Source organism: Hemitrygon akajei, unplaced genomic scaffold, assembly GCF_048418815.1.
Source record: "Hemitrygon akajei unplaced genomic scaffold, sHemAka1.3 Scf000050, whole genome shotgun sequence".
NCBI lineage: Eukaryota > Metazoa > Chordata > Chondrichthyes > Myliobatiformes > Dasyatidae > Hemitrygon > Hemitrygon akajei.
In genome coordinates this window covers 5,485,659-5,611,081 of record NW_027331936.1, presented here as the reverse complement: position 1 = coordinate 5,611,081, position 125,423 = coordinate 5,485,659, and the positions used below count along the sequence as shown (strand labels likewise).

At 44.4% G+C, this 125,423-nt stretch overlaps 5 protein-coding genes across 9 annotated transcripts in view; 3 read left to right on the top strand and 2 right to left on the bottom strand.

Annotated features, from left to right (window-relative positions):
• The first annotated feature begins 4,683 nt into the window (after window positions 1-4,683).
• LOC140721099 (uncharacterized) lies at window positions 4,684-23,244 on the top strand. The gene is made up of 3 exons (XM_073035964.1): window positions 4,684-4,886; window positions 5,137-6,496; window positions 23,200-23,244. The coding sequence occupies exons 1-3, from the start codon at window positions 4,684-4,686 to the stop codon at window positions 23,242-23,244; spliced, it is 1,608 nt and encodes a 535-aa protein (XP_072892065.1).
• LOC140721118 (uncharacterized) lies at window positions 21,261-33,913 on the top strand. 2 transcript variants are annotated; one of them, XM_073035981.1, is made up of 2 exons: window positions 21,261-21,303; window positions 28,162-33,913. In XM_073035981.1, exon 2 carries the CDS (start codon window positions 28,540-28,542, stop codon window positions 29,239-29,241), a length of 702 nt encoding a protein of 233 aa, XP_072892082.1. In that variant the 5' UTR covers window positions 21,261-21,303; window positions 28,162-28,539; the 3' UTR covers window positions 29,242-33,913. The 2 variants fall into 2 exon arrangements, with proteins under 2 accessions (XP_072892082.1, XP_072892084.1); XM_073035983.1 differs by lacking the exon at window positions 21,261-21,303 and adding an exon at window positions 25,934-26,072.
• A 20,294-nt stretch (window positions 33,914-54,207) lies between these two features.
• Window positions 54,208-65,529, bottom strand: LOC140721117 (uncharacterized). Of its 3 annotated transcripts, none has more exons than XM_073035979.1 (3): window positions 65,073-65,529; window positions 63,619-63,786; window positions 54,208-57,722 (listed from the first exon to the last, which is right to left on the bottom strand). In XM_073035979.1, exon 3 carries the CDS (start codon window positions 57,317-57,319, stop codon window positions 56,093-56,095), a length of 1,227 nt encoding a protein of 408 aa, XP_072892080.1. In that variant the 5' UTR covers window positions 57,320-57,722; window positions 63,619-63,786; window positions 65,073-65,529; the 3' UTR covers window positions 54,208-56,092. The 3 variants fall into 3 exon arrangements, with proteins under 3 accessions (XP_072892080.1, XP_072892079.1, XP_072892081.1); XM_073035978.1 differs by lacking the exon at window positions 65,073-65,529 and adding an exon at window positions 64,748-64,960; XM_073035980.1 differs by lacking the exon at window positions 65,073-65,529 and adding an exon at window positions 64,347-64,443.
• Window positions 65,530-108,163: 42,634 nt separating this feature from the next.
• LOC140721098 (uncharacterized) lies at window positions 108,164-119,592 on the bottom strand. Its single transcript, XM_073035963.1, has 4 exons — window positions 119,528-119,592; window positions 116,182-117,024; window positions 113,170-116,103; window positions 108,164-108,276 (listed from the first exon to the last, which is right to left on the bottom strand). The coding sequence occupies exons 2-3, from the start codon at window positions 116,610-116,612 to the stop codon at window positions 114,933-114,935; spliced, it is 1,602 nt and encodes a 533-aa protein (XP_072892064.1). The 5' UTR covers window positions 116,613-117,024; window positions 119,528-119,592; the 3' UTR covers window positions 108,164-108,276; window positions 113,170-114,932.
• A 4,374-nt stretch (window positions 119,593-123,966) lies between these two features.
• Window positions 123,967-125,423, top strand: part of LOC140721123 (uncharacterized) — a 12,276-nt gene continuing 10,819 nt past the window's right edge. Inside the window, exon 1 of one of the 2 annotated variants that reach the window (XM_073035996.1) lies at window positions 123,967-124,102. The gene's annotated coding sequence lies outside the window, so the exon portion shown is untranslated. Of the gene's footprint in view, window positions 124,103-124,385; window positions 124,478-125,423 lie in introns of those variants that run through there. The other variant, XM_073035997.1, reaches the window with a different exon arrangement.

The following is a 125,423-nucleotide window of genomic DNA, read 5'->3' as shown; positions in this document are numbered from 1 at the left end:
TTGCCCGGCCTGCTGAGTTCCTCCAGCATTTTGTGTGTTTGTTGTTTGTTCTACCTCCTCCTGTTCTGAACTTTTCTACAGGTGAGAACATGTTTTGACCCATTCTCTCTGGGACATGATAGTATCAAACACCTTTGCCCTTGGCAACAAGTAATTTTCACATCAGAAATGTGCCAGACTCTAATGAGACAGACTACTGCCCTTCCCTTCATATTCATTGGCATTGCCATCACCAAGTTCATCACCGTCAGTCATCTGGAGAGGGTTCAGGGGAAATATTTATGTACAACACAGAAACTGCTGTTACCTGTCTGTATTGTGGTGATGCAAAAGTTGCTGGAGAATTTGCAAATGGGAAGAAGTGGAGTGAAATTTGGAAATCTGACTTTTTAAAGCGTCATTTAGCAAACAAGTCACATATGGACAGTGTGCAAAAGCTCTGGCGAGAAAATCCTTCATAACCCACTGTAGGCCTGCTACATAGGTTGTGTGTCAGTGCAGATGAACTTGATAGAACCCAGAGGAGATCAACGTTTTTATCGATAGTGATTTGCTAGCTGTGAAAATGAATACCTCTCTATATAAAATTCACTGTGCACATGTTGTCACTGGGTAAAAAATACACGGTACATGATTTATGTGCACACTTGTCATTACAAATCAGAGGGGACATTGGTGGGAAGGAGGGGAGACCTCCAGTGTCCCTGATGTCCTCACCTTCAAGATGTACATCCAGCTGCAGCTTGTAACCCGGCACTTTAGGGAGTTGGAACTGGAAATGGATGAATTCCAGATCATCCAGGAGTTGGAGGGGGTGATAGATATGACAGGAAGAGAGGTGAGTTACACACAAGGTACAGGACACTGGGAACTGGGTGAGAGTCAGGAAGGGAAATGAGGTTAAATAGCCATCACAGAGTACTCTTGTGGCCATCCCACACAACAACAGGTGGAACACTTTAGAAAGTATTGGGGTGGATTACCTTGCAGAGGAAAGTCAAAGGAATGATAGGGGATTCATTAGTTAGGGGAACAGAACAGGAAGGGGACTAATATCCTAGTGGTAAGGCTGCGAGAGCAAGTGTGGTGGAGGGGGGTGCTGATGTGGTTAAAATGATTTGTTGGGGTAATGAGAGCCAGAATGACAGGACAGATAGTGGACAGGGTGATTTGAATTGAATTGACTTTCTTACATACATCCCTCATGTACATGAGGAGTAGAAGTCTTTACGTTACATCTCCATCTAAATGTGCAATGTGTAATTTATAGTAATTTATAATAAATAGTTTGTGCATAGAACAGTCAGTATAACATAGATATGCAATTGTATTAGCATGAATTAATCAGTCTGATGGCTTGGTAGAAGATGATGTCCTGGAGCCTGTTGGTCCTTTTGCTGTGATACCGTTTCCTGGATGGTAGCAGCAGGAACAGTTTGTGGTTGTGGTGAATTGGTTCCCCAATATCTTTTGGGCCCTTTTTCCACACCTGTCTCTGTAAATGTCCTGAATAGTGGGAAGTTCACATCTACAGATGCGCTGGGCTGTCCGCACCACTCTCTGCAGGTTCCTGAGATTAAGGGAAGTACAGTTCCCATACCAGGCAGTGATGCAGCCAGTCAGGATGCTCTCAATTGTGTCCCTGTAGAAAGTCCTCAGGATTTCGGGCCCCATCCCCAACTTCTTCAACTATCTGAGGTGAAAGAGGTGCTGCTGTGCTCTTTTCACAACACAGCCGGTATGTACAGACCATGTGAGATGCTTGGTGATGTTTATGCCGAGGATCTTAAAGCTGTTCACCCTCTCAGCCCCAGATCCTTTGCTGTCAACAGGGGTCAGCCTGTCTCCATTCCTCCTGCTGCTTTGTTTTTGTGACAATGAGGGAGAGTTTGTTTTCTTGACACCAGTCAGATGTTGTTCAGACCTCAGACAGAGTCAGCAATCAAATGGTTGAGCATGGTGCGATGAATGTGCTGAGCTGTGTATATCACAATGCAAGAAGCATCGTAGGAAAGCCCGATGAGCTCAGGACAGGGAATTATGATATTGTGGCCATTATAGGGGCTTGTTTACACATAACAGTCTGAGGGATTTAGAGATATTTGTAGAGAGATTGCAGACCATGCCAAGAAACAAAGGTTGTTCCAGTAAGTGATTTTAACTTTCCATATATTGACTGGGACTCCCATACTGTAAAAGGATTAGATCGGGTAAAGTTTGTCAAATGTGACCTTAATCAGTATGTAGAATTCCCGATGTAGAAGCTGTTAGGAAATGATCCAGGGTGGTGACAGAATGCCATGAGATTCAAAGTAAATATGGAAAAAGAAAGGTCTGGACCACGGGTTGAGATTCTAAATTGCAGAAAGGTCAATTTTGATGGTATCAGAAAGGATCTGACAAGTGTGGTTTGGGACAGGTTGTTTCCTGGCAAAGGAGTACCTGTAAGTGGGAGGCCTTCAGATGTGAATTTTTGAGGATGCAGAGTTTGTATGTGGCTGCCAAAATGAAAGTTGAAAGGTAACTGGTCCAGGGAACCTTGCTTTTGAAGAGAAATTGAAGCCTCGTATATTTTGTTCCTCTAAATGCCTCAGACTGTTGGATGCTACCGAGACCCATTAATGACTACAAATCATGATTCCACGCACTGAGCTCAGCTGACTTTTTTTGTTGTCTTCTTTTGGTTTCTCAAAGCATCTGAATAGTTTTTATTCTTTTGTTTGCCCTCTCTTTGACATTTATGTTGGCTTTGGCTTCTCATTTTAGCCACAGTTGTGTCCTCCTGTCTTTCTAATGCTTCCACTTCTGTGGAATCACTCAGCTCCCGAATTGCTCCAGAAACCCCAGCCACTGCTGCTCAATTGTCACTCCTACCCTTTCCCTTCCAAACAAGTTTGGCCAGCTTCTCTGTCATAGAAACATGGAGAAATTCAGTAAAGAAACAGGCTCTTTGGCCCACCTAGTCAATGCCAAAAAAGCATGTAAACCTGCAGTGCGATCTGGACCAGCTGGCAAAACTGTTTGAGAAATGGAAAATGGAATTTATTGCAGACAAGTGTGAGTTGTTGCACTTTGGCATGACCTACCTTTCACAGTGACTGGTTGGGCATGGAGGAGTCTTGTAGAAGAAAAGGACCTGTTGTAGAAGAAAGTCCTTAATTCACTGAAAGTGGTTTCACAGTTAGATAGAGACAGAAGGGAAGATTTTAGCCCAATGGCCTTCATGAGCAAAAGTACTGACAATAGATGGATGTTATGTTGACTTGTAGAAGACATTGGTGAGGCCTAATTTGGAGTATTGAGTGCAGTTTTGATCACCAACCTACAGGAAAGATGTAAAGACTTTGAAAGAATTCAGAGAAAATTCACAAGGATGTTGCCAGGTCTAGAGGACTTGGGTTATAAGGAAAGATTGAACAGGCCAGGACTTTATTCCTTGGACTGTAGGAGATTGAGGGGAGATTTGATTGTGATAGAGGGGCATAGATAGTGTAAATGCAAGCTGGCTTTTACCACTGAGATGAGGTGGGACTACAACCAGAGGCCATGTGTTAAGGTGAAAGGTGAAATGTTAAGGGTAACATGAGGGGAAACTTCTTCACACAGACGGTTATCTGGCTGTGGAATGAGTAGCCAGCACAAGTGGTGCATGCAAGCTCGATTTCAACATTTAAGAGGATCGTGTAGGTACCTGGATGGTAGGGGTATGGGAGTGGGCAGATTAAATAGTTCATCACAGACTAGATGGCCCAAAGTGCCTGTTTCTGTGTTGTAATTTTCTATGACTGTGACAATAATACAAAAATTCACTCTGTCCTTTTAACAGCTGTGCGGACCAACCATTCATCTCAGCAGGAATTTTTTATATGGCGTTAAAACTGTAGCACTTTAAGTTCATAATACATAAAAGAAAATCCAAATGCACATCAAGAAAAACTATTTGCGTGAGACTGTTTCAGTTACTGTGCGGCCAGGAACCCATGTTGCTCAGCAAAAACAGGGAGTAATACCAATGGAGAGAGTCAAACTGAGCCAACGCTCAAATTGGAGATGGCAGAAATGTCCCATTCTTACAGGGACAGGAAGAGCATCAGGGAATTGATGGTCATTCCAGACACCAGCACTCTACCCAGTCAGGAGATGATTTCTCTGTCCAACTTGGGTTTAACCTCACTGTAACAGTGTGATACCAGATCAAACCTTGGCAACTCATGTAATCTCATCTGAAATGTTGTCCTACACCCATTGATGGATTTTGTAAATCTTTTACAGGTTAAAAACAAGAAGGAATTTGTCTCTGGAAGCTCAAACACGGCACACCAGTTTTGTTGTCTCTGTCTAGATGTTTAAGAAGTGGAACAAGGGATCCTATCGACCATCCTTCCTGCTCAGACTTTGGGGAGGGATTCACGCGGTCATTTGACCAACTGGCACACCCGTCATTTTACACAGGAGAAAGGCCGTTCAGCTGCTCAGACAGTGGGAATGGATTCACTCGGTCATCACAATTGAAGGTACATCAGCAAGTTCACACTGGGCAAGCCCATTCACCTGTTCTGTGTGTGAGAAGGGGTTCAGTCGGTCTTCCCACCTGTGGACACACCAATCAGTTCACACCACACTGGGCATAGGCTGGTCATCTGTTGAATTTCTGGGAAAAGATTCACTCAGTCATCAAACCTAATGGCTCACCAGCGAGTTCACACCAGGGAGCGGCCATTCACCTGCACATTCTGTGAGAAGAGATTCACTCACTCTTCCAGCCTATGGAAACACCAGCGAGTTCACACAGGGGAGAAGCCATTCACCTGCTCAGTCTGTGGGAAGAGATTCACTCATTCATCCACCCTACAGAGACATCAGCGAGTTCACACTGGGCAGAAGCCGTTCACCTGCTCAGTCTGTGGAAAGAGATTCACTCAGTTATCCCAAGTACAGAGTCATCTGCGAGTTCACACTGGGGAGAGGCCATTCACCTGCTCAGACTGTGGGAGCAGATTCACTCAGTTATCCAGCCTACAGAGACATCAGCGAATTCACACTGGGGAGAAGCCGTTCACCTGCTCAGAATGTGGGAAGAGATTCACTCAGTCATCCCAACTACAGAGTCATCAGCGGGTTCACACTGGGGAGAAGCTATTCTTGCTCAGTCTGTGGGAAGGGATTCACTCACTCATCCAACCTACAAAGTCATCAGCGAGTTCACACTGGGGAGAAGCCGTTCACCTTTTCAGAATGTGGGAAGAGATTTACTCAGTCATCCCAACTACAGAGTCATCAGCGAGTTCACACTGGGGAGAGGCCATTCACCTGCTCCATCTGTGGGAAGAGATTGAATCAGTCATTCCAACTACAGAGACACCAGCGAGTTCACACTGGGGAGAAGCTGTTCACCTGCTCAGTCTGTGGGAAGAGATTCACTGATCCATCCAACCTACAGAGTCATCAGCGAGTTCACAATGGGGAGAAGCCGTTCACCTGTTCAGAATGTGGGAAGGAATTTACTCAGTCATCCCACCTACTGGCACACCAGTCAGTTCACACTGGGGAGAGGCTGTTCACCTGCTCAGAATGTGGGAGCAGATTCACTCAGTTATCCAGCCTACAGAGACATCAGCGAATTCACACTGGGGAGAAGCCGTTCACCTGCTCAGAATGTGGGAAGAGATTCACTCAGTCATCCCAACTACAGAGTCATCAGCGGGTTCACACTGGGGAGAAGCTATTCACTTGCTCAGTCTGTGGGAAGGGATTCACTCACTCATCCAACCTACAAAGTCATCAGCGAGTTCACACTGGGGAGAAGCCGTTCACCTGTTCAGAATGTGGGAAGAGATTTACTCAGTCATCCCAACTACAGAGTCATCAGCGAGTTCACACTGGGGAGAGGCCATTCACCTGCTCCATCTGTGGGAAGAGATTCAATCAGTCATCCCAACTACAGAGACACCAGCGAGTTCACACTGGGGAGAAGCTGTTCACCTGCTCAGTCTGTGGGAAGAGATTCACTGATCCATCCAACCTACAGAGTCATCAGCGAGTTCACACTGGGGAGAGGCCATTCACTTGCTCAGTCTGTGGAAAGAGATTCACTCATTCATCAACCCTACAGAGACACCAGCGAGTTCACACTGGGGAGAAGCCGTTCATCTGCTCAGAATGTGGGAAGGGATTCACTGATCCATCCAACCAACAGAGTCATCAGCGAGTTCACACTGGGGAGAAGCCATTCACCTGCTCAGTCTGTGGGAAGAGATTCACTGATCCATCCAACCTACAGAGTCATCAGCGAGTTCACAATGGGGAGAAGCCGTTCACCTGTTCAGAATGTGGGAAGGAATTTACTCAGTCATCCCAACTACAGAGTCATCAGCGGGTTCACACTGGGGAGAGGCCGTTCACCTGCTCAGTCTGTGGGAAGAAATTCACTCAGTTATCCAGCCTACAGAGACATGAGCGAATTCACACTGGGGAGAGGCATTCACCTGCTCAGACTGTGGGAGCAGATTCACTCAGTTATCCAGCCTTCAGAGACATCAGCGAATTCACACTGGGGAGAAGCCATTCATCTGCTCAGAATGTGGGAAGGGATTCACTGATCCATCCAACCTACAGAGTCATCAGCGAGTTCACACTGGGGAGAAGCCGTTCACCTGTTCAGAATATGGGAAGAGATTTACTCAGTCATCCCAACTACAGAGACATCAGCGAGTTCACACTGGGGAGAGGCCCTTCACCTGCTCAGTCTGTGGGAAGAGATTCACTCTGTCATGCAACCTACAGAGACACCAGCGAGTTCACACTGGGAGAAGCTATTCACCTGCTCAGAATGTGGGAAAGGATTCACTCAGTCATCCCAACTACTGGCACACCAGTCAGTTCACAATGGGGAGTGGCCGTTGTTTTGAATCCCTAGGTTTCGTTTGCTGTGGACTTTCATTTTAAGAGAGATTAAGAATGTGAATCAGTCTGACTTGCAGCTTGTTTACATTGTTCGCAGTTTGTTTAGTTTTAACCGAGGACACAGACATTCTGAGTCAGACATAGACGAAGGAGGAAAAATGGAAGGATCGAAACCAGGGAACGAGTGGCCAAGGGTCACTGTTTGGAATTTTCCTATGCCCAGAAGGGTGGGTTAATTATCGATTCAGCATAAATCAAATGTGTGGTTGTTACTTTGTTTGAGCTATAGGTGTGGATCTGATTTGGGGTATCCTGTGAAGACCACTGATGTGTTAACCCTTGCCTGGGTGTGGTGTGGTAATTCATTTGAAGATGATACGCATTGTGACAAGTCACTTTCGGTGATCATTTGTATGTGGATTTGGAAGGATGACAGATAAAATCTACCATGACTGTTCTCTTGTTTTATGACCATGGAACCTGTGGAATTCGACATAATTGCCTTCTCTTGACATTTACCCTGGATTACAAATATCTCTCTCATCACCTATTCTGTGGTTGAACTGAACTTTCATACTTTACCTTCTCAAGACTCCAAGCCTTGTTTCCCCCGAGCTCAATAGTTTGGGAGTTTTATTTACACACATATATACAGATAACACTGTTAACTTCTGTATATCTTGTTTAAGTTACTATTGTTACGAAGGATGAACAGCTCTGATGGGCAGAAGGGTGCAGGGTTGCCCATGTCCCCCTCCCTTGGGAGAATTACAAACCATTACTGTTGCCAGGCTGCTAATGAGAGAGAAAGAGATGAAACAAAAACATACTTGGACTGGAACATTTGCTTCAGATAAGGGAGGGATAACTCAGGGAGGAAGAGACTTGTTGTTCCACCATATTATGACTCCTGTAAGACTTATGGCTCTGGAGAAGGCTGTTTACTTGGTACCATTCTGTTCATTAAAATTCCTCAGTGGACAGCCGGAGTGGGCTGGTTTGATGGACTAAGCCATTCAAAACTGATTGACACCTGAGACCCTGTCAGTAGGGATAAAATAGAGGTCTGGGGAGACACCCCTCAGACGCACCAAGAGACACACTAGTGAGCACTGCTTAAGTGTTGGAACCCACGAGAAAGTGTGGGGCATCGGAGACCGAACGAAGGATCGGTCAATTTTAACTCAGTGTTTATAGCGAGGCTGGTGGGGGCTTGTGTGTGTGTCCACCCTTGCCTGGGTGACGAGTCCGCCATAGAAGAACGGTCTAGCAAAAGGACAGAGGGGTCATACCTAAATGGCCACAACAACACATCGATGGATCAAGAACGTAAAGGAAGGTTTGACTGGCTATCACTGTTTGCTCGCTCTCTTTCTCTCTCTCTCCAACAATTACAACACATCGACCAACAACTACCTCAGCCTGTATGAACAGAACTGAACTTTATATTCACATATGACAATTCATTATCCCCTAGACATCGATAGAGTTTGTTTATTATTGATTATTATTATACCCACACTTTTAGGTTTAGTATTGCTAACGTGTATTATCGGTATATTTGCATTGTTGATATTGATTTGTATATTTTACTAATAAACACTGTTTTGATAATAGTACCAGACTCCAATGGATACTTATATCTTTGCTGGTAAGACACCCAGTTACAGGGTACGTAACACTATATTATAAGTAGATCCTAATAAAGGTAGTTTTAACATCAAAAACAGACTCCAAGTGTAGTTTATTGCTGCTGGTTCGTGTCTAAAGCGTTGCGATTCATAACAAAATTGGGGCCTGCGTCCGGGATATGAACAGATTTGGGGACGTATTGATTTATTATCGATTTCATTGGGGAAATCCCTTTTGATTGATTTGTGTGTGGAAAATCAGCAGCAATGGATGCTGATAGATGTCTGGAAGCACCAACCTCTGAGGCATTAGAGGACACCAGAACTTTTGAGTTGTTGTGTATTGCCAAAAGGTTAAAACTTGATAAGGTGAAATTGACAATCAGGAGGGCACAGATGTGTTTAAAGTGGAGGAATTGGAGGTGTTTCCTGCAAGTAAACCTAGTGAGCTTGAGCTCCAGTACAAGTGAGAAAAATTAAAGATGGAGGCTGCGGAAAGACAGAGGCAGTTTGAGGCTAGAGAGGCAGGAAAACAGAGGGAGGAAGCAGAAAGACAGAGGCTGTTCGAGCTGGAAAAGATAGAGGGATTGCAGCAAAGGGATCGAGTGTTAGACTCTGGTGATAAGTTTGAGGCCAGCCGGGAAGTTAAATTGGTACCTCCATTTGACGAGGCAGAGGCTGATAAATACTTCCAGCTTCATCTTTCGAGAAGTTTCTGTCCCACTCTCTCTCTCTCATCGCTCTGGACGCCTCCCTCTCTCTCTCTTAATAGCAGCAGAGTTCATGGGGTCTATTTTGGACCCCGTTACAAAGTAGGGTTACCCCTAACACCCCGAATAAGAGCTTCCAAAAGAGTAGCAGGGATCATCAGGGTAAACCAGAAATTAAAGCTGGGACTAGTGAGAAGAGTAAGGATGAAGGGAAACTGTTGAAGGAGAAATATTCTAATCTTTCTTGTTACTATTGCCAGAAAGTTAGTCATAAGATGGCTATTTGTTCCATCCTGAAGAGGAAAAACGAAAAGAAGGCGGTCCCAAATGCCCGTGTTCAGTATGTTGAAGCACCTCTAAACCTACAGTGTTTTGAACATTCTGTTAAGGCTCAGATAAGGACTGAGACATCTGACCGAGTTAAAAATAGATTCTATCATTTTATGTCAGATGGGTTTGTATTAGTAAAGGAGGGGTCAATCCCGGTACTAGTGAAAATTCTTCGAGTTACTGGGGCTTCTCAGTCACTTATATTAGACAGTGTTCTAAAGTTTGGTGATGCATTGGGGGCAGCATGGTTTCTGTGCCGTTGTACAAGGTAACTTTACAGTCAGGGTTGGTTTCGGGACCTGTTAAAATCGGATTGTGCTCCAGTTTACCGGTGGAAGATGTTACTTTGCTGTTAGGGGATGACCTGGCAGATGGTGAAGTTGTTCCTGCAGTGCAGTTGACAACTAAGCCAACCACTGACGACCCACAGATGGATTTTAACATTTATCCTTCCTGCCCAGTAACTCGAAGTATGGCTAAAAAGTCTGCCGACACAGATGGTTCTGTGCAGCTCGATTCTGATACCCATGATAGCCAAAATCGGGATTCAGGTTATGATGACCAGTCAGGGACTTTACTGCCTTCATTGTTTCAACAGGATTCCGGTAGTAAGTCTGATGAGAAAGATTTATCCCTGTCAAGGAAGGAGGTTATAGCAGAACAGAACCCAGACCCTGAGATTGAAGTTTTAAAAATTAGCTCTCTCAGATGATGTGATCAAGAAAATGCCAGTAGGGTATTATCTCAAGGATGGAGTGTTAATGAGGAAGTGGAAGCCACCTGCTATAGAAGTGAGTGAGGCATGTGCAATTGTTCACCAAGTTGTAGTTCCTACAGTTTATAGGACTGAAATTTTAACCATGACCCACAGTTTGGCTTTATGTCGACATTTTGGAGTGAATAAAACTGTAAACAGGATTATGAAATAATTTTACTGGCCGAATTTGAGGAAAGATGTTGTGACCCTTTGCAGAACCTGTCGCATTTGTCAAGTTGTGGGTAAACCTAATCAGGTCACTGAAGTGGCCCCACTCCGGCCTATACCTACATTCGGTGAACCCTTTTCAAAATTTATAGTGGATTGTGTTGGCCCATTGCCAAAGACTAAAGCTGGCCATCAGTATTTGCTAACTATTATGTGTACTGCATCCAGATTCCCAGAGGCAATACCTTTCAGCAATATTAAAGCTAAAACTGTGGCGAAGGCTCGTACCAAGCTTTTTACTTTATTTGGTTTGCCTAAAGAAATCCAGTCTGAACAAGGAAGTAACTTTACATCTGGATTATTCCAGCAGGTAGTTTATGAACTGGGAGCTAAACAAGTTATATTGTCTGCATACCATCCGGAATCACAGGGTGCTGTAGAAAATTTTCATTCTACCCACAAAACCATGATTAGGACATATTGTGTTGAAAATGGAAAAGACTGGGATGAAGGAATACATTTGTTTTTGTTCGCAGTCAGAGAGTTGGTCCAGGGTTCACTGGACTTTAGTCCATTTGAACTGGTATTTGGTCATAGAGTGAGAGGACCTTTGACCTTGTTAATGGAACAGTGGATTGATGGAGATGTACATATTAACTTGTTAGGCTATGTTTTGAAGTTCAAAAATATATTACACCAATCCTGTAGAGAAAACTTAAAGATTTCTCAAGACAAAATGAAGTGTTGGTTTGATAAGCAGGCTCGTGAAAGAAAATACCAGGTGGGAGATAAGGTGCTAGCCTTATCTCCAATGTTGACAAATCCACTTCAGGTGAAATTCAATAGACCGCATGAAATAATCTCTCAAATTAATAATCTGAATTATGTTATTAAAACACCCGACCAACGTAAACTAACACAGGTGGTACACATAAATATAATAAAGCCTTAATTTGACAAGCAGGAAGCATCTGTGAGTGTTGTTGTTAAAACAACTGGCAACCCTGAGAATGAAGCATTTAACTCGTCTGAGAATTTTCACAAGCCAAACGTGGTCCCAGTTAGGCTAATGAACTCGGTTGTTCTAGAAAACATTGATAACAAGTTGTCTCATCTGCAGCTAAAGCAACAACAACAGCTGAAGGAATTAATTCTGATATTTAAAGATTTATTTCCCGATGTTCCCAAGCAAACCACGGTCGCAGTACATGATGTAGATATTGGTCAAGCGAAACCTATTAAGCAACACCTATATCGCATGAACGTAGAGAAGTGTAAATTGGCTGAGCAAGAAATTGAATATATGCTGGAAAATGGTATTATTAGTCCTTCAGCATCAGATTGGTGTCACCATGCGTTATTGTGCCCAAACCTAATGGTAGTGTTAGATTTTGCACTGATTATAGGAAGGAAAATGCAGTAACAAAAACAACGATAAGGTTGGAATAGCTAATTTCTTACAAAGATAGATCTGTTGAAAGGGTATTGGTGTGTTCCATTGACGGACAGAGGTAGAGAAATTTCTGCATTTGTGACACCATCTGGTTTGTGTGAATACAATATCTTAATACAAAAATGCTCCAGGAACATTCCAGAGAATGATTGATTTTGTAATTCGAGGGTTAGAACATACAGATGCTTATATTGATGACTTAGTCACAGGGAGTGACACTTGAGAAGAGCATATCTCTGCAGTAGAAAAGCTGTTTGACAGGTTTTCCCAGGCCAGCCTTACAGTTAACTTGGCTGAGAGTGAATTTGACCATGACACTGTGACCTGTCTTGGCTATGTTGTTGGGCAAAGCAAGTTGGCTCCTGTTCGGGCAAAAGTCCAGGCAATTTCTCAAGTTCCTATTCTGACTGCTAAGAAGGCTCTTAGAAGGTTTCTGGGAATGGATGGATATTATCGTAAGTTCTGTAAGAACTTTGCTGCTAACGCTCTTCCTCTGACCAATCTCCTGAAGAAGGGTGAAAAGTTTGTTTGGACTGAGCCTTGTCAGGAGGCATTTGATCGATTGTTATCAGTATTTCAGATTAGGCCAATCAATGTAGTGCTGTCAGCAAATTTAATTAGCAGATTGGAGCTGTGGGTGGCAACACAAGTCATGTGTGCACAGAGAGTAAAGGAGGGGGCAAAAGAGACAACCCTGTGGGTTATGTGTGCTGAGGGTCAGAGAGACAGAGGAGATGGAGCCCAGTCTTACTACCTGCTGGCGATCTGACAGGAATTCCTGGATTCAGCTGCACAAGTCAGGGTGAAGGCCGAGGTCTCTGAGCTCCTTGTCGATACTTCACGCCTTCGTATGGCTACTGCTCTGCCCATGACTGCAAGGAACTGCAGAGAACATCAGAGAAACAAGCCTCCACTCCATGGACTCTTCCTACACTTCCCCTCCCTCGGAAAAGCAGGCCATGTACTCAAAGATCCTCACAACCTGGACATTTTTGCAGCAAACCCGCTCCCACATTGACGGAGAGATACAAAAGCCTTAAAGTGCGTAACACCAGGCTGAAGGACGGCTTCCTGTCTGCAGTTATAAGCCAAATGAATGATAAAATGGACTCGACCTCACAATGTAACTCGACGTGACCCTGCATCATATGTCTATCTGTACTGCACTTTCTCTGCAGCCATAATGCTTAGTTATAGTGAGTGTTTTGTCGTATATCAGCTCAATGTACTGCTGCAATGTATCGATCTGTGTGGATGGTACGTCAGACAAGATTTTCACTGTGTCTCAGTACGTAATAAGAATAAACAAATACCCCGTTTTAATTGTGTGGAAATGTTAGACACACTGAGCTTCTGCTCTGGAACCGCAGAAGGAAACAGAACTGTTGTCATTTCTGAGGAATGCAAAAAAAATAGAAAAGGCTTCAATCTCTCATTACGATCTGCAGTAACTGGGATCAGGTGACCGGTGGTGGGTCTCCCATATCAATATCAGAATCAGGTTTAATAGCACCGACATATGTCATGAAATTCGTTGTCTCTGCGGCAGCAGTAGAATAGATTTTAACAATTGTGATTTAATATAATAATATAAATATTACATAGTTAAATTATATAAATAGTACGAAATGAAAAAAAAACGATGTAATAAACTATTTTAATTGTGTGGAACTATTTGACTGACTGGGTTGTTGCTTTGGAAGTAGTGGAGTGAAGCTTAACTAAACTGTACACATTTATGAGAAGCGCAGAGAAATAGAAAAGTCTAAATTCTCACATAAATGGGTCAGACAGCCAGAAACATTGGCAGCACTTCAGCAGATAAAAACAGTGAAATGAAACATGCTGAAAATATTGCAGAAAAAAACATATTGTCCACCACAACGAGAGGACGTGACAGATCCGGATCTCACTGCCTTGGCTGAACGGGGAAAGATGAAGCTACACGGACACGTAGAGCAGTGACCCGCAAATGCTGCAGATCTGCAGAAAAACGTGAACAGGAAACGGGATCACGTGACAGGATTGGTGACTAACTACTCTGCGGAAAAAAGCAAACTTGTCTCTCAGATCTCCTCTCACCTTAAATGTATCAGACATTTCAACCCCCAGGACAAATATATCGTCTGTCCACTCTATCTATTCCTCTCGTAATCTTATAAACGTCCATCAAGTCTCACCCCAGCCTGCCTCGCTCTGGAGAAAACAACACGTTTGTCCAGCCTCTCGTTATAACTCATGCCTTCTAATCCAGGCAGTGTCCTGGTAAACCTCTTCTGCGCCCTCTCCAAAGCCCCGACATCCTTCCGAGAATGGGGGCGACCAGAACTGTATGAGACACTCCAGATGTGGTCTATCTAGTTTTATAAAACTGTGTTACGAATGATAACGTTTTAGAAACGAACCAGCAGCAATAGAGTTCACACTGGAGTCTGGTTTTGATGTTAAAACCACTTTCTTTATTAGTATCTACTTATAATATAGAAACTTAAATGAAATAAAGTTAACAGTGTTAAGTGTATATATGTGTAAATATAACTCCCAGACTATCGAGCTTGAGGGAACAAAGCTCAGAATCTTGAGATGGTAAAGTAGGAAAGTTCAGTAATCCACGGAATAAATGATCGTCGGGAGATATTTGTGATCCAGGGTGGAACGTAGAGAAAAGGCCGTTACTTCAAAATAACTGTCGACGAAGTTCTTATCCGTTGAATCGTCCAAATACGAGTTATCAGCGAAAGTGACCTGTCACAACCTTCCCAGGCAAGGGTTAATACAAGACATTCCGAAACCCACTCCTATGGATTATACGAAGTGACAGCCACACACATTCGTTGTGGTTCTGTGTGCCGATTATCAACCCACTCTTGTGGACATAGGAGAGTTCCAAGCCTCAGATGCGACTAACTGAAGCGATCAGCTTTTCCAGTCTCTCTCTCTCTCTCTCTCTTTAGACTGGCCGACTGCCTGTCTGCAGATCGCTCTCTCTCTCTTATGGTTCAGTCCACAGTTAGCGCTGTCAGCCTGTGACTGACGTCATAGCCCCGCCTCCTCACGCCGGCGCTCTTAAAGAAACAGTCACAGTACGACCGCAGGCTCGTAACAGCCGCAACACAACTTCCCAACTTTTGAACTCAATGCTTCAACTAATAAAGACAACCATGCCCTTTGCCCTCGTAACCTCCCGGTCAATCTGTGCAGTCTCTTTCTGGGAGCAATGAACTTGGAGTCTAAGATCCCTCCGATCATCAACACTGTTCAGGGTTTTGCATTTAACAGTGTACTGTCTCATACATTCGACCTACCGAGCTGCCAAGATGATCATCACTAATCAAATCTCACTGAGATTTCTCAGGTCCTGTTGAATTTATTGCCAAGTGCACAAGTACGGGAAGGTACAGGTACAGAGAAACACTGACTTGTGGCGGCATCACAGGCAAGCACATTCAGATAACACACGGAACATAAATTATACGATTCTCTGTCAGTAACAATCTATAAATATGTTTATGTTAATAACGATATATAAAATACATTGTGTCATGATCAATATTAAAATGTGCATTTTGTGTCAATAACAGACTTGGAAATGTTGAATTTGGTCCCTGTCTCCATTCCTCCTGAGATCCACAACCAGCTCCTGTGTTTTTGTCACAACGAGGGAGAGGTTGTTTTCTTGACACCACTGTGATGACTTCTTCTCTGCAGGCTGCCTCGTTATTATTTGAGATCAGGCCAGTCAGTGTAGTGTCGTCAGCAAATTTAATTAGCAGATTGGAGTTGTGGGTGGCAACGGAAGTCATGGGTGCACAGAGAGTAAAGGAGGGGGCAAGGAGACAACCCTGTGGAGTATGTGTGCTGAGGGTCAGAGAGACAGAGGTGAGGGAGCCCACTCTTACCACCTGCCGGCGATCTGACAGGAAGACCAGGATCCAGCTACACAAGGGAGGGTGAAGGCCGAGGTCTCTGAGCTCCTTGTCGATACTTCACGCGTTCGTATAGCTACTGCTCTGCCCATGACTGCAAGGAACTGCAGAGAACTTAGAGAACAGAGAACATCAGAGAAACAAGCCTCCCCTCCATGGACTCTTCCTACATTTCCCCTCCCTCGGAAAAGCAGGCCATGTACACAAAGATCCTCACAACCTGGACATTCTTGCTGCAAACCCGCCTCCCCCATCGGGGAAGAGATACAAAAGCCTTAAAGCGCGAACCACCCGGCTCAAGGACGGCTTCCTGTCTGTGGTTATTAGCCAAATGAATGATAAAATGGACTCGGCCTCACAATGTAACTCGACGTGATCCTGCACCATATGTCTATCTTCATTGCACATTCTCTGCAGCCATAATGCTTTGTTACAGTTATTGTTTTGGCATTTTCATTTTTTTTCATTTTTATAAATTTTTTATAGGTACATAATCTTCTACAGCTATAAAATGATACAAAACTTCAATAGATTAATATGTATACAATTAATAAAGCTGAAAGAACTGATCGTAAAATATAATATTAAAAATATATATATAAAAGGGAAAAAAAGAACCCCATCTAACTAGGAAAAAAAAAACACTAACTATATAAGTAACACACATTTGACCATCATCTAAATATGAAAATAAGAAACATCAACCGTCATTTCATATTTATAAAAAAAATAAAATTGGAAGGAAACCATATAGCGTAATTCAAATTAAATGATAATATTTGGCAAAAGAACCCCAACTTCCCTCAAAATCGAATAGAGGATCAAAAGTTCTACTTCTAATTTTTTCCAAACTAAGACATAACATTCCTTGCGAAAACCATTCAATTAATGTAGGGGAAGAAATATCTTTCCATTTTAATAAAATAGCCCTTCTTGTCAGTAGTGTAACAAATGAAATTACAGGTAGATCTGAAGATGAAATACCCTGAATATGATGTGGAACTATTCCAAATAGAACAGTCAATCTATTAGGTTGTAAATTAATTTTCAGAGCTTTATAAATTGTACAAAATAAAGATTTTCAAAACGATTTTAATGAAGAATATGACCTGAACATGTGTGACAAAGTAGCTACTTTAGTTTCACATCTATCACAGCATTGGTCTATAGTAGGAAATATTTCAGATAGTCTCTCCTTTGTTAAATAATAATCATGAACATTTTTATATTGAATGAAACAATGGTTGGCACATACAGAAGAAGAATTTACGTTTTTCAAAACTCGAAGCCAATCTTCATTAACAAAGGTCATATTAAGTTCTCTCTCACAATATTGTTTAATCTTTAGTGATACGTTCTCTTTTTGTAATAAAAATAAATTATAAATTCTGCTAATGGAATCTTTCACTAAGGGATTCAATTTCAAAATGATATCGAACAAATCAGATTCTTGTAAATATGGAAACTTAGGTAAACATTGTTGTAAAAAATGTTTCACCTGAACGTATTGCAAAAAATGTGCATGAGCGAGAGAAAATTTATTAGTTAACTCTTCAAAGGATCCTTTTATTTTTCCATAGGAGAAAAAATGGGGTCAGTTGTTGAAGGTTTAAATGAAAAGTTTCGATATAAAAACTAGACAACTTAAATTGTTTAAAAAATTTTAAAAAACGAAACTGAACCCAAATCCGTAGGGGTTGTTTAATAACCGGGTAAAGATTTAAATTTGGAATTTTAGAGAGCTGTAAAGGTAATGGAGCTCCTAAAATTTAAGTTAAATAAAATTGTTTCAGAACTTTTAATTCCAAATCAACCCATAATGATTTTTGGTTATTATCAACCCAATATAACCAAAAACATAATAGTCTAATATTCACAGCCCACTAATACCGTCTTAAATTAGGAAGTTCAAGTCAACCATTTTTTTAGATTTTTGTAAATGATACTTATTAATTCTTGGACTTTTATTGTTCCAAATAAAGGAAGAAATAAGAGAGTCAATTTGATCGAAAAAAAAATTAGTTAAAAAGATAGGTATATTTTGGAAAATATATAAAAATCTAGGTAAAATCATCATTTTCACAGCGTGAATTCGACCTATTAAAGAAAAAATACGTGGATTCCATCTAGAAAATAGTTGTTTCATGGAGTCCATTAAAGGAACTACATTCGCTTCATAGAAATCTTTATGTTTTTTAGTAATTATAATACCTAAATATCTAAAGGTATTAACAATTCTAAAAGGAATATCATTATATATACTAACAGGGACATTTAATGGAAACAATTCACTTTTATTCAAGTTAAGTTTATATCCTGAAAATTTACTAAAATCTTTAAGTGTTTCCAAAAGATTAGGAATTGATTCCTCAAGATTTGAAATAAAAACCAAAAGATCATCTGCATAAAGAGAATTCTTATGTATGGTTCCATTCATAGAGATACCGAGAATATTTTTAGCTTCAAGTAGTGTTATAGCTAAAGGCTCCAATACAACATTAAATAATAAAGGGGTTAATGGACATCCCTGTCTAGTTCCACGAGAAAGTGAGAGAAAAAAAGAAGAGCTGCAGTTATTAGTAATGACAAGCTCAAGGACGGCTTCTTGTCTGTGGTTAGAAGCCAAATGAATGATAAAATGGTCTCGGCCTCACAATGTAACTCGACGTGACCCTGCACCATATGTCTATCTGTACTGCACTTTCTCTGCAGCCATAATGCTTTGTTACAGTTATTGTTTTGTCGTATCTCAGCTCAATGTACTGTTGAAATGTATCGATCTGTGTGGATGGTACATCAGGCAAGATTTTCACTGTAGCTCAGTACGTGATGATAATAAACAAATTCCCCATTTTAATTGTGTGGAAATATTAGACAGACTGAGCTTCTGCTCTGGAACCACAGAAGAAAACTGAACTGTTGTCATTTCTGAGGAAAGCAAATATATGGAAAATGCTTCAATCTCACATTACGATCTGCGGTAACTGGGATCAGGTGACCGGTGGTGGATCTCCCATATCAATATCAGAATCAGGTTTAATAGCACCGACATATGTCATGAAATTCGTTGTCTCTGCGGCAACAGTAGAACCTAATTCATAACCATAGATTTTAACAATTATGTTTTAATATAAGAATATAAATATTACATAGTTGAATTATATAAATAGTACAAAATTAAAAATAACGATGTAATAAACTATTTTAATTGTGTGGAACTATTTGACTGACTGGGTTGTTGCTTTGGTAGTAGTGGAGTGAAGCTTAACTGAACTGTACACATTTATGAGAAGCTCAGAGAAATAGAAAAGGCTAAATTCTCACATAAATGGGTCAAACACCCAGAAACATCGGCTGCACTTCAGCAGATAAAAACAGTGAAATAAAATATGCTGAAAATATTGCAGAAAAAAACATATTGTCCACCACAACGAGAGGACGTGACCGATCCGGATCTCACTGACTTGTCTGAACGGGGAAAGGTGAAGCTACACGTACACGTAGAACAGTGACCCGCAGATGCTGCAGATCTGCAGAAATACGTGAACAGGAAACGGGATCACGTGGCCGCTTTGGTCTCCCACCCCCAGTCAGATGTCCAGTTACCCACTACTCCGTGGACAGAAGCAAAATTCCCGCTCACATCTCCTCTCACCTTAAATGTATTAGACATTTCAACCCCCATGAAAAATATATAATCTGTCCACTCTCTCTATTCCTCTCGTAATGTTATAAACGTCCATCCAGTCTCACCCCAGCCTGCGCCGCTCTGGAGAAAACAGCACAAGTTTGTCCAGCCTCTCGTTATAGCTCATGCCCTCTAATCCAGGCAGTGTCCTGGTAAACCTCTTCTGCGCCCTGTCCAAAGTCCCGACATCCTTCCGAGAATGGGGGAGACCAGAACTGTATGAAACACTCCAGATGTGAGCTAACTAGTTTTATAAAACTGTGTTACGAACTGAAACGTTTTAGAAACGAACCAGCAGCAATAGAGTTCACACTGGAGTCTGGTTTTGATATTAAAACCACTCTCTTTATTCGTATATACTTATAATATAGTAACTTAACGAAATAAAGAAAAGTTAGCAGTGTTATAATTCCCAGACTATACAGACTGAGGGAACAAAGCTCAGAGTCTTGAGATGGTAAAGTAGGAAAGTTCAGTAATCCACGGCATAAATGATGGGAGAGAGATATTTGTGATCCAGGGTGAAACGTAGAGAAAAGGCCGTTACTTCAAAATAACCGTCGACGAAGTTCTTATCCGTTGAATCCGTCCACATACGAGTTATCAGCAAAAGTGACCTGTCACAAGAATACCATCTCCTCGGGGTTACCACACAACATACCCAGGCAAGGGTTAACACAAAATATTCCAAAATCCACTCCTATGGATTATACGAAGTGACAGCCACACACATTCGTTGTGGTTCCGTGTACCGATGATCAACTCACTCTTGTGGGCAGAGGAGAGTTCCAAGCCTCGGCTGCGACTAACTGAAGCGATCAGCTTTTCCAGTCTCTCTCTCTCTCTCTCTTTAGACTGGCCGACTGCCTGTCTGCAGATCGCTCTCTCTCTCTTATGGTTCAGTCCACAGTCAGCGCTGTCAGCCTGTGACTGACGTCATAGTCCCGCCTCCTCACGCCGGCGCTCTTAAAGAAACAGTCACAGTTCGACCGTAGGCTCGTAACAGCCACAACACAACTTCCCGACTTTTGAACTCAATGCTTCAACTAATAAAGACAACCACGCCATTTGCCTTCTTAACCACCTGATCAATCTGTGCAGTGTCTTTCGAGTTACGAGTGGGAGGAGGAAGAGGAACCAGACCAGCAGGATGTGGCTATGATTGAAAGATGAGAAACATTTGGAAACTGGTTAATTGAAAAACAAAATGGTTAATTTCTACAAAACATTGCAGGTAATCAGCAGATCAGGCAGCAAATGTGGAGAGGAATAAATGGGCAGCATTTCATGCGAGACCCTTCAGCATGTCTAGACTGTGTACTCCTCTGCTTAGTTGCTGCCTGAACTGCAGAGCTCCTTCAGCATTGTGTGTGTGTGCGTCTTTGTATTTCCAGCAAATGCAGAATCTCTTTTGTTTCACATCTGCATTTGTAAGAGGATTGTATTTTGGCATGAGATACACGAAATGCCTGTTGATATTTAGTGTTTTGTTTATGGGATCCGCTTTCTGCGTTAAGAAAGCTGCTGAGTTATCTACACACACAAAAAAAACTGAGATATGGGCATGGAACAGGTGCGTGCAGACATTTTTAATGGCACCATGATTACCCATAAAGCCGCGCGATTAAAATTTCGCTCTCGTTTGAAGCGCCGATCAAATGCGCAGGCGCAGGGTTGCTGCCGTCTCCGATAACTACGCATGCGTGCAGTATACAAAATGTCGGGAGGAGCGGAAAGGTAAGGGCTTTTCTGGCTCTAATTGAGTGACAATTGCTGTGAGAACTGTGGCCCGTAAACTCGGTACAGGCAAGGTCTTTTTCCTCTCTCTCAGCCCCACGATCCGTACACCGGCCCCGGGGAGCTTCCGGCTAATCAGGGAACGGGAGCAGATAGATCTCACAGACAGAGCTGAGCTCCAGCTATCTGAATGCAAGGATTAGGAATTCGGAAAAAAGAGAACAAAATCTTTCTATCAGCTGTTGAGAAAATCACCTTTGCTCTATCTCCAACCGCAGCAAGAGAAAACCTGCAGCTGCTGGAAATGCAAGCAACACACACAAAATGACGGATGTACTCAGCATTAGTACTCTTTCCTATAGGTGCTGTCCGGCCTGCTGAGTTCCTCCGGCATTTTGTGTGTGTTGCTTGCTCCGGACTTTTCTACCGGTGAGAACATGTTCTGTCCAATTCTCTCTGGGCACATAATGATATCAAACACTGGGCAACAAGTTGCTTTCACATCACAAATGTGCCAGACTCCAATGAGACAGACTACTGCCCTTCCCTTCATATTCATTGGGATTGCCATCACTGAGTTCATCACCGTCAGTCATTGGGGGAGGGTTCAGGGGGAATATTTATGTACAGTACAGAAACTGGTGTTACCTGTGTGTATTGTTGTGATGCAAAAGTTGCTGGATAATTTGCAAGTGGGAAGAAGAGGAGTGATATTTGGAAGTCCAACTTTTTGAAACACCATTTAGCAAGAAAATTGCATACAGTGATATGCAAAAGTTTGGGCACCCCTGGTCAAAATTTCTGTTTCTGTGAATAGCTAAGCGAGTAAAACGATGACCTGATTTCCAAAAGGCAAAAGTTAAAGATGACACATTTCTTTAATATTTTAAGCAAGATTACTCTTTTATTTCCATCTTTTACAGTTTCAAAATAACAAAAAATTTAAAGGGCCCGAAGCAAAAGTTTGGGCACCCTGCATGGTCAGTACTTAGTAACAACCCCTTTGGCAAGTTTCACAGCTTGTAAATGCTTTCTGTAGCCAGCTAAGAGTCTTTCAATTCTTGTTTGGGGATTTTTGCCCATTCTTCCTTGCAAAAGGCTTCTAGTTCTGTGAGATTCTTGGGCCGTCTTGCATGCACTGCTCTTTTGAGGTCTATCCAGAGATTTTCGTTGATGTTTAGGTCGGGGGACTGTGATGGCCATGGCAAGACCTTCAGCTTCCGCTTCCTGAGGGAGTCCATTGTGGATTTTGAGGTCTGTTTACGATCATTATCTTGTTGTAGAAGCCATCCTCTTTTCATCTTCAGCTTTTATACAGACGGTGTGATGTTTGCTTCAAGAACTTGCTGGTATTGGATTGAATTAATTTTTCCCTCTACCAGTGAAATGTTCCCTGTGCCACTGGCTGCAACACAAGCCCAAAGCATGGTCGATCCATCCCCATGGTTAACAGTTGGAGAGGTGTCCTTTTCATGATATTCTGCACCTTTTTTTTCTCCAAACATACCTTTGCTCATTGTGGCCAAAAAGTTCTTTTTTTAACTTCATCAGTCCACAGGACTTGTTTCCAAAATGCATAAGGCTTGTTTAGATAACACACACACAAAATGCTGGTGGAACACAGCAGGCCAGGCAGCATCTATAGGGAGAAGCACTGTCGACGTTTCAGGCCGACACCCTTCGTCGTTTCACTTGTTTACTTGTTCCTTTGCAAACTTCTGATGCTGAATTTTGTGGCAAGGGCACAGGAAAGGTTTTCTTCTGATGACTCTTCCATGAAGGTCATATTTGTACAGGTGTCCCTGCACAATGAACAGTGCACCACCACTTCAGAGTCTGCTGAATATTACTGAAGGTCTTTTGCAGTCAAACAGGGGTTTTGATTTCCCTTTCTAGCAATCCTACGAGCAGTTCTCGCAGAAGGATTTCTCGGTCTTCTAGACCTCAACTTGACCTCCACTGTACCTGTTAACTGCCATTTCTTAACTACATTACGAACTGAGGTAATGGCTACCTGAAAATGCTTTGCTATCTTCTTATAGTCTTCTCCTGCATCATGCATTTTAATTTTCAGAGTGCTAGGCAGGAGCTTAGAGGAATCCATGGCTGCTGATTGTTGGGACAAGGTTTGTGAAGTCAGGGTATTTGTAAAGTTTTGAAATTTGCAACACCTGGCTTTTTCTGACGAAGATTGTGAACAAGCCATAGCCCTAACAAGCTAATTAAGGTCTGAGACCTTGGTAAAAATTATCTGATAGCTCAAATCTCTTGGGGTTCCCAAACTTTTGCAGGGTGCTCTTTTCCTTTTTTTTCCACTCTGAAATTGTAAAAACAAAAATAATTCACTAATCTTGCTTAATATGTTGAAAAGAATGTTTCATCTTTAACTTTATGACTTTTGGAGATCAGTTCATCTTCCACTCAGTTAACTATTCAGAATAACAGAAATTTTGACCGGGGTGCCCAAACTTTTGCCTACCAATGTATATACGGTGCGCAAAAGCACTGGCGAGAAAATCCTTCAGTACTGCTGCAGGCCTGTTACACAGGTTGTGTGAGAGTGAAGATGAAGTCGATGAAACCCAGAGGAGATCAAAGTGCTTATTGACAGTGACTTGCTAGCTGTAGAAATCAATACCTCTCTATATAAAATTCAGTGTGCACATGTTGTTCTCACTGGGCAAAAATTTGCACAGCACAAGGTTTTTGTGCACGCTGGTGATTACAAATTGGAGGGGACATTGGTGGGAAGGTGGGGAGACCTCCAGTGTCCCTGATGTCCTCACCTACAAGATGTGCATCCAGCTGCAGCTTGTAACCCGGCACTTTAAGGAGTTGGATCTTGAAATGGATGAATTCCGGATCAGCCGGGAGTGGGAGGGGGTGATAGAAATGACAGAAAGAGAGGTGCAGGACACAGGAAACTGGGTGAGAGTCAGGAAGGGGAATGAGGTTAAACAGCCATCGTAGAATACTCCTGTGGCCATCCCCCACAACAACAGGTGGACCACTTTTGAAACTGTTGGGGGAGGGATTATCTGGCAGAGGTAAGTCAAAGATGTGATAGGGGATTCGATAGTTAGGGGAACAGAACTAGAAGGGGACTAATATCCTAGTGGTAAGGCTTGCAAGTGCTAGTGGGGGATTTAAAGTTGCAGGCAGGGAGGGAGCCAGAATGACAGAACAGATAATGGAGGGGGTGAATGGAATTGAATTGACTTTAATACTTATATCCTTCATATACATGAGCAGTAGAAATATTTACATTATATCTCTGTCTAAATGTGCAATGTGCAATTTATGGTAATTTATAATAAACAGTATGTACAACAGGACAGTCAAATAACATAGAAATACAGTTGTATCAGCATGAATTAATCAGTCTGATGGCCTGGTGGAAGAAGCTGTCCCAGAGCCTGCTGGTCCTGGCTTTTATGCTGCGGTACCATTTCCCAGATGGTAGCAGCTGGAGCAGTTGGTAGTTGGGTTGACTGGGATCCCCAATGACCCTTCGGGTCCTCTTTACAGCCCTGAATAGTGGGAAGTTCACATCTACAGATGCACTGGGCTGTCCGCACCACTCTCTGCCGAGTCCTGCAATTGAGGGAAGTACAGTCCCCATTCCAGGCAGTGACACAGCCAGTCACGTGCTCTCAATTGTGACCCTGTAGAAAGTTCTTAGGATTTAGGTCCCCATTTCAAACTTTTCAATGCTCTGAGGTGAACGAGGCACTGTTGTGTTTTTTCCCACCACACAACCAGTATGTATGGACCATATATTATGATATTGTAGCCATTGCTGGGACTTGGTTCCAGCCAACAGTCTGAGGAATATAGAGGAACAAATCTTTCTCCAGTGATCACAGTGAAACCCATGCCAAGAAACAAAGGTTGATATATTAAGTGATTTTAATTTTCCATATATTGACTGAGACTCTCATACCATAAAAAGACTGTTGGGGTAGAGTTTGTCAAATGTGCCCTTAATCGGGACGTAGAATTCCCAATGTAGAAGTTGCATATGCAATTGCGTGTGCAATAAACTATCAGGAAATGATCCGGGGCTGTTGACAGAAATTAGTGATCATAATGCCATGAGATTCAAAGTAAATATGGAAAACGAGAGGTCTGGACCATGGGTTGAGATTCTAAATTGGAGAAAGCTCAATTTTGATGGCGTCAGAAAAGATCTGCCAAGTGTGGATTGGGACAAGCTGTTTTCTGGCAAATTATGATAATTATATAATTTTACTAATTTGATAATTTATGATAATTACCATAATTAGTTGGTGAGTGGGAGTTCTTCAGAAGTGAAATTTTGATGATGTAGAGTTTGTACGTGCCTGCAAAACTAAAAGTTGAAAGATAACTGGTGCAGGGAACCTTGGTTTTCAAGAGATATCGAGGCCCCAGATATTTTGTTCCTCTCAATGCCTCAGACTGTTGGGTGCTACAATATCATAATTCCACACCGTGAGCTTATCTGACAATTTTTTCAGTTGTCTTCTCTTGGTTTCTAAAAGCTTCCCAATAGTTTCTGCTCTTTTGGTTGCCCCCTCTTTGACTTTTATGTTGGCTTTGGCTTCTCATTTCAGCCACGGTTGTGTCCTCCTGCCTTTCCAATGCTTCCAGTTCTTTGGGATATATCTACCACGCACCTCCCGAGTTGCTCCCAGAAACTCCAGCCATTACTGCTCCGTCGTCATTCCTACCAGATTCCCCTTCCTGTCAAGTTTGGCCAGCTTCTCTGTCACAGAAACATGGAGAAGGTCAGAACAGAAACAAGCCCACTCTGTACGATCAGAATGGTAATCTATACGGGAGACAAAATAGATGGGGGAGGTTTAAAATAGTAGTTTAGCATCTGTATTTGCACAGGAGATGGACACAGAGTCTATAGAAGTGAGGCAAGGCAGCATCAACTTCATGGACCCTGTACACATTACAGAGGTGGAGGTGTTTACTGTCTTTAGGCAAATTAGCGTGGATCAATCCCCAGGGCCTGACAAGTTGTTCCCCAGGACCCTGCGAAGGACAAGTGCAGAAATTGTTGGGGCCCAAGCACAGATATTTAAATCATCCTTAGTGACAGGTGAGGTACTGCAGGATTGGAGGACAGCCGATGTTGTTCCACTGTTCGAGAAGGGCTCTAAGGAGAAACGAGAAAATGTTCCGTTTGTGAGCTTGAGATCAGTAGTGGGAAAGTTATTAGACCATATGTGCAGGAACCGGATATATAAGTATTTGGATCGATTTGGACTGATTAAGGATAGACAACATGGTTTTGTGCATGGTAGGTCATGTCTGACCAGTCTTATAGAGTCTCTCGAGGAAGTTATCAGGAAAGTGGATGAAGACAAGGCAGTGGACGTTGTCTACATGGATGTCAGCAAGGCACTTGACAAAGTCTCATATGGGAGGTTGGTCAAGAAGGTTCAGTCATTCAGCATTCAAGATGAGACAGTAAATTGGATGAGACTCTGTCTTTGGGAGAAGCCAGAGTGTGGTAGCAGATGGTTGCCTCTCTGACCGGAGGCCTGTGACTAGTGGTGTGCCACAGGGATCAGAGCTGGATCTGTTGTTGTTTGTCATCTATATCAGTAGTCTGGATGATAAGATGGTTAGGGATCAGCAAATTTGTGGATGAAACCGAGACTGGGGATTCAGCGGACTGCGAGAAGACTATCATGGCTTGCAGTGCAAACTGGACTAGGTGGAAATATGGCTTGAGAAATGGAAAATGGAATTCAATGCAGACAAGTGCGAGGTGTTGCATGTTGGTGGGACCTACCAGGGTGGGTCTTACACAGTGACTGGTCGGACATGGAGGAGTGTTGTTGAGGAATGGGATCTAGGAATACAGGTCTATATTTCACTGAAACTGGGGTCACAGTTCAATAGGGACGGAAAGAAAGATTTTGTCACATAGTCCTTCATAAACCAAAGTACTGAATGGTATGTTATGTTGACTATGTACAAGACATTGGTGAGGCCTAATTTGGAGTATTGAGTGCAGTTTTGGTCAGCAACCTACAGGAAAGATGTAAAGACTTTGAAAGAGTTCAGAGAAAATTCACAAGGATGTTGCCAGGTCTGGATGACTTGGGTTATAAGGAGAGATTGAACAGGCCAGGACTTTGTTCCTTGGAATGTAGAAGATTGAGGGGAGATTTGATGGAGTTATATGACTATTTAGAGGTTTATAGATAGGGTAAAAGCAAGCTGGCTTTTACCACTGAGATGGGGTGCGACTACAACCAGAGTTAAGGGTGAAAGGTGAAATGTTAAGGGGAACATGAGGGGAAACTTCTGCCAGGTGAGTTTCCAAAGAGATCACCAGCTCGTAACCCAGCATGGATGGAAAGCGTGTAGGGGAACCGGCTGGATTCGAACTCAGGACCTTTTGTCCCGAAGTCTGGCACTGATGCCACTACGCCACCAGCCAGGTCAGGAGATATTGACATGGCATTGAAACTGTGGCACTTTAAATTGCCATTACTTAAAGGAAAACCCTAGCTGCGCATCAACAAAGGCTATTTATGTGAGAGAGTTTCTGTTACTGTGGGGCCAGATATCCTTTCAGCTCAGTGGGAAGAGGGAATAATTCAAATGGACAGAGTCAAACAGAGCCAAGTCACAGATTGGAGATGGCATAAGTGCCCCATTCTTATAGAGCATCAGAGAGTTTGAGGGTCGTTCCAGATACCAGCACTGTGCCCAGTTAGAAGGAGAATTCGCGCTCCAATGTGTTGAACTTTACTGTAACAGTGTGATGTCAGATCACACCTTGGCAACTCAAGTGATCTCATCTCAAATGTTGTCCTTCACCCACTGATGGATTTTTAAATCTTTTTACAGGTTAAAATGGACAAGGAATTTGTCTATGGGAATTCAAATACAACACACCAGTTGTGCTGTCTCTGTCTAGATATTTATGGAGCAAGAGATTCAACCAGCCATCCTTCCTGCTCAGACTGTGGGGAGGGATTCACTCGGTCATCTGACCAACTGACACGTCCGTCATTTTACACAGGGGAGAAGCCGTTCACCTGCTCAGACTGTGAGAATGGATTCACTCGGTAATCTCAACTGAAGGTTCACGTTGGGCAAGGTCATTCATCTATTCTGTGTGTGGGAAGGGGTTCAGTCGGTTTTCCCACCTGTGGACACAACAGTCAGTTCACACTGGTCATCTGCTGAATTTGTGGGGATGGATTCTCTCGGTCATCTGGCCTAATGGCTCACCAGCGAGTTCACACCGGGCAGCGGCTGTTCGCCTGCTCAGAATGTGGGAAGGGATTCACTTGCTCATCTAAACTGAAGGTACATCAGCGTGTTCACACTGGGGAGAGGCCATTCACCTGCTCAGACTGTGGGAAGGGATTCACTTGCTCATCCACACTGAAGGCACACCAGCGAGTTCACACTGGGGTGTGGCCGTTCACCTGCTCAGAATGTGGGAAGGGATTCAGTCAGTCATCTGATCTACAAAAACACCAGCGAGTTCACACTGGGGAGAGGCCATTCATCTGCTCAGACTGTGGGAAGGGATTCAGTCATTCATCCACCCTACACAGTCACCAACGAGTTCACACTGGGGAGAGGCCATTCACCTGCTCAGAATGTGGGAAAGGATTCAGTCATTCATCCACCTTACAGAGACACCAGCGAGTTCACACTGGGGAGAAGCCATTCACCTGCTCAGTATGTGGGAAGGGATTCACTCAATCATCTGATCTACAAAACCACCAGCGAGTTCACACTGGGGAGAGGCCATTCACCTGCTCAGTCTGTGGGAAGGGATTCACACAGTCGTCCAAACTATTGGCACACCAGTCAGTTCACACTGGGGAGCGGCCGTTCACCTGCTCAGACTGTGGGAAGGGATTCACGCTGTCATCTAATCTACTGAGACACCAGCGAGTTCACACTGGGTAGAGGCCGATCACCTGCTCAGACTTTGGGAAGAGATTCTCTTGGCCATCTCCACCAAATGTGCATGATTGTCAAGTCAAACTTGAGTTTCAGGAAGGTATTAAGAAAGAGCAAGAATTCACTGGCAGAGAGGACGGAACCTACTGCCTGAGGGTGGTTTCTGCCCAGAACATTTGGGCGGACCCCGCAGCGTCACAGTGACAGTCCGAGAGCAGCGTCACAACCCGCGGTAAGATGCCGAACTTTAAATAATTGTTGAGACTGTTTCAGGGAAAGGAGCACTGCTGTCACTGTGTTTGGGTTAACTCCGCCATCGGGATCATCGCATGCAGGCACTTCTTGAAAACGGCGCAAGGCTTACGAAGAGCTCGCAAACGTTCGAGAGAGTTCACCCAGTTTGGAACCATAACGATCCAGTAAAGAAACGGAGGTGCAGGTCCGAAATCGTCTCCGAAGTCCGACAGGCAGCCAGTTTTTCACCTAATCCTCATGCTAAGTTGATTGCTGATGCTACTGCCTTATGACTAACCTTGACTCGATTAATAACTGACATGACTGATTATTTATGACTACTGACTAATAACTAAGAACTATGAACTGCCACACTTGCAAAAATAAAAATAAAAAAAGGAAAAAGAAGGAAAGTTGTTTGGTCATTGAATGGAATCCAGTTAAAACCTTTGGGTAGGCGTATTCAGTCCCTTTCAAGTGGGGAAGCTGCACATGTTCAAAGGGAGCAGTGAAAATTCTGCTTGACAAAACTGTTTGACTCGGAAACTGTTTGACCAGGAAACAGAAATCTGGGAGCTTTGAGCTGGAACAGCAAGAGCAATAACCTGGAGTCCTGAAAAAGGAAGGGAATCAAGTTCAGATAAAACAACATCAAAGCATCACTAAAAAGTTGTACTCTCGCCTGTGAGCAGCCTGCAGAGGGAATCAAACATATCTGATCAAGCTATTGGGAAATAAGTAGAGCAACTCAAGCTAGAGAGAATGACAGCAAAAAGATTGTTTTCTCACCTGTCCAACAGCATTACCAGGACCTATGAAGACATGTCTGAAGAGGAGCTCAGAGTGAGTTTCAATAAACTCACAATGGAAGCCAATGATAATGCGGAGGCCGGACTCACTGCAGAACGGGAGGCGGAGCTGAACACAGAGAAAGTAACTGAACAGCAAAAAGACGGCAAATGAGTGTGAGTTGAAACTAAAGAAAATCAGAAGGCTGATCCAGGATACTCTTTGGACCAACTTTGGAAATGTTGAGTTGCTCACAGCACTACAAGCAGCAGAGGATGAATGTGAAGACGTCGCTGCTGTACAACCCGATGGCCACCAGGAGGCGTATGTCTTCATGTTTAACCACCTGCAAGGACTAGTAATGACAGCAAAGGAGTTGGGAACGATGGATCCCGCCAGGGGATCGGAAGCACCTTCAGAGTCGCCTGAAGGGGCTCGAACTCCACGTCCCCAAGTTGGTTTCCAAGAAGGCCCACTTCATACAGGCAAGGAGAGAGGAGGATGCTGAAAGACTAACACTGACGGCGTTGGGCTTTTCCTCCAATTTTCCCACGCCAGCCATCAGACTGAAACCGACGGCCCTTCCCAAGTTTCCTGGCAGCAATTGTGATTTTCACAGGTGGAGAAAGGACTGCGAAGCACTGAGAGAAGGACTGAGAGCCGACCGGTTCAAGAGAGGTGAAAAAGTTTCAACTGCCGGACAGTCTTGACGACAAAGTCAGAAGAGACCTTCGCCTCAATACTTATAAAACTGCAGATGACATCTTCCGTTTTCTAGAAAACCGCTATGGAAATTGAGCGTGGAAATCGGAAGTGGGATAGTATCGGCGCAGCATGCGAGCCAAAATGTGGTGGTTGCGGCTGCGGAAACTGCCAGCCGGGCGGCAAAGGAATGACTCTTGCTGAAGAGAGGGAACTTGTATACAAATTCATATAAAATCAAAGCAATGGTGATAAGGGAGAAAGAAAGGCACGAACATTGACTTCTCTAACTTCCGTTAATGCACCTCCTCCCCTTCTTACCCCATCCCTGACATACTTAGTTGCCCATCACTCTGCCTGTTCTCCATCTCCCTCTGGTGCTCCCCTCCCCCTTTCTTCCTCCCTCGGCCTCCTGTCCCATGATCCTTTCCCTTCTCCAGCTCTGTATCACTTTTGCCAATCACCTTTCCAGCTTTCAGCTTCACTCCGCCCCCTCCGGTCCTCTCCTATCATTTCGCATTTCCCCCTCCCCCTCCCACTTTCAAATCTCTTAGTATCTTTCCTTTCTGTTAGTTCTGACGAAGGGTCTCGGCCTGAGACGTCGACAGTGCTTCTCCCTATAGATGCTGCCTGGCCTGCTGTGTTCCACAAGCATTGTGTGTGTGTTGTTTGAATTTCCAGCATCTGCAGATTTCCTCGTGTTTGCACAATATACGAAGGATACTTCACATTATGGATCATATATACAAAAAAATAAAATCAAAGCAATAGTGATAAGTGTGTACGCTGAAAAGGCATTTGATTCGGTTAATTGGAATTTTCTTTACAGAGTTTTACATAGATTTGGTTTCCATAACAATTATTAAAACTATACAGGCACTATATGATAACCCTACCGCTAGGATTAAAATCAATGGATATTTATCAAATAGTCTTACCCTGGAAAGGGGCACAAGACAGGGTTGTGCATGGTCAGCACTACTCTTCGCATTATATCTGGAACCATTAGCTCAATACATCAGACGAAATGGGGAATTACTAGTAAAGGGACAGAGCATAAATTGGCTTGTTACATGGATGACATTTTGATCTATCTAGGGCAACCAACATACTCTTTACCTGATTGATGCAATCCTTTGAACAATATGGTCAATTATCAGGATACAAGATCAACACAGATAAAACCCAATTACTTTCATATTACTATAGCCCACCAAGAGAAATTGAAAGTTGATACCCCTGGGCATAGCAAACAGAGTCTTTCAAATATTTGGGCATCATTATGCCAAAAGATTAGACATCATTATCAGAATGTAATTATCAGCCTTTATATAAAAAAAACATTAAGGAATATATAGCAAGATGGAACCTGATTCCTTTCTTTTAGTTTCAGTTCAAGGATTGAGTCTATTATAATGAATATACTGCCCAGACTGTTATAGCTCTTTCAGCCCCTACCAATAGAGATTAATCAAAATCAATTCCATGAATGGAACAAGATGTTATCAATGTATATTTGGCAAGGTAAAAGGCCTAGAGTTCATCTCAAAACTTTGCAATTAGCAAAGGAAAAGGGTGGATGCGGCCTAACTTCTCTTCGAGGTTATTACTTTGCAGCACAGTTGAGAGCTGTGATGTGCTGCAGCAACCCATCATATGACGCTCAATGGAAAAACATTGAGGAGTGGGTACTTCCATTCCCCATACAAGCAATTTTGGCTGATAATAACTTGCAAAGGTACATAAATACTATTGATAATCCATGGGTGAAATTGACTCTTAAAATATAGAAAACTGCTATAAAAGAATATAACCTAGAGGGAGATACCGCAATTCTTAAATGGTGTGCATATGACTCGGATTTTACACCAAATAAATTGGATGCTAGATTTAAGGACTGGACAGCTAAAGGAATAACAGTTCTTTGCAACATAATGAAAGAAGGAACACTGTTCAGCTTTGAAATGCTGAAAGAGAAACATTTAGAAAAACAAGATTTTTATCAGTATTTATAGATGCGACAGTATGTTAATAGGATGCTTAAAATTGTAACCAAGGCAAGAACATGCATGATAGAGCTATTTAGAAAAGCATATAATTCAGATAACGGTAGTAGAATTATTTCAAGCATGCATAAGGGTTTGTCAAATCTTAAAACATATTTGACTTCATACATTAAAACAAAATGGGAGAAGCAAGGAGGGATAATTATATCTGAGGAAGAATGGACAATAATATGGAGGTATCAATGGAAGTGTACCAGTTCTCAGAAATGGAGGGAGTTCGGATGGAAAAACTTGATAAGATATTTTATTACACCCTCCCAGAAATCCCATTATGATATTAACCTCGCTGTTTGCTGGAGAAACTGTGGAAATCGAAATGCAAATCATTATTATATTTTTTGTGACTGCCCTGTTATCAAAGACTATTGGAGGGGGATACACAATGCCCTACATGGCATCTTTAAATGTGAAATACCCTTGAGGAGTAAGACCATATATTTTGGATATATACCTCAAGAATGGTTGAAAAAAGATAAATATTTAATGAATATATTGTTGGTGGCTGGTAAAAAGACTGTTACTAGGAAATGGTTATCACAGGAGAGCCCAACTTTAAATGCATGGATAGAAGTTACAATGGACATTTACAAAATGGAGAAGATAATCATAATCTGGAACAATTTGATTCACACTGGGAAAAATTGTTTAACTACATAATGCCTCATAGGCCTGATTTTATTCTCACAAATCAATGAATATGTTGTTAAAAAAAAGATCACTCCCTACTTGTACATAGTTTTTTTTTCCTTTTGCTTGTTTTTTCTTTCACTCTTTTCTATAAGTGTATACCTCAGAAAAAATTCTATGCGGAGATTTGTGGCATATATGATTATATGATATATATCTACAATGTCTGAAATACATCTGGAAATGTTTGATGATGAACTTCAATAAAAAAACAAGAAAAAACAGATAAAACTTTTAAGTATATATTTTTATCAAAAATGAACAGGATTCATGTTCATGTGTGTATATGCAATCGTGATAAGAAATACAGACCAGAACACGTACATGAGAGGCCAACTCAGAATAATAAATCATCACTCGGGAAGAAAACATGAACCAGTGGAATGAGTATGACCCTCCATGCGAGACATCCCAACAATCTGAGTAGACTAGATGGGGACAAGGAAGCCTTGAGCACCTGACTGAGAGTTGGAGACCTCTCCCCAAAAAACAAAGGGGTTCCCTGCAGAAATACAGGACAAGATGTTTGACAAAAGGGGGGAAAACATCAAAAATACATGAAATATTAACAAATGAGGCAGTTAGCGCAGAAAATGCCAGAGAAATCAGACATAATCCAACACGTTCCAGGATCCTGCAGCAGATTAACTCAATCTGATTATTTACAAAGGTACAAACAAATGGCAAATATCATTCACCAAAATCTTGCTTTAAAATACAAACTCATGAATGCCCTCCATCACTTCATAAAGGTACCATAAATTCAAGCCCGATACAGTTTTGGAGTCAAAATCCTGCAAATTAGATGATAATCAATACATTATTTCAGACAGTACAATCCATAAAAACCATCCGGATATAATATTACAGGTTAAACAAACAGGAACAACTCCCCCAACAGATAAAACCATTCCCAACACACGCGTGTTCCTCGACCAGTGGAGCACCGCACCCCAGGTGTTGTTTGTGTCATCAGTCAACCAAATTATTTTCTCTTGTCAATCAGCTTCCAAATGTTGCTACTCTGTCATTCGTTGCCACACCCTGCTGCTGATTCCCTTCTCATCATACGTTCTTACCTCGACCATCGTCCAGAGCCCCAAACTCTGCCCTGTACAGACTCGCCTCTGGTTTCTGACCCTGCTTCATTGAACATTCAACTAATCATTTCCCATTCTGCTTTCAGTCTTCAGAGAACAGTGGCGTTCTCTAACAACACTTTAGAAGCAGGGAAAGTGACCCATAATGTGGAAATGAGTCGTGATTAAGGAGTTTAACTCCCGATGTCATTCTTCCTCATCCAGAGATTAGAGGGGTGAAGAACATCTCAGACAGAACTGCAGTCAGCTCAACTTCTTCAGTCAGTAGAAAATTAAAGGGAAACCTCTTCACCCACAGAGTGGTGACTGTTTGGAACCCATCACCACAAGGAGAGTGAGAGGGGGAAAACGGGAGGATTTAAAAGGACTGTTGTGGAACAGAATCACTGGGTCCAGCTGGCCTGAGTTGACTCTCTACTGTACACTAGGTGTGTTGTAAATTCACCAAGACAGAGTTTAAAATAGAACTGATTTATTTGTCTCAGGTCCAGAATATTAAATTCCAGTCCCATTAAAGGTGAATTTGCAGCAGAAGAAACTCCTCTCATGCCCAGTGACCAGGGTGCATAACTGGGTGTGGTGAGCAGCAGCAATAATTGCAGAGTTCAGCACCGACAGTCACTCTCGAAATTGCATTCAGCAATGGTGATGGACAAATATCCAGCAAGCAGCTCATTGAAACTTTCTCCCAGCGTGAACCCGGTAGTGTGTCACAAGTATAACAATGTTTAGGTTACGACTAGAGATGACAGGGTTTTGGAGTGCGGAGCTATCCAAAGAGAGAAATGTTCTTTCTTGTGAGTTTGTAAGAGAGATTTTGTGCTCTTTTGCTGGGGAGAGATGAGAAAACGTGAATGGAGAGAGTGGACCCTTTTTCTTTTTTTTTGTTTCCTTTACTAACCCTATAGTCAAAGTAAGAATTATAAAGCTCAATCATTTAATCACATATTGTGTACTGTTTTGTATTTCAGGGTACTGATTTGTTACAGGGGACACAACACACAGCACCCACCTGAACAAGATTTCTTCAGTTTGGCCGGGCTGCGGGTCTATCACCCCCTATATTAAGCAGAAAGCCAAAGCAAGAGTTACATAAGGTTAGATTAAAGGACACTCAGGCTGTTTACAAGAAGGGTCAGAGCCGTCTCTATTTCCTGAGGAGACTGAGGTCCTTTAACATCTGCTGGATGATGCTGAGGATGTGGTGACCAGTGCTATCATGTTTGCTGTTGTGTGCTGGGGCAGCAGGCTGAGGGTAGCAGACACCAACAGAAACAACAAACTCATTCGTAAGGCCAGTGATGTTGTGGGGGAGGAACTGGACTCTCTGACGGTGGTGTCTGAAAGGAGGATGCTATCCAAGTTGCATGCCATCTTGGACAATGACTCCCATCCACTCCATAATGTACTGGTTAGGCACAGGAGTACATTCAGCCAGAGACTCATTCCACCAAGATGTAACACTGAGCGTCATAGGAAGTCATTCCTGCCTGTGTCCATCAAACCTTACAACTTCTCCCTCGGAGTGTCAGACACCCTGAGCCAATAGGCTGGTCCTGGACCTATTTCCACTTACCCCTAGACATTGATAGAGCTTGTTTCTTATTATTGATTATTATTCCTACACTTCTATGTTTATTATTGCTAACCTGTTTTATATGTATATTTGCATTATTGATATTGTTTTGCTTATTTTACTAATAAACACCTTTAGCTAAAGTGATTTGATTACCAAATTGGGGGGCTGGTGAATCGGGATCGATTTCCCTTATCTGATCTGGTTGTGTGAGAAACCAGAAAGACAGGCAGCAGAAATGGATGTTGACGAGTTTCTGTTAAACCCTGTGGGTTTAAAGAAGGCTAAAAAGTCTGAGTTGTGGGAAATGGTGGAGTCCTTGGAACTCAAGGAGGTTAAGAAAGGGATGATGAAGGCAGAGATACAACGTAAGATAGCTGAACATTGTCACGATGCAGATATTCAAGGCGGAGTTGTTAGAACACTTTCCTGTAGGGAAAGGGGAGGTCCAGTTACGTCTGGAAGAGAATTAAGTTGGAGGTGGAGGAGGCAGTAAAACAGCGACAGTTTGAGAGGGAGAAATGGTAACACGTGGATAGCGGGGCAGACCGTGGGGAAAAGTTTAATGTTAGTCAGGAGATTAGGTCAGTACCTCCATTCGAGGAGACGGACATTGATCGGTACTTCTTGCATTTTGAAAAAGTGGCCGCGAACCAGAAGTGGCCTAGAGATAAGTGGGTGGTGTTGTTACAAAGTGTACTTAAAGGGAAGGCTCAACGTGCATACGCAGCATATATGTCTGATTTGGTTAAAAAGGAATGCAATCCTTTTGGGTCAGATGGACTTGGTTCAGTGAAGAAAGGGTTAACCTTGGCACCAGAGGAAAATGAGGATTCTCAGTCACTTGTGTTAAAAGTTAGTGATGAGATAAAAGCTGGTGAGATGGATGTTATTGAAGATACTGAGGGAAAAAGTGTTACTGGACTTTTGAATAAAGTAAATGTAAAGTCAGGTTTGGTTCCAGGACTGTTGTGCAAAGGGAAGGGATCATTAATTAAACAATGGTTTGTTAACAAGGTGTTTGTTTTGAAACTTAGGATGCACAACTTGGTGATGTTGCTCAAGTATGTGATTTGGAGAGGCAGAACTTGAAGTGTTGTTTTGGCCCAGAGAGACCATCTGCTAGTGTCATTAAGGAAATTAATCAAATTAAAGATCCTGAAGATAAAATTAATGACCTGCTTAAAATTAATGAGTGGTGTGGAAGTTCAGAAAATGGGCTTAGTTTAGAAAACATTGGTGATAAGCTTTGTTTTCTGGACGAAGCTTGTGAAAGTTAAAGACAATATCATAGTAGGTTGACTGAAAGTTAAGTTTAGAAGTAAAATAGAGATTACTATTTGCACGAACTTCTGTAATGTACTACATTATAATCACTCATGTATTGGTTCACTCTTTGTGATATACACCTAAGCTAAGAATTAACTCCACTGTAGAAAAAGAATTACTGTCACTTATCCTGGCATTACAGCATTACAGCATTTGTCCAGCACAGAAACCAGTGATAGTTTATACTGATCACAACCCCTTGGTATTTTTGACAAACATGAAGAATAAAAATAGACGGTTATTAAGTTGGAGTCTGTTGTTACAAGAATATGATATGAAAATACAACATGTAAAGGGAAATGATAATGTAATTGCTGATTGTTTATCTAGGTGTTAATTTGAAAGTATATCTGTGTTGTCCTTGTAGTTAAAAACCAGAGAGAGAGAGAGAGAGAGAGAGGAAGAACAGAGGTAGAGACATCTGCTACAGATAAGAGAGAGAGAGACGACTGATTTATGTATTATGGCTTCTTCACTGATGGAAAGGTAAACAAAACCTTTTGCTGCAGGGACACTTCTTTCCTCGTTAACATTCCTGAGGAGACATCAGGAGTGGCCTAGTTTGATGGACATAGACATATTGAGTTGATGGATGGCTGATACCCAGTCAGTGGGGATAAAAGGCGGGTCTGGGGAGACACCCTCAGACACAACAGTGGTCACTGAAAGAGTGTTGTGCACCCACAGGAAGGTGGGGGCTTCGAGGACCGAATCAGGAGATCGGTCACAAAAGCTCACAGTGTGACGGCAGGGCTGGTGGGGGCTTGTGTGTGTGTCCACTCATGCCAGAGTGACGAATCCACCACAGAAGAACAGTCCAGCTGAGAACGGAGGGGTCATAACCGAATGACCACAATGGTACAACGGCACAAGAAGACAACAGAAGGTTTGCCTGCTGCAGCGGCCCAATCTCATGCTCGCTCTCGCTCTCTCTCTCCCTCTCCAACAATTGCAGCACAGCAACGGTACCTCAGCATGGACGAACTGAACTGAACTTTATATTCTCTTATGACTAGTCATTTACCCCTAGACATTCATAGAGCTTGTTTATTATTATTGATTATTATTCCTACACTTCTATGTTTATTATTGCTAACCTGTTTTATATGTATATTTGCATTATTGATACTGTTTTGCTTATTTTACTAACAAACACCTTTAGTTAAAGTACCACCAGACTCCAACGTATCCTTCCATTTCTGCTGGTCTGTTAACCCAGTTACGGGGTACGTAACAGCATAATTTACTTAGTATTATTTAATTATTTATGGTTTCATATTGCTATATTTCCTATTCTTGGTTGGTGCGACTGTAACGAAACCCAATTTCCCTCGGGAACAATAAAGTATGTCTGTGTCTGATTACTGAGTGAATTGCTTACCACATTCACAGCAGGTGAACGGACACTCGCCGGTAAGAACTCAATGATGCACACTTGGTTGATTTGGCTGAGAAAATCTTTTCCCGAAGTCTGAGCAGGTGATCAGCCTCTACCCAGTGTGAACTCGCTGATGTACCTTCAGTTTAGATGACCGAGTGAATCCCTTCCCACAGTCTGAGCAGGTGAATGGCCGCTCCCCGGTATGAATTCGCTGGTGTGCCAGTAGGTCGGATGACCGAGTGAATCCCTTCCCACAGTCTGAACAGGTGAATGGCCGCTCCCCGGTGTGAACTCGTTGGTGTGCCAGTAGGTCGGATGACCGAGTGAATCCCTTCCCACAGTCTGAGCAGGTGAATGGCCTCTCTACAGTGTGAATTCGCTGATGTACCTTCAGTTGAGATGATTCAGTGAATCCCTTCCCACAGACTGAGCAGGTGAATAGCCACTCACCAGTGTGAACTGACTGGTGTCTCAGTAACTGAGATGACCGGGTGAATCCCTTCCTACAGACTAAGCAAGTGTACAGCCTCTCCCCAGTGTGAACTGACTGGTGTACCTTCAGCTGGGATGAGCAAATGAATCCCTTCCCACAGTCTGAGCAGATGAATGGCCTCTCTCCAGTGTGAACTCTCTGATGTACCTTCATTTGGGATGACCAAGTGAATCTCTTCCCACAGTCTGAGCAGGTGAATGGCCGCTCCCCGGTGTGAACTCGCTGATGTACCTTCAGTTGGGGTGAGCAAGTGAATCCCTTCCCACAGTCTGAGCAGGTGAACGGCCGCTCCCCGGTGTGAATTCGCTGGTGTGCCACTAGGTTAGATGACCGAGTGAATCCCTTCCCACAGTCTGAGCAGGTGAATGGCCTCTCCCCGGTGTGAACTCGCTGATGTACCTTCAGTTGGGATGACCGAGTGAATCTCTTCCCACAGTTCGAGCAGGTGAACGGCTGCTCGCCGGTGTGCCATTAGGGCGGATGACTGAGTGAATCCCTTCTCACAGTCTGAGCAGGTGAATGGCCTTTCGCCAGTGTGAACTGACTGGTGTGTGAGTAGGTCGGATGACTGAGTGAATCCCTTTCCACAGTCTGAGCAAGTGAATGGTCTCTCTCCAGTGTGAACTCTCTGATGTACCTTCAGTTGGGATGACCGAGTGAATCCCTTCCCACAGTCTGAGCAGGTGAATGGTCGCTCCCCGGTGTGAACTCGCTGGTGAGCCATTAGGTTAGATGACAAAATGAATCTTTCCCCACAAATTCAGCAGATGACCAGCTTCTGCCCAGTGTGATCTGACTAGTGTGTCACAGGTGGGAAGACAACTGAATCCCTTCTCACAAACAGAACAGGTGAATGGCCTTGTCCCAGTGTGAACTTGCTGATGTACCTTCAGTTGAAATGACCGAGTGAATCCTTCCCCGCAGTCTGAGCAGGAAGGATAATCGAGTGAATCCCTTGCTCCACTTCTTAAATATCAAAAGAGGCAGCAAAACGTGTGTGTTGTGTTAGACATTCCCGTAGACGAATTCCTTGTCATTTTTAAACTGTAAAAAGATTTACAAAATCCATCAATTGGTTTAGAACAACATTTCAGCTGAGATCACTTGAGTTGTCAAGGTGTGATCTGACATCACACTGTTACAGTGAAGTTCAACCCAATTTGGAGAGAGAAATGACCTTCTAACTGGGCACAGTGCTGGTATCTGGAATGACCATCAAACTCTCTGATGTTCTTCCTGTCTCTATAAGAATGCGGCATTTCTGCCATCTCCAATCTGTGACCTGGCTCAGTTTGACTCTCTCCATTGGTATTATTCCCTGTTCCCACTGAGCTGCATGGGTGCCTGGCCCCACAGTAACTGAAACACTCTCACACAAATAGCCGGCAGAGCATTCCAAACACCCACCACTCTCTGTGTGAAAAACTTACCCCTGACATCCACACGGTATCTATTTCCAAGCACCTTAAAACTATGTCCCCTCGTGTTAGCCATTTCAGCCCTGGGAATAAACATCTGGCTGTCCACACGATCAATACCCCTCATCATCTTATACACCTAAAAGTGCTCTAAACATAAAGAATGAAATTATACATTGCTTTGAGTATTTGTCAGAAGTATACAACATTATAAGGGTAAAGATGGGGTAAATGGAAGGAGGATTTTCCACTGAGGTTGGGTGCAATGATAACCAGAAGTCATAGGTAAGTGGAAAAGTTGAAAATTTAATGGGAACATTTGGAAAAGCTCTTTACTGAAATGGTTGTGAGAGTGTGGAATGAGATGTCAGCACCAGTGGTGAATATGAGCTCGGTTTCACAATTTAAAAGAAGTTTGGATGGGAGCCTGGATGCTAGGCGTATGGAGGATGATGGTCTTGGTGCAGGTAGTTGCAAAGCTTAAATGGTTTTTTTCAGCATTGACTAGATGGGCCAAATAGCCTCTTTCTGTACTGAACTTCTCCATGTTTCTATGTCAGAGAAGCTGGCCAAACTTGTTTGGAAGGGAAAAGGTAGGAGTGACAATGGAGCAGCAATGGCTGGAGTTTCTGGGAGCAATTCGGAAGCTGAGTGATCGATGCATCCCAAAAAAGTGGAAGCATTGGACAGGCAGGGGGACACAACCGTGGCTGAAATGAGAAGCCAAAGACAACATAAAAGCCAAAGAGAGGGGAAACAAAGGAGCAAACACTATTTTGAAGCTTTTAGAACCTAACAGAAGACAACTAAAAAAAACTCAGATGAACGCAGGACGTGGAATTATGATATTGTAGTCATTAATGAGTCTTGGCAGCACCCAACAGTCTGAGGCATTTAGAGGAACAAAATATCCGGGGCCTCAATATTTCCTGAAAGTCAAGTTTTCTGCACTGGTTACGTTTCAACTTTTATGTTGTTAAGCACATACAAACTCTGCACTCTCAAAATTTCACTTCTCAAAGCCTCCCACTTACCAAGTACTCCTTTTCCAGGAAACAGCCTGTCCCAAACCACACTTGTCAGATCCTTCCTGATACTATCAAAATTGACCTTTCTCCAATTTTGAATCTCAACCCGTGGTCCAGACCTCTCTTTTTCCATCTTTATTTTGAATTTCATGGGATTATGATCACTAATTTCTGTCACCAGCCCTGATCATTTCCTAACAGCTTAATGCACACTTCTACATCAGGAATCTTACATACTGATTAAGGGCACATTTGAGAAACTCTACCCCATCTACCCCTTTTACACTATTCGAGTCCCAGTCAATACAGGTAGTCCCTGAGTTACGAAGTCCGACTTACGGACAACTTGTACTTACGAACCGAGGAAGGAGAACGCAGTCCGCCATTTTAAGTCATTGCCATTGACACTGTGTTGAGTGTTTAACTTTGTATTGGGCTTAAATTTTTCTTAGTAAGATTTACCCTGACCTCACACCCCCCTCCCGCCATTCCTGTCAGCTGGTGGCGCAGTCAGCTCAGCACCGGGCTAGAGAACGGAGGTTCCCGAGTTTGTTTTAGTGACAGACTGCTCCCGTGCCGGGTTGATGTCGATCCAGTGACTCCCGTACCCTCCATGCAGGGTTGGTGTCGAGCTCGCAACTCGACCTCGTAAAAAAAAACACTGCCACCTCCAGTTTAAATTCCCACACAGAATATTGTGCAAGATCAAATACCCAGACCCAGCACAACCCCCAGTCCCATTTAACCTGTCTCAGTGTGGTGCAGTTCAGGACCTGGGGAATTTAGTGCTGCAGTTCTTAGGACCCAGTGGACCTCGGGAGCTGGCGCAGGTCGGCACCCACCGCCTGCAGTGTTTCTGTTCCATTGACAGGAAGCGATCGCATTTGAAAATAAAGTGCGAATAATAAAGCGTTTGGAAAGAGGTGAAATGCCATCTGTCATTGGAAAAGCGTTAGGCTACAGACGGTCAACTATCGTAACACATCTAAATGATAATGGATAAATTGAGAATAATGGAGCATGTGAAAGTCCCTGCCATGATGAAAGCTACAATTATTACTAAGCAACACGATAGTTTAATTATTGGAATACTTACATTTCTTAACTGTTTTATATGCATAGAAAAGTAAAATATATACTATATACTAAGACAAATGTTTGACTAACTGACGCTAAATAATATCGGATGTACTTGTTCCGACATACGTACAAATCTGTCTTAAAGATTGACTCAGGTACGGAACTCATATGTAACCCAGGGACTGCCTGTATATGGAAAGTTAAAATCACTTACTGAATCAACTTTTGTTTCTCGGCATGGTCTGCAATCTCTCTACAAATTTGTTCCTCTACATCCCTAAGACTGTTGGGTGTAAACAAGTTCCAATAATGAGTACAATATCATAATTCCCTTTCCTGAGCTCATCTGGCTTTCCTACGATGCTTCTTGCATTGTGACATACACAACTCAGCACATTCATCGTACCATGCTCAACCATGACTTCAATGTTTGTCTAAATGAGACTCACCAAACTTTCTCCTGACTGAGTCAATGGAAATTCTAAGTCAGAAGGGTTCTCTCCAGTTGATGCTCTCAATCCTCGGGCTGGTTCACTTGTTGCTGTTCCCTTCTTCAGCTGTGGTTTGCTTCCAGTTGGGGTATTTCTTCCAATAGACCTCTCACCGCAGGTCTAACTTTAACCAGAGAGATAATAAAGCACATTAACAATAAAAAAGGAGAACCAAACATTTCTGCTTAATGTTACTAAGAACAAAACTCACTGGAAGTTAAAAGTTGAATGCAGATATAATGATCTCAGTAAACAATCTTTTATTGTCCGTCACATGTCACAAAATAATATGGGATAAGGAGCCATCATTCAGTCAGGAACAGAATTAGATGATTCAATCCATCTGGTCTGCCCCACCATTCAACCCTGGTTGATTTTTATTCCAACACAATATTCCTGCCTTCCTCCTGTAACCCTGCAGCTACTTAGCAATCTGGAATATATTAATCTCTGTCATAAATATACCCAAATGGCAGCCTCAACCAACCTCTGCTGCAACAAACTCCACAGATCAGACATCTTTTGGACAACACGTTTTTTCTCAGTTTTAAAGTTTCTCATCTTTATTCTGAGATTGTGCTCTCATATCACAGACTCTCTGTCTAATGGAAACCACCTCTCCATGTCCACTGTAACCAGGCTTTTCAGCATTTGGTAGGTTTACTTAACCATACATCCCTCCACCACCCCCACCGTCCCTCTGAACTCCATTGAGCATAGGTCCAGAACAATCAAATGTTCCTCACACATAAATCCAATCTTTCCTGAGATTATTCATGTGAACCTTGTTAGCAACAACTGTACTGAACACATTTCCAGGAAAACCAGACAAATTGCTACCAGGTTAATTTATAGGGAAAGTTGTGCTTTCTTCACTGTTGTACCAGCACAGAATGAGCCATTTCCATTCCCAGGTTAAATCAGGTCAATTTCAGGAAATATCAACCAGTCCAGGGTGAATGTAATAAAAAGAAGCTGCAATTACCAGAAATGCTCAGCAGGTAAGGAACAGCTGTGGGGAGAGGAACAAACATTACAATTCAGGTTAATAACGTTTCGTCAGAATGACTTCAAACATTTTCAGTTTTTAGTGCAGATCTCCCGCAACTTGAGATTCTGCTTGACTTGCACCGAGTGGCCAACAGGTGACAGTGAGAGGGGGGATTTCTAAACACAGTTTGAACACCAAACTTGCAGGTTTATTTTTACTGCTGTAAACACAGAAAAGCCCATTTACTCATAGCCACTCCTCAGATTAGTAGTCAATGCTTCCAAAGGAACTCCAGAAACAAACACCTGATCCTACAACAGAAGTACACACTTAACACCTCATAAGCCCAAGCAGCTCAATCCCGGGTCCTTTTTACCTGGATCAAAAACTGTGTTATCCCAGGACCAAACCTCACAATCACACAGCTGAATCTGCTGCTCACCGACCCTGAGAGTTTCACACATCATCCCTGAATCTGGGTAGTGCAGTCCGGGATTTCCCCACAACCAATGTGCAGCTGCTCGAAATTTCTGCTTCATTGCAGAAGGATGACCATCCAGCCCCTTCTGTAGAAACACTAACCAAAGTCAAAGCCATCACAGGACTAGAGTCCAAGCACCAACTCTCCCAGTACTCTTTGCTGACTGTAATATGATGAAGTGTGTCAGCCCGTCACTGTTCATAAACTAGCACCTCCACACCAATACACAACAGAACTGGTACCTGATGACCCTCTGCCATTCCAGCTAACAAAAAGTGATTTTGGAAATAACTCAGTGAGGTCAAAGGTGTAAAAGAATAGTTCACAATGAAGACAATGGTTAGAAGGACTGCTGATATATATCACTGAAAAGGTGTGATACAGGGTGGACCAAGGTTGACCCAGATAGTTGATGCATATCACTGAAGCTGGGGGGAGAGAGACTGGACAGAGGTTGAACAAGATGGGCAGGGAATGAGCAGATGGAACCAGATGGGAGAAGAGATCAAGGACAATCACTGATGGTTCTCCAGCAATATGCAGATACTGAATTAATGGTACATACTACTGTATAAAGGATTCTAAAATGACAAAGTTAGAACAAACAGTAAGAACTTTGCCAGATATACTTTGATCCTCACCGTATTTTTATCAACAAGCTTTCCATCCGGACACTTCATGCTTTTTATGGTAACTACTCTGCTCATGACTGTGAGGATCTGCAGAGACCTTTGGATCCAGATCAGCACATCACAGAAACCACTCTCCCCCCTAGACTTCCCAGTCCCTTGGTAAAGCAGGCATTTAAATCAAAGATGCCCACAACCTGGGACGTTCTCCTTTCTCACCCACCCCAGTCCGGGAGAAGACACAACAGCCACAAAGCTCACGGACAAATGTGAGGAGCCTTAGGAAACGAGACGAGTTGGGGGAAGTTAACGGGACTCAGTGGCCAACATCAGATTTCCCCAACACAACATGTGATCTTGCATCACAAACCGGAGGGCGGGAGAGTTCTGCAGGAGAAAGCCTTATGTGACCTGTCCGTGGGTCACCCATTTCAACTCTGCAGAAATAGACAGCCTGGGCTCCAGTTCTGGATCGTTCAATGCAGATTAAGTGAAGTCGACACATTTCTGACCAGCCCAAATAATCAGAAAATAAATGAGTAATTGGTCCTCAGTTTGGGGCTCACGGATCATCAGATCTCCCCGCTCGGGATCGGTCTCAATACTCAACGATGGGAAAGCGATATCTTTGGCCCACAGACTGTGATCCGACCCCTGGCTCCCCCACCCAGGAGGCGAGGACACCTTCCCCGATCCCACAGACAATCCACTTCAGCACTGAGCGGAAAGGAAAACACCGCCCAGCCGGAGTCTGTGAACATGAGCAAAGGGATTGTTACATCGGCGGTTAAATGGGAGGGGCAAACAGGATCACGTGACTGGTGGGATCTCCCACCCCAGGCAGAGTGTCTAGCTACCCACCACTTTGTGGAAAGAGACAACCTTACCACTTACATCTCATCTCACCTTAAATGTATTAGACATTTCAACCCCCAGAAAAAATATATCATCTGTCCACTCAGATTCAGGTTTATTATCACTGGCGTGCGTCATGAAATTTGTTAACATTGCAGCAGCAGTTCAATGCAGTACATAATATAGAAGAAAAAATAAAATAATAAAAATAAATAACTAAATCAATTACAGTATACATATATCTGGGACCATTGCTTGTCGTGATTTTTATAAAATGACCTGGATGAGGAAGTGAAGGGATATGTTAGTAAATTTGCTGATGACACAAAGCTTGGGGGTGTTCTGGATAGTGTGGAGGGTGTTAGAGGTTACAGCGGGACACCGAAAGGATGCAAAACTGGGCTGACAGGTCGCAATTGGAGTTCAACCCGGATAAGTTTGAAGTTGTTCATTTTGTTTGGTCAAACATGATGGCAGGATATAGCATTAATGATAAGACTCATGGCAGTGTGGAGGATCAGCGGGATCTTGGGGCCCAAGTCCATAGGACACTCAAAGCTGCTACGCAGGTTGACTCTCTGGTTAAGATGACGTATGGTGCATTGACCTTTATTAATCGTGGGAATGAGCTTAGAAGCTGAGAGGTAATGTTGCAGCTATACAGGACCCTGGTCACACTCCACTGTGCTCAATTCTGGTCACCTCACTACCGGAAGAATGTGGAAACCTTCGAAAGAGTGCAGAGGAGGTTTACAAGGATGTTGCCTGGATTGGGGAGCATGCCTCATGAGAATAGGTGAGTGAACTCGGCCTTTTCTCCTTGGAGTGATGGAGGATAAGAGGTGACCTGATAGACGTGTATAAGATTATGAGAGGCATAGGTCGTGTTCAAGGGTTCAATGTCCATTTGGAAATCAGATGGCAGAGGGGAAGAAACTGTTTCTGAATCACTGAGTGTGTGCCTTCAGGCTTCTGTAGCTCGCTATCTGATGGTAACATTGAGAAAAGGGCAGCCCTGGGTGCCGGAGTTCCTGAACAATGGACGCTGCCTTCTGAGACACTGCTTCTAATCCTCCGGTAATCTTATAAACATCTATCCAGTCTCACTCCAGAGAAAACAACATAATATTGTCCAAAGTCCCGTTATAGCTCATGCCCTCTAATCCATGCAGTATCCTGGTAAACCTCTTCTGCGCCCTCTCCAAAGCCCCGACATCCTTCCGAGAATGGGGGCGACCAGAACTGTACGAAACACTCCAGATGTGGGCTAACTAGTTTTTCAAAGCTGCAACACAACTTCATGAGTTTTGAACTCAGTGCTTCAACTAATAAAGACAACCATGCCATTTGCCTTCTTAACCACCCGATCAATCTGTGCAGTCTCTTTCAGGGAGCGATGAACTTGGAGTCTAATATCCCTCTGATCATCAACACTGTTCAGGGTTTTGCATTTAACAGTGTACTGTCTCATACATTCGACCTACCGAGCTGCCAAGAGGATCATCACTAATCAAATCTCACTGAGATTGCTCAGGTCCTGTTGAATTCATTGCCAAGTGCACAAGTACGGGAAGGTACAGGTACAGAGAAACACTGACTTGTGGCAGCATCACAGGCAAGTACATTCAGATAACACATGGAGCATAAATTGTACAATTCTCTGTCAGTAACAATATAGAAACATGTTTTACTTCATCCTGCTAATAGGACCAGAACATCGGGCTGAGTGGCGGCTCATCTCAGACGGTTCGGTGTGAAGGTATCACAACCCGGACCGACCCCGGCAGATTCTGTGAAGGAAGCGAGGCGAGGCCGCCAGTTCGGGAAAGTTCATCCCCTCCCCCTTCAGGTTTCACCGATCACCTTGTGTTTCTCTCTCCCTCCCCCACCCCTACCTTTTATTTTCCAGTGCTGCCGAAGGGTTTCGGCCGGTAATGTCGACTGTACTCTTTTCCTGGATTCTGCCCGGCCTGCTGAGTTCCTCCAGCATTTTGTGCGCGTTGCTCGCATTTCCAGCAACTGCAGATTTGCCCTTGTTTGAGTTTGGGAAAGTTAACTCACCACCCAACGTCAGACCTCCCCGCTCGGGACCGGCTTCAATACTCACCGAAGGGAAATTGTTGGTGTTGCCCCGCAGAGAATAATCCGCCTCCGGCTCCCCGTCCAAGGGGGCGAGAACCCCCTCCCCATCCCGATCTCACCGCCGTCCCGCTTTCACAAAGAACGAAAAAAAACACCGCCTTTCCCGGGAATGTGAGCATGCGCAATGTGCTTATTGCGTCACGGGCGTTGGGCGGAGCCTCGGAAAATGCTGACGATCTGCGGTAAAACAGGATCACGTCAGTGACTCGGTGACTGTTCCTCCCCCTTGACATATTGCCCGACCCACGGCCGCATTTCCCAAATTATTTCATTATTTCCCTATATTATTTCCATATTTACACCAGACACGTATTTAGTTTTTCCCTCCATATCTTCCCCGATCCCTTTTCAGCCACCCCCAGGTCACAGAGTTCTCAGGGTTATAAATTCGATTCCCATCCCATACCGACACACAATTCAGACCCACACAGGAAATGTGCAGATTTCAGTTAAATCAGTCGATGTTTATAAACACTTAATTTATTAGCCCAGCCGTTAAACCGATAAAGCTCGAGCACAGCAGCACGTGGGTGACGTAACACACCGCACCCGTCAGGGCAGATCCCGGTGTGGGAAGCCCATGTGTGACGTCAGGCGAGTGGGGGGGAGCTGTGTGACGTCACCTGTGGGGGAGCGCTCGTATTTAAAAGCACTTTAATGGATTTTTCGGTGGGACAACAACATTAATCACGGGTTTCATCACTGAATCCCGTGTTGTGGGATGTGAAGTCCCCTGTTATGTGTCCGGCTGTGCCGTGTTGTTGGTGGAGTGGGCAGCGTGGTGTTTGTCTCGATTCGGGTCACAACACCAGAATTGCCAGCGGGGTCCACACACAGTGTATTAGTCAACAGAAAACCTCTCGTCCCTACAGTCTTTGTCTCCTGGTAAACTCAACACCCTGACAGTGTGGACCATAGATACCCCTGCCTCTCAGAGTCAGGGAATCACTCAGACAGCTGATCGCTGAGAGGAATTTTATTTATTGGTCATTAAAGTTCACCCAGATTCGTTTGGACGGATTTGATGTGGAGTTCGGGGTGTCACAGTGAAAGGGCCGGACGGTCGAACTCTCTCCGTTGTCCAAACATCCTTCCAGGTGAGGCGACACTTCACCTGTGAATCTTCCGGGGTCGCCCGTTGTGTCCGCTGCTCCCGACGTGGCCGCCTCGACACTGGTGACACCGGCTCCTCCGCAGTTGTGTGGGGTAGGGTTGTTTTTTTTTTGGGGGGGGGGGAGGGCTGTCGACGATATTGTTCCCTTTTGTGCGGGAGGGGTGGATTTTGGGGGTTTGATGATCGGGATGCTGTCTTTTTGATGCGGGGGTTGAGGTGGGAGTTTGATTTTTCTCTCTGAACGACTTTCATGCTCTTTCTTTGTTTCGTGGTTTTCCGGAGAAGAAAAAAAAGCTCAAGAATTGTTTACGGATACCTGCTTTGATAATAAATTAACCTTTGAACTATCCGCTCCGAGCGGGACTTCCTGGTGTCCAAACATTTTCATTCCGATTCCCACTGGGGAATCTATTGATGTTGAAAATGATCATAACATGATAAGGAACGGCTACAAGTGGCACATGCAACTCGTTCATTATCTGATCCAGAAACACGTTGTGCCCAGATTGAAAAAGAATTGCTCAGCATTTTGTTTCCTTGTGAGGCATTTCATCAGTTTGTGTCAGGGCAATCTTTTAATATTGAAAATGATCATAAACCTCTGATTGCATTGTTTTATGCGGGGGGTGGGGTGGGAGTGTGGTTTTTCCTCTGATAGATGCTGCCCGGCCGGCTGAGTGGTGGTGTCAGTGACCTCTGTATCAGAGAACAACACGGGTTTCTACCTCCTCCTGTGAGATATAAATGTCCTCACAGTGGATTCGGTTCAGCTGGCATATCTGGAGTTTGCAAAGGGAAAGGGAATAGGGAAGAGGCTGAGGAGAGAGTTTTAATCAGCAAACCATCGTCCGGGATGGAGGGGTACAGGAGCTGTCTGATAGATCGTTTTACAGTGATTGTATTTTTAAATAATCTCACAGACGGTGACTGAGGAAGAGGCTTGTTGGTGGAGGATTCCCGGAGGTGAGCAGGTCAGACACGGTATCAGGAGACTGACAGTGATGTGATTTCCTGTGTCACGGGTACAGACAGTCGTCTCAAGTGAGGAGTTTGTGTGGAGATGCGGCTTCCCTGGAGGTGGAGGAAAGAGGACACACCAACAGGTGGAACCAGCTGTGAGAGGACATGGTTTGTCAGGTCTGACGACGAGCTAAAAGTACCATAACCTTCAGACTGAATCAGAAAACCATTCTGAGGGTATTTGAAATGTCAGAAGCAGGGGAGATGTGATCCCATGTCTCCATCAGACCCTCAGTGAGATGGCTCCAGTTATAACGTGCAGGGATGAAAGCACAGTGTTTGGAGTCTGATTTAATCACTGATTCTGACACAGTGAGAGGGTTAGTTTTGCTGTGAGGCAGCAACATTAATGGAAGAAGACACAGAAACTTCATCAATTGCCAGTTGTTTAGCAGAAGTGATCAATCTCTATGCTACCTTGACAGAAACTGATACTGACAGTGGTGACAAAGGGGTACAGTCTGGTTTATTTCAGGTTGGAGAGGGGTGTGGAGTCCGGAGTGGAGGATCACACAGCATGGAAACAAGCCTTTGGCCGGCCATACCTGTTCTGACCATCCACTCACTGTCTGCACTGGTCCCATTTATCAGAACTTGGTTCACAGCCGACTGTATCTCGGCAGTTTCAATGCTCATCCTCTTCGTAAATGTTGTGAAGGGACCTGCCTCCACCACCACCTCGGGCAGTGTGTTCCAGATTTCAGCTACCCTCTGAGTGAGAAATCTCTTCCTCAGATCCCTCTAAACCTCTTCATCCTCTGCTTAAATCCATGCCGTCTGATGGTGACACCTCTGTCCCAGGATCGTGGCCGATATGGGCATCAGTGAGGCCTTTGATAAGGTTCACATGGTAAGTTGCTGTGGAAAGTCAGATCACATGGGATCCAGGGAGAGCTGGCTCACTGGATACACAGTTGTCTTGATGGTAGGAAGCAGAGAGTGATGGTGGGAGGCTGTTTATTGGGCTCGAGGCCCCGGCCTAGTGAGGTTCCCCAGGGTTACACCCCATTGCTCTCATTATTCATTGATATTTAAATATATTTCCATTTGCACAGTTGAATTCTATGCTTCACTTGATCTTTCATTGATCCTGTTATTATTCTAAAGATTTGCTAAGTGTTCCTGTAGGAAAAACTATCTCAGGGTTTTATGTGGTATGTGACTATATAAAATTTCTGTACTCTGATAATAAAATTTACTTTGAACATCAACCATTGCTACTTGACATCTCGATCAATAATCTGGTTAAGAATATACAGGATATGGGGAGTAGGTTTGCAGCAAGTTCAAACAATTAGTTTTTCTCAAACATATTATGTATAATCTCTCTGATCTGTTTCCCTCTCCACACTCGACCACCCCTCCCTTTACTGTCTTCCCTCTCTGCCCCATCCTCCCTCTCACCCTACCATTGGACAAAAGTTCAGGGTGAAAGTGAATTATTTTCAGGGAATCTGAAGGGGAATTCTTCACTGGGAGGTTGGTGAGAGGGTGGAATGAGCTGCCAGTGGAACTGGACGATGTGGGTTTGGTTTAGACACTAAAGAGGAATTTGGGTGAGGACTTGGATGGGAGGTGTATGGGGGCTCTGGTGCAGGTAGCTGGAAATGGGCAGTAACAACAAAAACAGGTCGGCATTGACTAGAAGGGCTGATAGGCCTGTTTCATTGCTGCTTGGCTCTGTGATTCTAATAATATTGTGATTTGTAATTTCCACAGTAAGTACATTGCTACTAATGTCTGAACCCAGAAATTTGCCCAAACAGGAATTGAAAGACTCTTGGCTGGCTACAAAAAGTGTCTACAAGCTGTGATACTTGCCAAAGGGGGTGCTACTGAACATGTAGGGTACCCAAACATTTGCTTCTGGCCCTTTTCCTTTTTTTGTTATTTTCAAACTGTAATAGATTGAAATAAAAATGTAATCTTCCTTAAATATTAAAGAAATGTGTCATCTCTAACTTTATGCCTTTTGGAAATCAGGTCGTCTTTTACTCGCTGATCTATTCACAGTAGCAGACATTTTGACAAGGGGTCAAAATCAAGGAAAATCATTGGGAAAATCAGATCGCTACTGGAAGAGTGGATTGGGAAAATCAGGTCGGCAATGGATCTCAAGAGAGTGAATTTCTAGAATGTCTACGAGACGGCTTTTTAGAACAGCTTGTTGTTGAGCCCACTAGGGGATCGTCTGTACTGGATTGGGTATTGTGTAATGAACCAGAGGTAATTAGAGAGATGGAAGTGAAGGAACCCTTATTGATGACAACATGATTGAGTTCACTGTGAAATTTGAGAAAGAGAAGCTGAAATCAGATGTGTCGATATTTCAGTGGAGTAAAGGAAATTACAGTGGCATGAGAGAGGAACTGGCCAAGGTTGACTGGAAAGGGACACTAGCGGGAAGGACGGCAGAGCAGCAGTGGCTGGAGTTTATGCAAGAAGTGAGGAAAGTGCAAGACAGATATATTCCAAAGAAAAAGAAGTTTTTGAATGGATAAAGGATGTAACCGTGGCTGACAAGAGAAGTCAAAGCCAAAGTAAAAGCAAAGCAGAGGGCATACAAGGAAGCAAAACTTAGTGTGAAGACAGAGGATTGGGAAGTTTTTTAAAAAACTTATGAAAGGAAAGTATGAAGGTAATTAATAGAGAAAAGAAGAACTATGAAAGAAAGATAGCAAATAATATCAAAAAGGATACTAAAAGCTTTTTCAAGTATATAAAGAGTAAAAGACAGGTGAGAGTAGATATAGGACCAAAAGAAAATGATGCTGGAGAAATTGTAAATGGAGGTAAGGATATGGCGGAGGAACTGAACAGACTCCATGTGTGTATATGCAATTATGATAAGAAATACAGACCAGAAAACTTAAATGAGAAGCTGGCTCAGAAAAATAAATCATCACTCTGGAAGAAAACATTAACCAGTGAAATGAGTATGACCCTCCATGGGAGACATCCCAATGATCTGAGCAGATAAGATGGTGACAAGGAAGCATCGAGCACCTAACTGAGTGTTGGAGACCTCTTCCCAAAAACAGAGGAGTTCCTTGCGGAAATACAGGACGAGGTGGGTAACAAAAGTAAAACAAATCGAAACTTCATGAAATACAAACAAACAAGGCAGTAAGTGCAGAAAAGGCCAAGAGAAACCAGACACAATCCAACACATTCCAGGATCCTGCAGCAGTTTAACTCAATCTGATTACTTACGCAGGTACAATCAAGTGGCAAATATCATTCACCAAAATCTTGCTTTAAAATACAAATGGATGAATGACCATGGTAACTTCATTAAGGCACCCTAAATTCAAGCCTGATTCAGTTAAGGACATAATCCACCAATTTATATGATAATCAATACATTATTTCAGAAAGGATAATCTCAAGTAACCATTTGGATATAATATTACAGGATAAACAAGCAGGAATAACTCCCTCAGTAGGTATAACCATTCTCAACACACACATGTGCCTCCACCACAGGCATTGTTCGTCAGTCAGATAACCAAATTATTTTGTCTGCCAATTAGCGTCCAAATACAGGACAAAGTAGTTAACAAAAGAAAAAAAATGCAGAATACTTGAAATATAAACAAACAAGGCAGTAAGTGCAGAAAAGGCCAAGTGAAACCAGACACAATCCAACACTTTCCAGGATCCTGCAGCAGTTTAACTCAATCTGATTACTTACAAAGGTACAATCAAGTGGCAAATATCATTCACCAAAATCTTGCTTTAAAACACAAACTCACGAATGCCCTCCATCACCTCATGAAGGCACCATAAATTCAAGCCTGATCCAGTTTTAGAGTCAAAATCTTACAAATTGTATGATCATCAATACATTATTTCAGATAGGTCAATCCATCTGGTTATATTACAGGATAAACAAGCAGGAACAACTCCCCCAATAGATAAAACCATTCCCAACACACGTGTTCCTCAACCAGTGGAGCACCTCACCACAGGTAGTGTTTGTGTCATCAGTCAGATAACCTAATTACTTTCTCTGTTAATCTGCTTCCAAATGTCATTCGTTGCCATGCCCCGCTGCTGAATCCCTTCTCCTCATCATACGTTCTTACCTCGACCATCGTTTAGAGCCCCAAACTCTGCTCTGTGCAGACTCGCCTCTGGTTTCTGACCCAGCTTCGTTGAAAATCCAATTGATGGTTTCCCACTCTGCTTTCAGTCTTTAGAGGACAGTGGTGTTCGCTAACAACACTTTAGAAGTGGGGAAAGTGACACATAATGTGGACATGAGTCGTGATTAAGGAGGTTAACTCCCAATGTCATTCTTCCTCAGCCCAGAGATTAGAGGGGCAAAAAACATCTCAGACAGATGTGCAGTCAGCTCCACTTCTTCAGTCTGCAGAAAATTCAAGGGAAACCTCTTTGCCCACACAGTGGTGACTATTTGGACCTCATCCCAGGGAGAGTGAGAGGTGAACAACAGGGGAAGATTTGAAAGATCTGTTGTGTAACAGGATCACTGGCAGGGTTCAGCTGGCCTGAGTTGACTCTCTACTGTATACTAGGTGTGTTATAAATTCACTAAGTACCGGAGACAGTGATTAAAATAGAGCTGATTCATTTGTCACAGATCTAGTCCCATTAAAGGTGAATATGCAGCAGAAGAAACTCCTCCCATGCCTGGTGAGCAGCAGCAATAATTGCAGAGTTCAGCACCGACAATCACTCTCGAAATTGCATTCAGCAACGGTGATGGACAAATATCCAGCATGCAGCTTATTGAAACTTTCTCCCCAGTGTGAACCCGGTAGTGTGTCATAAGTGTAACACACTGTAAGGTTTCACTGCTAATGTAATGGCCTCTCTGTAACGTTTCACTGCTGAGGTAGTGGTTTCTCTGTAGCAGCAATGTCGAGGTTACAACTAGAGATAACAGGGTTTTGGAGTGCTGGGCTATCCAATGACAGAAATGTTCTTTCCTGTGAGTCTGGATGAGAGAATTTCATGGGCTTTTTCTGGGGAGAGATGAGAAGCCACAAATGGGGAGAGTGGGCCCTATTTTTTATTTACTTTACTAACCGTATAGTCAAAGTAAGAATTATGAATCACATATTGTGTACTGTTTGTTATTTTCGGGTATTGATTTGTAACAGGGGACACGGCACAGCATCCACCCACATTTGGCCGAGCCAGGGGGCTATCACCCCCTATATTAAGCTGCTAGCCGGAGTGAGAGCTACATAAGTTTAGATGACTGAGTGAATACATTCCCACATTAACAGGAGGAGAACGGCCTCTCCCCAGTGTGAACTGACTGGTGTGTCAGTAGGCGAGATGATTGAGTGAATCCCTTCCCACAGTCTAAGCAGGTGAACGGTCGTTCCCCAGTGTGAACTGACTGGTGTGCTTGTAGGCCAGCTAACTGTGTGAATCCCTTCCCACAGTCTGAGCAGGTGAACGGCCTCTCCCCAGTGTGAACTCGCTGATGTACCTTCAATTGAGATGACCGAGTGAATCCCTTCCCACAGTCTGAGCAGTTGAACGGCCTCTCCCCAGTGTGAACTAAATGGTGTGCTTGTAGAGTAGCTACCTGTGTGAATCCCTTCCCACAGTCTGAGCAGGTGAACGGCCTCTCCCCAGTGTGAACTCGATGATGGACCTTCAGTTGAGATGACGAAGTGAATCCCTTCCCACAGTCTGAGCAGGTGAATGGCCTCTCTCCAGTGTGAACTCGCTGATGTACCTTCAGTTGAGATGACCGAGTGAATCCCTTCCCACAATCTGAGCAAGTGAATGGCCACTCTCCAGTGTGAACTGACTGGTGTGTCAGTAGGGAAGATGACAGAGTGAATCCCTTCCCACAGTCTGAGCAGGTGAATGGCCTCTCGCCAGTGTGAACTGACTGGTGTGCTTGCAGGCTAGATAACTGTGTGAATCCCTTACCACAGTCTGAGCAGTTGAACGGCCTCTCCCCAGTGTGAACTGACTGGTGTGCTTGCAGGCCAGATAACTGTGTGAATCCCTTCCCACAGTCTGAGCAGGTGAATGGCTTCTCTCCAGTGTGAACTCGCTGATGTACCTTCAGTTGAGATGACAAAGTGAATCCCTTCCCACAGTTTGAGCAGGTGAATGGCCTCTCTCCAGAGTGAACTGACTGGTGTACCTTCAGTTGAGATGACCGAATGAACCCCTTCCCACATTCTAAGCAGGTGAACGGCCACTCTCCAGTGTGAACTGACTGGTGTGCTTGTAGGTTAGCTAACTGTGTGAATCCCTTCCCACAGTCTGAGCAGTTGAACGGCCTCTCCCCAGTGTGAACTCGCTGATGTACCTTCAGTTGAGATGACGAAGTGAATCCCTTCCCACAGTCTGAGCAGGTGAACGGCCTCTCCCCAGTGTGAACAGACTGGTGTGCTTGTAGGCCAGCTAATTGTGTGAATCCCTTCCCACAGTCTGAGCAGTTGAACGGCCTCTCCCCAGTGTGAACTTGCTGGTGAGCCATCAGGTCAGAAGACCGAGTGAATCCTGCCCCACAACTTCAGCAGATGACCAGTCTCTGCCCAGTGTGAACTGACTGGTGTGTCCACAGGTGGGAAGATGACTGAATCTCTTCTCACCCACAGAACAGGTGAATGGCCTTGTCCAGTGTGAACTTGCTGATGTACATTCAGTTGAGAAGACCCACTGAATCCATTCCCACAGTCTGAGCAGATGAACGGCCTCTCCCCTGTGTAAAATGACCACTGTGCCAGTCGGTCAGATGACCAAATGAATCCCTCCTCACCGTCTGAGCAGGAAGGATGATCGAGTGAATCCCTTGCTCCACTTATTAAATATCTAGACAGAAACAGCAAAATTGGCGTGTTGTGATCGAGATTCCCGTAGATAAATTCCTTGTTTTTAGCCTGTAAGAAGATTTACAAAATCCATCAATGTGTGTAGGGCAACTTTTCATATGAGATCACTTGAGTTGTCAAGGTGTGATCTGGCAACACACTGTTACAGTGTAGTTCAACCCAAGTTGGAGAGAGAAATCATCTAACTGGGCACAGTGCTGGTATCTGGAATGACCATCAAACTCTCTGATGCTCTTCCTGTCTCTATAAGAATGGGGCATCTCTGCCATCTCCAATCTGTGACCTGGCTCAGTTTGACTCTCGCCATTGGTATTGGTCCCTCTTCCCACTGAGCAGCACGGGCTCCTGGCCCCACAGTAACTGAAATACTCTCACACAAATAGCCTGCAGTGCATTCCATGCACCCACCACTCTCTGGGTAAAATTCTTACCCCTGACATCCCCTCGGTATCTATTTCCAAGCACCATAAAACTATGCCCCCTCGTGTTAGCCATTTCAGCCCTGGGAATAAACCTCTGGATATCCACATGATCAATGCCCCTCATCATCCTATACACCTAAAAAAGGCTCTAAACATAAACAAGGAAATTATACATAGCTTTGGGAAATTGTTAGAAGTATACAAGATTATGAGGGTATAGATAGGGTAAATGCAAGCAGCTTTTTCCACTGAGGTTGGGTGGGATGACAACCAGAGGTCATGGGTAAGTGGGGAAGGTGAACATTTAATGGGAACATTTGGAAAAGCTCTTTACTGAAATGGTCGTGAGAGTGTGGAATGACATGTCAGCACAAGTGGTGAATATGAGCTCTGTTTCACCATTTCAAAGAGGTTTTGATGGAAGCCTGGATGGGAGGTGTATGGTGGGCGATGGTCTCGGTGCAGGTAGTTGCAATAGACAGTTTAAATGGTTTTTTTTTGGCATTGACTAGATGGGCCAAACAGCCTGTTTCCATATTGAACGTCTCCATGATTCTATGACAGAGAAGCTGGACAAACTTGTTTGGAAGGGAAAAGTTGGAGTGACAACGGAGCAGCAATGGCTGGAGTTTCTGGGAGCAATTCGGGAGCTGAGTGATTGACACATCCCAAAGAAGTGAAAGCATTGGAAAGGCAGGAGGACACAACCATGGTTGAATTGAGAAGCTTAAGCCAACATAAAAGCCAAAGAGAGGGCAAACAAAACAGCAAAAGCTATTGGGAAGCTAGAAACCAACAGAAGACGATGAAAGAAAATGTTCAGATGAGCTCAGGGCATGGATGATGATTAATGAGTCTTGGTAGCACCCAAAAGTCTGAGGCTTTTAAAGGAAGAAAATATCCGGGGATTCAATATCTCCAGAAAGCCAAGGTTCCCTGCACCAGTTACGTTTCAACTTTTACATTGTTAGGCACATACAAACACTATACCCTCAAAATCTCACTTCTGAAGGCCTCCCACTTACAAAGTACTCCGTTGTCAGAAAACAGCCTATTCCAATCCACACTTGTCAGATCCTTTCTGATACCATCAAAATTGACCTCTCTCCAATATAGAATCTCAACCCATGGTCCAGACCTCTCTTTTTCATCTTTATTTTGAATTTCATGTCATTATGATCACTAATTTCTGTCACCAGCCTTGGATCATTTCCTAACAGCTTATTGCACACTTCTACATTGGGAATTTTACGTACCAATTAAGGGCACATTTGACAAACTCTACCCCATCTAGTCCTTTTACAGTATGGGAGTCCCAGTCAATATATGGAAAGTTAAAATTACTTACTGAATAACTTTTGTTCCTTGGCATGGTCTGCAATCTATCTACAAATTTGTTCCTCTAACTCCCTCAGACTATTGGGTGCAACCACGTCCCAATAATGTCTACAATATCATAATTCCCTGTCCTGAGCTCATCTGGATTTCCTACGATGCTTCTTGCATTGTGATATACACAGCTCAGCACATTCATCGCACCATGCTCAACCATTTGATTGCTGACTCTGTCTGAGGTCTGAACAATATCTGACTGGTATCAAGAAAACAACCTCTCCCTCATTATCACAAAAACAAAGGAGCTGATTGTGGAGGACAGGAGGAGTGGAGACACAGATAAGGGTGTCACCCTGGGACTAGTGAACAACCGACAGCTTCCCCAGTTTCTGAACCCCCAGTGGTGGGCACTTAATCTGGACTCCACCACGTTTGAACCCCTTCCGCCAGTGGCCGACTCTCATGTGACTCTGTGCTATGACCCTACGGGGTGCTCATTGAGGAAAGCCAATATTATGCACGCCTCGAGCGAGAGAAGTTCCCAGTCATGGTGATTGGACAGGATTAAGGAAAAGAGGGCAGTGCATTACGGGCCGAAGTTCCGGATTTCCTTTGGTGACAGACAGGACTGGCGGCTCCCCATACCACCATTAGGGTTTGACCTGGGTTCAAGTCAAAGAGCCTAGAGTTCATTGCCTACATCCTGTCGAAACAAGCCTCCAGCACCGAGGGAGACTGGCAAGACTTGGCTGCGGGCCAGCTCTGATACTGGAAGGACTTTGAGGTGAAGACAGGACATCTGGTAAGACTCTCTTTTAATATTGATTGAACCCAAGACATTGCACACAATCTCTGCTCAATTTCAGGCAATGAAGTTGACTGCACCAACTGCCCCCCATCCAGATCACCATGAAAGGAGGACAGACTCTCCCATCCATTCCGCAATACCCACTCTAGCCCGAGGTAACGTTTCTTGAGGATGGAAGCTCTTTTGTGGATCCATCAGGAAAACGATATCCTGACTATGCGATAGTGACGGACAGTGAAGTAATTGAACAGGCCTCTTTTGAAGCAGCTGTCTCCACCCAGAAGGCTGAGCTGTTTGCTCCGACTCGTGCCTGTATCCCAGCAACAGACTAAAGTGGGAACATTTACACAGACTCCCGTTATGCATTTGAAATTGTACATGACTACGGGGCTCTCTGGGAACATGGGGATTCCTGACTTCTTCTGGCCACCCCATTAGTACTGCCACCTTTGTAAACAACCTACACAGTGCTCTACAGCCTCATCGAGTTTTGGCTATTATTAAATGAGCAGCCCACACCCACATGTCGACTGAGTCACTAAATGCAATTCTTTAGTGGATGAGACAGCGAAAAGTGCGGCACAATCCTCGGTAGTTGTAGTCCCCTCGGGTTCCTGTCAAGCAACCCTCCGTGACTTATGCAGAACAGGTTTGCCAGACATGAGGGAGGTATGTACTTTTCAGGGGGACGTCTCTGAGGAGGAGCGCAAATTGTGGTCCCAGATGGGGTGCCAGAAAGAACCCAACCTAGCTTTTTGGATCACCCAGCGGGACAGGTTTGTGTTCCTACACAGTTTTTACCAATATTGGTCAATCATATACATGATTTAACACACCTGGGAAAGGAGGGAGTAGTTGGTAACCTGTACCCTGCACATCGGGTAAGACTCCTTGCCAGGTGGACCCTTTTTGTGTCTACAAGTTGATTTTATTGAATTGCCTAGAGTACATTGCTATAGATACTGCTTAGTTATTATCGATGTGTTTAGTGGATGGATTGAAGCTATTGCAACTACAAATAATACTGCTATGTCTGTTGTGAAGTTATTATTATGGGAAATAATTCCCAAGCACGGCCTGCCAGAGAAGCTGAGCTCTCACAATGGCCCACACTTTGTGGTAAAAGTAAACGAAGGGGTACGTAACGAACTAGCTATCAAGCAACAATTCCATTGTGTACACTACCCATGGGCCACTGGCATAGTGGAAAGAGTCAATGGCATTCTGAAGAGTAAACTGGCCAGACTAACAGCGGAGACTGGACTCACTTGGTTGAAGGTCCGACCATTGGCCTGATTCCACATGAGGGTTACCCCACAGGGGAAAACAGGGTTGTCACCAGCTGAAATCATTTCTGGATGGCCCATGAAGACACCCTGGGGACTAAGACCTTGTGTACCATTGCTCCCAGAAAGTCTACCAGCAAAATTGGATATGCATACCCGAAGGGAAGAGATTGGGAAATATGTATGCCAACTAACCAAAATTTTCCAAGCATTACATTCACAGGTACAACAGGCTTACAAGGAAGAGAACTACCCCGCAGAGAGGAGTGACTATCCCACCACAAAACATGGGAATTTTGTCCTAATCCAGAACTGGGATTGAGGGAAACTCTGACCTCAGTGGAGAGGACCATATCAGGTGTTACTGACCACTCTCACAGCTGTGAAACCGAAGGGGCAATCTTGATGGCTACATTGAACAGACTGAAAATGTGTTACAGAAGGAACTGAGTAGAAGGCTCTCTTGGACTTAAGGAAAATGTATTCGTTGATAGTGGTCTTTGTGTTTTGTCTTATTGCTCAAACAACATCCGTGGGCCCCCATGTTAACACCTTTCTGTCTCTCTGTCACACCTATGCCAAACAGGCAGAACTAGGGGCCTGCTGGGTTTGTGCTGCAATTCCACAGCATGGTAAAACTATGATTCAAATGTCAGTAATCCTGCTCAATCAGAGTGAGGAACTCTCAGCCTGGGCTTTTTCAAATAACATCCGGGGAAGAGAGTGAGGAACTGTGGTCCAGTCAGAGATGACTGTGACTGTCAGTGTTTTGAGGGATGGTATCTCAAGTTCCCATCAAATGGAACTTCCTACACTGGGAAACATGCATCCTGGTCTTACTTGGAAGGTGCCCAGCAGCGGAGAGGAATAACAGATTGAGTGCTTTTGGATAATCGCTTTTCTCTCCTATGGAGTAGCCAGGAATTCACGAGAGATAATCAATTTACCTACAGCACTTGAGGAGCTGGCCACAACACTGCAGGGGCCCTGACAGAAACACAGGCCCAAGTAACAGAAATATCTACTGAAATGATTGCAATCTGGCAAACAGTCATGCAGAATTGTATGGCTTTAGATGTTATCCTAGCTGAGAAAGGGGGAACCTGTGCTATTATTGACACAGAATACTGCACCTATATCCCTGATGAATCTACTAACATTACATCCCTCTCCAAGTACACTGCCTAGGAGACTGACAGCATCTAGAAAGTAGGGCAGGATTTACACCGGTTCACTGAAGGGTTAAAATGGTGGTCTTTGTAGGTCAGTTCAGTAATACATGGAGCAGGATATTGCATTACGGCCTAATATTTGTCCATAACATTGTTATAAATACTGTTGTACGCTGTTTTTTCCCCACTGTTAAGTCAATGTAGTACTCGTTTGCTTTCCCTGCAAAAAATTACTGCTTTGTTGATCATGTAATGATCAAAAGGAGGGAATGATAAAATGTGTAAAAGGGTTAACACTTTGTTAAAAAATAGCAGCCTGTTTTTCTGAAAGAAACTGCTGATAATCAACAGATGTTCTAAGCCATGCTGAGCCATATTTCTTCTTGCGGGTAGCTAGCTAGGGTTTCAAGATGCTTATCTCCTTGCGCATTCACATCTAGAGATAGGATAGCTTCGGTCTGTTCTGTGTGTGTAAGCCATTATGACTGTTTTGTAATCTGTCTTTAGGGGCTCCAGCTTGTCATATAGTAAATAACTTTGGCTCCAGCCTTTCTTGTGTGGGGAGTATCTGGACGGATATATCTGTGGTGAAGGGGAATTGTTAGTCAGTTAGTGGATTGGGCGGGAACAGTCATCAACTGTTCCTTTTTGAGCGACTAACTGAGTAAGCCCGATGCTTGGAATAAAGAGTTTTTACTTATACAGTCTCTCAGTGACTTTATTCGGATTCGACTTCCACATAATGGGAGTGGTTTCAAAGGGCTGGGCTGCTGGATGCACATTACCAGACCTGGAGTGATTGCAACTGGGTCTGACAGAGGCATAACTGGTTCTTCTGGGCATGTTCAGTCTCACCCCAGCTATTTCCTACCTTCCTTTGTACAGGTACGTAATGTCTAAAGAACAGTAAATGAGACTCACTGAACTTTCTCCTGACTGAATCACTGGAATCTCCAAGCCAGTTGGGTTCTCTCCAGTTGATGCTCTCAGTCCTGGGGCTGGTTCACTTGTTGCTGTTCCCTCGTCTTCACTCGTGGTTTGCTTCCAGTTGGGGTTTTTCTTCCAATAAATCTCTCACTGCAGGTCTAACTTTAAATTGAAAGATAATGACGCAAATTAACAACAAAAAAGAGAACCAAACATTTCTGCTTAATGTTATTAAGAACAAAACTCACTGAAATTTAAATATTGAAGGCAAATATACAGTAATGATCTCAATGAACAATCGTTTATTGTCCCACACACGTCACAAAACGATATGGGATAAGGAGCCATCATTCAGTCATGGTAAGACATAAGCAACAGAATCAGATGATTTAATCCATCTGATCTGCTCCACCATTCAACCATGGTTGATTTTTATTCCGACACCATATTCCTGCCTTCCTCCTGTAACCCTGTAGCTACTTAGCAATCTTGAATATATTAATCTCCGTCATAAATATATCCAAACGGCAGCCTCAACCAAACCCTGCGGCAACAAATTCCACACTTCAGACACCTTTTGGCCAAAAGATTTTTCTCAACTGAATTTTAACAGGAAGCATTTGTATTCTGAAACAGTGCTGTTAGATCACAGACTCTCCGTTTAATAGAAACACCTCTCCATGTCCACTGTATCCAGGCTTTTCAGCATTCGGTAGGCTTACCTAACCATACATCCGCCCCACATCCCCCCACCGTCCCTCTGAACTCCATCGAGCACAGGTCCGGAGCCATCAAATGCTCCTCATACATAAAGCCGATCGTTCCTGATATTATTCATGTCAACCTTGTTATCAACACGCCACGTGATCTTGCGTCACAAAGCGGAGGGCGGGGGAGATCTCCGGCACACAGCCTTACGTGACCTGTTCGTGGGTCTCCCATTTCAACCCTGCGGAAATAGACAGCCTGGACTCCTGGTTTGAATCGTTCAATGCAGATTAAGTGAAGTCGGCACATTTTTGCCGAGCCCATTTAACTGGAAAATAAATGAGTAACTGGCCCTCAGTTCGGGGCGTACGGCCAACATCGGATCTCCCCGCTCGGGATCGGTATCAATACTCACAAATAGAAAAGTGATATCTTCAGCCTGGAGACAGTAATCCGGATCCCCAGCTCCCCGAGATAGGAGACGCGAAGCCTTTCTCGATCCCGCAGACTTCAGCACTGAGCGTTAGGGAAAACACCACATACCCGGAGACAGTGAGCATGCGCGAAATGTGTGGTACGTCACCAAGAGGGCGGGGCCTCAGAAACGGATGCGCAATGTTGCCCTCCTGCGGTTTAATAGGGGGGGGGAGGTAAACTGCATCATGTGACCCCCAGACAGATGTCCAGTTACCCACCACTCTGTGGAAAGAAGCAAACTTGTCGCTCAGATCTCCTCTCACCTTAAATGTATTAGACATTTCAACCCCCAGGAAAAATATATCGTCTGTCCACTCGGTCTACTCCTCTCGTAATCTTATAAACGTCCATCCAGTCTCACCCCAGCCTGCGCCGCTCTGGAGAAAACAACAGAAGTTTGTCCAACCAGGACGGGCAGCATCCGTCGAAACGAGCAGTCAACGTTTCGGGCCGAGACCCTTCGTCAGTCCTGACTTCCTCCAGCGTGTGTGTACGTGTTGATTTGACCACAGCATCAGCAGTGTACTTTGTGTTCGTCCAACCTCTCGTTATAGCTCTTGCCTCCTGGTAAACCTCTTCCCCGCCCTCTCCAAAGCCCCGACATCCTTCCGAGAATGGGGCGACCAGAACTGTATGAAACACTCCAGATGTGGTCTAACTAGTTTTATAAAGCTGTGTTACGAACCGTAACGTTTTAGAAACGAACCAGCAGCAATAGAGTTCACACTGGAGTCTGGTTTTGATGTTAATACCACTCTCTTTATTGGTCTCTACTTATAACATAGTAACTTAACGAAATAAAGGAAAGTTAGCAGTGTTAAGTGTATATATGTGTAAATATTGCTCCCAGACTATCGAGCCTGAGGGAACAAAGCTCAGAATCTTGAGATAGTAAAGTAGGAAAGTTCATAATCCACGGAATAAATGATGGGAGAGAGATATTTGTAATCCAGGGTGAAACGTAGAGAAAAGGCCGTTACATCAAAATAATATCGACGAAGTTCTTATCCGTTGAATCCGTCCACATACGAGTTAACAGCGAAATTGACCTGTCACAGGAATACCGTCTTCCAGGGGTTACTGCACAACATACCCAGGCAAGGGTTAACACAAACTCCTATGGATTATACGAAGTGGCAGCCACACTCATTCGTTGTGGTTCCGTGTCCCGATGATCAACCCACTCTTGTGGGCATAGGAGAGTTCCAAGCCTCAGCTGTGACTAACTGAAGCGATCAGCTTTTCCAGTCTCTCTCTCTCTTTAGACTGACTGACTGCCTGTCTGCAGATCGCTCTCTCTCTCTCTTATGGTTCAGTCCACAGTCAGCGCTGTCAGCCTGTGACTGACGTCATAGCCCCGCCTCCTCACGCCGGCGCTCTTAAAGAAACAGTCACAGTACGACCGCAGGCTCGTAACAGCCGCAACACAACTTCCCGACTTTTGAACTCAATGCTTCAACTAATAAAGACAACCATGCCATTTGCCTTCTTAACCACCCGATCAATCTGTGCAGTCTCTCTCAGGGAGCGATGAACTTGGAGTCTAAGATCCCTCTGATCATCGACACTGTTCAGGGTTTTGCATTTAACAGTGTACTGTCGCATACATTCGACCTACCGAGCTGCCAAGATGATCATCACTAATCAAATCTCACTGAGATTTCTCAGGTCCTGTTGAATTTATTGCCAAGTGCACAAGTACGGGAAGGTACAGGTACAGAGAAACACTGACTTGTGGCAGCATCACAGGCAAGTACATTCAGATAACACACGGAACACAAATTGTACGATTCTCTGTCAGTAACAATCTATACATATGTTTTATGTTAATAACGATATATAAAATACATTGTGTCATGATCAATATTAAAATGTGCATTTTGTGTCAATAACAGTCTTAGAAATGTTGAATTTGGTCCCTGTCTCCATTCCTCCTGTAATCCACAACCAGCTCCTCTGTTTTTGTCACAATGAGGGAGAGGTTGTTTTCTTGACACCGCTGTGTCGGGGTGATGACTTCTTCTCTATACGCTGCCTCGTTATTGTTTGGGATCCGGGGGATCAATGTAGTGCCGTCAGCAAATCTAATTAGCAGATTGGAACCCGCCACTGCAGCCCCACAGTGCACTATGTACTGAATGCAAAGCTACGAAATTGCCTGTGAATAGCCTCCCCTCCCCCAACTCCACTCTTTCTGCGTCAGCAGCAGACTGGGGCATCTCACATCTCGCTGCCTCCGCCAGGACATTAAACTGTGAACAACTGTGGTCAGGGACTGATCTCTGGGATACTCCAAACGCTACCTACTTCCAGTCTGAAAACGGCCCTCTCATCCAGACACACACTACCGGCAGTTTATCGATCTCCAACGAAAAAGCCTAATCACCTACTCCTGAGGGTCAATACCATTGCTGACTCTGAGTTTAACACCGTCAAATGCCAGGAGGGACATAATAATCAGAAAGTCTCTAGTCACAGCCGTGTAAATAAAATGTGATCTCAGTAGGTGTGTGGCGCATGCTCAGAATGCGAAGGAGACAGACAAACTGAGCCAAGTCACAGACTGATGAAGGGGAGGTATGATCCATTTTGATACAGAGAGGGAAGCAGAGAGTTTGATATTGTGCCTGATGCCGGAACTGTGGCCAGTTAGAAGATGAAGTCTTGTTCCTCCAACTTGTTGTGAACTGTGAAAATGTTTTTTTTTATCAGAAGGCACCATGGAGACAAAAGTTATTTGAGTTGAAATGTTGTCCTTTACCCACCGACGTGCTTTGTAAGCTTTTAACAGTGTAGAAAAGGCAAAGGATTTGTCTATGGGACTCACAAACACAACAGCACATTAGTCTGCTGTATCTGTCAGTTCACCAGCGCTTGAATGCCGCCGATCCTTGAATGTGGGGGCGGAGATGCTGGAGAAGACAGCGCCCCACTCGCTACAAGGAGAGCCCGAGTACGTGTCCATGTCCGTGACATGATTGGATACATCGCCATGACGTTGATAGCACTGTGACGTCATTCACTGGCTCTCATTTTGGTAGGATTCGGTCGGACATCGCAAATACACCAACAGCTTCACACTGGGAAGCGGCCGTTCACCTGCTCCGTGTGTGCGAAGAGACTCATTCAGTTAACCCACCTTGTGATGCTCCGGTGAGTTCATGTCAGAAATAATCCTACACTCTGAGTCTCAGCAAACTGCAAAGCGGCAAAGCTTTATTTTTCACGAGTCTGCAGAGTCGGACCCAAAACTGCTCCAGCAGTATTGAGCCCAGAGCATTACATTTCATTTCCTTTTATACAGTTTCAAGTAGGTTATCACGTGTCCCTCAGTTGCTGTATCATTCCTACAATTATTCATAGTCAGCTCCACTCTCCCCCTCCCCACAGGCTTGTACATTTCGGGGGTCACATACACATTTTCTCATATCCTCTGTCCTTGGAGTTAGCCATCCGCAGAGCCATGTCTGCCAAGTTTTCAAACACTCATCGGCCTTGGAGTTAGCCACAAGAGTACAGCTTATCTCCATCTGTTTCATCCACCTCCGCTCTCAGCTCCTAGCTTAATGACTCCTTTTTAGTTCTTCATGATTACCACAAGGTACAGATTGTACCTATACAGTTTTGCAAGAATCTTATATCCTTATTTAGCAATGTGTCAGCATATGTTTTGTAAGCTTAGATCTTAGCACAGTCTAACCTTAACCCTTTCTCTTCTTACAATTCCACCCTTTTTCTTTTTAGAGTGTGCTAAGGATTTGTCCAGGGATTCCACTCTTCCAGTTCTCTGCCTCGTTGCAACAGCATTTTAGCCGGGTCAGCTGGGTTCCCTGGCTGCATTACCTGTACTACTACTCGCGTTATTAATGCTCTCAAGCAGGGTATTAAGCATGGTAATATGATTATCATTATGAGTATTCCGCCTAATATTAACAGGGCTATTCGCCACCAGCTTCCTCCCAGCAGACTATCCAGCCAACTCAGGTTCCCTAAGGATCTCCAAGTTTGTACTGGCACATGGGCCAACTTCCGAATTTTGTCGGATATTTTCAACACTGCCTTTCCATTATCATTTATCTTTAGGCAACAGTTTGTCAGATTGAACTTTCCACAGACCCCTCCCTCGGAGGCCAATAGGTAATCCAATGCTAATCGATTTTGGTATATGGCTGTTCTCATCTGGCTTTGCTGCTCAGCCAGCAATTCCAGAGCCAATGCGGTTTGGTTGGTGATCACCTCTACTACAGCTTGTAGGCGTATTATTCGATTTAACATATATACCGGGGTTCGGTAACCCCATGACCCATCCTGGGCCCAAGTTGCTGGTCCGTAATATTCAATGATGCGTGCTGGAGGCCACTCGTCGCCCCATTCTCCCACCTTTATCTCCCGCTTCTCCCTTCTCAGTGAGTCAAATAACTTGATTCCCAATTCCCTATCTTCATCCTGGGGTAGGAGGAAGAACTCTGGCCTTATAAGGCCTAAGAAACAAACTCCTCCCCATCCTTTCGGCAATTTGGTGTATGCCTGATTCCCACAAATCCAGAACAGACCTTCTGGGACAAATCCTCCTTTCCTTGCTTTCCGCCAGGCTTTCCAAACACTGGGAATTCCTTCGTACGGGTTATGCCCACTGCAATTCCAGATTCCCGAATTGTTTCCCATAGCCGTACAATTGTCCTTTGCCCCTTTAGTTATGTACCAAGTCGGCTCCTCGGGCCACCAAGTGGCATTATTTTTTGTTTTAGCCAACTTTATACTCTGACATGGGCTTTCTCCTACTTTCACCTTCCCTTTTCTTTCTACACATACTTGTCCTTCCGGATAGTTTGTTAACTTCCATTCTTGCGTCCTCCCAGTCCTTTTCTTATCCCAATCATGAGCCAATAGCTCCCACACACTCAAACTCTCACCTATCCATGGCCATTGCTCGCTCATGTGGGGTCCCCCACAAACCCAACAGTCACTTACATTTAAACTTGTAGCTATTCGAGTTGCTAAGTCTATAAACAGGTTTTCCTTCATTTCCGGTCTTGTTTTTCCATAGGTTCCCCATTCTTCTCTGACTCCACCAAACTCTGCCCTTCCTTTTTCTTTCCTTTCACATATCCATTCTGTCTCAGGGCATGTACTTTCTCGTACACTCCAACTTCTCCCTTCTCCTTTTTCTTCTCTCACTGATCCACCGGGGTATCCCCTGTTCTTTCTCAGGGTATATTTTATTCCTCCCTCTTCACATTCCTCTTTTTCTTTTCCATAACATTGGTCATTTACATGTGAATGTGACACAAGGGCCCCGGGTCGTTCTTTTCTTTTCTCCAAAACTCGGTTCCTACACTTGTCACATTTCCCTTCTATTTTTCCCACATACAGAATTAAATATATTACAGTCAATAATGTAACAGTCCACATTGAGTTCATTTTTGTTGCCTTTTCAGTTTCACCACCAACGGTTCTTCACTGGGAACACAGGTCCACTCCGTGTGTCCCTCAGGCTTAACTGGTCCCTTTATTCTGGATGCGTGGGTCCACCCTTTCTCTTTTGTTCGTACGGACGCCTCGGTGGTTAACAGGACCTGGAAAGGGCCTTCCCACTGTGGTTGTAACTTCTCCGGCTTCCAGGTCCGTACCAGAACCCAATCTCCAGGCACGATCTGATGTAAAGCAAAGTCGAGCGGCGGAGTCTGGGCCAAGAGACCCTTCTTCCGCAGTTCTGCAAAGGAACGAGATAGTGCCAGTAAATAGTTCCTTATAAAAATATCACCCCCTTGTAGCGTGGGGTACCCTTTTACCTTATTCCAATACGGGAGTCCAAACAGCATTTCATAGGGGGAGATTCCTATATCCTTCCTGGGTGCTGTTCGGATTCTTAACAGGGCGATGGGGAGACACTTAGTCCAGGGTAACTTGGTTTCTAGCATTAATTTGGTCAATTGCGCCTTTAAGGTACTGTTCATCCTTTCCACCCGTCCCGAACTCTGGGGATGCCACGGGGTATGGTATTTCCATTGGATACTCAATGCATCACAAATCAACTGGTGCGTCTTGGAGGCAAAGTGTGTCCCTCTGTCCGAGTCTATGGACCCCATGATCCCATATCTGGGGATTATGTTTTCTAGTAGTATTCGGGCTACTGTAGGCGCATCGGCCTTTGTGGTCGGGTATGCTTCCACCCAGTGGGTAAAATGATCCACTATTACTAACAGGTACTTCCATCTCTGCACTGAGGGTAGTTCGGTAAAGTCGATCTGGACTCTATGGAACGGTCTCATGGCCAGTGGCTGGCCACCTCTTGGAGTGGATCGCATCACTTTCTTGTTTATCCGCTGGCACGTCGGACATCCAGTTATCTCTTGCTGGGCCAGTGTGTATATTCCTTTGCATACATAGTCCCTCAGAATTGTGTCGCACATGGCCTGTACTCCCCAGTGGGTTTGATGGTGCAACTGTTGGAGGATGTTGCGGGTTACTTCCTTATTTAGTACCTGTCTCCCATCCGGGACCGTCCATTTACCATCAGTGTCTTTTCGGGCTCCTAGTTGGTTCATGCTATCAATCTCTATTTGGGTAAACATAGGTTGTTTAGTAAGTCCTTCCCTCACTGGTATCAAGGTCAGGAGTTGGATCGGGTCTTCAACGGCTGCTCGTTTGGCCTCCCCATCGGCTAGACGGTTCCCTACTGCTTCAGGTGTTGATCCTTTTTGGTGTCCGGGTACATGTACTACCGCAATCTCAGTTGGTAGGGCCAGGGCTCCCAATGTCATACTTATCATTTGCTCGTGTGCCAGTCCCTTTCCTCTGGCCGTTATCAGTCCTCTTTCTTTCCATATCTTCCCAAAGGTATGTACTATCCCATAGGCGTACTTAGAGTCAGTGTATATTGTTCCGATCCTCTTTTCCAATATCCTCAGAGCCCTCTGGAGTGCGTATAATTCGCATGACTGGGCCGACCAGTTTCCCGGTAATCTCCCGGACTCCACTATTCTTTCAGTCTCTCCGTCAATGATGGCATATCCGCTGTGCCGTACTCCATCAATACATCGTGAGGATCCATCTATATACAATTCCTGTCCTTCTCCCAGGGGAACTTCCTGTAAGTCCTCCCGGCTCTTTGTTTGCAAGTCCAACAATTCAATACAGTCGTGTTCTGACTCCTTTTCTTCTAGTCCTCCATAGAGGAACTGGGCTGGGTTGCAACTGGAATCCTTTGCGAAGTTTAGGTCTTCTCCGGTCATCAGTATAGTTTCGTACTTTAGAATGCGGGAGTCAGTGAGCCACCGATGTGCCTTCTGGGCTAGTAGGGTGCTGACCGAGTGGGGAGAATGCACTGTGATCTTCCCTCCAAAGGTTAGTTTCCGGGCTTCCTCTACCAATACCGCTGTCGCTGCCACTGCTTGGATACAGGTGGGCCATCCACGCGATACCGGGTCTAACATTTTTGACAGGAAAGCCACGGGTTGCCGCTTTCCTCCTCTTAGTTGGGTGAGTACCCCTTGGGCCATTCCTTCGGCATTGTTGACGTACAGCTGGAATGGTTTTTCCAGGGCTGGCAAGACTAACACCGGAGCACGGATCAATTGCCCCTTGATATAGTTGAATTTTTGCTCCTCTTCCTTTGTCCATTTTACTGTTTGCTCATCTTGCCCGAGTTTATCATACAGAAATTTCACCAGGGGAGTATAATTCTCAATCCAGATTCGACAATACCCCACTAACCCCAGGAACTGTCGTATCTCCTTCTTGGTACGAGGTAGCGACATCCCTGTTATTCCAGCTATCCTTTCTGGGGTAATGCTTCGCTGTCCCTTACTGACCCGGTGTCCCAGATACCTTACTTCCTTTTCCACGAATTGTAACTTTTTCTTGGAGACCCGTAGCCCCTTTTTCCCTAGGAAGTTCAGTAATCTGATGGTATCTTCCTGCACCCCTTTCTGTGTTGGCCCGGATAGTAATAAATCATCCACATACTGTAGCAGTTGGTTCTCTGGAGCACATTGGAATTCCGCTAGTACTTGCTCCAAGACCTGCCCGAATAGGTTAGGTGACTCAGTGAATCCTTGCGGCAGGACCGTCCATCTGAGTTGTCTTTTCCGCCCTGTTGTAGGATTTTCCCATTCAAACGCAAACATGTCCCGACTGCTTTCTTCTAGCGGGCAACTCCAGAAAGCATCTTTTAGATCTATTACACTGAACCATTCATGGTCAGGGGAGATTTTACTCATCAGGGTGTACGGGTTGGGTACTACCGGGTATCGGGTCTGGACTACTGCATTTAGACCCCGCAGGTCTTGTACCATCCGATAAGTCCCGTCCGGCTTTCGCACCGGGAGGATGGGGGTATTATATGGCGACATACATTCTTCCAGCAGTCCATCTGCGATCAGCCCTTCAATTACCGGCTGCAGCCCTTTTCTTCCTTCCATCGCAATGGGATACTGCTTCCTCCTTACTGGGCGACCGTCCGGTAGCAAGGTGATCTGTAGAGGGCTAATGTTCAATCCTCCCCTATTTCCCTCTCTATACCACACCTCGGGCTCTATTTTCTGGTCGTCCTCTTCTTTTAATGCGAATAATTTTACTATTATTTCTCCATTGTTCGGCACTGTTCCAATGCCCAGTTGCACTTGCAGGTCCCTTCCTAATAGGTTGAATCCTGCCGAGGGCAGCAGGAGAAGGTCTTGCCTTGTTGCCCTATCTTCATATCCGACTTCCACATTGTCCACAATGGGCACTTGTATCGTTTTTCCTCCGATACCGGATACCTTCATTACTCTTGTTCCTGTTCGGGCGCCGGGAGGTATCTGGATTACACTGGATCTTTCAGCACCCGAATCTAACCATAAAGGTTGTATCTGACCCTTGGGGACCTAATTTCAGATTTACCAGGGGTTCCTGTCGATAGTTTCTTCTCCCCAAGGGTAGGAACCCCCGACCCCCCTAGTCTTCGTCCTCCATCATGGCATATGACCTGACCTCTCGCCGATACTTAGGACATTCCCGTTTAAAATGTCCTTCCTCGTTACAGTGGAAGCATCTTAGAGTCCTTCGCGTTTTCCTTCCTGGTTCTTGGCCATTGCCTCGGTCTGACCACGTTCCCCTCTTTTCCCTGTTTTCTGTGGTTACTTGCCGTACTGTCTGAACCATTATCCTAGCGGTATTTTTCTGTTTCTCCTCGTCTCTTCTTACAAACACCTTCTGCGCTTCTCGCAGTAATTCACTCAAGGGTTTTGAATTCCAGTCCTCTATCTTCTCTAGTTTCTTCCGAATGTCTGGCCAGGCTTTCGATACAAATTCTACCCTAATTAGCTGTTGTCCCACCTCTGTCTCCGGGTCTACCCCCGCATATTGTTGCATATTTTTCCGAATTCTATCCAGGAAGTCAGTTGGGGTCTCATCGGGGTTCTGGTGGCTTCCGAACGCCTTAGTGAAGTTATGACCCTTGGGGACCGCTTGTCTTATTCCCTTTATCAGGAATTCCCTCATGTCTCTCATGTTTCCTTGACCTTCTCCGGTCTGCTTATCCCAGTTCGGGTTTAACAGGGGAAACTTAGGTTCCCCGGCATTCCCCTTCTCCTTTCTCTCTCTCCTCTTCCGCCTGCCGTTGCGGATCATCCGGATGCGGAGCACTGGCAGCTTGTTCGGGCTGCTGGGGCCGGGGAACATAAGGGGGAGGTAGATGATTCAACACTTCCCAAGGAGGCTCTTCCTCCTTAGTTTTAGTTTCTAGTTTAAAACTTCTTGCGGAGTCTCCTGGTCCGGGAACCCAGCAAGAGGCATACTCATTTTCTTCCTCTCTCACATTTGGTTTAGAGTTTACATATATGTTTAAGGCCTGTCTAACCCAATCCTCATCTGACCCAAATGGTGGCCACCATACCGAGGACCCTTTTATTGGCTGTTTGGACCATAATTTGCAATATTCTACCATTCTCTTTTTCTGCTTTCCCTTTGTTCGTCCATATCCCCATCCTGCAAACATTCTACCGAGGGGGCTATCAGGAGGTACCTTCGGGAACAAACCCGAACTCTCCGGCTCCTCTTCCTTTGAGCTTCCCCCTCCCATTATTCCCTTCCCGGCCCGGTTCTTTTTACTCTAGGTGTCGTCACACCTACTTTACCCGGTCACACCCACCTAGATCTCAGTTAGCTAGTCTCACTTACCCGGTGTGCCGTAGAACCGTCTCCTTTCCTCCCTGCTTTGCCGCCTTGCGCTGTCCGGATCTCACTCGCTCAAGCCGTTTCAGACGACGAGCAAGGAATCAGGGACTGCCGAACTCGGCAGGGTGCACCTTCTCCGATGTCCTTCCTCTCGCCCTCCACGACCGGAGTGGGGATCCCGGACGAGCCCCCAGCTGTCAGAAATAATCCTACACTCTGAGTCTCAGCAAACTGCAAAGCGGCAAAGCTTTATTTTTCACGAGTCTGCAGAGTCGGACCCAAAACTGCTCCAGCAGTATTGAGCCCAGAGCATTACATTTCATTTCCTTTTATACAGTTTCAAGTAGGTTATCACGTGTCCCTCAGTTGCTGTATCATTCCTACAATTATTCATAGTCAGCTCCACTCTCCCCCTCCCCACAGGCTTGTACATTTCGGGGGTCACATACACATTTTCTCATATCCTCTGTCCTTGGAGTTAGCCATCCGCAGAGCCATGTCTGCCAAGTTTTCAAACACTCATCGGCCTTGGAGTTAGCCACAAGAGTACAGCTTATCTCCATCTGTTTCATCCACCTCCGCTCTCAGCTCCTAGCTTAATGACTCCTTTTTAGTTCTTCATGATTACCACAAGGTACAGATTGTACCTATACAGTTTTGCAAGAATCTTATATCCTTATTTAGCAATGTGTCAGCATATGTTTTGTAAGCTTAGATCTTAGCACAGTCTAACCTTAACCCTTTCTCTTCTTACAGTTCACAATAAAAAGAGGCCACATTTCTGTCCGGAGTGAGCAAAGAGTTTTACTCAATCATCCCAGCTGCTGCAACACCAGCAACTTCACATCAGGGAGGAAGTTCAGATCAGCTCCGTGTTAAATGTTTAACCATCACGGTGACTGAAGGCAGCTGCAGGTTCATGAGGGACTGTTACTGTCAGATTCTGCAGTTCTTGCGGCTGCTTATCGCACCCAGGACTGAACCCTGGTCACTGAGCATTGGAGGAGTCTGTTCTGCTGATGTTAGCCTTAAACTGGACTAGTGTTTAATATTGTGGATCTGTGAAAGATAAATCAGTCTGTATCAAATCCCGTGTCTCGCTTGAGAGGCCACTCGGCCCAGCTGTTCCCTGCCCATGTTTCTGTTCCATATCAGTATATGAAAATCTATCTCTGCTGTTCCCCTCTCACTCTCCCTGGGATGACAGGTTGCCACTAGTCACCACTCTATGGGGTAGGAGATTTGTTCCGTACCCCGTAACTGGGTATTTAAACAGCAGAGAAAGAAGGATTCGTTGGAGTCTGGTGGTACGAAACTAAAGGTGTTTATTAATAAAAATAAGCAAAACATTTCAATAATGCGAAGATACATATAAAACAAGTTAGCAGTAATAAACCTAAAAGTGTAGGAATAATAATAATCAATAATAAACAAGCTCTATCGATGTCTAGGGGTAAATGAATTGTCATAGAAAAGTATAAAGTTCAGTTCATGAGTGCTGATGTAGTTATGGTTGTTGTCTTGTAATCATTGGAGAGAGAGAGAGAGAGAGCGAGCGAGATGCCTTGTGCAGGAAGGCACAGAGTCGACTGTACTTCCTTAGAAGGTTGGCGTCATTCAATGTCTGCAGTGAGATGCTGAAGATGTTCTATAGGTCAGTTGTTGAGAGCGCCCTCTTCTTTGTGGTGGCGTGTTGGGGAGGAAGCATTAAGAAGAAGGACGCCTCACGTCTTAATAAGCTAGTAAGGAGGGCGGGCTCTGTCGTGGGCAAAGTACTGGAGAGTTTAACATCGGTAGCTGAGCGAAGGGCGCTGAGTAGGCTACGGTCAATTATGGAAAACCCTGAACATCCTCTACATAGCACCATCCAGAGACAGAGAAGCAGTTTCAGTGACAGGTTACTGTCGATGCAATGCTCCTCAGACAGGATGAAGAGGTCAATACTCCCCAATGCCATTAGGCTTTACAATTCAACTGCCAGGACTTAAGAACTTTTTTTAAAGCTATTATTAATGCTTTTTTGAGTTAGTGATTTAGATGCATATCATATTATTACTGAGTTAAGTATTGTATGTAATGAGTTTTTGCTACAACAAGTGTATGGGACATTGGAAAAAATGTTGAATTTCCCCATGGGGATGAATAAAGTATCTATCTATCTATCTAGATGTAACAGCTACAGCAGCCAAACCTTCCTTTGCTTTCTTAATCCGTCATACCGTTGTGGTCATTCAGTTATGCCCCCTCTTGTCTTCAGCCAGACCGTTCTTCTGTGGTGGACTCGTCACTCTGGCATGAGTGGACACGCACACAAGCCCCCACCGGCTCTGCTTTTACACTGATAGCCTTACTGACCGACCTCCTGGTTCGGTCTTCGAAGCCCCCACCTTTTTGTGGGTTCCAACACTCAATCAGTGTCCACTGGCGTGTCTGGAGCGTGTCTCTCCAGACCTGTCTTTTTATCCCTACTAACAGGGACTCAGCTATCCATCAATCCTGAATGACTGTGTCCATCAAATCAGGCCACTCCTTCAGTCCACTGAGGAATGTTTATCAGCAAAATAGGAGAAGGTAAGTAACCCTTGCAGAAGTCATAATACAGTAAATAAACAGTCTCTCTCCCCTCTCTTATCTGTAGCAAATGTTCTTGCCTGTTTTTCGTCTCTTTCTCATGGTCAGCATAGCAACAGTAATAGTTCGTGTTTCTCGGGGGGGGATGGTTAACTCTTCACCCCATTGTCCATCAAATCTGTTCATCACTCATAACAGATTTCCATTGAATTTCATAGAATCATAGAAACCTACAACACATTACAGACGCTTTGGTCCACAGTGATAGATAGATAGATACTTTATTCATCCCCATGGGGAAATTCAACATTTTTTCCAATGTCCCATACACTAATTGTAGCAAAACTAATTACATACAATACTTAACTCAGTAAAAATATGATATGCATCTAAAATCACCCTCTCAAAAAGCATTAATAAATAGCTTTTAAAAAGTTCTTAAATAGTTTACTTAAATACATTGAATGGTAACTTAAGCTCAGTCCTAACCCCGGCACTTTAACATATCTTACTCCTGGCGGTTGAATTGTAAAGCCGAATGGCATTGGGGAGTATTGACCTCTTCATCCTGTCTGAGGAGCATTGCATCGATAGCAACCTGCCGCTGAAGCTGCTTCTCTGTCTCTGGATGGTGCTATGCAGAGGATGTTCAGGGTTTCCATGATTGACCGTAGCCTACTCAGCACCCTTCACTCTGCTACCGATGTGATACTCTCCAGTTCTGTGCCCACGACAGAGCCCGCCTTCCTTACCAGCTTATTAAGACGTGAGGCGTCCTTCTTCTTAATGCTTCCTCCCAAACACGCCACCACAAAGAAGAGGGCGCTCTCCACAACTGACCTATAGAACATCTTCAGCATCTCACTACAAACATTGAATGACGCCAACCTTCTAAGGAAGTATAGTTGACTCTGTGCCTTCCTGCACAAGGCATCTGTGTTGGCAGTCCAGTCTAGCTTCTCGTCTAACTGCACTCCCAGATACTTGTAGGTCTTAACTTGCTCCACACATTCTCCATTAATGATCACTGGCTCCATATGAGGCCTAGATCTCCTAAAGTCCACCACCATCTCCTTGGTCTTGGTGATATTGAGACGCAGGTAGTTTGAGTTGCACCATATCACAAAGTCCTGAATCAGTTTCCTATACTCTTCCTCCTGTCCATTCCTGACACACCTAACTATGGCCGTGTCATCAGCGAACTTCTGCACATGACAGGACTCCGAGTTATATTGGAAGTCTGATGTGTACAGGCTGAACATGACCAGTGTTGTTGCAATCATGTAACTTACTCTAGAAACTGCTTAGAATTACCCGGCCGCATAGCCCTCTATTTTCCTAAGCTCCATGTACCTATCTAAGAGTCTCTTAAAAGACCCTATTGTATCCGGCTCTATCACTGTTGCTGTCAGTGCATCCTACACACACACCACTCTTTGCTTAAAAAACTTAGCTCTGACACCTCCTCTGTACCTACTTCCAAGCAGCTTAAACCTATTCCCCCTCGTGTTAGCTGTTTCAGCCCTGGGGAAAAGCCTCTGACTATCCACACAACCAATGCCTCTCATCAACTTATACACCTGCATGAATTCCCTGCATGATTTTCTCCGGGCTGAATAAGACGATGAGCTCACTGTGGTTGTGACGTTCTTCAGGGCTCCGGATGAAGTTGGTTAAACTCCTTCTTCTCCGCTCTTTTCAACGTTTTGGGTCATTTTCACCAATTTTAAAGGACTGTGCCTCAGACAGCTGGGTTGTTGCAATTGTTACGTACCAGCAGCAACAGATCACTAACGGAGTCTGGTTTCAATGTTAAAACCACTCTCTTCATTAGTATTGTGATGGGGTCCTGAATTACCCCTATGAACTGTCTTTTTGAAAAGAGAGAGAGAGAGGGAGAGAGAGAGAGAGCGAGAGAGAGAGAGAGAAAGAGAGAGAGAGAGAGAGAGAGAGAGAGAGAGAGAGAGAGAGAAAGAGAGAGAGAGAGAGAGAGAGAGAGAGAGAGAGAGAGAGAGAGAGAGAGAGTGTTATGGTTCTCTGCAAGCTTGTTTACACTTTTACAAGGACACTGTCAGCCTCTGTGTTCTTACAGAGAGAGAAGGGAGGAACTGTTTGATGGACAGCTGGGGCTCAGCACGATGAGATGTAGGAGGTCCGCTGATTGACCTCCAAACACATGGTTTTGGACACTGAATGAGCTTTGTTGTGTCCACAGAAAAAGGTGGGTTTTGGAAGATCGATCAGGAGCATCGATCAGTGGCTGTCGCAGTGTGAAAAGGCTGTGACCGGTGGGGAGTTATTCGTGTGCCCATCTCTCGCCTGGGTTAATAACTCCACCACAGAAGAACGGTCCCGTTTGTAGTGGTCACAGTCGGTGACTTCCAAAGGATTTCGGAGGACGACGGGACTATCGACGGCGTCAGCTTACCTGAAGACTCAAAACTCTCCCTCTCTCTCTCTCTCTCCATCACTACTCGACTCAATCCCACGAACTGAACCGAACTTCACTCATCACCGTAAAACGGTATCCATTCACCCCGAGGCGTGAAGAAGCTTGGCTTTCCTATTTACTTACACACACACACACACACACACACACACACACACACACACACACACACACACACACACACACACACACACACACACACACACACACACACAATCATTGCTAACCTGTTTGATATATCTGCATTTATATTGCTGTATCGCGTAGTTACTAATAAATAACATTAGTTTATAGCTGTAACCCCTGGGTCACCTCAGGCATCGCTCAAACTCGTTCTAGTCTAGGGGGAGCGGCCTTCGGCCCCGCCAAGCTGGGTAATCAGCTGGTGTGGATGCTGTGTGATGTCCCCGCCTCGCCCAAAGAAACACACAGTACACCTTATGCGATTAAATGAGTACAATTTATAATGATTACTATAACTAAGCGATTACTAACGATACAGTATATATGAATAAGAGAAGAAAAAGAAAAGGCGCCAAACTTATCAAAGTCCAAACCACTTCGTGCACAATCGTTGGAGCTCAATTACTGAAGTCTTCTGGTTTTCGATCCCCTCCGAACTCCTCGACCCGCCTCCTGGGACCCCCACGGTGGTCAACCAGACGCTCCACACTCCTCTGTCTCCGTCTCCTCTCCTCACCGAAAACCTTGGGCCGGGGACCACCACTCGGGGTCCATTCCGTCGCCCGGCTTCCAGCACTCCGTCCTCTCTCTGTCACTCCATCGCACCCGACTCCCAAAAGTCCCCAACAACAATCAGTTTACAGTCCCAAACAAGCTTCCAGCACTTATCATAACAAAGACAATAGCATTCCTACCATTAAGACAGGCGCCAGGATTCCTACTTGTAACAAACAAAGACGCCATTTTGATTACATACACAGTAACAAAGAAAAAGAAAAAAAAACCCCGTTACACTCTCCCCCCACCAAATAAAAGTCATGTCCTCATGACTATTAGATAACTCGTCACCTTTCCTGCCAACACACCGTAACCCAAGCACAAGCAGTGACATCTCCTCCCCACACAGTAAACCTCACGCCCTGTTCCTTAGGCGCTATATAGGCCAACTATCTGGGCGTTCCCTAACCCTTCTGAGACCTCCGTACCCCCCTCACCTAAACCCTTAGGCTAGGACACAGCTGGGGATACCTTGGGTCCACTACCAACTCCTCTTTCAATCTCTCACTCATACCCCACACTGCACACAGCTAACCCTCCCCACTACACCTGACTCAGTGGAAGAAGGGCCAAAGGTCTCTTCCTCAATCGAGGGAAAGTCAGCAAAAGGCAGCATGTACCACACATCCAGCCATCAGCCTTTGAATCCGCATTCTTCCTCATTTCTTTGATCGGTAGCTGCTGTTTGATCTTCTCCAAACGGAAACACGTGACCTGCACTGCTCCTGCAGTCTCTTCAGCCTCCTGCAATTTAGATTATCCTCTTCTCTGGCCCCTGGCTCAGCAGTTCTGACTCCTGCATCCCGGCCATCTCAATCTGGAATGCAGTTACTCCAACAGCTTCTTCCACCCTGACCTGAAAAGCAGCAGTTAACGATTGGTCACCCTCCAGTTCAGTATTCACTGCACTTCTCTCCAGCTTCTTTTTTTTTTTCTCCTCATGACTTCTTCCAGATCAACCGTCAGGTTTGCACTTCATTTGAACTGTCGATGGTCATCTTCAGGTTCCCTTCAAGCTACCGCTTCCCCCTTCCAAGATTTGTCCGCAATTTCTTCACCTCCACAAACTACCTTCTCCAGGCTCTCAGTTTGCTGTGGCTCTCAGTCAAACAACTTTCTTCGTTCTCTCCAACTTGTAAGTCTTTCAAATGGTTCCAGATCACTCTCTCTGGTCTCTCAGTCTTCATTTCAAACTTGATTCCGTAGAGACAGACACTCACGAGCTGCGACCTTCGCCAGCCCTGGCACGTGTCCAGAAAACACTAACTCTGTAGTTCTCAGCCGCTCCGGCAACGACCTCACTTCATATTCTCCTGAGGCAAATCCAAATACCAGGAGATCATCCACATACGTCAAAATTCCAAACGCCTCCACACCCCATGGTCTTCCACATGCCCTGCAGGAAGGTTGCAAGGGCTCCGGAGATACCCTGTGGTATCTTTTCGGACCGGAAAGACTCCTAGGAAACTTTTAACCGCCGTCTTCTCCTTGGCGGCCTCACTCATCGGGATCTGGCAACATCCACTCCTCAGATCCAGCACCTTAAACCTCTTCGCACCACTCAGATAGGCCATCACCTCTACGGCCCAATATAATCCACACACACGCTGCCTACGTCTGCCACGCTGTAGGGGCCAGTTGCCGCAACCTCTGCCTCACCGAGGTGTCTTCAGCAGTCAACTCCCCTCCCTGGTGGTATTTCGCAGCGTCCACTAAGAGGGCCTCACCCTCAGATACTCCTCCAGGCCATACCACCACCGGCTCTGGTTTGAATTCGGTATCGGCCCAATGCTGCTACACACGTCCGCACAAGCAGCTCGAAACTCTGGGTGCATCGATAATGCCTCCAAACAGCTCTCACCCGCCTCCTCCGGGCAGGCCCCCAAGCGCACCAACAGGACATTGGTTCTCTCCATAACCGAAACGCTGCCCGTCTCAACAGTGTCCGGACACATCAGCATCAACGATTCACGAACCTCAGTCACCTCCACATTTGCCTCTAAGAACTCCATTTTCACTGACCAACAACCGTCGTCTTTATAATCACCGGCACTGGTACCCCAAATCTCCAGTGTCGTCAATGTCATCAAGGGTAAAGGCTTCCAAAAACGGTTATAAAACAAACTGTACAGCAACTTAACCGGTGCCCCGATGCCGAGGATGGCTTTAACTTGACCTCCATCCATCCGTAACAACACCTGAGTGCGTGGTCCCTCTAAGCCTTCAGGAATAGGGTCTGTTCCTTGCGGGAGTTCCTTGGTACATTGCTGGGAACGTGCTCCCCCAGAGACCCCAAGCCGTTCCCCCACTGGGCCTCCTCTAAGTTTCCCGACATCTCTCGGATCAACGGAACAACTGATCCCCTTGACAAATCCCCCTGTCTCCGCAAGCAATTTATCTGCCCTCCTAACCAAAAGGGATACCCTAAAAACTTCCCACCAATCTCCTGCCACGGATATGATAAGCCCCCCAGCTGCGGTATTTGACTTCCCTTCGAACCACACGCATTTTCCCACACTTTCCCAGAACTGGCAGCTGTCACTTCGAGATAATTGCGCCCGACAGTTCTAACAACGCTACCAGCCCGCCTACTCAAACTTTCAACCAATCCCTGTCGCTTTCCCTCAGCCAAGCACTGCCACTCACCCAACAACTGAGATGTCTGCTCCGCCCACGTCTCCGCCCCTTTAGGGCTGGACATTATCCCAACAACCCGGCGGAGCCCACCGCCATAGCTGAAAAATCCCAACCTCACTCTCCAAACAGTACGGACACCCCATGGCACCACCACCATTTCGTCAGCGCTAGTCGGAACTCGAACGACGACCTCCGGGCTACCAACAACTACCACACCCAACACACATACGGAAATAACCAGCAATCGCACACCCACAAAGGCACACCAGCTCTTCGCCGCAGACACAATTCAAAGAGGGCGATCACACAGCTTCCACAGAAATCAATCCCGGACGATCGTACCCACAATGTAACCCCTGGGTCACCTCAGGCATCGCTCAAACTCGTTCTAGTCTAGGGGGAGCGGCCTTCGGCCCCGCCAAGCTGGGTAATCAGCTGGTGTGGATGCTGTGTGATGTCCCCGCCTCGCCCAAAGAAACACACAGTACACCTTATGCGATTAAATGAGTACAATTTATAACGATTACTATAACTAAGCGATTACTAACGATACAGTATATATGAATAAGAGAAGAAAAAGAAAAGGCGCCAAACTTATCAAAGTCCAAACCACTTCGTGCACAATCGTTGGAGCTCAATTACTTATGTCTTCTGGTATTCGATCCTCTCCGATCTCCTCGACCCGCCTCCTGGGACCCCCACGGTGGTCGACCAGATGCTCCCCCACTCCTCTGTCTCCCTCTCCTCTCCTCAAGGAAAACATTGGGCCGGGGACCACCACTCGGGGTCCATTCCGTCGCCCGGCTTCCAGCACTCCGTCCTCTCTCTGTCACTCCATCGCACCCGACTCCCAAAAGTCCCCAACAACAATCAGTTTACAGTCCCAAACAAGCTTCCAGCACTTATCATAACAAAGACAATAGCATTCCTACCATTAAGACAGGCGCCAGGATTCCTACTTGTAACAAACAAAGACGCCATTTTGATTACATACACAGTAACAAAGAAAAAGAAAAAAAAACCCCGTTACATAGCAATACCAGACTCCACGGTGTTTTCTATTTCTGCTGGTTCTTTGACACGTCACGGGGTACGTAACAGTATCTACTCCAAATATAAAAGATTAAAGGAAATAAACAGAAGTTAACAGTGTAATGCGTATATATAGCTCCCAAACTATCAAGCTTGTGAAACAATGCTTAAAGTCTTCAGATGGTAAAGTGGAAAAGTTCAGTAATCCACGGAATAAGTGAGTGAGAGGAGACATTTGTAAATCCACACGAAGATGTAGAGAGAAGGCAATTACGAAGAATTCTACACACATTCCACGCTGGGTAAACGAAATCACAGTCGCCGAAGATCTTATCCGTCGATTAGTTCCGAAATCCTCTTAGAAATATCACCAGGTGACAGTGACAGGAATATCGTCTTCAAGTGGTTACCACAGAACACCCCGATTCCAGGTAAGGGCCAACAAAAGTTATACCACAGGATACTCCAGCAAATCCACACATATGGATGATACGAAGTGACAGTCACACATCCGTTGTGCACTGCGTGCCGATGATCAGATTAACCCAACCTTTTGGGCATGGAAGAGCTGCAGCCTATAGCAGTCACACGCTGAAGTTCCAACAGCTTGTCTCCCTCTCCCTCTCCCGCTCCCTCAGGCTGCCGCAGCTTGTGTCTGACGTCACAGCCCCGCCTCCCTCAGGCTGCCGCAGCTTGTGTCTGACGTCACAGCCCCGCCTCCCTCAGGCTGCCGCAGCTTGTGTCTGACGTCACAGCCCCGCCTCACTCAGCCACTTAAAGCGACACTCACAGTAAACGAACCTGCGGTCTCGTAACACAAAGCACCTCTAAAGTCTGACAGCAGACTAGCGAGTGAATCTTCGATGGTGCAGAGTCAGAAACCAAAGAGTTGCCAGCCTGAGTCAGGGGCTCCAGAGAGAGATGGGGTTCAGAGGAGGAGGACGAATAAGACCAGCAGGATGTGGTTAAAAGTGAAAGATTAGAAGCATTTGGAAACTGGTTGATCGAAAAAAAAGGTGGTTAATTTATGCAAAACACAGGTGGAAATCAACAGATCAGGCAGAAATTTTGGAGAAGAATAAATAGAAAACGTTTAGACAGAGCCCCTTCAGCAGCTAGGCAGCCTGTGTACTCCGCTGCTTAGTTGCTCTCTGAATTGCAGAGTGCCTCCAGCGTTTTGTGTGTGTGCGTCTGTGTATTTCCAGCAACTGCAGAATCTCCTGTGTTTTATATCTGCATTTTACTTTGGCATTAGATACACGTTGATATTGAGTATATTGTTTATGGGAGCCGCTTTCTGCGTTAAAACAGCTGCAGATTTTTCTATACACACGATAAAAAGAAATGAGGTATGGACATTGAACCGGTGCTTGCAGAAATGTTTAATGTCATTCAATGTCTGCAGTGAGATGCTGAAGATGTTCTATAGGTCAGTTGTTGAGAGCGCCCTCTTCTTTGTGGTGGCGTGTTGGGGAGGAAGCATTAAGAAGAAGGACGCCTCACGTCTTAATAAGCTGGTAAGGAGGGCGGGCTCTGTCGTGGGCAAAGTACTGGAGAGTTTAACATCGGTAGCTGAGCGAAGGGCGCTGAGTAGGCTACGGTCAATTATGGAAAACCCTGAACATCCTCTACATAGCACCATCCAGAGACAGAGAAGCAGTTTCAGTGACAGGTTACTGTCGATGCAATGCTCCTCAGACAGGATGAAGAGGTCAGTACTCCCCAATGCCATTAGGCTTTACAATTCAACTGCCAGGACTTAAGAACTTTTTAAAAGCTATTATTAATGCTTTTTTTTGAGTTAGTGATTTTAGATATCATATTATTACTGAGTTAAGTATTGTATGTAATGAGTTTTTGCTACAACAAGTGTATGGGACATTGGAAAAAATGTTGAATTTCCCCATGGGGATGAATAAAGTATCTATCTATCTATCTATCTATCTATCTATCTATCTAATGGCACCGTGATTACCCATAGGGCCATGCGTTAAGAATTTCACCGGGGCTGAAGCGCCGATGAAATGCGCAGGCGTCAGGCTGAGGCCGCCCCTGAGTTTCACGCATGCGCACAGTACACAGAAGCCTTTGAAAATGGCGGTTGCAGGTAAGAGTGATTCTCCGTGTTTTTAACTTAAACACCAACTTTGGGATAATTCCTCTGAATTTCGGACACCGTGGCTAGCAATCCCGGGACAGTCCTGCCTTCTTCCCTCTCTCTCAGCCCCACGATCCGTACACGGGCCCCGAGGAGCTTCCGGTTGATGAGGGAATGGGAACCGATGGATCTCTCAGACAGAGCTGAGCTCCAGCTATCCAAATACAAGGATTAGGAACTCGGAGAAAGGGAACAAAATCTTTTACATCAGCAGTTGAGAAAATCGGGATTAGTACTCTTTTCCGTAAATGCTGCCTGGCCTGCTGAGCTCCTCCAGTATTTTGTGTGTGTTGCTTCCTCTACCTCCTTTTGCTCTGGACTTTTCTACCGGTGAGAACATGTTTTGTCCCATTCTCTCTGGGTACGTAATGATATCAAACACCTTTGCCCTGGGCAATAAGTAGCTTTCACATCACAAATGTGCCAGACTCCAGTGAGACAGAGAACTGCCCTTCCCTTCATATTCATTGGGATTGCATTCACTGAGTTCACCACCGTCAGTCATTGGGGGAGGGTTCAGGGGGAATATTTATGTAGAATACAGAAACTAGTGATGCCTGTTTGCATTTTTTGCTGGAGAATTTGCAAGTGGCAAGAAGTGGAGTGATATTTGGAAATCTGACTTTTTAAAGCATAATTTAGATAGATAGATAGATAGATACTTTATTCATCCCCATGGGGAAATTCATATGGACAATGTGAAAAAGCTTTGGTGAGAAAATCCTCCATTTCCTGTTACAGGCCTGCTACATAGGTTGTGTGAGAGTGCAGATGAACTCGATCAAACCCAAAGGAGATCAAAGTTCCTATTGACAGTGATTTGCTAGCTGTGAAAATGAATACCTCTCTATATAAAATTCACTGTGCACATCTTGTCACTGGGTAAAAAATGCACAGTTCAAGATTTATCTGCACACTGATTATTACAAATTAGAGGGGAGATTATTACAAATTAGAGGGGTATTGGAGGGAAGGAGGGGAGACCTCCAGTGTCCCTGATGCCCTCCCCTACAAGATGTGCATCCAGCTGCAGCTTGTAACCCTGCACTTCAATGAGCTGCTTGAAATGCGTGAATTCCAGATCATCCAGCAGTTGGAGGGGGTGATAAATATGACATGAAGAGAGGTGAGTTACTCCCAAGCTGCAGGACAGATGAAACTGGGTGAGAATCAGGAAGGGGAATGAGGTTAAATATCCATCGCAGAGTACTCTTGTGGCCATTTCACACAACAACAGGTGGACCACTTTAGAAGCTGTTGGGGGAAATTACCTGGCAGAGGAAAGTCAAAAGGCTGATAGGGGATTCGTTAGTTAGAGGAACAGAACAAGAGGGGATGAATATCCTAATGGTAAGGCTTGCTAGTGGTAGTGAGCAGGGGAGGGGGGTGACGTGGTTAAAATAAGTTGTAGGGGGAATGGGAGCCAGAATGACAGAACAGATAGTGGAGAGGGTGAATTGAATTGACTTTATTAGATACATACTTCATAAACATGAGGAGTAGAAATATTTACCTTACATCTCCATCTAAATGTGCAATGTGTAATTTATAGTAATTTATAATAGATAGTTTGCTCATAGGACAGTCAATATAACATGGAAATGCAATTGTATCAGCATGAATTAATCAGTCTGATGGCCTGGTAGAAGATGATGTCCCGGAGCTTGTTGGTCCTTTTGCTGTGATACCGTTTCCTGGATGGTAGCAGCAGGAACAGTTTGTGGTTGGGGTGAATTGGGCCTGTTTGTCCCTGATATTCGTTGGGCCCTTTTTACACACCTGTCTGTGTAAATGTACTGAATCGTGGAAAGTAGATTGTGCAATGTATAATTTTACTTGTTTATATTTAGAGACATTTTTTGATGTATAAAATGATGAGGGGTATTGAGCGTGTGAGTGGCCAGAGGAGTGTATTTTTTTTCCCAGGGTTGAAATGGTTAATGCCGCTTTTCCACACTCCCATAGACCCTTTGTCCATCTCCTGAATAAATAGAGATGGAAAAATATTTAAGATCTCCCCATCTGCTTTGTTTCCACACGTGGATTGCCATTCCGGTCTTCCAGAGGACCAACTTTGTGCCTTGCAATCCTTTTGCTCTTAATCTATCTCCAGAATCTCTGAGGATTATCCTTCACCTTTTCTGTGACAGCAACCTCATGCCATCTTTTAGCCATCCTGATTTATTTCTTATGTGTTCTCTTGCATTTCTTTTACTCCATAAGAAACTGACTGCCTATACTGCAAAGTACTGGAGAGTTTAACATCGGTAGCTGAGCGAAGGGCGCTGAGTAGGCTACGGTCAATTATGGAAAACCCTGAACATCCTCTACATAGCACCATCCAGAGACAGAGAAGCAGTTTCAGTGACAGGTTACTGTCGATGCAATGCTCCTCAGACAGGATGAAGAGGTCAATACTCCCCAATGCCATTAGGCTTTACAATTCAACTGCCAGGACTTAAGAACTTTTTTTTTAAAGCTATTATTAATGCTTTTTTGAGTTAGTGATTTAGATGCATATCATATTATTACTGAGTTAAGTATTGTATGTAATGAGTTTTTGCTACAACAAGTGTATGGGACATTGGAAAAAATGTTGAATTTCCCCATGGGGATGAATAAAGTATCTATCTATCTATCTATCTATCTATCCCTGTTACGCAATTCCATTTTGTGCTTTACCAGGGTCTCAATATCTCTTGCAATCCAAGTTTCCCTGCAGTTTCTATCTTTACCTTTTATTCTGACATACCCGCTCTGTACTTTCAAAATTTTGCTTTGAAGGCCTCCCATTTACCAAGCACACTTTTGCCATAAAGCAGCCTGTCCCAGTCCACAGTTGCCAGATCCTAGTGTTGATTCCAGGTGTTGATCCATGCCCTGAACACATCCGCCTTTCCTACGCTGCTCCTTGTATTGAAATATACAGGGCTCAGCATATTCACTGCACCATGCTCAACTTTTTCATTCCTGACTTTGTCTGAGGACTGAACAACATCTGTCTCCACAATCTCTCCACTACCATTCAGGCTCCCATTCCCCCTGCAACTTTAGTTTAACCCTCCTTACCCCCACCTCCCACCATGCAGATCTATCACCCCTCTGGCTTTCCTCTCCCAGATCAATAAAAAGGAGGTGCATACCAGGTACAGGCAGATAGGAACAAATGAGGTACTTATCAAATACAGGAAATTCAAGTGAACACTTATGAAAGAAATAAAAGAAGGCATGAGGTTGCCCCAGCAGACAAGGTGAAGGAGAATCCTCAGGGATTCTGCAGATATGTTAAGAGCAAAAAGATTGCAAGGGAAAAAATTAATTCTCTGGAAGATCAGAATGGTAATCCATATGAAGGGATAACATAGACTTGGGGAGATTTTTTTTGCATCCGTATTTACTCAGGAGATGAACACAGAGTCTATAGAAGTGAGGCAAAGCCGCATCAACTTCATGGACCCTGTACAGATTACAGAGGTGGAGGTGTTTGCTGTCTTGAGGCAAATCAGTGTGGATCAATCCCCAGGGCCTGACAAGTTGTTCACTAGGACCCTGCGGAAGACAAGTGCAGAAATTATTGGGGCCTTAGCACAGATATTTAAATCATCCTTAGTGACGGGTGAGGTACTGGAGGATTGGAGGACAGACAATGTTGTTCTGCTGTTCAAGAAAGACTGTAAAAATAAACTAGGAAATTATACATTGGTGAGCTTGACATCAGAACTGGGAAAGTTGTTGGAATGTGGGTGTAGGAACCAAGTATATACTGTAAGTATTTGGATAGGTGTGGACTGATAAAGGATAGACAGCATGGCTCTAGCCAATCTTATAGAGTCTCTCGAGGAAGTTATCAGGAAAGTGGATGAATGCAAGGCAGTGGATGTTGTCTACATGGTCTTTAGCAAGGCACTTGTCGTAGTCTCATATGGGAGGTTGGTCAAGAAGGTTCAGTCACTCAGCATTCAAGATGAGATAGTAAATTGGATGAGACACTGTCTTTGGGAGAAGCCAGAGTGTGGTAGCAGATGGTTGCCTCTCTGACTGGAGGCCTGTGTCTAGTGGTTGCCACAGGGATCAGTGCTGGATCTGTTGTTGTTTGCCATGTATATCAGTAATCTGGATGATAGTATGGTTAACTGGATCAGCAAATTTGTGGATGACAACAAGACTGGGGGTTTAGCGGACTGCGAGAAGACTATCATGGCTTGCAGTGTGATCTGGACCAGGTGGGAAAATGGTTTTAGAAATGGAAAATGGAACTTAATGCAGACCAGTGTGAGTTGTTGCACTTTGGTATGACCTACCAAGGGAGGTCTTTCACAGTGACTGGTCGGGCACAGAGGAGTGTTGTGGAAGAAAGGGACCTGGGAATACAAGTCCTTAATTCACTGAAAGTGGTAGATAGGGATGGAAAGAATGATTTCAGCCCATTGCCCTTCATGAACCAAAGTACTGATAACAATAGATGGATGTTATGTTGACTTCTAGAAGAGATTGGTGAGGCCTAACTTGGAGTATTGTGTGCAGTTTTGGTCACCTACCTACAGGAAAGATGTAAAAGAAGTTCAGAGATTTCAGAGAAAATTCACAAGGATGTTGCCATGTCTGGAGGACTTGGGTTATAAGGAAAGATTGAACAAATCAGGACTTTATTCCTTGGAATGCAGAAGATTGAGGGGAGATTTGATTGTGATAGAGCGGCACAGATAGTGTTAATGCAAGCTGGCTTTTTCCATGAAGATTGGATGGGACGACAACCAGAGGCCATGGGTTAAGGGTGAAAGGTGAAATGTTAAGGGGAACATGAGGGGAAACTTCTTTACACAGACGGTTATCCGACAGTGGAATGAGCAGCCAGCACAAGTGGCGCATGCGAGCTCGATTTCAACATTTAAGAGGTTTGTGTTGGTACCTGGAGGTGTGGGAGTGGGCTGTTTAAATAGTTCAGCACAAACTAGATGGCCCAAAGGGCCTGTTTCTGTGTTGAAATTTTCTATGATTGTGACAAGAACCTGAAATAATACAAAAAATCACTCTAACCCCTTTTGACAGCTGTATGAACCAACCAGTCATTTCAGCAGGAATTTTTTATATGGCATTAAAACTGTGGCACTTTAAGTTAATAATACATAAAAGAAGATCCCAGCTGCACGTCAAGAAAAACTATTTGTGTGAGAGTGTTTCAGTTACTGTGGGGCGAGGAACCCATGCAGCTCAGTGGGAACAGGGAATAATACCAATGGAGAGAGTCAAACTGAGCCAGGAGATGGCAGAAATGCCCCATTCTTATAGAGACAGGAAGAGCATCAGGGAATTGATGGTCATTCCAGATACCAGCACTCTGCCCAGTCAGGAGATGATTTCTCTGTCCAACTTTCGTTGAACCTCACTGTGACAGTGTGATACCAGATCAAACCTTGGCAACTCAAGTGATCTCATCTGAAATGTTGTCCTACACCCATTGATGGATTTTGTAAATCTTTTTACAGGTTAAAAATGAGAAGGAATTCGTCTCCAGGAAGCTCAAACACACCACGCCAGTTTTGTTGTCTCTGTCTAGATATTTAAGAAGTGGAGCAAGGGATCCTTCCTGCTCAGACAGTGGGGAGGGATTCACTCTATCATCTGACCAACTAGCAAGCCCGGCATTTTACACAGGAGAAAGGCCGTTCACCTGCTCAGATAGTGGGAATGGATTCACTCGGTTATCACAATTGAAGGTACATCAGCAAGTTCACACTGGGCAAGGCCATTCATCTGTTCTGTGTGTGAGAAGGGGTTCAGTCGGTCTTCCCACCTGTGGACACACCAGTCAGTTCACACCACTCTGGGCAGAGACTGGTCACCTGCTGAATTTGTGGGGAAGGATTCACTCAGTCATCTGACCTAATGGCTCACCAGCGGGTTCACACTGGGGAGAAGCCATTCACCTGCTCAGTCTGTGGGAAGGGATTTACTTATTTATCCCAACTACAGAGTCATCAGCGAGTTCACACCGGGGAAAAAGCGTTCACCTGCTCAGAATGTGGGAAGAGATTCACTTTCTCATCCACCCTACAGAGACACCAGCGAACTCACACTGGGGAGAAGCCATTCATCTGCTCAGTCTGTGGGAAAGGATTTACTCAGTCATCTGCCCTACTGGTACATCAGCAAGTTCACACTGGAGAGAAGCCGTTCACCTGCTCAGTCTGTGGGAAGAGATTCACTAATTTATCCAGCCTACAGAGACATCAGCGAGATCACTCTGGGGAGAAGCCATTCACCTGCTCAGTCTGTGGGAGGAGATTCACTAATTTATCCAGCCTACAGAGACATCAGCGAGTTCACACTGGGGAGAAGCCATTCACCTGCTCAGAATGTGGGAAGAGATACGCTGACTCTTCCACCCTACAGAGTCATCAGCGAGTTCACACTGGGGAGAGGCCGTTCACCTGCTCAGTCTGTGGGAAAGGATTCACTTGGTCATCTGACTTACGGAGTCATCAGCGAGTTCACACTGGAGAGAAGCCGTTCACCTGCTCAGTCTGTGGGAAGAGATTCACTCATTCATCTCACCTACACAGTCACCAGCGTGTTCACACTGGGGAGAGGCCGTTCACCTGCTCAGTCTGTGGGAAGGGATTCACTCGGTTAGCTAACCTACAGAGACACCAGCGAGTTTACACTGGGGAGAAGCCGTTCACCTGCTCAGTCTGTGGGAAGGGATTCACTCATACATCCCACCTACAGAATCACCTGCGAGTTCACACTGGGGAGAGGCCGTTCACCTGCTCAGAATGTGGGAAGGGATTCACTCAGTTATCCCACCTACAGAGACACCAGCGAGTTCACACTGGGGAGAAGCTATTCACCTGCTCAGTCTGTGGGAAAGGATTCACTCGGTCATTCACCCTACTGGTACATCAGCGCGTTCACACTGGGGAGAAGCCGTTCACCTGCTCAGTCTGTGGGAAGGGATTCACTCAGCCATCTACCCTACTGGTACATCAGCGAGTTCACACTGGGGAGAGGCCATTCACCTGCTCAGTCTGTGGGAAGGGATTCACTCAGTCATTCACCCTACAGAGACACCAGCAAGTTCACACTAGAGAGAGGCCGTTCACCTGCTGAGAATGTGGGAAAGGATTCACTCAGTCATCCCACCTACTGGCACACCTGTCAGCTCACAATGGGGAGTAGCCATTGTTATGAATCCCTAGGTTTTGTTTGCTGTGGATTGTCATTTTAAGAGAGAGAGAGAGAGAGAGAGAGAGAGATTAAGAAGGCAAATGTGTCTGACTTGCAGCTTGTTTACATCGTGTGCAGCTTGTTTAGTTTTAACCGAGGACACAGACACTCAGAGTCAGACGGAGACGAAGGAGGAAAAATGGAAGAATCGAAACCAGGGAACTAGTGGCCAAGGGTCACTGTTTGGAACTTTCCTTTGCCCACAAGGGTGGGCTAATTATCGATTCACCGTACATCGAATGTGTGGTTGTCACCTCATTTGATCCATAGGAGTGGATCTGATTTGGCGTATCCTGTGCAGACCACTTATGTGTTAACCATTGCCTGGCTGTGGTGTGGTAATTCATTAAGACGATACCAATTATGACAAGTCACTTCGGGTGATAATTAGTATGTGGATTTGGAAGGATGACAGATAAAATCTACAGTGACTGTTGTCTCGTTTTACCACCATGGAACCTGTGGAATACAACATAATTGCCTTCTCTCAACATTTACCCTGGCTTACAAATATCTCTCTCTCATCACCTATTCTGTGCTTGAACTGAACTTTCATACTTTACCATCTCAAGACTCCAAGCCTTGTTTCCCCCGAGCTCAATAGTTTGGGAGTTATATTTATGCACATTTATACACATAACACTCACGAGGAAATCTGCAGATGCTGGAAATTCAAACGACACACACAAAATGCTGGTGGAACACAGCAGGCCAGGCAGTATCTATAAGGAGACGAACTGCCGACGTTTCAGGCTGAGACCCTTCGTCAGGACTAACTGAAAGGAAAGATACTAAGAGATTTGAAAGTAGTGGGGGGAGGGTGCAATGCGAAATGGTAGGAGAAGACCGGAGGGGGTGGGATGAAGCTAAGAGCTGGAAAGGTGATTGGCGAAAGTGATACAGAGCTGGAGATGCGAAAGGATTATGGGACAGGAGGCCTCGGGAGAAAGAAAGGTGGAGGGGAAGCACCAGAGAGACATGGAAAACAGGCAATTAAATATGTCAGTGATGGGGTAAGAAGGGGAAGAGGGGCATTAACGGAAGTTAGAGAAGTCAATGTTCATCCCATCAGGTTGGAGGCTACCCAGCCGGTATATAAGGTGTTGTTCCTCCAACCTGAGTTTGGATTAATTTTGACAGTAGAGGAGGCCATGGATAGACATATCAGAATGGGAATGGGATGTGGAATTAAAATGTGTGGCCACTGGGCGTAGTCTGTTGCTGCTGGTTCGTTTCTAAAGCATTATGGTTTGTAACAAAATGGGACCTGCGTCTGGGATATGAACAAATTTAAGGATTGATTTATTATCGATTTCATTGGGGAAATCCCTTTTGATTTATTTGTGTGTGGAAAACCAGCAGCAATGGATGTTGATAGATATCTGGAAGTGTGAACCTCTCAGGCATTAGAGGAAACCAGAAGGATTGAGTTGTTGAGTATTGCTAAAATGTTAATACTTGCTAAGGTGAAATTGACAATAAGGAGGGCACAGATGCAGAGTGTAATAGCTGAACATTATGTATCTTAGGGTGTATTTAAAGTGGAGGAGTTGGAGCTGTTTTCTGAAAGTAAACCTAGTGATCTTGAGCTCCAGTAGAAAAATTAAAGATGGAGGCTCCGGAAAGGCAGAGTCAGTTTCAGGCTGGAGAGGCAGAAAAGCAGAAAGAAAATTCTCTTACAAAGTGTAATTAAGGGGAAGGCTTAGCAAGCCTATTCTGCTTTGACAGTTGCTGAAGCAGCTTATTATTTATTTATTTATGCTGCCCCAATCATCGCCACTGGGCTATAAATGTGCAGGAGCAGTGTGTGGTCCAGTGCTTTGCTCAAGGACACACAAGCTGCCTCGACTGAGGCTCGAACTCATGACTTTCAGATTGCATGTTCAACACCTTAACCACATGGCCACGCACCACACATTATGACATAGTGAAACAGGCTGTGCTCAAAGCTTACGAGTTGGTCCCAGAAGCAGACAGGCAAAAGTTTAGAAATTTGAAGAAATCTGTGAACCAGACATACGGAATTTGCTTATGAGAAATTTGTGTGTTTTGACCGCTGGTGCACATCTGAACATGTAAATGATGATTTTAACAGCTTGAGAGAGTTGGTTTTAATTGAAGAATTCAGAAGGTGAGTCCCTGATGGCATAAAGACGTATTTAGATGGAAATAATGCTGCCACTATGCAGGAATCTGCTGGATTAGCAGATCAGTTTGCTTTAACTCATGAAGTTATGTTTACCCTGAATAAGAGTTTCCAAAAGGCACTTGTCAAGTTGTGGGTAAACCTAATGAGCTCACCCCAGTGGCCTGTACCTGCATTCGGTGAACCCTTTTCCAATGTTATAGTTGATTGTGTTGGCCCATTGCCAAAGACTAAAGCAGGCCATCAGTTTCTGCTAACTATTATGTGTACTGCATCCAGATTCCCAGAGGCAATACCTCTCAGAAATATTAAAGCTAAAACTGTGGCGAAGGCTCTTACCAAAATTTTCAGTTTATTCGAATTGCCTAAAGAAATCCAGTCTGATCAAGGATGTAGTTTTACATCTGGATTATTCCAGCAGGTAGTTCCTGAACTGGGAGCAAAACAAATTGCATCATCTGCGTACCATACAGAATCACAAGGGGCTTTAGAAAGATTTCATTCTACCCTCAAAACAATGATTAAGACATATTGTGTTGAAAATGGAAAAGACTGGGATGAAGGAATACATTTGCTTTTGTCCACAGAAAGAGAGTCAGTACAGGAATCACTGGGCTTTACTCCATTTGAACTTGTATTTGGTCGCAGAGTGACCTTTGACCTTGTTAAAAGGAATGGTGGATTGATGTTAACTCGTTAGACTATGATTTGAAGTTCAAAAATAAACTACACCAAGCCTGTAGTCTAGCGAGACAAAACTTAAAGATTTCTCAAGACAAAATGCAGTGTTGGTTTGATAAGCGGGCTTGCGAATGAAAATACCAGGTGGGAGATCAGCTGCTTGCCTTATGTTGACAAATCCACTTCAGGCGAAATTCAATAGACCGTATGAAATAGTCTCTCAAAATAATGATGTGAATTATGTTAGTAAAACACCCAGCTGACTCGAACTAACACAAGTGGTACACATAAATATGATAAAGCCTTTTTTTGACCGGCAGGTACCATCTGTGTGTGTTGTTGTCAAAACAAATGAAACTGGTAACCCTGAGAATGAAACAATTGACTCGTCTGAGACTTTTCACAAGCCAAACATGGTCCCAGTTAGGCTAATGAACTCGGTTGTTCCAGAAAATGTTGCTATCAATTTGTCTCATCTGCAGCCAAAGCAACATCCACAGCTGAAGGAATTAATTCTGAAGTTTAAATATTTATTTCCTGATCTTCCCAAGCAAACCACAGTCGCAGTACATGATGTAGATGTTGGTCAAGCCAAACCGATTAAACAACACCCAAAGTGCATGAACTTGGAAAAGTGTAAATTGGCTGACCAGGGAATTGAGTATATGCTGGAGAATGGTATTATTAGGCCTTCAAAATGAGATTGGAGTCACCCTGCATTATTGTGCCCAAACCTGATGGTAGTGTTAGATTTTGCACTGATTATAGAAAGGTAAATGCAGTAACAAAAACAGATGCTTATCCTATCCCTAGGGTGGATGATTGCATCGATAAGGCTGGAAAAGCTAATTTCTTACAAAGATTAATCTGTTGAAATGGTATTGGTGTGTTCCATTGACGGACAGAGGTAGAGAAATTTCTGCATTTGTGACACCATCTGGTTTGTGTGAATACAATATCTTAATACAAAAATGCTTCAGGAACATCCCAGAGAATGATTGATTTTGTAATTCGAGAGTTAGAACACACAGATACCTATATTGATGACTTAGTTACAGGGAGTGGCACTTGGGAAGAGCATATCTCTGCAGTAGAAAAGCTATTTGACAGGCTTTCATTGGACAACCTTACAGTTAACTTGGCTAAGAGTGAATTTGGACATGCCAGTGTGACCTGTCTTGGCTATGTTGTAGGTCAAAGCAAGTTGGGTCCTGTTCGGGCAAAAGTCCAGGCAATTTCTCAAGTTCCTATTCTGACTGCTAAGAAGGCTCTTAGAAGGTTTTTGGGAATGGATGGATATTGTAGAACGTTCTGTAAGAACTTTGCTGATATCGCTCTTCCTCTGACCAATCTCCTGAAGAAGGGTGAAAAGTTTGTTTGGACCGAGCCTCGTCAGAAGGCATTTGATTGATTGTTATCAGTATTTGGGGTTAGGCCAATCAATGTAGTGCTGTCAGCAAATTTAAATAGCAGATTGGAGCTGTGGGTGGCAACACAAGTCATGGGTGCACAAAGAGTAAAAGATAGGGCCAAAGAGACAACCCTATGGGTTATGTGTGCTGAGGGTCAGAGAGACAGAGGAGATGGAGCCCACCCTTACTACCTGCTGGGGATCTGACAGTAAGTCCAGGATCCAGCTACACAAGGCAGGGTGAAGGCCGAGGTCTTTGAGCTCCTTGTCGATACTTCACTCATTTGTATGGCTACTGCTCTGCCGATGACTGCAAGGAACTGCAGAGAACTTTGGAGAGCAGAGAACATCAGACAAACAAGCCTCCACTCCATGGACTCTTCCTACACTTCCCCTCCCTTGGAAAAGCAGGCCATGTACTCAAATAACCTCATTACTTGGACATTCTTGCTGCAATCCCGCTCCCACATTGGCGGAGAGATACAAAAGCCTTAAAGTGCGTAACACCAGACTGAAGAATGGCTTCCTGTCTGCAGTTATAAGCCAAATGAATGATAAAATGGACTCAACCTCACAATGCAACTCGACGTGACCCTGCACCATATGTCTATCTGCACTGCACTTTGTCTGCAGCCTTAATGCTTTTATTATTTTGTTGTATATCAGCTCAATGTACTGTTGCAATGAATCGATCTGTGTGGATGGTACGTCAGGCAAGAGTTTCATTGGAAGTTCAGTACATGATGATGATAAACAAATTTCCCATTTTAATTGTGTGGAAATATTAGACAGACTGAGCTTCTGCTCTGGAACCGCAGAAGGAAACTGAACTGTTGTCATTTCTGTGGAAAGCAAATATATGGAAAATGCTTCAATCTCACATTACGATCTGCGGTAACTGGGATCAGGTGACCGGTGGTGGGTCTCCCATATCAATATCAGAATCAGGTTTAATAGCACCAGCATGTGTCATGAAATTTGTTGTCCCTGCCGTAGTAGTAGAACCGAATTCATAACAATAGTTTTTTTAACAATTGTGATTTAAAATAAGAATATACATATATATATATATAGTACAAAAATAGAAAAAAAAATTAAAGATATAATAAAATATCTTAATTGTGTGGAACTATTTGACTGACTGGGTTGTTGCTTTGGAAATTCTGAAGTGAAGCTGAATTAAACTTTACACATTTATGAGAAGCTCAGAGAAATGCAAATGGCTAAATTCTCACATAAATGGGTCAGACACCCAGAAACATTGGCAACTCTTCAGCACGTCGAAACAGTGAATGAAACATGCAGAAAATATTGCAGAAAAGAAACATTGCCCACCCACAATGAGAGGATGTGACAGATCCGGATCTCACTGACTTGTCTGAACGGGGAAAGGTGAAGCTACACGTACACGTAGAGCAGTGACCCGCAGATGCTGCAGATCTGCAGAAAAACATGAACGGGAAACGGGATCAGGTGACGGGTGGAGGGTCTCCCACCTGAACCGGTGACTCTGCTCCTCTCCCCTCACACACTGCCCGACCCATCCGCCGCATTCCCCACATTATTCCATATTTACCCCAGATACATGATTATTTTTCCACACCATATCTTCCCCGATCCCTTTCACTCCACCCCCAGGTCACAGAGTCACCGGCTCAATTCCCATCCCGGTCCAAAACATAATTCAGACCCAAACAGGAAATGTTCACGTTTCATTTAAATCAGTTCTGTGTTTATAAGCACTCATTTCTGTTCACATTCCTCCGAACTCAGTGGACAGGAACACTGAAACATCAGGCGAGAAGCCACAGGAGGAGGCCATTCAGCCCCTCTAACCATCAGTAAGGTGGCGGCTGTTCTCCCATCTCAGCCACATGTTTCTGCCCGATCCTCATTTCCTCCATCCCTTCGGTCTCCACACATCTGCCGCCCTCTGTTTTATGTGAGGACGATCACCGAGTCTTCACCGCCCTCTGTGGTGGGGATTTACAGATATTCACCACCCTCGGAATGGAGACATTTCCCCTCATCACAGTCCCGGACAGTCCATCCCTTTTTCAGAAACTGGGATCCCTGGTTCAGCCGGTGTTTGCCCCCAATGTGGTGAATCCCTCTGCTCGGCACCACCGTGGGCTCAGACATTTCCACAGATGAGCCCCTCCTGTCCCCACCGGGACAAACATCCTGTCCGCCCCCTCTCTCACCATCTTCATCCTTTCAATAAAATCCCCTCCGGGGAACCGGCATCAAACCGACGGGCCGAGCGGTCTCCTCCTACCTCTCAGCGATACATCAGACTCCGGCCGCAGGAGACGCTTCACAAACGCCCCAACTTCCCTCGGAGGGAAATGGAAATAAATCAGAAAGCGGACATTTACTTTGAGGTTTTCTCCGCTCTGAGGAGGCGGTCGGCGCTCGAGCGGGAGACGGACTCAGCGGGGTAACGCCCACTCGGCCTGTCCGCCTCCGCGACTGGTTGTAACCAGTGATTGACATCGCTTCGCACCAATGGGAATAGCGCAGCTCCTGAATCCTCTGTTGACAGCGGTGCGGGAGGGGCTGGTCACGTGATTATTAGCCCAGCCGTTAAACCGATAAAGCTCGAGCACAGAAGCGCGTGGGTGACGTAAGACACCGCGCACGTGAGGGCAGATCCCGGTGTGGGGAGCCCATGTGTGACGTCAGGCGCGTGGGGAGCTGTGTCTGACGTCACCTGTGGGAGAGCGCTGGCATTCAAAACCACCTTAATGGACTTTTCAGTGGGACAACAACATTAATCACGGGTTTCATCACTGAATCCAGTGTTGTGGGATGTGAAGTCCCCTGTTACGTGTCCGGCTGTGCCGTGTTGTTGGTGGAGTGGGCAGCGTGGTGTTTGTCTCGATTCGGGTCACAACACCAGAATTGCCAGCGGGGTCCACACACAGTGTATTAGTCAACAGAAAACCTCTCGTCCCTGCAGTCTTTGTCTCCTGGTGAACTCAAAACCCTGACAGTGTGGACCATAGATACCCCTGGCTCTCAGAGTCAGGGAATCACTCAGACAGCTGATCGCTGAGAGGAATTATATTTATTAGTCATTAAAGTTCGCCCAGATTCGTTTGGACGGATTTGATGTGGAGTTCGGGGTGTCACAGTGAAAGGGCCGGACGGCCGAACTCTCTCCGTTGTCCAAACATCCTTCCAGGTGAGGCGACGCTTCACCTGTGAATCTTCCAGGGTCGCCCATTGTGTCCGCTGCTCCCGATGCGGCCGCCTCCACAGTAGTGACACCGGATCCTAAGCAGTTGTGCGGGGTAGAGTTGTTTTCTTTTTATCGGGGGTCGATGTTATTGTTCCCTTTTGTGCGGGAGGGGTGGGTTTTGGGGGTTGATGATCGGGATGACGTTCTTTTTTATGCGGGGGGTGGGGTGGGAGTTTGATTTTTCTGTCTGATAGATGCTGCCCGGCCTGCTGAGTCCCGCCAGCATTTTGTTTGTGTTGCTCTGAATTTCCAGCATCTGCAGACTTTGTCGTGTTTGTGATTTACCTCTCCGTTGTCTCTCCCGCCTCCGGCCACTGGTCCCTCTGTAGGGACCTCCGGCCACTGGTCCCTCTGTAGGGACCTCCGGCCACGGCTGGTGCAGCCCAGAAACTCCTGCTAAACGCAGGCGCAGTGCCGACCGTAGCTATTATTCTGTTCAGGCGTCCGTGAAGAAGGGTCTGATCACGGGTTTGGTGGAAATCGGGGGCCGGCTGCCGTGGAAGCACAACTTTGTGGGCCGAAGGGCCTGTATCGTGCTGTAGGTTTTCTATGTTTCTATGAAAAGTGTCGGGAACGAGCTCTGCCGGACGGCTGGAGGCTCCGGGCTCTCCGGTCCCGCAGCCCCGGTTTTAGCTTTGCGCCCGAGCCCGGGCTGTGGGATCAGTTAGTTGTGGTTCCCAGGCTGGGAGGGGTTTCGGGTGAAGGGGATCTGTCTGTGTGTGGGGTGTGGGGGTAGAGGTTATGGGTGAACTGTAATCGGGGGGGGGGGGGGGGAGGTGTGGGTGGGGTTGCTGTTGTGAGAAAGTGGGATGATCGGACGTTCCGTGACCCGGGTCAGATAAAGTTGTGAACGGGGGAGGATTTGCTCCGTTGTATCGGACGCTCGCGTGTCCTTTCAGGAAGCAACAATTCTCTCTTCAAATGAATTACTGTCTAATCTTGCTGCTAACATGGTGTTTGTTACAAAGCCCCAGTGCCTGGAAGAGCTGTCACGGTCATAGGCTGTTGATGCAGACTGGGATGGCGGTGGGGTGTCAGTGACCTCTGTATCAGAGAACAACACGGGTTTCTACATCCTCCTGTGAGATATAAATATCCTCACAGTGGATTCGCATCAGCTGGCATATCTGGAGTTTGCAAAGGGAAAGGGAATGGGTAAGGGGCTGAGGAGAGACAGTTTTAATCAGGAAACCAACGTCCGGGGTGGAGGGGTACAGGAGCTGCCTGATAGATCGTTCAACAGTAATTGTGTTTTAATATAATCTCACAGACGGTGACTGAGGAAGGAGCTTGTTGATGGAGGATACCCGGAGGTGAGCAGGTCAGACACGGTATCAGGAGAGTGACAGTGATGTGATTTCCTGTGTCACGGGTACAGACAGTCGTCTCCAGTGAGGAGTTAGTGTGGAGATGCAGCTTCCCTGGAGGTGGAGGAAAGAGGACACACCAACAGGTGGAACCAGCTGTGGGAAGACATGGTTTGTCAGGTCTGACGACGAGCTGAATGTACAATAACCTTCAGACTGAATCAGAAAACCGTTCTGAGGGTATTTGAAATGTCAGAAGCAGGGGAGATGTGATCCCATGTCTCCATCAGACCCTCAGTGAGATGGTTCCAGTTATAACGTGCAGGGATGAAAGCACAGTGTTTGGAGTCTGATTTAATCACTGATTCTGACACAGTGAGAGGGTTAGTTTTACTGTAAGGCAGCAACATTAATGGAAGACACAGAAACTTCATCAATTGCCAGTTGTTTAGCAAAAGTGATCAATTTGTCTATTACCTTGACAGAAATAGCTATTTCCAGTGGTGACAAAGGGGTTCAGTCTGGTTTACTTCAGGTTAGAGAGGGGTGTGGAGTTTTGAAATCAATGCCTTGCGGTGCCACCATCGTTAATTTAGCATGTCCGGAGTGGTGGATCACACAGCACGGAAACAGGCCTTTGGCCGGCCATACCTGTTCTGACCATCCACTCACTGTCTACACTGGTCCCATTTATCAGCACTTGGTTCATAGCCGACTGTATCTCGGCAGTTTCAATGCTCATCCATTTCATAAATGTTGTGAAGGGACCTGCCTCCACCACCACCTCGGGCAGTGTGTTCCAGGTTTCAGCTACTCTCTGAGTGAGAAATCTCCTCCTCAGATCCCTCTAAACCTCTTCATCCTCTGATTAAATCTATGCCCTCGGATCTGTGACACCTCTGTCCCAGGATCGTGGCCGATATGGGCATCAGTGAGGCCTTTGATAAGGTTCACATGGTAAGTTGCTGTGGAATGTCAGACCACACGGGATCCAGGGAGAGCTGGCTCACTGGATGCACAGTTGTCTTGATGGTAGGAAGCAGAGAGTGATGGTGGGAGGCTGTTTATTGGACTCGAGGCCCGGGGCTAGTGAGGTTCCCCAGGGTTACACCCCATTGCGCTCATTATTCATTGATATTTAATGATATTTGCATTTGCACAGTTTGTTGAATTCTTTGAACATCAACCATTGCTACGTCATCTAGATCAATAATTTGGTTAAGAATGTCCAGGATATGGAGAGTAGGTTTGCAGCAAGTTCAAACAATTAGGTTTTCTTAAAGATATTAAGTATAAACTCTCCGCTCTGTTTCCCTCTGCGCATTCGACCACCCCCTCCCCTTACTGTCTTCCCTCTCTGCCCCGTCCTCCCTCTCACCCTGACATTGGACATACGTTCAGGGTGAAAGTGAATTATTTTAGGGGAATCTGAAGGGGAATTCTTCACTCGGAGGTTGGTGAGAGTGTGGAATGAGCTGCCAGTGGAAGTGGAGGATGTGGGTTTGATTTAGACACTAAAGAGGAATTTGGGTGAGGACGTGGATGGGAGGTGTATGGAGGCTCTGGTGCAGGTAGCTGGAAGTAGGCAGTAACAACAAAAACAGGTCGGCATTGACTGGAGGGGCCGAAGGGCCTGTTTCATTGCTGCTGCTCTCTGTGACTCTAATAATATTCTAATTTGTAATTTCCACATCAGTACTTTGCTGTTTATGACTGAACCCAGACATTTACCTAAACAAGAATTGTAAGACTCTTGGCTGGCTACAAAGAGCATTTACAAGCTGTATTTCTTGCCAAATGGGTTGTTAATAAGTACCGACCATGCAGGCCGCCCAAACTTTTGCTTCGGGCCCTTTTCCTTTCTTGTTATTTTGAAACTGTAAAAGATGGAAATTAAAATCTAATCTTGCTTAAAATATTAAAGAAATGTGTCATCTTTGACTTTATGCCTTTTGCAAATCAGGTCATCTTTTACTCGCTGAGCTATTCACAGGAACAGAAATTTTGACCAGGGGTGCCCAAACCTTTGCAAGCCACTGCTGGACTAAGTGTGTAAATGTAGGACGGGACTACGTTGAAAAATAAATGTGCTAGGTTTTCCAAAATTGACTCCTTCCACCTGAGGCCACGAATATATCAATCACCCCTCCTATATATTTTCATCAAAAATGAACAGGATTCAGCACTCCATGTGTGTATATGTAATCGTGATGAGAAATACAGACCAGAACACGTACATGAGAGGCCAACTCAGAAAAATAAATCATCACTCTGGAAGAAAACATTAACCAGTGGAATGAGTATGACCCTCCATGGGAGACATCCCAACGATCTGAGCAGACGAGATGGTGACAAATGAGCCCTGAATAAGGACGTTCACTCCCAATGTCATTCTTCCTCAGCCTGAGATCTGAGGAGTGAAGAACATCTCAGACAGAACTGCAGTCAGCTCGACTTCTTCAGTCTGCAGGAAATTCAAGGGAAACCTCTTCTTCCAGAGTGATGACAATTTGGAACCCATCACCACAGGGAGAGTGAGAGGTGAACAACAGGGGAGGATTTGAAAGATCTGTTGTGGAACAGAATCAGGTCCAGCCGGCCTGAGTTGACTCTCTACTGTACACTAGGTGTGTTATAAATTCACTAAGTACCAGAGATAGTGATTAAAATAGAACTGATTTATTTGTCACAGATCCAGAATATTAAACTCCAGTCCTATTAAAAGTGAATGTGCAGCAGAAGAAACTCCTTCTATGCCCAGTGACCTGGATGGAGAACTGGGTGTGGTGAGCAGCAGCAATAATTGCAGAGTTCAACACCTACAATCACTCTCAAAATTGCATTCAGCAACGGTGATGGACAAATATCCAGCATGCAGCTTATTGAAACTTTCTCCCCAGTGTGAACCCGGTAGTGTGTCACAAATGTAACGCGCTGTAAGGTTTCACTGCTGATGCAGTGTACTCTCTGCAATGTTTCACTGCTGAGTTAATGGCTTCTCTGCAGCAGCAATGTTTAGGGTAAGACTAGAGATAACAGGGTTTTGGAGTGTTCGGCTATCCAATGACAGAAATGTTCTTCCTTGTGAGTCTGGAAGAGAGATTTTCATGGCCTTTTGCTGGCGAGAGATGAGAAGAAGAGAGTGGGCCCTTTTTCTTTCTTTTTGATTACTTCACTAATCATCTAGTCAAAGTAAGAATTATACATCTCAGTCATTTATTCACATATTGTGTACTGTTTGTTATTTCAGGGTACTGATTTGTAACAGGGCACACATCACACAACATCCACCCAAACAAGATTTCTTAAGTTTGGCCGGGCTGGGGGGTTATCACCCCCTATATTTAGCTGCGAGCTGAAGCAAGAGTTGCATAGGGTTAGATTACTGAGTGAATCGCTTCCGAAATATACAGCAGGTGAAGGGTCTCTCCCCAGTGTGAACTCAGTCATGCACATCAGGTTGATTTCGCTGAGAGAATCTCTTCCCAAAGTCTGAGCATGAGATCGGCCTCTCCCCAGTGTGAACTCGCTGGTGTCTCTGCAGTTGAGATGTCCAAGTGAATCACTTCCCACACACTGAAGCCTGAATTATGCTTCACCGTGTAAGCTACGCCATACGCTCCGCATAGCCACGTACCTGACGCGGCACCCTAGGCCATACCGTATGCCGTAGCCTAATGCGCACCTTACGAAAATGTAACTGTGCGTCACAGACCGCCAGAACTGTGATGGGTCTGCTTGGTAGCAGCACATTTCCTCCTAGGGATTTCCTGTTGCTTCGAAGTTGGAAAATGGGCCAAATAGAGGAGAGGTTAAGTGAGGAAGTCAGAAAATATTTACATTTGTACGACTCTTCATTGGTATATTATAAAGAATGGCAAATGACATGAAATTCATGCAAATAAATTTCCACAAACATCGGTTTGGACGTCACGAACTACACTAAGAAATGGAAAAACTTCTCTCTTTTCTGCGCTGCAGTAATTTCAATAAAAGTAACTCTTGTTCAACATCTATTAGCTCCAACTCCAACAAGATGAACTCAGCAGTCGCCATCGTTCCCAACTCCACATGAGTCAATTCAACACAGTGCCATAGAACCTCAACACCAACTAGCGTTTTGCCAGAGCAACGCAGACACACGAACTCACAAGTAAAAATGCTCACAATGACATAGGCCACTTGCGTGGGCTACTGTGTATGCTACACTGTAGCGTCTGCACAGAGGGATAATTCAGGCTTGAGTCTGTGAATGGCCTCTCCCCAGTGTGAACTGACCAGTGTGCTTGTAGGTGGGCTGACTGAGTGAATCCCTTCCCACAGTCTGAGCAGCTGAATGGCCTTGCCCAGTGTGAACTCGCTGATGTACCTTCAGTTGAGATGACTGAGTGAATCCCTTACCACAGTCTGAACAGGTGAATGGCCGCTCCCCAGTGTGAACTCGCTGGTGTGCCAATAGGTGAGATGACCGAGTGAATCCCTTACCACAGTCTGAACAGGTGAATGGCCGCTCCCCTGTGTGAACTCGCTGGTGTGCCAATAGGTGAGATGACCGAGTGAATCCCTTACCACAGTCTGAACAGGTGAATGGCCGCTCCCCTGTGTGAACTCGCTGATGAACCATTAGGTGAGATGACAAAGTGAATCCCCTCCCACAGTCTGAGCATCTGAACGGCTGTTCCCCAGTGTGAACTCTCTGATGTACCTTCACTTCAGGTGAAGAAGTGAATCCCTTCCCACAGACGGAGCAGGTGAATGGCCGCTCCCCAGTGTGAACTCGCTGGTGAGCTATTAGTGTGGATGACTGAGTGAATCCCTTCCCACAGTCTGAGCAGCTGAACGGCCTCTACCCAGTGTGAACTGACTGGTGTCTCAGTAGCTGCGATGACAAAATGTATCCCTCCCCACAGTATGAGCAGGTAAACGGCCTCTCCCCCGTGTGAACTGACCTGTGTGCTTGTAGTTGGGATGACTGTGTGAAGCTCTTCCCACAGTCTGAGCAGGTGAATGGCCTCTCTCCAGTGTGAACTCGCTGAAGTACCTTCAGTTTAGATGAGCATGTGAATCCCTTCCCACAGTCTGAGCAAGTGAACGGCCTCTCTCCAGTGTGAATTCTTTGATGTACTTTCAGTTGGTATGAGCCAGTGAATCCTTTTCCACAGTCCAAGCAGGTAAATGGTCTTTCCCCAGTGTGAACTCTCTGATGTAGCTTCAGTTTAGATGACTTAGTGAATCCTTTCCCACAGTCAGAGCAGGTGAACAGCCACTCCTCAGTGTGGACTTGCTGGTGAACCATTTGGTCAAATGACCGAGTAAAACCTTCCACACAAATTCAGTAAATGACCAGCCTCTGCCCCAGTGAGAACTAACTGGTGTGTCCACAGGTGGGAAGACCAACTGAATCCTTTCTCACATACAGAACAGGTGGATGGCCTTGTCCCAGTGTGAACTTATTGATGTCCCTTCAGTTGAAATGTCCATCTGAATCCATTCCCACTGTCTGAGCAGATGAATGGGCATTCACCCGTTGAAAATGACAGACGTGCCAGTCGATCAGATGATAGAGTGAATCCGTCTCCGCAGTCTGAGCAGGAATGATGATCAAGTGAATCGCTTGCTCCACTTCTTAAATATCTGGACAGAGACAGCAAAACTGGTGTGTTGTGTTTTAGATTCCCGTAGAGAAATTTCTTGTGATTTGTAACCTGTAAAAAGATATACAAAATCCATCAGTGGGTGTAGGACACCATTTCAGATGAGATCACTGAGTTATCAAGGTGACATCACACAGTTACAGTGAAGTTCAACCCAAGTTGGAGAGAGAAATCATCATCTAACTGGGCACAATGCTGGTATCTGGAATGACTATCAAACTCTCTGATGCTCCTCCTGTCTCTATAAGAATGGAGAAATTGACTAAACTGATAGTTAATGAAGAAGAAAAAAGAAGCAAAAAAAGAAGAAAAAAGAAAAACTTGAAAAAGAAAAAAAAGGGTTGTTTATAATATCTCACAAGAATACATAATCATCAGTGTCGTCAATTCCGATCCTCTCAACATAAATAAGATTAAAGCTGAAAAATCCAATAAGCTTGGAACAGGGTCATATTACATCATATGAAAATATTGAATAAATGGTCTCCATATCTTTTCAAATTTAATAGAAGTATCGAGTACATGACTTCTAATCTTTTCTAAATTTAAACATAACATAGTTTGAGAAAGCCAGTGAAATACAGTGGGAGGATTAATTTCCTTCCAATTCAACAAAATAGATCTTGTAGCCACCAAAGTGAGAAATGCAATCATTCGACAGGCGGAAGATAAATGAAGTGAGTCCATCATTGGTAAACCAAAAATTGCGGTAATAGGATGGGGTTGTAAATCGATGTACAATACTGCAGAGATAATATCAAAAATATCTTTCCAATATTTTTTCCAAAAGCGGACATGACCAAAACATATGAGTTAAAGACGCGATTTCAAACTGACATCTATCACAAATAGGGTTTATATAAGAATAAAAATGAGCTAATTTAGCCTTGGACATATGGGCCCTATGTACGACCTGAAATTGTATTAATGAATGTTTGGCACATATAGATGATGTATTAATTAATTGAAGAATTCTATCCCAATTCTCAATAGGAATAATAAGATTAAGCTCTATTTCCCAAAAATTTTTTGTCTTATAAAGGGGCTCTGAACGTATCTTCATAATTACATTATAAAGTTTTGATATAAGCCCTTTTTGAAAAGGGTTTAATTCAAACAAACTCTCCAAAATATCTGAAGACACAAAATTTGGAAACGTAGGAAGTACCGTACTTAAAAAATGCCTAATCTGTAAATATAAAAAAAAATGAACTCTAGGCACATTATATTTATTAGATAATTGCTCAAAAGACATAAAACAATTGTCCGAAAATAAATCAGAAAATCTTAGTAATCCCTTAGTTTTCCAAGCCGAAAAAGCTTGATCTATAATTGAAGGGTGGAAAAAGCAATTAGATACAATAGGAATATTTAAAACGAATTGAGTCAACCCGAAAAATTTCCGAAATTGAAACCATATACGTAAAGTATGTTTAACTATCGGGTTGTCAATTCGTTTCGGCAATTTAGAAAGAGCAAAAGGGAGAGAAGTCCCTAAAATAGAACCCAGAGCATCACCTGGTACCGATTTAATTTCCAAACTCACCCAATGAGGGCCAAAAGATCCATCCCAGTCTTTCAACCAACATAACATATATCTAATATTAACTGCCCAATAATAAAATCTGAAATTAGGTAATGCCAACCTACCTTCCTTCTTTGTCTTCTGTAAGTATATTTTACCTAACCTGGGATTTTTATTCTGCCATATATATGAGGAAATTTTTGAATCAACATTAGTAAAAAAAGATTTCAGAATAAAAGTTGGTACCGCTTGAAAAATATATAAAAACTTAGGTAAAATAACCATCTTATTAGCATTAATCCTACCTATCAGAGATAAAGATAATGGTGACCACTTAGTAAACAAGCTTTTAATCTGATCAATTAAAGGTAAAAAGTTAAACCTAAATAATTCTTTATGGTTTTTTGTGATTTTTAATCCCTAAGTAAATAAAAGAGTCATTAACTAATTTAAAAGGTAAATTTCCATAACTTGGGACCTGTCTATTCAAATGAAACAATTCACTCTTATTAAGATTTAACTTATACCCAGAAAACTCACTAAATTGAGCCAACAATGATAGAACTGCTGGAATAGATTTCTCAGCGTTAGAAATGAATAATAATAAATCATCTGCATACAAAGATACCTTATGAATATCTGTCCCACGATTAATACCCGAAATATCCTGTGATTCTCTGATGGCAATTGCCAAAGGTTCTAAAGCAATGTTTTATAGTAATGGGCTAAGAGGACAGCCTTGTCTAGTGCCCCGAAATATACGAAAAAAGGGAGATCTTTGATTATTAGTAAACACCGAGGCTACTGGAGTGTGATAAATCAGTTTAATCCAAAAAATGAATGTTGGACTAAAATTAAACTTCTCCAACACATAAAATAAGTAAGGCCATTCAACTCTATCAAATGCTTTCTCCGCATCTAATGAAATAACACATTCTGAAGTGCTATGTGAAGGAGTATAAACAATATTCAGTAATCTCCTAACATTGAAAAAAGAATAGCGATTTTTAATAAAATCGGTTTGATCTTCCGAAATAATTTGGTGTAATACCTTCTCCAGCCTGGAAGCCAGTAACTTGGAAAAGATCTTGGAGTCCACATTCTATAAAGATATTGGTCTATAAGATGCACAGTCAGTAGGGTCTTTATCTTTCTTCAGTATTAAAGAAATGGAAGCTCTATAAAAAGATTGCGGCAAATTCCCCAATCTCATTGCTTCTTCAAAAACCCTGCATAACCAAGGAGAAAGAGTAGCGGAAAAACATTTTAAAAATTCTACTGTATGCCCTTCTGGACCTGGTGCTTTCCCAGAATTCATTGAGGAAATAACCCCTTTAATTTGTGCATCCGTAATAGGAGTATCTAATATTGAAAGATCATCGGATGATAATTTTGGAAAATTCAATTTCCCAAGAAAATCACACATGGTATTATGATCCTGAGGGAATTCAGATTGATACAGGGAGGTATAAAAGTCTTGAAATGACTTATTTATCTCATCATGGTTAACTGTCAAATCCCCATTCTGCTGACAAATCTTAGTGATTTGACGTTTAACCAAAACATTCTTCAACTGACTAGCTAACAGTTTACCCGATTTATCACTATGTATATAAAAATCAGATCTGGTTTTCATTAATTGATTTTCAATCGGAGATATAAGTAATAAACTATGTTCCGTTTGAAGTTCAACCCTTTGTTTGTAAAGCTCCTTACTAGGAGTGATCGAATATTTCTTGTCAATCTCTTTAATTTTATCAACCAATAAAAGAGTTCCCTTCTTAATGCGTTTTCTCAGACCAACAGAGTAAGAGATGATCTGTCCACGTATATACGCTTTAAAAGTGTCCCAAAGTGTTCCGCAAGAAATATCATCCGTGGAATTAGTTGAAAAGAAGAAATCGATCTGCTCCTTCATAAATTTAATAAAGTCCGGATCTTGCAATAAGTTAGAGTCAAATCGCCATTGTCTAACATTAGAAGCTGTATCCGTAAATTTAATAGAAAGTTTTAATGGAGCATGGTCAGAGATAGCTATAATATCATAATTACAACCAATTACCGATGGAATAAAACAAATCAATAACAAAATAGTCAATTCTCTAATAAGAATGATAAACATGTGAGAAAAAAGAAAACACTTTGTCGTTAGGATGCCAAAATCTCCAAATATCAAAAACTCCATTATCAGTCAAAAAGGAGTTAATACAAGTGGCCGACTTATTCGGTAAAATCTGAATAGATATAGATTTGTCCATCAAAGGATTTAAACAACTATTAAAGTCACCACCCATTATTAACTTATATTCATTTAGATTAGGTAAAGAAGTAAATAAGGACTTAAAAAAATCAGGACAATCCACATTTGGAGCATAAACATTAACCATAGCAACCTTTTTATTACAAAGTAAACCCGTAATTAACAAAAATCTACCTTTCGGATCCGAAAGGATATCGTGTTCAATAAATGCAATAGAGGAGTCAATAAAAATTGAAACTCCCTTAACTTTGGCATTCGAATTCGAATGATGCTGTTGACCCCGCCAAGAGATAAAAAAGCGATATTTGTCCTCCTTCCTCACATGAGTTTCTTGTACAAAAATGATATGAGCATTAAGTCTTTGGAATACTTTGAAAATCTTCTTTCATTTAATCGGATGGTTTAAACCATTAGTATTCCAAGACACAAAATTAATGGTCTGAGCCATGCTTCTAAAATCAACCCTTTGGTATAAAAAGGGTTAACCAAATTATAAACTCATGCACCTGGAAGAGGAACAAAAATAAAGAGCGGACCCGGAGGTGACGACACCGTAGACATATCTGTAGTTCAAAAACAGCCCAAATGAAAAAACTAAAACAAACTGGTAAAAGAAAAATTAAATTAGAAAACAGACCATCCCCCACCCCCACAAGAAAAAGAAAAAAAGCCAAAATATGGCTAGAAAAAGGAAAAAAATGAGACTAATTCTACCCCCATATCAGCGGAAGACCACTCCGTATATAAAGGATATATATAAAAAAACCACCCCAACTTTAAAAATTATAATCACTATACTAAAAACCATACTTCTTAATATACTTAGTTGTAAAAAAAAAGAATAAAATCACTAAAAGCTTATAAATCGGGTTATAACCCAAACAAATCAAGAAATATTTAAACTATGATAAGCGATACATTATAGGAAGAAGACGAGAAAAGCAAAAATAACGCCATTTTAAACAAAACCAAGAATATTTTTCCAAAAAACCACCATCTTAATAAAAAAGAATTCACCTTCGAAGGGTTAAAAATATACCTTCGAGGGAACAAAAGTAATAGTCAAAAATATAGTATAATGGTTAAAGTGTATAAAACAGAGTGATTAATATAACGAAAACACACTTTAACTTAAAAATAAAGTATAGGATAAACCTACACCAATAACCAGAGACTAACTCTGGTTTGAGGAATCAAAAACCATTTTACACGATCAGAATCACTCATTTATTAGAGATTAGTGTCTATAGCAGTAGGGAAGTTCTCCTCCAGATACTTTCTCACTTCAGATGTAGAAAGGAAAACCTGGCGTGGAGCATTCGATGGAGAGATTCTAAGCTTTGCAGGGTATAAGAGCGCAGGTTTTAGATTTTTCTCATAACATTCAGACATCAGAGGTTTAAAAAGAAGCCTTTTCTTCATAACTTCAGGACTAAAATCTTCAACCAAACGGAAATGGTAATCTCGAAATTTAACCATTCCAACCCGCCGAGTCACACGAATAAGTTGTTCTTTGTCGTGTACATAATGAAACCGGACAATTACAACTGAATTTTTAGCTGGAGCACTCGATGAACAACGCCAAATTCTATGTGCTTGATCAAGTAACGGGGAGTTATCTGGGAAAACCGTGGGAATGCATCTTTTAAAAGTTGAGCAAAATATTTCGAAGGGTCGTCTTTTTCTATGCCGTCTGGGAGACCAAGTATACGTAGGTTCTGTCTTCTGGACCAATTCTCAAAGTCCACACTCTTGGCTTTAAGTGTTTCCACCAACTTAGTGGTCGAAATTAAATCCTGTTGCAATTTTTCAATTGTCAAATCTCGTTTCCGAGCTTCTTCTTACAGAGACGCGATAAGAACTTGTTGCTGGTTAATTAATAAATCCATCTTAACCATATAATCTTGAAAAGCCTTTATACCTTGTTTAAAAATTTGTTGTAGTTCATCGAATTTTTTATCCAAAACCTCCATAAACAGTTCATAAGTTAATTCAGTGTGTTGCGGATGAGCTTGCTTCTTTCCATTACCATTCAGGTTGCACCCAGGTTCTCGTCCTTTAGATCTAAGAGCCATTTCTGTTTGCATATCTTCAAAAATTCACAATAAACTCTTAACAATAAGCCCAAGAAAATAGCAAGAATCTTTTGGTGTTGGTAAAAATAAGTTAGATAAGGGTGATCAAAGGTTAAAAAAAGTAAAGGTTATGGAGCGAATCTAAAACAGTACTCACTCTATGAGCGTCTCCCGCTGACTGTGCATCACAGACTGCGGGAACTGTGATCGGTCTGCTTGGTAGCAACACATTTCCTCCCAGGGATTTCCTGTTGCTTCGAAGTTGGAAAATGGGCCAAATCAAGGAGAGGTTAAGTGAGGAAGTCAGAAAATATTTACATTTGTACAACTCTTCATTGGTATACTATAAAGAATGGCAAATGACATGAAATTCATGCAAATAAATTTCCACAAACATCGCTTTGGACATCACGAACTGCACTAACAAATGGAAAAACTTCTCTCTTTTCTGCGCTGCAGTAATTTCAATAAAAGTAACTCTTGTTCAACATCGATTAGCTCCAACTCCAACAAAATGTACTCAGCAGTCGCCATTGTTCCCAACGCCACGAGTCAATTCAACACAGTGCCATAGAACCTCAACACCAACTAGCGTTTTGCCAGAGCAACGCAGACACACGAACTCACAAGTAGAAATGCTCACAACGGCATAGGCCACTTGCGTGGGCTACTGTGTATGCTACACTGTAGCGTCTACACAGAGGGATAATTCAGGCTTGAGTCTGTGAACGGCCTCTCCCCAGTGTGAACTGACCAGTGTGCTTGTAGGTGGGCTGACTGAGTGAATCCCTTCCCACAGTCTGAGCAGCTGAATGGCCTTGCCCAGTGTGAACTCGCAGATGTACCATCAGTTGGGATGACTGAGTGAATCCCTTCCCACAGTCTGAGCAGCTGAATGGCCTTGCCCAGTGTGAACTCGCAGATGTACCATCAGTTGGGATGACTGAGTGAATCCCTTCCCACAGTCTGAGCAGGTGAACGGCCTCTCTCCAGTGTGAACTCGCTGATGTACCTTCAGTTGAGATGACTGAGTGAATCCCTTCCCACAGTCTGAGCAGGTGAATGGCTTCTCTCCAGTGTGAGCTCGCTGATGTACCTTCAGTTTAGATGACCGTGTGAATCCCTTCCCACAGTCTGAGCAGGTGAACGGCCATTCCCCAGTGTGAACTCTCTGATGTACCTTCAGTTCAGATGACTGAGTGAATCCCTTCCCACAGTCTAAGCAGGTGAATGGCCGCTCCCCGGTGTGAACTCGCTGGTGTACCAATAGGTCGGATGACCTAGTGAATCCCTTACCACAGTATGAGCAGGTGAATGGCCGCTTCCCTGTGTGAACTCGCTGGTGTGCTAATAGGTGGGATGACGAAGTAAATCCTTTCCCACAGACTGAGCAGGTGAATGGCCGCTCCCCGGTGTGAACTCGCTGGTGTACCAACAGGTCGGATGACCTAGTGAATCCCTTCCCACAGTCTGAGCAGGTGAATGGCCGCTCCCCTGTGTGAACTCTCTGATGTATCTTCAGTTGGGATGAGCAGGTGAATCCCTTCCCACAGTCTGAGCATGTGAAAGGCCGTTCCCCATTGTGAACTCTCTGATGTACCTTCAGTTGGGATGAGCAGGTGAATCCCTTCCCACAGTCTGAGCATCTGAATGGCCATTCCCCAGTGTGAACTCTCTGATGTAACTTCAGGTCACGTGAACAAGTGAATCCCTTCCCACAGTCTGAGCATCTGAATGGCCGTTCCCCAGTGTGAACTCTCTGATGTACCTTCAGGTCAGGTGAACAAGTGAATCCCTTCCCACACAGTGAGCAGGTGAACGGCTTCTCCCCAGTGTGAACTTGCTGATGTCTCTGTAGGGTGGATGACCGAGTGAATCCCTTCCCACACACTGAGCAGGTGAACGGCTTCTCCCCAGTGTGAACTTGCTGATGTCTCTGTAGGGTGGATGACCGAGTGAATCCCTTCCCACACACTGAGCAGTTGAATGGCCACTCCCCAGTGTGAACTGACTGGTGTCTCAATAGCTGCGATGACAAAATGAATCCCTCCCCACAGTATGAGCAGGTAAACGGCCTCTCCCCCGTGTGAACTGACCTGTGTGCATACAGGTGGGATGACTGAGTGAATCCCTTCCCACAGTCTGAGCAGGTGAATGGCCTCTCCCCAGTGTGAACTCGCTGATGTACCTTCTGTTTAGATGAGCAAGTGAATCCTTTTCCACAGTATGAGCAAGTAAACGGCCTCTCCCCCGTGTGAACTGACCTGTGTGCATACAGGTGGGATGACTGAGTGAATCCCTTCCCACAGTCTGAGCAGGTGAATGGCCTCTCCCCAGTGTGAACTCGCTGATGTACCTTCAGTTTAGATGAGCAAGTGAATCCTTTTCCACAGTCCAAGCAGGTAAATGGTCTCTCCCCAGTGTGAACTCTCTGATGTAGCTTCAGTTTAGATGACTTAGTGAATCCTTTCCCACAGTCTGAGCAGGTGAACAGCCACTCCTCAGTGTGGACTTGCTGGTGAACCATTTGGTCAGATGACCGAGTAAAACCTTCCACACAAATTCAGTAAATGACCAGCCTCTGCCCCAGTGTGAACTGACTGGTGTGTCCACAGGTGGGAAGACCAACTGAATCCTTTCTCACACACAGAACAGGTGGATGGCCTTGTCCCAGTGTGAACTTATTGATGTCCCTTCAGTTGAAATGTCCATCTGAATCCATTCCCACTGTCTGAGCAGATGAATGGGCACCCCCTGCCCGTTTAAAATGACAGGCGTGCCAGTCGGTCAGATGATAGAGTGAATCCCTCTCCGCAGTCTGAGCAGGAATGATGATCGAGTGAATCGCTTGCTCCACTTCTTAAATATCTGGACAGAGACAGCAAAACTGGTGTGTTGTGTTTTAGATTCCTGTAGAGAAATTTCTTGTGATTTGTAACCTGTAAAAAGATATACAAAATCCATCAGTGGGTGTAGGACAACATTTCAGATGAGATCACTGAGTTGTCAAGGTGTGATCTGACATCACACAGTTACAGTGAGGTTCAACCCAAGTTGGAGAGAGAAATCATTATCTAACTGGGCACAGTGCTGGTATCTGGAATGACCATCAAACTCTCTGATGCTCCTCCTGTTTCTATAAGAATGGGGCATTTCTGCCATCTCCAATCTGTGACCTGGCTCTGTTTGATTCTCTCCATTGGTAGTATTCCCTGCTCCACTGAGCTGCATGGGTTCCTGGCCCCACAGTAACTGAAACACGCTCACCGAAAAAGGCGGCAGTGCATTCCACACATTTCAGCCCTGGGAAAACAAACCTCTGGCTATGCACACGATCAATGTCCCTCATCATCTTATACACCTAAAAAAGGCTCTAAACATAAACAAGGAAATTACACATTGCTTTGAGGATTTGTCAGAAGTCTACAAAATCATGAGGAAGAAGACTGGGTAAATAAATGCAAGCAGCTTTTTCCACTGAGGTTGGGTGACAACTAGACGGCATGGGTAAGTGGGGAAGGTGAAAATTTAATGGGAACATGTGGAAAAGCTCTTTACTGAAATGGTTGTGAGAGTGTGGAATGAGATGCCAGCACAACTGGTGAATATGAGCTCGGTTTTACTATTTAAAAGAAGTTTGGATGGGAGCCTGGATGGTAGAGGTATAGATTTGTGTAAAAAGGGCCCAAAGGATATTGGGGACTCAGTTCACCACAACCACAAACTGTTCCTGCTGCCACCATCCAGGAAACGGTACCACAGCAAAAGGACCAACAGGCTCCGGGACATCAACTTCCACCAGGTCATCAGACTGAATAATTGATTTCTGTTTTCCTAACTGTCCTATGTACAAACTAATTATTATGTTAATTTAAATTACACATTTAGATGGTAACGTAACGTAAATATTTCTACTCCTCATCTATATGAAGGATATTTGTAATAAAGTCAATTCAATTCACCCTCTCCACTATATGTTCTGTCAATCTAGCTCTCATTCCCCCTACAACTTATTTAAACCACATCACCCCCCCCCCCCCGCACTACCTCCAGCAAGCCTTATCACTGGGATATTAGTTGCCTCTTGGTCTGTTCCCCTAACTAACAAATCTCCTATCACCCCTTTGACTTTCGTCTGTCAGGTAATTGCCCCCAACAGTGTCTAAAGTGGTCCACCTGCTGTTGTGCAGGATAGCAACAAAGTACTCTGCGATGGCTATTTAACCTCATTCCCCTTCCTGACTCTCACACAGTTTCCTGTGTCCTGCACCTTGGGTGTAACTCACCTCTCTTCATGTCATATCTATCACCCCCTCCAACTGCTGGATGATCCAAAATTCATCCATTTCAAGTTCCAACTCATTAAAGTGCCGGGTTACAAGCTGCAGCTAGATGCACATCTTATAGGTGAGGGCATCAGGGAAACTGGAGGTCTCCCCTCCTTCCCTCCTATATCCCCTCTAATTTGTAATATCCAGTGTGCAGATAAATATTGTACTGTGCATTTTTTTACCCAGTGATAAGATGTGCACAGTGAATTTTATATAGAGATGTATTCATTTTCACAGCTAGCAAATCACGGTCAATAGGAACTTTGATCTCCTCTGGGTTCGTAACGGGTAATGAAGGATTTTCTCACCAAAGCTTTTGCACATTGTCCATATGTGATTTGCTTGCTAAACTATGCTTTAAAAAGTCAGATTTCCAAATATCACTTCACTTCTTCCCACTTGCAAATTCTCCAGCAACTTTTGCATCACCACAATACACACAGGTAACACCAGTTTCTGTATTCTACATAATTATTCCCCCTGAACCCTCCCCCAATGACTGATGGTGGTGAACTCAGTGATGGCAATGTCAATGAATATGAAGGGAAGGGCAGTAGTCTGTCTCATTGGAGTCTGGCACATTTGTGATCTGAAAGCTACTTGTTGCCCAGGGCAAAGGTGTTTGATATCACTAGGTACCTAGACAGAATTGGACAAAACATGTTCTCACCGCTAGAAAAGTCCATTACAAGAACACACACAAAATGCTGGAGGAACTCAGCAGGCCAGGCATCAGCTATGGAAAAGAGTACTAATGCTGAGTTCCGCCGGCATTTTGTGTATGTTGCTTGGATTTCCAGCATCTGCAGATTTTCTCTTGTTTGTGATTGGAGGTAGAACAAAGCTGATTTTCTCAACTGGTGATATAAACGATTTTGTTCCCTTTCTCCGAGTTCCTAATCCTTGCATTTAGACAGCTGGAGCTCAGCTCTGTCTGAGATATCCATCGGTTCCCATTCCCTCATCAGCCGGAAGCTCCCCGGGGCCCGTGGGGCTGAGAGAGAGGGGAGAGAGCAGGACGGTCCCGGGATTGTGGACTACGGTGCCCGCAGTTCACAGGAATCGTCCCTCAGTCGGTGTTTAAGATAAAAACACAGAGAATCGATCTTACCCGGAGACGCTATTTCCAAGGCCTTCTGTGTACCGTGCGCATGCGTGATACTTGGTGACGTCATCAGCCCTGACGCCTGCGCATCTGTTCGGTGCTTCAGCGCCGGCGAAATTTTAAACGCACGGCCTTATGGGTAATCACGGTGCCATTAAATATTTCTGCAGGCTCTGGTTCAATATTCATACCTCATTTTTTTCGTGTGTGCATAGAAAAATCTGCAGTTGTTTTAACGCCGAAAGCTCCCATAAACAATATACTCAATATCAACGTTATCCAATGCCAAAGTAAAATGCAGATATAAAACACAGGAGATTCCACAGTTGCTGGAAATACAGAGACACACACACACAAAATGCTACATTTTCGAGTGGATTTACAAATCTCTCCTCTCACTCACTTACTTCGTGGATTACTGAGCTTTTCTACTTTACCATCTTACAACTTTAAGCATTGTTTCCCAAGATTGATTGTTTGGGAGCTATATATACGCACAACACTGTTAACTTCTGTTTATTTCGTTTAATCTTTTATATTTGGAGTAGATACAGATAAAGCTAGTGGTTTTCACAGCGAAACCAGACTCCATTAATGATCTATTGCTGCTGGTACGTAACGATTGCAACAACCCAGCTGTCTGAGGCACAGTCCTTTAAAATTGGTGAAAATGACCCAAAACGTTGAAAAGAGCGGAGAAGGAGTTTAACCAACTTCGTCCAGAGCCCTGAAGAACGTCAAAACCACAGTGAGCTCATCGTCTTATTCAGTGTGGAGAAAATCATGCAGGTGCATAAGATGATGAGAGGCATTGGTCGTGTGGATAATCAGAGACTTTTTCCGAGGGCTGAAACAGCTAACACGAGGGGGAATAGGTTTAAGCTGCTTGAGAGGAGATGTCAGAGCTAAGGTTTTTAAGCAAAGAGTGGTGTCTGTGTGTGGAATGCACTGCCAGCGACGGTGGTAGAGGCGGATACAATAGGGTCTTTTAAGTGACTCTTAGATAGGTACATGGAGCTTAGGAAAATAGGTGGCTATGCGGTTGGGTAAAATCTCAGCAGTTTCTAGAGTAAGTTACATCGTCGGCACAACACTGTGGGCCAAAGCGTCTGTAGTGTGTTGTAGATTTCTATGATTCAATGAAATTCAAGGGAAATCTCCTATCCCACGGAGTGGTGACTCGTTGCAACCTGTCATCTCAGGGAGAGTGATAGGGAAATGGCAGGGATAGATTTTGATATTCTGATATGGAACAGAAACATGGGCCATGACCAGATGGGCCGAGTGGACTCTCTAGTGTACATTTTGAGTGTGGTAGAGACAGTAAGTACCTGAGACACGGGATTTGATACAGAACTGATTTATCTTTCACAGATCCACAATATTAAACACCAGTCTAGTTTAAGGCTAACATCAGCAGAACAGACTCCTCCAATGCTCAGTGACCAGGGTTCAGTCCTGGGTGCGATGAGCAGCCGCAAGAACTGCAGAATCTGACAGTAACAGTCCCTCATGAACCTGCAGCTGCCTTCAGTCACCGTGATGTTTAAACATTTAACACGGAGCTGATCTGAACTTCCTCCCTGATGTGAAGTTGCTGGTGATGCAGCAGCTGGGATGATTGAGTAAAATTCTTTGCTCACTCCGGACAGAAATGTGGCCTCTATTTATTGTGAACTTACCGGAGCATCACAAGGCGGGTTAACTGAATGAGTCTCTTCGCACACACGGAGCAGGTGAACGGCCGCTTCCCAGTGCGAAGCTGTTGGTGTATCTGCGATGAATGACGTCAAACTGCTATAACGTCATGGCAATGTATCAAGTCAGATCACGGACATGGACACGTGTTCGTTCCCTCCTTGTAGCGGGTGGGGCGCTGTGTTCTCTAGCATCTCCATGGTGCCTTCGGATAAAAACAGTGTTACAGCTCAAAACAAGTTGGAGGAATAATACTTCATCTTCAAACTGACCGCAGTTTTGGCATCAGGCACAATATCAAACTCTCTGCTTCCCTCTCTGTATCAAAATTGATCATTCCTCCCCTTCATCAGTCTGTGACTTGGCTCAGTTTGTCTGTCTCCTTCGCATTCTGGGCATGCGCCACACACCCACTGAGATCACATTTTATTTACACGGCTGTGACTAGAGACTTTCTGATTATTATGTCCCTCCCGGCATTTGACGGTGGTAAACTCAGAGTCAGCAATGGTATTGATCCTCAGGAGTAGGTGATTAGGCTTTTTCGTTGGAGATCGATAAACTGCCGGTAGTGTGTGTCTGGATGAGTGGGTCGTTTTCAGACTGGAGGTAGGTAGCGTTTGGAGTACCCCAGAGATCAGTCCCTGACCACAGTTGTTCACAGTTTAATGTCCTGGCGGAGGCAGCGAGATGTGAGATGCTCCAGTCTGCTGGTGACGCAGAAAGAGTGGAGTTGGGGGAGGGGAGGCTATTCACATGCAATTTCGTAGCTTTGCAATCAGTACATAGTGCACTGTGGGGCTGCAGTGGCGGGTTCCAATCTGCTAATTACATTTGCTGACGGCACAACATTGATCGGCCGAATCCCAATTAATAACGAGGCAGCGTATAGAGAAGAAGTCATCACCCCGACACAGTGGTGTCAAGAAAACAACCTCTCCCTCATTGTGACAAAAACAAAGGAACTGGTTGTGGATTACAGGAGGAATGGAGACAGGGACCAAATTCAACATTTCCAAGTCTGTTATTGACACAAAATGCACATTTTAATATTGATCATGACACAATGTATTTTATACATTGTTAATGACGTAAAACATATTTATAGATTGTTACTGACAGAGAATCGTATAACTTGTGTTCCTTGTGTTATCTGAATGTACTTGCCTCTGATACTGCCACAAGTCAGTGTTTCTCTGTCCCTGTACCTTCCCCTACTTGTGCACTTGGCAATAAATTCAACAGGACCTGAGAAATCTCAGTGAGATTTGATTAGTGATGATCATCTTGGCAGCTCGGTAGGTCGAATGTATGAGACAGTACACTGTTAAATGCAAAACCCTGAACAATGTCGATGATCAGAGGGATCTTAGACTCCAAGTTCATCGCTCCCTGAAAGAGACTGCACAGATTGATCGGGTGGTTAAGAAGGCAAATGACATGGTTGTCTTTCTTAGTTGAAGCATTGAGTTCAAAAGTCGGGAAGTTGTGTTGCGGCTGTTCCGAGCCTGCGGTCGTACTGTGACTGTTTCTTTAAGAGCGCCGGCGTGAGGAGGCGGGGCTATGACGTCAGTCACGGGCTGACAGCGCTAACTGTGGACTGAACCATAAGAGAGAGAGAGCGATCTGCAGACAGGCAGTCGGCCAGTCTAAAGAGAGAGAGAGACTGGAAAAGCTGATAGCTTCAGTTAGTCGCAGCTGAGGCTTGGAACTCTCCTATGCCCACAAGAGTGGGTTGATCATCGGTACACGGAACCACAACGAATGTGTGTGGCTGTCACTTCGTATAATCCATAGGAGTGGGGTTTGTAATATCTTGTGTTAACCCTTGCCTGGGTATGTTGTGTGGTACCCCTGGAAGACGGTATTCCTAAGACAGGTCCACTTTCGCTGATAACTCGTCTGTGGACGGATTCAACGGATAAGAACTTCGTCGGCGGTTATTTTGAAGTAACGGCCTTTTCTCTACGTTTCACCCTGGATTACAAATATCTCTCTCCCGTCATTTATTCCGTGGATTACTGAATTTTCCTACTTACCATCTCAAGACTCTAAACTTTGTTCCCTCAGGCTCGATAGACTGGGAATTACATTTGCACATATATACACTTAACACTGTTAACTTTCCTTTATTTCGTTAAGTTACTATATTATAAGTAGATACTAATAAACAGAGTGTTTTAACCATCAAAACCAGACTCCAGTGTGAACTCTATTGCTGCTGGTTCGTTTCTAAAACGTTTCAGTTCGTAACACAGTTTTATAAAACTAGCTAGCCCACATCTGGAGTGTTTCATACAGTTCTGGTCGCCCCCATTCTCGGAAGGATGTCGGGGCTTTGGAGAGGGCGCAGAAGAGGTTTACCAGGACACTGCCTGGATTAGAGGGCATGAGCTATAACGAGAGGCTTGACAAACTTGTGTTGTTTACTCCAGAGCGGCGCAGGCTGGGGCGAGACTGGATGGACGTTTATAAGATTACGAGAGGAATAGATAGAGTGGATATATTTTTCCTGGGGGGTTGAAATGTCTAATACATTTAAGGTGAGAGGAGATGTGAGCGGCAAGTTTGCTTCTTTCCACAGACTAATGAGTAGCTGGAGTCTCTGCCTGGGGGGGGGGGGGGGGGCGAGGTCACCAATCCTGACACGTGATCCCGTTTGCCCGTCCCATTTAACCGCGGATGGGCAGCATCTGGCGTCTGTTTCCGAGGCCCCGCCTTCCGATGATGTAATAATCTCTTCGCGCATGTTCACAGTCTCCGGGTGGACGGTGTTTTCCTCTCCGCTCAGAGCTGAAGTGGGTCGGCTGTGTGTTCAGGAAAGACTTTCGTCTCTTCCGTCGGGATCACTGTCTGCGGGCCGAGGATATCACTTTCCCATCGGTGAGTATTGAGACCGATCCCGAGCGGGGAGATCCGATGTTGGCCGTGAGCCCCGAACTGAGGGCCAGGAATTCATTTGTTTCCCAACTATCTGGGCTCGTCAGAAATGTGTCGACTTCAGTTAATCTGCATTGAACGATCCAAACCAGGAGCCCAGGCTGTCTGTTTTCACAGAATTGAAATGGAAGTCCCGCCGACAGGTCACGTGAGACTGTGTGCCGCAGATTCGCCCCGCCCTCTGCTTTGTGACGCCAGATCACGTGGTGTGATTTTGGCCGCTGAGTCCCATTAACTTACCCGAACTCGCCTCGTTTCCTGAGGCTTCTCGCATTTGTTCTGGAGCTTTATGGCTGTTGTGTCTTCTCCCGGAGTGGGGTGGGTGAGAAAGGAGAACGTCCCAGGTTGTGGGGATCTTTGGTTTCACTGCCTGCTTTACCGAGGGACTGGGAAGTCTAGGGGGAGAATGGTTCGAGCCTCCGCTTCCCGCAGTAGAGCTGAGCCATACATTACTCCTGCACGTTTATAGTCCAGCGACGGCGGTCGGTCCAGTATGGACAAGACAAGATCTGTATCCTAGGAACTGTAATACAAATTTCCTGAAATGGTCCTGTTTTAACCTGGAAATGGAGTGATAGTATAACAGTAAAGGAAGCACAACTTTTCCCTGTAAATTATCCTGGAACTGCTTTGTCTGTTATTCCTGGAAATGTGTCCGGTGCAGTTGTTGCTAATGAGGTTCACATGAATAATCTCAGGAATGATCGGATTTATATATGAGGAGCATTTGGTGGCTCTGGACCTGTGCTCAATGGAGTTCAGAGGGACGGTGGGGGTGGTGGAGGGATGGATGGTTAAGTAAACCTACCAAATGTTGAAAAGCCTGGATACAGTGGACATGGAGAGGATGTTTCCATTAGACAGTGAGTCTGTGATCTGACAGCACGGTCTCAGAATAAACTTGCTTCCCTTTAAAACTGAGATGAGAAAAAAATTTTGGCCAAAAGATGTCTGATATGTGGAATTTGTTGCTGCAGAATTTGTTTGAGGCTGCCATTTGGGTCTATTTGTGAAGATTAATATACTGATGATTGCTGAGTAGCTTCAGGGTTACAGGAGAAAGGCAGGAATATGGTGTTGGAATAAAAATCAGCCATGATTGAATGGTTGAGTGGTGGAGCAGACCAGATGGATTGAATCACCTAATTCTGTTCCTGTGTCTTGTGACTGAATGATGGCTCCTTCTTATCCCGTATTGTTTTGTGATGTGTGAGGGACAATTAAAGATTGTTCACTGAGATAATTATATTTGCCAACGTTTAAA

Bases quoted from the DNA above. Each gene is read 5' to 3' on its own strand.
- LOC140721098 (XM_073035963.1), bottom strand. From the start codon at position 116,612: ATGGTTCACCAGCAAGTCCACACTGAGGAGTGGCTGTTCACCTGCTCA. The intron at 116,104-116,181 runs GTCAGTTCACAC...GCAGCTATTGAG, and splicing joins TCCCACCTGTATGCACACAG to ACACCAGTCAGTTCACACTG.
- LOC140721117 (XM_073035979.1), bottom strand. From the start codon at position 57,319: ATGGCTCACCAGCAAGTTCACACTGGGGAGAGGCCGTTCAACTGCTCA.
- LOC140721099 (XM_073035964.1), top strand. From the start codon at position 4,684: ATGGCTCACCAGCGAGTTCACACCAGGGAGCGGCCATTCACCTGCACA. The intron at 4,887-5,136 runs GTTCACCTGCTC...ACTGGGGAGAAG, and splicing joins GTTCACACTGGGCAGAAGCC to CTATTCTTGCTCAGTCTGTG. The intron at 6,497-23,199 runs GTGGGAGCAGAT...TTCCCTTTCTAG, and splicing joins GGCATTCACCTGCTCAGACT to CAATCCTACGAGCAGTTCTC.
- LOC140721118 (XM_073035981.1), top strand. From the start codon at position 28,540: ATGGCTCACCAGCGAGTTCACACCGGGCAGCGGCTGTTCGCCTGCTCA.